The 112,766-nt window shown below is 46.5% G+C and overlaps 8 protein-coding genes across 29 annotated transcripts; 3 read left to right on the top strand and 5 right to left on the bottom strand.

Moving 5' to 3' along the window:
• Positions 1 to 4,171: 4,171 nt before the first annotated feature.
• Positions 4,172 to 8,709, bottom strand: EIF2B4 (eukaryotic translation initiation factor 2B subunit delta; the record flags this gene model as incomplete). 7 transcript variants are annotated; one of them, XM_080686572.1, is made up of 13 exons in its annotated part: positions 4,172 to 4,421; positions 4,539 to 4,719; positions 5,116 to 5,293; positions 5,432 to 5,559; positions 5,828 to 5,930; positions 6,109 to 6,185; positions 6,336 to 6,450; positions 6,678 to 6,769; positions 6,960 to 7,042; positions 7,348 to 7,551; positions 7,743 to 7,878; positions 8,173 to 8,216; positions 8,574 to 8,709. In XM_080686572.1, the coding sequence occupies 13 exons, from the start codon at positions 8,602 to 8,604 to the stop codon at positions 4,222 to 4,224; spliced, it is 1,572 nt and encodes a 523-aa protein (XP_080542698.1). In that variant the 3' UTR covers positions 4,172 to 4,221. The 7 variants fall into 7 exon arrangements, with proteins under 7 accessions (XP_080542698.1, XP_080542702.1, XP_080542700.1 ...); XM_080686576.1 differs by lacking the exon at positions 7,743 to 7,878 and having other exon boundaries at positions 6,336 to 6,424; positions 8,574 to 8,616; XM_080686574.1 differs by lacking the exon at positions 7,743 to 7,878 and having other exon boundaries at positions 8,574 to 8,611.
• Positions 8,563 to 14,583, top strand: SNX17 (sorting nexin 17). 3 transcript variants are annotated; one of them, XM_080686579.1, is made up of 15 exons: positions 8,563 to 9,037; positions 9,478 to 9,552; positions 10,515 to 10,632; positions 11,149 to 11,213; positions 11,451 to 11,561; positions 11,664 to 11,754; positions 11,902 to 11,989; positions 12,232 to 12,301; positions 12,557 to 12,649; positions 12,742 to 12,945; positions 13,085 to 13,210; positions 13,368 to 13,445; positions 13,588 to 13,662; positions 13,754 to 13,795; positions 13,888 to 14,583. In XM_080686579.1, the coding sequence occupies exons 1-15, from the start codon at positions 8,975 to 8,977 to the stop codon at positions 13,999 to 14,001; spliced, it is 1,413 nt and encodes a 470-aa protein (XP_080542705.1). In that variant the 5' UTR covers positions 8,563 to 8,974; the 3' UTR covers positions 14,002 to 14,583. The 3 variants fall into 3 exon arrangements, with proteins under 3 accessions (XP_080542705.1, XP_080542706.1, XP_080542707.1); XM_080686581.1 differs by lacking the exon at positions 8,563 to 9,037 and adding an exon at positions 9,067 to 9,215 and having other exon boundaries at positions 13,888 to 14,577; XM_080686580.1 differs by lacking the exon at positions 13,588 to 13,662 and having other exon boundaries at positions 8,839 to 9,037; positions 13,888 to 14,382.
• On the bottom strand, positions 14,490 to 17,924 carry ZNF513 (zinc finger protein 513). 3 transcript variants are annotated; one of them, XM_080686571.1, is made up of 4 exons: positions 17,906 to 17,924; positions 17,218 to 17,373; positions 15,693 to 16,280; positions 14,490 to 15,606 (listed from the first exon to the last, which is right to left on the bottom strand). In XM_080686571.1, the coding sequence occupies exons 2-4, from the start codon at positions 17,240 to 17,242 to the stop codon at positions 14,783 to 14,785; spliced, it is 1,437 nt and encodes a 478-aa protein (XP_080542697.1). In that variant the 5' UTR covers positions 17,243 to 17,373; positions 17,906 to 17,924; the 3' UTR covers positions 14,490 to 14,782. The 3 variants fall into 3 exon arrangements, with proteins under 3 accessions (XP_080542697.1, XP_080542695.1, XP_080542696.1); XM_080686569.1 differs by lacking the exon at positions 17,906 to 17,924 and adding an exon at positions 17,617 to 17,745; XM_080686570.1 differs by lacking the exon at positions 17,906 to 17,924 and adding an exon at positions 17,617 to 17,651 and having other exon boundaries at positions 17,218 to 17,390.
• A 433-nt stretch (positions 17,925 to 18,357) lies between these two features.
• On the bottom strand, positions 18,358 to 43,630 carry PPM1G (protein phosphatase, Mg2+/Mn2+ dependent 1G). The gene is made up of 10 exons (XM_080686559.1): positions 43,250 to 43,630; positions 24,243 to 24,312; positions 23,660 to 23,745; positions 23,070 to 23,202; positions 21,975 to 22,387; positions 21,260 to 21,397; positions 20,440 to 20,674; positions 19,939 to 20,068; positions 19,274 to 19,376; positions 18,358 to 18,973 (listed from the first exon to the last, which is right to left on the bottom strand). The coding sequence occupies exons 1-10, from the start codon at positions 43,367 to 43,369 to the stop codon at positions 18,767 to 18,769; spliced, it is 1,635 nt and encodes a 544-aa protein (XP_080542685.1). The 5' UTR covers positions 43,370 to 43,630; the 3' UTR covers positions 18,358 to 18,766.
• Positions 43,631 to 56,284: 12,654 nt separating this feature from the next.
• NRBP1 (nuclear receptor binding protein 1) lies at positions 56,285 to 68,339 on the top strand. Of its 6 annotated transcripts, none has more exons than XM_080686121.1 (19): positions 56,285 to 56,407; positions 59,408 to 59,637; positions 59,821 to 59,943; positions 60,134 to 60,235; positions 61,073 to 61,162; positions 61,308 to 61,348; positions 61,713 to 61,807; positions 62,313 to 62,336; positions 63,307 to 63,390; positions 63,557 to 63,615; positions 63,758 to 63,856; positions 65,946 to 66,078; positions 66,512 to 66,617; positions 66,759 to 66,809; positions 66,900 to 67,035; positions 67,201 to 67,254; positions 67,342 to 67,405; positions 67,666 to 67,721; positions 67,797 to 68,339. In XM_080686121.1, the coding sequence occupies exons 2-19, from the start codon at positions 59,428 to 59,430 to the stop codon at positions 67,899 to 67,901; spliced, it is 1,632 nt and encodes a 543-aa protein (XP_080542247.1). In that variant the 5' UTR covers positions 56,285 to 56,407; positions 59,408 to 59,427; the 3' UTR covers positions 67,902 to 68,339. The 6 variants fall into 6 exon arrangements, with proteins under 6 accessions (XP_080542247.1, XP_080542250.1, XP_080542252.1 ...); XM_080686123.1 differs by lacking the exon at positions 56,285 to 56,407 and adding an exon at positions 56,599 to 56,667; XM_080686122.1 differs by lacking the exon at positions 56,285 to 56,407 and adding an exon at positions 56,800 to 57,029.
• Positions 68,340 to 68,349: 10 nt separating this feature from the next.
• KRTCAP3 (keratinocyte associated protein 3) lies at positions 68,350 to 70,067 on the top strand. Its single transcript, XM_080686127.1, has 7 exons — positions 68,350 to 68,537; positions 68,675 to 68,859; positions 68,943 to 69,002; positions 69,177 to 69,383; positions 69,506 to 69,640; positions 69,747 to 69,859; positions 69,982 to 70,067. Exons 1-6 carry the CDS (start codon positions 68,510 to 68,512, stop codon positions 69,852 to 69,854), a joined length of 723 nt encoding a protein of 240 aa, XP_080542253.1. The 5' UTR covers positions 68,350 to 68,509; the 3' UTR covers positions 69,855 to 69,859; positions 69,982 to 70,067.
• Positions 70,068 to 70,124: 57 nt separating this feature from the next.
• On the bottom strand, positions 70,125 to 104,713 carry IFT172 (intraflagellar transport 172). Of its 2 annotated transcripts, XM_080686119.1 has the most exons (48): positions 104,546 to 104,713; positions 101,030 to 101,173; positions 100,516 to 100,628; positions 100,080 to 100,119; positions 99,708 to 99,773; positions 99,418 to 99,497; positions 99,112 to 99,199; positions 97,925 to 98,139; positions 96,919 to 97,042; positions 96,442 to 96,537; positions 95,149 to 95,310; positions 94,513 to 94,566; positions 94,165 to 94,268; positions 93,914 to 93,999; positions 90,926 to 91,038; positions 89,729 to 89,896; positions 86,656 to 86,792; positions 86,383 to 86,490; positions 84,746 to 84,830; positions 84,361 to 84,453; positions 83,566 to 83,643; positions 83,073 to 83,321; positions 82,817 to 82,895; positions 82,485 to 82,605; positions 82,158 to 82,302; positions 80,706 to 80,795; positions 80,018 to 80,115; positions 79,710 to 79,845; positions 79,510 to 79,626; positions 79,122 to 79,264; positions 78,058 to 78,151; positions 77,838 to 77,902; positions 77,465 to 77,645; positions 77,121 to 77,230; positions 76,876 to 77,005; positions 74,725 to 74,823; positions 74,428 to 74,537; positions 74,225 to 74,288; positions 74,034 to 74,120; positions 73,654 to 73,770; positions 72,777 to 72,887; positions 72,478 to 72,597; positions 71,870 to 71,965; positions 71,601 to 71,660; positions 71,417 to 71,515; positions 70,964 to 71,117; positions 70,475 to 70,566; positions 70,125 to 70,274 (listed from the first exon to the last, which is right to left on the bottom strand). In XM_080686119.1, exons 1-48 carry the CDS (start codon positions 104,582 to 104,584, stop codon positions 70,185 to 70,187), a joined length of 5,250 nt encoding a protein of 1,749 aa, XP_080542245.1. In that variant the 5' UTR covers positions 104,585 to 104,713; the 3' UTR covers positions 70,125 to 70,184. The 2 variants fall into 2 exon arrangements, with proteins under 2 accessions (XP_080542245.1, XP_080542246.1); XM_080686120.1 differs by lacking the exons at positions 100,080 to 100,119; positions 100,516 to 100,628; positions 101,030 to 101,173; positions 104,546 to 104,713 and adding an exon at positions 99,878 to 99,943.
• Positions 104,714 to 105,849: 1,136 nt separating this feature from the next.
• FNDC4 (fibronectin type III domain containing 4) lies at positions 105,850 to 110,671 on the bottom strand. Of its 6 annotated transcripts, none has more exons than XM_080684518.1 (9): positions 110,433 to 110,671; positions 110,148 to 110,221; positions 109,282 to 109,566; positions 108,945 to 109,089; positions 108,743 to 108,858; positions 108,301 to 108,505; positions 107,751 to 107,840; positions 107,235 to 107,359; positions 105,850 to 107,068 (listed from the first exon to the last, which is right to left on the bottom strand). In XM_080684518.1, exons 4-9 carry the CDS (start codon positions 109,063 to 109,065, stop codon positions 107,033 to 107,035), a joined length of 693 nt encoding a protein of 230 aa, XP_080540644.1. In that variant the 5' UTR covers positions 109,066 to 109,089; positions 109,282 to 109,566; positions 110,148 to 110,221; positions 110,433 to 110,671; the 3' UTR covers positions 105,850 to 107,032. The 6 variants fall into 6 exon arrangements, with proteins under 6 accessions (XP_080540644.1, XP_080540645.1, XP_080540643.1 ...); XM_080684519.1 differs by having other exon boundaries at positions 110,162 to 110,221; positions 110,433 to 110,577; XM_080684517.1 differs by lacking the exons at positions 110,148 to 110,221; positions 110,433 to 110,671 and adding an exon at positions 109,946 to 110,080.
• Positions 110,672 to 112,766: the final 2,095 nt, after the last annotated feature.

Raw genomic sequence — 112,766 nt, 5'->3', positions numbered from 1 at the left:
AGGTAAGATTGACGCCTGCGCGGTGACGCTCGCCGCGCCCACTAGGGTTCCCACGCGGCCTCTACGCCCTACTCGAGTGTGCTGCTATACAGGATTTTCTTCAAGACTACTGGGTCTATGGTGTGCAGGGCCAGGACGGATGTGAGAATTTACCCGCGACGTTGGAGCCAAAGACAGAAGCTGGGAGACAAAAGAATCCATGAAGCGGGCGCCAGGACTCGGGGCTCCGCCGCCGGGCACCGCCCCCCTCCCGCAGATGCAGCCGCTAGTGAAGTCCAGGATGAAAAGGATAGGGAAGGAGCAGGACATGGGGACCCTGCGCTCCAGTGAGACTCTGGCTTGGACATTAGCCTTGGTTTCCGGCTTTGCCTCACTCCCTCACTAGGAGGTGGGATGCGGGTGAAGAAAGAATAATAAATTCTGCCCTTTCTTGGAGCACTTAAAGCCATAAGATTTCACGCGTCTCCACAAACAATAGGAGAGTTTAGGATGTATAAATACGTGGGAGGGGTGTGGTAAAACCTTTTTTCTTCCCCAATCTGTGGACGAAAAGAGGCCACATGCTAACCTAACTCAGGGAAGGCCTGCTTGGCGGCCTTGCAAACTCAAGAGACCTACAGTAACCACAAAGGATGGTCTGAAATTAAAACGTTTAATTACAAAGTAGTTTATAGTGGGTAGTCATGTCCTAGGCCAGTATCTTCCTTGACAAAGATCAACTTCCATCTTTACTGAGCCAGCCTGTTTTTCATCTAACATAACAACTGTGGAATATCAGGGTAACTTGTAACTTCCCTTTTTCCGGAACCCTCAGGGCACGGCCAATGCACCAGGGTGCCAGGGCAGAGACCACAAATTCCCTCATTGTTATTGTTAGCATGTTAATTGTTGACTTAACTCCCCTGCACCCACCTGTGTAAAGGAAACATGTGTCTGTCATTTTACTTTTTATCCAATCTCAGAGGTTTCCCCCCTTTTGCTTTCTCCTCCCTCCCTAATCTGTCACTGTCACCAATGGATTTCATGTAACCCACTTACATCTCCTCTTTTGATTGTAGTGTATAAAACAAGATGAAAGACGGCCATTCTCTGGAGCACTATCTCAATACGTTGAGATTCTGCTTCCTGGCAACTGTCGAGTTTGGCTCAAATTCACAAGAATTCTTTTTTTTTATATATATATATTTTATTGATTTTCCACAGAGAGGAAGGGAGAGGGACAGATAGTCAGAAACATCGATGAGAGAGAAACATCGACCAGCTGCCTCCTGCACACCCCACACCGGGGACGTGCCCGCAACCAAGTCACATGCCCTTGACCGGAATGGAACCCGGGACCCCTCAGTCCGCAGGCCGACGCTCCATCCACTGAGCCAAACCGGTTTTGGCCACAAGAATTCTTTATAGGTTTGAATGTTTTATACGTGAACAAATCTCACCTATTGAACCCCTTGCTTACACAAAATATTTAAGGAAAGCCTGGGAGGAACTAGCTAAGATTTCTTAAAAATACATTTTTATTGATTTCAGAGAGGGGGAGAGGTAGAAGCATCAATGATGAGAGTATCATTGATCAGCTGCCTCCTGCACACCCCTACGTGGGGATTAAGACCGCAACCTGGTCATGTGCCCTGACTGGGAATCGAACCATGACCTCCTGGTTCATACATAGATCAACTAGCTAAGATTTTTATAAACTGGAATAGAGTCTCCCATCCACCCACCCCCTCCATGGCTTAGGACCAACTCCTTTATGAGAGCGCAAAGTTGGTGCACTTGAGGTTTGGTTCCCCAGTACATCAGATCTTAAATGCTTCTGAAATGAACAGATCTGTCTTCTCTATTAATAATTGTACTTATTTTAGTAATAAGACAGTCACATGGTTCAAAATTCAATATACAAAGCAAAGGTATAAAGTGAAGACTCCCACCTCTGCCTCCAGCCTCCCAGACCACATCCACACAGGCAGTTTCTTGTTAATATAATCAGCATTTTTCTTTTTCTCATTAGCTATTATTATTCTGAATTACAGTGCATACTGGAAAGGCAGTAAAAATGCTTCAACCTCTTATTTGCCAGTTTTCAGGAATTGATCACTAGATACTTCCAGTGATGTATAATGACTTACTGATTTTTTTTACTTTTTATCTTTTTAAAAGATTGTTATGAACTCATTTTTTTTTACATTGAGCATACCACTCAATCATCAAAATTAAGAGGGAGTTTTCACCCAGCCGGCGTGGCTCAGTGGTTGAGTGTTTACATATAAAGGAGGCATATGCCCAGGTTTCGGTCTCAATCCCCAGTGTGGAGCATGCAGGGGGCAGCCAATCAATGATTATCTTTCATCATTGATGTTTCTCTCTATCCCTCTCCCTTCTTCCCTGAAATAAAATATATATATATATATATATATATATATATATATATTTTTTTTTTTTTTTAAGAGGGAGTTCTTTATAGAATATTAGAGGCTTGGTACACAAAATTCATGCATAGGGGGGTCCCCTCAGCCCAGCCTGCACCCTCTCCAATCCGGGACCCCTGGGATCGGGCCTAAACTGGTAGTCGGACATCCCCCTCACAATCCTGGACCACTGGCTCCTAATCGCTTGCCTGCCTGCTTGGTCGCCCCTAACTGCTGCGCCCCCCCCCCCCCCCCCCCCCCCGCCCCGCAACCGCCAGCCTGATTGCCCCTCACTGCCTCTGCATACCGTCCTGATCGCCCCTAACTGCCCCCCCTGCCGGCCTGGTCACCCCTAACTGCCCCCACCCCCCCGCTGACCTGGTTGCCCCCAACTGCCCTCCCACCAGCCTAATCACCCCCAACTGCCCCCCTGCCAGCCTGGTTGCCTTCAAATGCACCCCCCCACACCTGCCGGCCTGGTTGCCCCTAACTGCCCCCCCCGCCTCCCCTGCTGGCCTGGTCACCTCTTACTGCCCTCCTTGCTGGCCCGGCCACCCCCAATTGCCCCCCATCTGCCAGCCTGGTCACCCCTAACTGCACCCCCCTGCTGGCTTGGTCGCCCCCAACTGCCCCCCCCCCCCCGACCGGCCTGGTCACCCCATGCAGCCTGCTGTTCAGTCGTTTGGTGGTCCCTCACTAACCACCCCCACCCCACCAACCTGGTTGTAGGCAGCCATCTTGTGAGGATGTGAGGGTCAATTTGCATATTAACTCTATTATATAGGATTATCAGCTGGTTATGTGGAAAGAATGATAGAATTAGGGGGGAAGGTGGAATCACCATTTTACATTCCCCGATAACATAATTTGAGCAACAATCATCAATGGATGGGAAATTTCAAAATGCCTGGACCCACTCATCACTGAAAATGGAACAAGCAACCATTTTTATTTGCCTCATGATGTGAGGCAGTATGAAAACAGTCAACCTGGTTTCTGGAACAAGTCAATGTAAAGAAAATAAGAGGGGTGGGGAAGACTGCTTCGAGTTATAAGAAAATTAAGACAATAACCAAATATAATGTATGGATTTGTTTGGACCCTGATTCAAAGGAATCAACTGTACAAAGCCATTTTGAGATAACCATGATGAATGTTCCTTAGTAAAAGTTAAAGACACAGTCTCTGGATTCAGAATGCCCGAGATCACATGCGGGTTTAGTTCTGTGTTATCTTGGGCAAGTAACTTAACCTCTCTGTGCCTTAGCTGTGTTGCCTTGGCAAATAACCTCTCTGTGCCTGTTTTCTCATCTCTAAAATCTCTTCACAGAGTTAATAAAGCTGCATAAATGGATAAGAAAGGAATTAGAACCATTTCTGACACACAGTAAGTACTCAATACTAAGGATATGAAATACTTATTAATATGTAATTACTTAATATACATATTAAACTACTAATTTAACATAAATATAATATTAATTCATAATTCTAAAGTTAGGACTCTTATTTGTCCTTATAGTCCTCCTTATATTATATTAGCTCAGTGTCTGGCACTTAGATGCTTGATAAAAGACTGAAGACTTGGAATAGTGTTTAGTCTCCATACTGACCTTCACCTTGGCCCCAAAACACTGGCATGAGCTAGTCACCTGATAGGGTCTCTGTAAAAGTCCGAGATTGGTAGCAAGTGCCAAGAGGAGTTGGGGAGTCTGGACTCCTAACCTAGTGGTGGCGATGCTAAAAAGAGACAAAAGGCAGCAGAGTTGCTGAGTGAAGGGATATGTCCTTTATTGACCTTGTGTTCCTCCACTCACTGGTCACTACTCTTGACTCGTAGGACAACAGGTACAGAACTGCAGGGGATCATCCCCAGCTCTGTGATCACCAGATCCACGAGCTCTGGGGGAGTCACATCATAGACCAGATTCAATAACCGTAGGGACAGGTGGTTCTGCCAGTTAGCTAGGGCCACATGTTCTCCTCGCTTACACAGCAGATCGTCAGGGTCATCTGCAATGGGAGGTGTACCCATTTATGTCCTTTTAGAAAATAAGTTGTAGTTCAACCTCCCCTCTCCCAAATTTCAGTCCCTGGAACCTTTTTTTCTCCCCTCCTGAGCCTCCTTACCTAGCTCATTGGAGACAAAGGCATCAGTCTGTACACGCTCACAAAACTTGTATGTTTCACAGCAGACCAACACTGGCACATTATGGGCTCGTGCCACCAGGGCCAGCTGTGCTGTCCCTACCCGTGACATCACGGATCCATTGGCCAGGAGTGCATGAGCTCCCAATAGCACCTTAGAAACCTATTTTGGAGGAGGGGAAGGGGGGAGAATGTCATCTGTGATCAATGCAGAATAAGGTTCCCCCCTCCTGCCCAGGACAGCAATCTTAAGACAATGACTACCAAACCTTAATAATGGCTCTTGGAAAATGCCTGACCAATGACCCACTGCACCTCCCACAGAAAATGAAACTTTGAAGTTACTTTTTGTCCTGTTCCCTCTTGGTGGTTGCTAGTTTAATATAATGTTCTTCAGTAACTAGAATGTTACAACATGCTGTAGTGCTTTTCTTATTAAATATAAGCAGGGCTATCCAATTCTAATATTTCTAATAATTGTAACCCTTGGAAGGTGGGACCCCAAAGTTGGAATAAACCCTTTTACTCCCACTTTGGGGTCCCCTTTCTCTGCCCTCACCTCTGGGAGCACATAGGAGGCTGCAGAAATCAGCAGGTAGGAGGCAGGGACTCCAGCACGGACCAGAGAGCGTAGCATGTGCTTTCCCTCCAGCCGTGGCCGGCTGTCCACCACTACTACCCGAAATCGCCGGCCCTCAATCCAAGCCTCCTGAAGAATTCGTGATACCAGAGATGAGCTGGAGTGAATGGACAGGATGCTTTAGTTATAATGTCACTAGCTGATGGCCAGCTCATTCTAAAGGGCAGCAAGGGTAGCACCCTTCCTCCTCCTCCCCGCCCCTCCAATTTTCTCAGTCATGGCGACTGGACCATACCATCCATATACCAGGATCACATCTCCATCACTGATCTTCTTATAAGCAAAGCGTGAGATTGCCTGAGCTGCAAGCACAATCTTCTCTTGCACATACCGATCAATAGCTACTCGAAGTTCTGACTTGGCCTAAATGGAGTGAGATGCTTAGGGAACAAGAAATGGACACATTTCTTCCTGATGACCATGCCAGGTGCTTGAATATGTATATAATGATGGGGTCAAGGAGGAAGAGGTTGCCTGAAGGGGACCCAAAGACGGCACAATTCAGACAGCCCAACCACTTCCTCATTCCCTGACCCGGGCAGAATGGCCATGCTGTCCCTCCTAGGAGTCCTGAATATGTTTCTCAGCTCTACCCCAGGTGCATGCTTTGCTCATTTCTCATACTCATCACCTCCTCTTCCCGCTTGGAGCCGCTCACACCGGTGATCTCCTTGTTAAGGAACTTGATGGCGTTGTACATACTTGCCGACAGGGGGCGGCACTGATTCAGGAAGCTAAAACAAGAACACCTTGTATTTGTGCGACTCTTCACAGTTTACAAAGCTGCCATGTTTAAAAAATAAATTAAGAAGACAGAGAACAGAAAAATGAAAAAGACGTAGAAGAGCACGAGAAAGGGTACAAGAAAAGGACTAGGTGAGATGGGAGTGGGCTTCTAGTGGTTGCCCTTACCTGAAATAGGGCTTTAGTTTATTGACTAGATCCCTTGAGAGTTCTTCATTTGGTGGTGTTGTGTAATCCTGAATCACCTGTAGTGTACACAAGCTGATCAACAAAATGTCCCTAATAAAGATCTCTGAAAAGGGGATAGGGTAAGCTTCACTGAAGGAAGTGTTCTGAGGGTGAGAGAAGCTGGGGTCGTATTGGGGAAGGTGGGGCTGGGACAGGACTGGGCATACCTGCTGCAAGGCACGAAGCAGGGCAATACACCGGGCATTGGAGCCACTGACCAGGCCCTGGGAATACTGCAGGCCGAGTCGCACCATGGCTGGGTGGATCACAGAGGATGGGATGCTGATGGGATGGCGGTGTCACACACTGTGCAAGGGAGCTTGTACACTTACTGCCCACCTGCCCCTAATGAAAAGGAACTTCCTTCACTAGCACAAACACCCCCATTCCACTAGAGTTTTGCCTTGTGTGCATGCTTCTTCCCACCGATCCAATCTCAAATTTCCAGTCCCTTTCAATACATAATACTAAAACCCCTCAGACTTAAGAGTTATGGCAGAAGATCCTACCTCATACACTGGGTCAGAGAGTTTTGCCTGCTGTACTGGGGTAGGTGGGAGAAGAGACTGACTTTGGATCCATAATCTTTTCGTGTAGGAACCTTGGCAAAATAGGGGAATAAAACCAATGGCCTCGAGTTTAAAACCTATGTGATGAAGCTAGAAAGGAAGTAAACAGTGAAACTACTCTGTCCCAAATACCCATCCTCCAGGGTCTCATTTTATCCCAAGTACCTTTCCTCCCTCTATCCCATCTCCCTGGGCTCTTCCTGGCCACACACCACTTCCTACCTGCTGTCGCTCTGGTTTTTTAACAAGCCTCCTCAGAAGTGTGGGGTCATCAGCCTGAGTGTGCTCAGGGAGACGTTTCACTCCTAAAAAATAACAATCATGTTTTTAACATTCTGTAGGTGACATTGAAAATTTTTCTTTTTCCTCTCTCTCTCTCTCTTTTTTTTTTTTTTTTTTTTTTTAGGGCATAAGAGACATCCAGAAAAACTGGACAGAAGGAGGGGCAAAAAAAAAAGTAGAAGAAATCAGGGTAAGATGAGGTTGAGGGGAGAATTTTGAACTCTGAGAACCTAGGCAAAGAATAGACTAGAGCTGTTTTACTATGGGGACGCCTGCGCTAGCACAAGAATTAGAGTCAAACAGAGGTCTTACGACGAAAGGAAGATACCTGAGGGACTTTCGCCCGCTGTGCTGGGGCAGGACTGAGGCGGCGGTCCTCCTTGTTCACCTTTTCTGGCCTGTTTCAGGGCCCGCTCAGCCTCCTGCTTGGCTCGCCGCTCCGCACGAAGTTCAGCTTTACTCCGACCAGCTGGCACTTTCTCTCCAGCAGTACCCAACTGACTGCCAGGTCCTGGCAGCTCCTTGGTTGGGCCTACCAACGAGAGAAGGAAGAGATGCCCAACCCCCAGGCCGGTAATATCTATGCTTTATTACCAACAAAGCTTCTCTATCCAAACTTCTTTCTTCACTGGCTCAAACCCAGGCTGTCCTGTCTGCCCCCCTCCTCTGCCACACATCCCTCTACCAGCTCCACACCCAGCCCTTTGGAAAAAGCCCCCACACCTTGACACTGGGTTGCAGATACAGCAGAACCAGTTTCTTGTTCTGCCCCCTTTTCCTCCTTCCGTTTCTTCTTCTGCTGTTTCTTTTCCTTCCGAAGCTGCAGTTTCTCTTCTTGGGTCATCTCCCTCCCTGCTGCCTAAGACACAGACCATACTGCTCTTCCCCATCATGTCCAAAGGTAAATAAACACTGCGGGACGCTCACAAGATAATCAGAAGGTAGCTTCCAGACCTCCCTAACTCTCACCCCACACGGATCAAAGTCACATCCAGGGACAGAGTCACATCCCGTTAGGGCGATAAGAACTCTAAAATCTCCTGGCTTTACTGAGAAATCAAGTGAAACACGGATGGAAGTTGGGGCGGAATGAAGCTGATACAGCCTCCTGAGCTGCGCTAGACAGGCGGCTTGGGAGGGCCCCCTCACTTACCCCAGGCCGAGGAGAAAGCTCCGCCTTCATCCCAGATCCCGAGTCTGCATCAGAAAACAGGGCACAGAGTGACCCAGAGAGGCTCCGGGAGGGTTTGAGGGGACTCGTACAGGGCGCAGCTGGCCGGTAGGTCGGCATGTCCACGGCGCCGCCGGCACGCGGGAGGCCAGCCAAGGGCTCGCGTGGGGACGCAGTGCGCGGCAGGATCAAAGGGTAGGCGGGGGAAGGAAAAGGAGGCCACCCACGCTTCTCCCGGGAACCGGCGGTCCGCGGCTCCGGACGGCGCCCGAGGCAAGGCGGATCAGCGTCGCCGGCACTAAGTGACAGCGCCCCGAGCGCCTCACGGCCCAGCCGGAGCGTCCGGAGTCCGTCGGCTCGCACACCCGCGGCCCTTCACTCACCCTTACGCACAGCCACAGCCGCGGCAGCCATCTCCCCGGATCCTAAGCTCCGCCCCGCGGTCACAGGGACTCCAGCGCCTCCCGGCCGGCACCCGTGGTGCTCAGCTCCCGCCGACTACCATCTCCGGCATGCACTGGCGCGCCGCGGACTACGGGTGGCGATGAGAGTCATCTCGACTTGGGCCTTCCGGTCCCGGCAGTCTCTTCCCGCCCTTTAGACTACCGTTCCCAGCATGCCTGCGCGCCGCGCCCACGAGCGGGCGTCCCACCGCCCTGCCCGCATCCGATCTCAGACCCCCGCCCCCAAAATGGCGAGTGAGGCTGCGGGTATGCGCTGAGCAGCGGAGGCGAGCGTGCAAGCCTCCCAGTCGGGTGCCTGGCCGGGCCCTGCCGCCGGGAACATGCACTTTTCCATTCCTGAAACCGAGTCCCGCAGCGGGGACAGCGGCGGCTCCGCCTACGTGGTGAGGAGCGGCTGGAGCCGGCCGGGCAGGGGCGGGGATAACGGGCCGGAGCCCTCTCCCAGCGGCCTCCAAGGCCTGGCCGCAGCCTTCGGATCTGTTCCCAGGCCGCCGACTCCCGACGGCCTTGCTGGGAGTTTATGTCACGTCCCAGATTCGTCCAGAGGTCGCCCCAGCTCCTGTAGGTCCTTTGTTGGGCCGCGGCTGCTGTGGTGGGCGTCACTGGCCTCTTGGGGATAGAGACTGCGACGCGAGCGCCCAATTCCCCAGGACTGGTCCTTCTGCTTTGGGACCTGGACCTGGGGAGAACAGACTGACAAACCCTCGGAAGGTCTCGGCGCGTTACTTAAGTGGAGCTGTGCCAGGCATCTTCCGACCGGGGTTCTTCAAGGGAGTCGCCCGCATCGCGACCCTAAAATGCTTGCCTGCTTTTGTGTCCTCAGGCCTATAACATTCACGTGAATGGAGTCCTGCACTGTCGGGTGCGCTACAGCCAACTCCTGGGGCTGCACGAGCAGGTGGGACTAGCACCCTTGCCTTGAGGCAGCCTCAAGCCCTTCTCTGGTCGTCCATGTCTCCATTTCTCCCCTCATCGCTTTCCTGTAGGCTGTAGTTCCTCTGGAGTCACTGCTATGGGGTGGACCTGAGACTTTCTCTTATCGTTTGACATTTCCGGGGAACTCCCTAAGAAGCTGAATGTCTGCCCTCTAACTGTTAGTCCCTATACTCACTTCTCCTTCCTGCTTCTCTGCCCCTGGCTTACTTCAGGCTTTGCCTGTGCATGAAAAAGTACCTCCCGCCCACCCCCTTTTCAGCTGCCAAAGCACATTCCCTTCTGTCATCTGAGCTGCAACTTGAGATTCTTTTCCCTGCTCATACAAACCATTAACCAGTTTCCTTCTGTGTCCTGTAGCTCATCTCAGTGTAACTGTTCCAGTTATCTTTATGTATCTGTGATGCAATGTTTCTTTGCTATTCTCACCAGATTGTGAACTCTGTATTTAACAGAGTCCTGGTTCTACTGGTAACTAGTTGTGCAACCCTGAGCAAGTTACCTAATTTCTTTGGGCCTCAGTTTTTACAACTGAAAAATGGACTTGTTGATCTGTGAAGCCTCTATAAGTCCCACAATGCTGTACATAAGTTTTCCTTTTAAAGCAAATTTTCCTTTGCTTCCTGTGAGGATCTAATGAACACAGTCTTGCTCTAGATAATCAAGGGGCACCCTAGGTCCCATACAAACCCTCCCCTCATTGTGAAGGGGCTGACTTGTACACAGATAGGAAAGAACTTATATCTAGGACAGAGGGGCGGCTTTATTTGAATGCTACTTCCGCCAAAGGAATTGCTTCACGGATGACCAAGTTAGATTGGGAAGCAGGGACTGAGGGAAGGGAAAGGGAGCCCAAAACAACATTGAGTGTGGATTGCCTATTATTGTTTGCTATGTATGTGAAGGGTTGTATCTTTCTCTAAATAGCTTCGGAAGGAGTATGGGGCCAATGTGCTTCCTGCATTTCCCCCAAAGAAGCTCTTCTCTTTGACACCTGCTGAGGTAGAACAGAGGAGAGAGCAGTTAGAGAAGTACATGCAAGCTGGTGAGTGGTTGGAGGGAACTTTAGGCTGGCTGTGTTGAGGACTATGGGGAGAGACCTGATAGCTGGTTCTGTAGAAGGTCCTAAATTCTAGATATGGAAAGCTTCTTGTGTGATCTGTACTTCATTAGCAAGAGTAAGTAGCATGCAAGGATGCTGTAAATACTAGCAAAGCAACCTGGGCACTAACATCTCTGAGAAATACTAATGACACTGCATAGTCTTAAAGCAGTTTAGATCGGTGGGGAGAACTTAATTCGTATCTGATGTGCTTTCGATGGACATCATTGTTATTTCCCTCATCCATAGACTGATCAACTAGATGGCAGTGAAGGGTGGAGCAGGTAAAGAATTTATGCAAACAGTGAATGAGATGAGGCCAGTTTGGAATGTGACAGGCCACCATCAGCTCAGGAAATGAGATTGGGGGGGGGAGGGGGAGGGGGACTTTCCAAGATAACTGGGAGGAGCTAAGGAAGAGTCTTAAGTTACTGGAACATCATTTTCTTGCCCCTGCAGTTCGGCAAGACCCATTGCTTGGGAGCAGTGAGACCTTCAATAGTTTCCTGCGTCGAGCACAACAGGTGAGGCTTGGGGTGGGGCCAAGATTTAAGGGAAGGGCCTTCCTGTAGGGCCACATCACTTTAATGAAGTGGCTACAGAGGAGTCATCCTAGCACCATTCTTTTATGGAATGGGGCTTCTGCTGTATCACTGAAATCAGGGAAACATGTAATTAAGCAGCTGAGAATAAAGACACCAGGGGGACCTAGACATAGGGAGTTGGACAGGGGTTAACAAAGTGGTGGCTTCCATTCCCAGGAGACACAGCAGGTCCCCACGGAAGAGGTCTCCTTGGAAGTGCTGCTCAGCAACGGGCAGAAAGTTCTGGTTAATGTGCTGACTTCAGATCAGACTGAAGATGTCCTGGAGGTGAGGTGCTAGTTCTGCACTACCCCTGCACCCCAGGGTCCCAGGTGGGGGTTGATTGGAACCAGCCAGTATGATGAGCTGTACTTCCTTCTTTACCCCCAGGCTGTGGCTGCAAAGCTGGATCTTCCAGATGACTTGATCGGATACTTTAGTCTCTTTCTAGTTCGAGAAAAAGAGGATGGAGCCTTTTCTTGTGAGTTTCTCTGTACTTTACTGCTACCCTGTGCTTCCAGTAGTGAATTTGCCTCCATCTCCGCCCTGGCATTTCCTCAGGGCTTCCCTCTTGATTTCCCTCCCCTTGAGTCTCATGACATTTTCCTTTTTTATTTTTAACCTGTAGTTGTACGGAAGTTGCAAGAGTTCGAGCTGCCTTATGTGTCAGTTACCAGTCTTCGGAGTCAAGAGTATAAGATTGTGCTAAGAAAGAGGTCAGGGCTGGGCATGGAGAAGGGGGAAGTGCTAGATTGAAATTTTGGGCCATGTATTGAGACAGAATACTCTGGACAAGGGGGTAGCACTGGGTGTTTGTACCAAGCTTCCTCCCATCGTGCCACCATTAGCCTGATAGTTCTAGATTGTTCCTGTTTTGCCCCTATTTTCCATTCTACCTCTTGCCTTACCCCAGCTCAGTCCCATTACCATTACCCCTTTCCACCCCTTGGCTTCACAGTTATTGGGACTCTGCCTATGATGATGATGTCATGGAGAACCGGGTTGGCCTGAACCTGCTTTATGCTCAGGTGAGCTTGGAGATGTTTCAGAACCCTTCCTCTGAAAATACCTCTGGTCTTCCACTCGGCCAGGAAAACTCCTTTCATGACTTTTCTCCATGGGGGAGTTCCTAGAATATTAGCAGGGTACCTGGCCACAACATCTGGTTATGTTCAAGGACTCACTGCAAAGAGGTTCTTCAAATGTGGGGCTAGGGGTCAGGCTGGATAGAGGTAGACACTTCTCCTTGTACCTCTGACTCAGAGCCCCTGTCTTCACTGTAGACGGTATCAGACATTGAGCGTGGGTGGATCCTGGTGACCAAGGAGCAGCACCGGCAACTCAAATCACTGCAAGAGAAGGTCTCCAAGAAGGAGGTGAGCTCTGCCTGTCTCCCTTCAAGGGGTTGCTTCCTCTGAGCTGCCCTGCTTCCCCTCCTGACCAACCCCACGTGGTGACTGGGTTTCAGTTCCTGCGGCTGGCTCAGACGCTGCGGCACTATGGCTACTTGCGCTTCGATGCCTGTGTGGCTGACTTCCCAGAGAAGGACTGTCCAGTAGTGGTGAGCGCAGGCAACAGTGAGCTCAGCCTCCAGCTCCGCCTGCCTGGCCAGCAACTCCGCGAAGGCTCCTTCCGGGTTACCCGCATGCGGTGCTGGCGGGTCACCTCCTCTGTGAGTTGGGGTAGAAGGGAGAAGCCTTCGGGGTGGAGGTCTGACAAGCCATCTTCAGAAATGGGCTGGGATGCAGTGAGTCAGAGAGCATGGCAGATTGGTCAGAATGAACTTCTCCTAATCCCTCTTTCTCTCCCAGGTGCCATTGCCCAGCGGAGGCACAAGCAGCCCGGGCCGGGGCCGGGGTGAGGTGCGCCTGGAACTGGCTTTTGAATACCTCATGAGCAAGGACCGGCTCCAGTGGGTCACCATCACCAGCCCCCAGGTGTGAGCCCACCCTCAGGCCTCTGGACCCCATTGCACCGCCTCTATTAGATACCCAAGTCTAGGGCTTCCAGGACTGCATGTGAGTGGGAGTCCTTGTCTTAGGGGTACCGGGCTCAGGATGGCAACTCTAGGCTGAGCTCTCCTTTCACCCTCAGGCTATCATGATGAGCATCTGTTTGCAGTCCATGGTAGATGAACTGATGGTGAAGAAATCCGGCGGCAGTATCAGAAAGGTAAGTAGCAAGTGTGGACCAGATGGCTAAGTAGTTGTGCTCTACTTTGCCTTTTGAACCAGGTGTGAGGGAGGGGGAAGTGCTGGGGATTCCCAAGGGAGTGGTCCTGCCCTTATCAGTTGCCTTGTATCTCCATCCTCAGATGCTGCGCCGGCGGGTGGGGGGCACCCTGAGACGCTCAGACAGCCAGCAAGCAGTGAAATCCCCACCACTGCTTGTAAGTGTTAAGTATCAGTACCTGGCCCCCAGGCTTCTCACATCCCAGGGATATGAGAAGCCTTTTTCTGACATCTCTGCCTCTTCCCCAGGAATCACCTGATGCCAGCCGGGAGTCCATGGTCAAACTCTCAGTGAGTTTCCCATGAGGGTTGGTGAAGTGGGTGTTTGTAGGGGGATTTCAGGGAGGCTTGAGCCCTCTGACCCCACCCTGCCTTTGTTACAGAGCAAGCTGAGTGCCGTGAGCTTGCGGGGAATTGGCAGTCCCAGCACAGATGCCAGTGCCAGTGATGTCCATGGCAATTTCGCCTTCGAGGGCATTGGAGATGAGGATCTGTGATCTCCAATGCTAGGATGTCTGCCCTCTACCCCAGAGGAATGTTCAAAAACTTGCCCTGTGCCTGTATCCCCCAAACCCAGGGGTCTTTTCCTTCTTACCTTTCCCTTTTCTCCTCTTGGCCAGGGGCCTCCTATCCATCCCTCCCCCCTTGGGCTGGCTGCACAAAGGATTATCCCCTTTTCAGAGCTGGCCCTCAATGCCAAATTAGCATTTAGAATTTTGCACAAAGTCCATGGGACCATGGTTACCTGTCTGGGGGAGGAACCATAGTTCCCCCCAGCAGCTTCTGGCTCCTCAGGGCCATGGGCCAAGGGGATGGGCAGAGGTCTGTGTATGGTCTGGCCCACTTTCCCCTCATTAAACTCAGCCTGATTGCTGCCTACCTCTGGTTCCCTCTCTGCCCCTGCTTCCCCCATCATAGCATGGACTGCTGTGCTAAGAGGAAGGCTGAGCTGTGCTTGCCACTGCCAATTCAGCATAGACATGGCTTTGTTAGTGTTTCCTTTATTATAAAGTACTGAAATAAGTTAAATAAACAGGTGGGAGGCTGGGCAGTCCCCCAGCCAGTTTCTCCACAGCCCCTGGGAGCAGTGGAGGTGAATACAGGGCCCTTCTCACTGAGCTCATGAAGTGCACCAGTCAAGGCAAGGCCCCGTGGTCCATATAGTGCCTAAGTTAGTCTGTTGGAGCCCCTGGCCAGCGGGGGAGGAAAGAGAAGGTGGCTTCTGGTCCATTACAGGAGGGTCAGGGCTAATCCTACAGCCCTGGAGAAGGACCTAGTTCAGGGTGAGTCTGTATGGAGAGCCCGGCTACCAGTGGTGCTCAGGGCCGTTGGACCCCGAGAGCTCAAAACAGAGGTGGGGCTGTGAGGTGGGGCCCAGCCCTCAGAGGCAGAGAGGCCAGGTCCTCCTGTGCCACCATGCCCATGCACCTTCTGGTGGCGTTTGTAGTTGTCCCAGTGGCCCGTGGTATAGGCGCAGGTGGCACAGCGGAAGGGTTTCTCGCCTGTATGCCGCAGCATGTGGCGTTTGAGGTTCATGCTCTGGTTGCAGCTGTAGTTGCAAAGACTACACCGAAAAGGTTTGTCCCCAGAGTGGATGCGACCGTGACGCTTGAGGTTGGCCAGGTTGCCACAGGCATAGGGGCAGAGGGGGCACTTGTACGGCTTCTCTCCCGTGTGGACGCGCTGGTGTCGCTTCAGGTTATCCAGATGAGCAGAGGCATAGGGACAGCGGGCACAGCGGAAGGGCTTCTCACCACTGTGTGTCTTCATGTGCCGGGCCAGATGATTGGGATAGTGAGTGGCAAAGGGGCAGAGGCTACAGGCAAAGCCCTTGTCACTAGGGCCCTGAGGCCCCCCACTGGCACCTCCAGCCTCTCCTCGCATGCAACGCCCACACATGGCAGCTCCCAGCCGACTACCCTCGCCCTCCTCCAGCTCTTGTCCACAGTTTCGGCAGGTCCAAGGGAACAGCAGCTCTGGCAGTGGTTCTGATCCAGTCCCACAAAGGCCCTCCCCTTCACCCCGAAGCTGTCCACAGTCCGGCAGGAAACTGGCACCACCTGGCGGCACGTGGAGGCTCAAATCTGGAAGCAGCAGAGCATCTGTGGGAACAATGAGACCTGGTGAATCCAAGTACCCCTAAGGCCACCCACCTGTGTCCCAGGTTCTTTGGTCCCTAGCATTTTACCTTCAGGTCGCCGGGGCACTGTCCCCTCCTGCTCTGTGGGACTGGGAGGCCGGGTTGGACGAGGAGCACAGCAGCGGAAGCCACAGGTCGGGCAGGGAGGAGTGGGGGGCCCTGCATGGGTACGTTGATGCCGCCTCAAGTTGCCCAGGCTGCTGCAGGCAAAGGGGCAGTGGGGACAGCGGTAGGGCTTCTCGCCAGTGTGGGTGCGAGTATGTCGTGTCAGGTTGACGAGCTGGGCTGAGGCGTAGGGGCAGCGGCCACAGCGGAACGGCTTCTCCCCGCTGTGTGTCTGCATGTGCCGCTTCAGATGGCTCGAGTAGTGGGACACGAAGGCGCAGAGGCGACATGAGTATAGTAGCCGTGGGGGCATCGGGGCCCCCCCACCCGGCCCTCCTGCCCCACAACATGGCCCCTCACCTGTCGGCCCCCCACACAGCTGGCAGGCTGGGCCTGGCCTCTCACCCCTGGCCTCCCCTGGACCCCTGGCTGGCTCCTCAACTTCACTCTCAGCACTTAGTGCCCGGCCACCCCCAGACTCGTCGTCACTCAGCCCGTAGGGAGGCCCAGGCCTGGCCCCCAGAGAGTCTCCTGGTGAGACAGACATGAGAAGAGACATCAACATTAGGTAGGACTAGACTCCAAACACCCTTTCTCACTCATGGTCTTCCTATGTGCTTGGCCCCAGCTTTCTCTACACTTCAGTGATCCCGAAAATTAAATATGAATTGTCTACTGCTGTGTCTGAACTAGCCTAGTGCCTAGTTCCACTGAATGAGAAAAGATCAAGGACCACAATGGACCACAGACTGAAATGAATCAATAATATAATTGACTGATTCTTAGAATACAAAAGTAAAAATACACCAGGAAGAGGCCTGAAACTTTTCTAAGCTCTATATTAGTAAGGTCTCTTTTAACATGGATCTGATTATAAAAAGAGTGGGGGAAAACAGAGATGAAGTAATGCATGTAATACCACCTCTAAACCTAAAGGATGATTCAGGTGGGTTCCCTCAATAACTCATAAACACCCTTCATAAGGGGCATGACTGAGTAGGCAGTGCAGCAAATTAGGATGGGGTGGTGGTGCTGAGATCACAGGGGAGAGGAAATGTGGAAGGATACTTAAAGGTAGAGACTAAAACCTCAATACAAAAGGAGCTCAAGCTATAGGTGAAAGGGAGATTAAACATGAAGTACTAGCTTGAAGTTCCTTCCCTGAACATCTCAGAAGTAAACTCAAGTAAGGAATGGGCTACGGAGTGGGACAAGGTTATAAAAAGGACATTTACTTTTAACCAGTGACTCCTCCACTGTCCTATTCATACCACCTTTGGACCAGGCCCCAGAACTTCACCTCAACAAAGTGATGGAGCTGATTGGACAATTAGGCAAGTGAAGAAATCTAGCTCAAATCTAACCTAAACCAGCCATGGTGTGGCAGGAAACGGTGTTTTGCTCACTGGCACTAAACCTAACCCGTCTCCTGAAGTTCTGGGGTTCCAGGGAAGTCCCCAAAACTCACCTTCAGAGTCTCTCTCGAAGCCCATGAGCTGGTCGCTGTTGCCGTCACCTTCCTCCTCTTCCTCTTCCTCCTCAAACTCCAGATCCTGGCCTAGCAGCAAATCACTCTCCAATACTAGGGCCCCCGGTCCTTCATCGAGGGAGTCTTCGGTATCCACTGAAGAGGGGAGAAGGCTGCTAGATTTTCTCTCAGGACCCGTGCCCACCATCCGCACCCGGGGGCCTGACCTCGTGGACCGTACTGCCCAGACTTGCAGACCCTCCCGGGTTCCCTTAGTACCTCGGTGGGAAGCTAGGAGCCCACATCGCCCACACCATCCCTCAGGAGCCCCCCTCCACCACGACCTGAGCCCACTCTACTGACCCCACCCCCGCTCCTCCCCCCACTGCGACCCCTGACCTTTGACCCCCTCGCATTTCACGGGCTGCGGGTGGCTTTGCTTCCTTCGGGGCATCGTGACCGGCTCCAGCCCGACGCGCCTCTGGCCTGCGGCCGCCCGGCCCCGCCCCTCCCAACCCGGCGCACGGCCCGCCCTTCCTCTCAGGGCCCGCGAGCCGCCCCCATGCAGCGGCGCGGGCCCGGGGCAGCCCCCGGCCCTGGCCCCGGCGCCCAGCTCAGGCCGCTCCCGCCGCCACCGCCGCGTCCATTCATGGAGCCCCCTACCCCCCCTACGGAGACCAGCTGGTACCTCCGTACTCGCTTCCGCTTCCGCTACCGCAGAGCCGCACGGGACGCGTAGTCCCGTCCGTGGGAAGCAGAGACAGCAGGGCTTTCGCAGCGTGACCAGGAAGTGATTGTGACGAAAGGAAGGGAGAAAGCCAATCAGAGATCTGATAGAAAACGACTGGCAAGGGCTGAAGCCCTGGCAGTCATGAGCCCTCCCTGAAGGAGGAAATTATTCCTGACTCCACAAGGGGGTGAGGATGAGTAGCGATGCAAGCCCAGCCTGCCAGTAACTCATGGAGCTAAAATACCTGTGCCCCCCTCTACTGGACACGCAGGCTCGCGTGGGACGGACACACACACACCCCAAATGGCTAGGTAGATGCTACTACTGATAGGGTCAAGTCTGAAGCGCCCAGGCAACCTGAGTGACCAGGACAGGATGGGAAGGCAGCAAAGAAAAAAGGACACTATGGGTTCGATTAGGTTTTGGCCTTTAGTCTGAAAAAGTGTTTGATTGAAAGTGTACAACAGAGAGCGGGTGCAAGCGGCCGGGGCCATAGAGCCGCCAATAAAAAAGAATGTCCTTAAATAAAGTTCACAGAGTAAAAACCAGAACCTCCAGTCCTTCCCTCCAACACAACAGAGCACAGAACCAGTGATGAGCCCCAAGGAGCAAAGAGGAGGCTGGGGAGAGCAGCAGCGGCTCCCGGGCTGCTGTGTGGAGGGAGAGCCCTCTTTGGAATGGGCTGAGTAAAGCCACCCAGTTCCCCCTGCACACCTCACAACCACTGCTAAGGCTAAAGGAAAAAGACAAAACTCAGTCTCAGGTCCGGAGGGCTCAGAAAACAGTCTCAGGGGGCAGGAGTCTGGACAACCAAGTCCGCTAGTCCCGCTTGGCCTTCTTCTTGTTGTCACTGTTGCCATTTTCTTCAGCCTCCTCAGTAGAAAGCACCTCCTCCAGTTTCCGCTTGCCACTCTCTGGCTGAATCTCTGCTGTGTTTCGGGGCTTGAAGCAAATGATGATGCAGGTCATGTTGTCACACCCTGTACCGTCCCCAGAAGTGTCTGGTGCCAGGCACTGATCCAGCAGCTACAAAATGGAAGGGGTAACAGTTTTAAGGTTTGAACACCTTTCCGGAAACCTCAAGTCACACTAGAGGGGTGGTCATGACAGATAAGGTGGCAGAAGGAGAGAAATGGGTCACAGGTATTACAAAACAGCCCATTTGCTAGTCCATGAGGCATAAGGTAAGTCAGGGAAATGAGGGAAGGTGGAACTTTCTAAGTCAGAGCTTGGCATCTGTCACTAATGAATGATACTCCTATGCTCTGGTCTTAGAGAAAACCTTGGCTATGCAGCCCAGACACTCTCTTCCAACCTGGGACTCACCTCTTCCACGATGGATGACAATAACCGAAGCTCCCCATTTTCATCACGCTGGCTAATCTTTGACTGAATAAAGTCTATAACTTCCTGGCTGCTCATCACATTCCTGGGATCAGAAACAATAGTCAGAATCTTCTTTAGTCCCACCCAAAGCAGAGTGGAGGAGTATGGATAGAGGTGACAGCTTGGCCAGCGTAAACACAGAGATTGTCCTCAGCTCTGCCTTAGGCTTGGGAGTCTTGGTACCAAGCCATCTGCCTAAACTCTAATCCTAGAGCAGCTTGAGAAAAGATGCTGAATGCAGCCACTCAATGGATGATATAAAGCCAAAGCAGGCTCTTGTCTGCTCTGTGGATAGAGCATCAAATTGAAGGGTCCCAGGTTCGAATTCAGTCGAGGGCACATGCCCAGGCTGTGGTCTCAATCCCCAGTAGGGGGGCATGCAGGAGGCAGCCAAACAATGATTCTCTCTCATCATTGATGTTTCTATCTATCACTCACTCTCCCTTTCTCTCTGAAATTAATAAAAATACATTTAATAAATAAATAAAATCAATAGAAATATATATTTTTAAAAAGAATAAAAATAAAGCCAAAGCAGCTCAGAGCACTACACGAGAAGTAATGCTGCAGAAAAAGGAATTTTAAGGCATTCTGCCAGTGCTCACCAGATGCCATCACAGGCAATGACCATGAATTCATGGTCATCTGTGAGAGTCAACATCTTGATGTCAGGAAGGGCTGATATCATCTGTTCCTCAGGTGGCAAGTTCTTGTTTCTCTTATAGAAGTGATCTCCTGAAGTAAAGGAATACTTGGTTAACGAATAGTTTGGGTACTTCCCATAGACTTGTATTTGAAGCCTTGCCATTCATTTCCTTCCTTTCCATAATCTAATGGACAGAACTAGTCTTTCTGAGTTCTAGTCTTTCTAGTTTCAACCCTGACTTTAGGTTGAATCATAAGTAACTCACTAACCTGTTTTTTCCATCATTCAGAAATGATACCCATATTACCTATCTCATAGAGACATTTAAGGTTACAGGTGGTAGATACAAAAATATTTGGAAAGGTACAAGGACTATGAAAATTAAAACTTGCTACTACATAGTCTGAAGCAGAGAAAAAGACCCCAGAAGTCTTTCCATACATAGTCCCCTAGTTCTTACCAATGGCTCTGGAGAGATTGAGGCCCCCGTTGACTCGACCATCCATAGTAACCTTGCCACCAGCATTCTTGATGCGTGCTAGCTCCACTTCATCCTCCGGCTTGTGGTCATAGGACATGTCTAAAGCTTTGCCAGCCTCAGACACCACACAGCGAGAGTCTCCTGCATTGGCTACAATCAACTGCTTCCCTCGTATCAGAGCCACTACAGCTGTTGTACCACTGTCAGAGCCAGGCTTAAGAAGGAGAAAGAAAGCATCATGGAAGCTTCTGAACACGAGCTTCTCATCAGTGCTCCCCTGACCATTCACCTATGCTTTCTCATCTCACTAGGACCACCAAGAGAGCTTTAACAAAAAGGAGGATCACAGCCCTGACCGGTTTGGCTCAGTGGATTGAGCGTCGGCCTGCGGACTGAAGGGTCCCGGGTTCGATTCCGGTCAAGGGCATGTACCTTGGTTGCGGGCACATCCCCAGTGGCGGATGTGCAGGAGGCAGCTGATCGATGTTTCTCTCTCATCGATGTTTCTAACTCTCTATCCCTCTCCCTTCCTCTCTGTAAAAAAAATCAATAAAAAATATTAAAAAAAAAAAAAGGAGGATCACAAATTTTATATTTCCAGAGACTATGGCATGCTCCCTCTGTTTTCTGAGACAATTCTACCCAAAAGACCTCATTCCCTTGGCAGAAAAAAAATCCCCCCATGACCATGACTTCAATACTAAAATAGCAAAGGGATCCCCTCTCCCAAAATCAAAATCAGGGGATTCACAACTGCCTCTTGATTCTTCTAAACCCACAGCTTCCCCTCCCCACAGACCTCCTCTTTGCCTTCCATCCCAGGGACCATCATCTCCTCCTCTTCTTCCTCATCCTCTTCAGCCTCCTCGGTGTCATCCTCATCTTCTTCATTCTCTGCCTCTTCACTGCTGTAGCCATCCTCTTCCTCACTGCATTCCTGCCGGAGGGATGATCCCAGGCAACTGAGACTGGAATGACCTCCTGCCCCACTCCCCCAACTCCTATTCAAAACAAAGAGGCCCTCCTGAACACAGGTCCTCAAAACCCTAAAAGATGCAACTATATGATTACAGTGAGAAATATGGGGGAAGGGAGAGGGCTAGCATTGGAATAACTGATATCCTGAAGTGGGCTCACCAGTCTTTAGCAGGAAGCCCTGGGGAAGGCCAAGGCAATCAGCCAAAAGCACCTTCTAGGCAACATGACCAGGAATTAAGTTGCCCAGAAAAGGAAATACCCAAACATCCAAAGTAACAACTATCATCTTCCTATTCTCTCTCTAGGAGACAGACTCTTTCAAGGCCACAACTAAATCTATTTGTTAGTGTATCATCAAAGAAAGAGATAAGAGGGCTAATGGTACCTGTGTTGGTGGAGATAATGAATTCAAGAAAAGCTTAGCATATAGTGGGTCTTTGGGGATGTCAAAATAGAAAAGAGTCAAACAGCTATGAATGGCAACCAAACAGGCCCCTCTGCAATTTCAGCATCTATCAGCCCCTATAGGCCCTTACCTCGCTGTCTTCCTCTTCCTCCTCCGCCTCATCTGACTCATCCTCACTGTCCTCAAAGAACTTGGACTTAGCAACTCGAGGCAGCTTGTCGGAGGCTGAAGAGCAGGAAGGCCCAGCCTCACCAGTGGGAATGCCAGGCTCACCACCTTGGCCTGCCTCTGTACGTTCCGAGTTGGAGGAAAGGCCTGTGTGGACCTTGGCTGTGGGACCATTTTCCTCTGAAGAAGATTCCCTAGATGGGTCCTCAGATCCTGCCTCCCCATTGAGGCCCTGGGACCCAGGTTCCTCGCCTGTCCCAGCTCCAGATTTGCTGTGGGGAGCACCCTTGTGACAGTTCTGCCCGTAGCGTGTCAGCAGCTCTTCAATAGTCATGGTAGCCTCTTCATGCAGCAGTGCAGCCTCCTCATTGTCCACTGCAGGTAAGAGGCTAAATCAGCGCCCCCATGCCAGATTCCTCATGGGATTGGTCACTCTTACTACATCCACTGCCCTTGCCGCCTGAGTTCCAACTTCCCCACCACTCCCTACTCCTAAGGGTCCTCTGACTTATCAAGTCTCAGAAAAACACCCTTTGCTTCCTTCTCAAGTAACATCTGCCTCCATAGCCTTCCTTTGGTCTTTGTCTTTCACCCCCTTCTTAATCAAAGGATCACTAGTTATATTTTCCTTATAACCTCACTTTTTATTAGTAAGTTGGAAACCCTATTCTGGCTGAGGACCCGGGAAGCCCACAGTGCCAGTCTAGGCCTATGGCCAAGGCTTAATGACTGGTTGCTGGGGCTAATGACAGCTCCGGTCTTGAAAAAAGGTCACATAAATATTAATAGGAACCAGAAAGACCCCATTCACAATGACAAAAAACAATGCACATAAAAATGCTTACAATTAAGACACTAGGCACTCAACAAAGGTTAATTCTATTTCTCCTTTTCATAATCACATGCAATGCAGGAGAACATAAGAGTTCTTTAATTTGAGGACTCTCTAAGTGCCTAGGAAGTCATCCTCTCTTAGAATTGATACAGAAATAACATACACTAAATAACAGTATTTTAAAATGCTGATTTCCTCTCAAACATGAGATGCCACACTTACCATCATCTTCATCAGCTACTTTTTCTTTTTCATCTTCATCCTCAGTGGGTCGCCCTGCAATCTGTGCCAGCTCCTTAATGACTTCCTCAGTGGTCAGTTTGGCATCAATAGCCAAGAAGGCATCTTCCAAAGCCTAAATATAAGCAAAACAGTATGAGGCAAGTGTAGGAAAAAGTACAGCAGGTATAAAATAAATTGCCTAGATAGAATCCTAGTCACAAGGATGGGGTGCAAATTAGAATGTGATCCACCACACTAGGAGACACTCATATATAAATGAAAAATAGTTCAGAGACCTGGGGATGATAAGGCAGCTCTAAAAAGGCTCAGGTGGGAATAAGCTTATTTTATTTTTAAATATGGAACACTTCACAAATTTACGTGTCATCCTTGTGCAGGGGCCATCCTAGTCTTCTCTGTATGATTCCAATTTTAGTATATGTACTGCCAAAGCGAGCACGGAATAAGCTCGTTTCAGGCAACGAATTCTTTAAGAAGAAGTTAGGTGGCAATGAGAAAGGAAAAGCCAAGGATCAGAAAACAGGGGAAAGCCTATAGAAGGGAAGAATGAACATTGTGGGAAGACAGACCTTCTGTAGCTTGCCTTCTTTGTAAGCCTTCTGATCTTTGATGATATCAGGAAGATATTTGGCACAATACAAGGCAACTTCCTCCCCTAGAAGAAAGGTAAGGTCACCCAGAGCACTGCTTCCCACACATAGAAAGTAATATAATATCTATATATCATACTGGAATAAACTCCAAGCGTTGAGGAGATGAATATCTTAGCAAAACTCAACCCTATTTGGAAGACAACATTTGGGAAGTTTTGACTCAGAAAATGGACTTCACGATCACCTCTCTTAGGACTATATTAATATATCCCTTGTTGTTATTTTTTCACTTGCATACTTAGTTTTCAGTGAAGGGAAAAAAAAAAGCTAATGTAAGAAGATTCTTTTCTAGATTAAAACAAGGCCTGGTGAGATTAGGAACCAATACAATATCCTATTAGGACGAAAGAATGGCAGAATAGAGAAAAACAGCACAAGGCAGGAATTGATATCGGAGGACCAGAACTTTGGAAAGTAAAAGAACAAAGGACCTGTTCTTGCCCTATAAAGTCTGGAATTAGAGTGTTAGAATGTTATCAATATGAACTGTTAAAGTTACCTCCATGTCCATCATAGACAGAAAACATAGCTGTCTCACTGTCCAGCTCAGGAATACAATTGTGAGCATCCTAGGAAAAAGAAGAGAATAATTAGCATTTCTCAAGGCCAAAGGATATTCTTCCTCAAGTCATGAGGATCATATTCACACCTTACTAACTCTTCCCTAGCTGACCTACAGGGCCTAGAAATAAGAAAGAAAGACAGAATGATAAACTAAGAAAAGAAGTACAGGAGATGGAGAAAGGCATGAAAGGAAGGAAGAAGAAAGATGAATCAGGTCACTACCTCTGCAGTCTAGCAGCCTCAAGCCTAGGAGATATCAGTCGTCCAAATGGCAGAATGCTTGGCTGTTGGAACTCTAGACCTGACCTTTTTGGATTTGTGGCAACTATGGGAAGAACCAGAATAAAGGATCTTTTAAGTCACTTCCAGATCCATTCCATGAACCAGTGAACTTCAAGGAAGAAAATGCTAGGAAAAATAGTACAATGAGACCAGAAAGCATTACCAACCTAGAAAGTTTCTGGAAGAATCCTACGACAGCCTGAGTGAAAGCACTAGAAAGTTGCAGAACTATATACATTTACACTCTGCCCTACCCGCCAAAACACCATGTAAACACCTTCTTCCTTCAAAGTTTAACTCATTCAAGAAGTTATCCTCAGGCTAGGCAGAGGATATATTTACAAAAGAATATCTTCCTGCCCTCCGGTGTGGCTAAGGTTGAGCATCAACCCATGCATGAACCAGGAGGTCACTGTTCGATTCCTAGTCATGGCACATTCCTGGGTCTCAGTCCCCAATGGGCAGCCAATCAATGATTCTCAATGATTCTCATCATTGATGTTTCTATTTCTCTCTCCCTAGAATCAATTTTTAAAAAACATATTTTAAAAAAGGATATCTTCCCAACAAATAATGTTATTAAATCATGCTGTGTTTAGTACTTGTTACCTGGAACTTACAATGCCCCATATAATCAGCCTTCCCATCTCCTGCCCTAAGCCAAAATTGAGATATTATTCAACCCTGACTGCACAACACACCTGAAAAGTTTATAATAGTCCTGCCACACCAACGTTTCAGTTGGAAGGCTGGGCTTAATCAAATTCTTCTAATAATAAACTCTGCCACCCAAACTAATATTCCATGTTAAGCCATAGTTCAACTAAGACTGTCTGACCTAGGTAAAAGTGTACCACAGTTTACTCTGCCCCATCTTGAAAAACCACCCAACCTTCCTTTCAGGTGCTTTCTACAAACAAGGTTTTAATACACAATTTTATATTTTGATTGATTATCCTTGTGTAAGTTAAGAGTTCTCCTTCCTCTTTCAGGCATCAATTTAAAATTTTCAATTGTACTAATTAAAAATTTCTAATTTAATTCATTTAGAAAATCTGAGTGCAGTAGTTCTTTAGTTACCCCTGAAATAAGACAATGCCTTCACTATACAAGTCTAGAAAATAAAGATATTTTAAAATAGGGAAGGAGAGCACTGAAAAATACCTAGTTCTGTATATCCCTCTGTCTCCAGGAGAAAATGTCCCAAAAGCTAATGGGCTGCTATGGATGGTCCTTGATGGCCTATCTATGGTCACCACCAAATGCTCCTTAGCTTCATCCCCAGGATCTAGACAGCGCCATAGACCAAAGGTCACCTTCTCCCTCTTCTAACCACTCTACCAAAAGCCGTAATGGTCTCCCTTCCCTCTAAGCCAGGGTTTACCTTACTGTGCCTTCCTCTCTTCTCACCACCATTTTCAGTACCTCATTGCCTGCTTTTATGATTGTCTATTTCCCCAGCATTCTCTACCAGTAGTTCTCAAATTTTAATGTGCTTAAGAATTCCTTTGCTCACTCATTCAAATATTTGAGTATTCATTATGTGCTAGGATGAGTTCTGAGTGCTTAGGATAAATATCGGTGAATCAAAGAAACACCCACATTCCATAAAGAAATTATATTCTAGTAAGGAAGAAACACAGTAAGTAAACCATATAGAATGATGGTACGACTCATATGGGAAGATGATAGTGATATGGAATAAAGAAAAGCATGGCTCAGTGGTTGAGAATTGACCTATGAACCAGGAGGTCACGGTTCAATTCCTGGTCAGGACACATGCCCAGGTTGTGAGCTTCGTCCCCAGTAGGGGGCATTCAGGAGGCAGCCAATCAATGATTCTCTCTTATCATTGATGTTTCTATCTATCTCTCCCTCTCTGAAATCAATAAAAATATATATTTTTTAAAAAGAAAAAGTACAGCCCTGACTGGTTTGACTCAGTGGATAGAGCGTCAGCCTGGGGACTGAAAGGTCCCAGGTTCGATTCCGGTCAAGGGCATGTACCTTGGTTGCGGGCACATCCCCAGTGGGGGGTGTGCAGGAGGCAGCTGATCAATGTTTCTCTCTCATCAATGTTTCTGGCTCTCTATCCCTCTCCCTTCCTCTCTGTAAAATATCAATAGAATGTATTTAAAAAAAAAAAAAAAGTACAATAAAGGAGGACTGGTTTGGATTACAAAAAAACAGTGGGAGAACTGAATCAGCATAGGACGTGGTATAGTACAGGCATTAGAAACTGTACCTCGGCAGTCACTACCTAAGTCAGCTGTGTCGAATTAGCTTCAGCAAAATTGATTGTGTCGTATTAACATTGATTTAATCATGTTGATTTTGTTGGCATGGAATGTATATCCAGTTCTATATTTGTACACATTTAACATTAAATTGAAATCATTTCAGTAAATACTGGAGTTCTACAAGTATTGCTTTCCTTAAAAAAAAAAAAAAAAAATCCATGGAGGGTCTCCAAGATATTTTGTTAAATAAAGCAAACTGCAGAGCAATAATATATTTAGTAAGCTGTTTTCTGTCCAAAAAGAAGCACAGGATAATCCATGGACACAGACAGTGGGATGGTGAGATGAAGGTGGGCTGGAGGAGGTCGATGGGGGGGAAAGGGACATATGTAATACTCTTTTTTTTTTTTTTTTTTAATATATTTTATTGATTTTTTACAGAGAGGAAAGGGAGATGATAGATAGCTAGAAACATCGATGAGAGAGATACATCGATCAGCTGCCTCCTGCACACCCCCCACTGGGGATGTGCCCGCAACCAAGGTACATGCCCCTGACCGGAATCGAACCCGGGACCCTTCAGTCCGCAGGCCGACGCTCTATCCACTGAGCCAAACCGGTTCCGGCAATATGTAATACTCTTAACAATAAAAATTAAAAATAAAAATAAAAAGAGGAGGAGGAGGCATAGGAATATGTCTTTCCATAGTGTAATACTATAAGGATACATAGAAAACTAATACAAGCAGTTAACTATAGGAGGGTATGAGGGTGCAGAGGGATGGAAGTGAGAATGAACCACAGGAATGGTTAGCTTTTTCAAAAGTGAATGTTTTTTAAATGCATTACTAAAATTTGAGGAACTAGTCCAACTAATTCCAATTTTTTGGTAGGGGAAGAAGGAGCATTCTTCCTGTCCACTCTTCCCCAGTGGGAACAAGAGAATCAACTGGTCTTTGTCTTGTAATGCCACTCCAGATCACAGCTGTACCATCTCTTTTGAACCCACACCTCTATTTACCATCTATTTTACTTCCTCATCTGTTCCTCACAAGAGCATGTGATCATGAAGCAGATCTAGCCTCAATGAACATATAAAAAAATATTTAACCTCAATAGCAATAAAAGACATGAACATTAAAAATAAGAAAATATCTTTTTGTGGCCCTAGCTGGTTTGGCTCAGTGGATAGAGCATCGGCCTGCGGAAGGGTCCCAGGTTTGATTCCGGCCAAGGGGACATGCCCGGGTTGTGGGCTCAATCCCCACTGGGGGGCGTGCAGAAATGATGAATATGAGTTAATGTGGAAATGAGTTCACAATATATTAAGTGATTAAAAGGGGGGAAAGTACCTGTATGTATATGCTAAAAGTCTGGAAGATGATATATCAAACTTAGGAAGAACATGCTTTGGATAATAATAATTTTCTACATTTTTAATTTTTGTACAATAAGCCATATTGTTCCATTCGTAATAAAATGACCAAAAAAAAACCCCCTACAAACCCCATGAATTGGCCCTATGTAGCCATGCTACCATATATACTACATGCTCTCTGGCCAGCTATCTCTTACCTTACTTTCATCATTTATAAAATAGTATCTATCTTGCCCATATCATCACAGGACTATAAACTGAAATTTAGCACCTGGCTCACATTTTTCTTCTCTATCCTTATTCTCAAAAAGGAATGCACACCATAAAGATTCATCTTATGCCTTGAGGTCTCAGTTCCTAGAACTACTCCACATTACCTTCTCCTCTACTTCCCGGGAGGCTTGAATCTATATTATCACTTGGAACTGTTACACCTTCTCTAAGCACTTCAATTTCCTCCTTTACTCCTTTGATCACAGCCTCCCTACCTTTACCCTTGCCTTTATTTCTCTCTGTTCCTTTCTGAGCCAGAGCTAAGTATTTCAACACTGTCTCTTAGCAAGCTAGAAAACCTCATCCAACCTTGTATAACCTGACCAACTGCTCTCTTTACCCTTGAATCAGAGGCGCTAAGTATTGTAGTCATAAGATGTTATGAAATTACTAGTGACCCGGTGCACGAAATTCGTGCACATTAAAAGGGGATTGATTAGAGGAAATAATTTAATATTGCTATTTGCCCTTTCTCTATAATAGAAGTGTCAGAGATGAAAGAAAATTAGTAAAATGTATATGAAAACCTTCCTCCTGTCAGAGTCTGGCACTCACCACGGGACCCAGAGTCAAGTCCCTGCCCACCCACATGCACCTCAAAATCACGTGAGACCCAGACCCAGCTGGCCCACCCCACATTGGGCTAGATCCAGACCCGGCCAGTCCCACCCTTGTCAAGCCCTGCCAGGCAGGGGGCGTAGCCTCAGGTTCCCAGCCTGGCACCAGGACAGGGGGTATGGCCTGAGGTCCTCCAGCCCAGACCAGGGCGGGGGGCATGCCTTGAGGTCCTCCGTCAAGCCCCACCAGGTGGGGGACACAGCCTGAGATCCCCTGTCAAGCCCCACTGGGTGGGGGGCATGGCCTAAGGTCCCCTGTCAAGCCCCGCCAGGTAGGGGGGGGCACAGCCTCAGCTCCCCCATCAAGCCACGCTAGGCGGGGGTGCGGCCTGAGTTCCCCCGACCCAGCACTGGGGGTGCACCTTGAGGTCCCATCAAGCCCAGCCAGGCAGGCGGGCGCAGCCTCAGGTCCGCTGGCCCGGTGCTGGGGCAGGTGGTGTGGCCTGAGGTCCCCTGTCAAGCCCTGCCGGGCGGGGGGTACAGTCTGAGGTCCTCCGGCCTAGTGCTGGGGTAGGGGGCGCAGCCTGAAGTCCCCTGTCAAGCCCCACAGGGGCAGGGGAGGGTGTAGCCTCAGGTCCCTGCTGATTGCTTATTAAGGCTCCTTAAGGGAACTTGGTCTCAGCTGTGGGTGCATCCATCTTTGTGATGGAGTGATGGTCAATTAGCATATTCCCTCTTTATTAGATAGGATGTTGATTGTGGTCACTACTTACATTTATCTTTTTTTTCTATATTCTCCATTGACTCTTAAATATATTAACCACATTTTCCCTATTCTACCTCAAAACTTCTCCAGCTATATCTAATCTCTCCTTAGTTTTGCCTCTAAAACAGTATTTTTCCTCTTTCTAGATCAACATTCATCTTAAACTCCTAATCTTCAAACTCGTCTCCTCCAACATTTTACTTCACAGAACAGACAATAACCTTAATAGCAATCCAAAGAGCAGTTTTGCAGTTTTCATTCACGCCAGCCATTGTTTGTAAGTAGTACAAACCACATCAGCTTTCTTGAAAGTGCTCTTGGGTTCTATGAAGAACTGTAGTTCTATACTTCCAAATGCCTGTTAATATTAGATGTCCCTTCTCCGCCACAAACTTAACATATGTAAACCGGAACTCAACATATGTAAGTCTCCAAAAAATCTAGAGCTTCCCCTAAACGTAAATGAAATCTGAACTCTCCCAGGCAACACCTAATACAAGTCCTCCTTGATTTCCTGGTTGTCTTCCACTTTCCATCGCTGAGTCCTGCTTGAATTTTCCTTAGTAACTCTGTTCCTGAATTACTTCCCCCCCCTCCCTTATTTATTTACTAGAGGCCTGGTGCACGAAATTCATGCACTGGGGGAGGAGGGCATCCCTCAGCCCGGCCTGTGCCCTCTCGCAGTCCGGGACCCCTTGCTCCTTACCACCCGCCTGCTCACTGCTCCTTACTGCTCGGCTTGCTGCTCCTTAGTGCTGCCGTGGAGGCGGGAGAGGCTCCCACTACGGCTGCTGTGCTCGCCAGCTGTGAGCCTGGCTTCTGGCTGAGCGGCACTCCCCCTTGTGGGAGCACACTGACCACCAGGGGGCAGCTCCTACATTGAGCATCTGCTCCCTGGTGTTCAGTACACATCATAGCAACTGGTCATTCTGGTCAATCCGTCCTAAGGGTTACTTAGGCTTTTATTATATAGATTGTCTAAAGTTTTATATGTCTCCTTTTCCCCCCGATTGACCCCCTCAGCCATTCCCACCCCAGGCAAGCCCCCACCGCCCCAGTGTCTGCGTCCATTGTTTATGCCAGTGGTCGGCAAACTCATTAGTCAACAGAGCCAAACATCAACAGTACAACGATTGAAATGTCTTCTGAGAGCTGAAAACCGACTTGTGCGCATGGGCCACAAAGTTTCAATCGCACTGTACGTGCATGCCTGCACGTGGTATTTTGTGGAAGAGCCACACTCAAGGGGCCGAAGTTTGCTGACCACTGGGTTATGCTAACATGCGTGCATACTACAAGTCCTTTGGTTGCTCTCTAACCCTCCCCTCTGCCCTACCATTTGTCTCTGGATCTATTCTTTTTTTTCAAAGTAATTTTAATCCATTTTTTATATACTTTTATTGATTTCAGAGAGGAAGGGAGAGGGGATAGAAACATCAATGATGAGAATTATTGATTGGCTGCCTCCTGCACGCCCCCCACTGGGGGATCGAGCCCACAACCCAGGCATATGCCCTTGACCGGAATCGAACCCAAGGCCCTTCAGTCCACAGGCCAATGCTCCATTTACTAAGCCAAACCAGCCAGGGCTCTGGATCTATTCTTGTTCATCAAATTATGTTGATCATTATATCCCACATATGAGTGAGATCATGTGATATTTATCTTTCTCCGCCTGGCTTATTTCGCTTAGCATAATGCTCTCCAGTTCCATCCATGCTGTTATAAATGGTAGAAGTTCCTTCTTTTTTATAGTGGCATAGTATTCCATTGTGTAGATGTACCAGTTTTTTAATCCACTCATCTACTGATGGGCACTTAGGTTGTTCCCAAATCTTAGCTATTGTAAATAGTGCTATGAACATAGAGGTGCATATATCCTTTCTGATTGGTGTTTCTGGTTTCTTGGGATATAGTCCTAGAAGTGGGACTACTGGGTCAAATGGGAGTTCCATTTTTAACTTTTTGAGGAAACTCCACACTGTCTTCCTGTGGCTGCACCAGTGTGCATTCCCACCAGCAGTGCAAGAGGGTTCCTTTTTCTCCACATCCTCGACAGCACTTGTTTGTTGATTTGTTGATGATAGCTAAATTACTTTACTCTTAATATAACTCCTCTCCTATCTCTACTCTCTGCCCCCTATACTCCAACCTACTACATACATCCAGTTGCCAAATTAACCTTCCTGATATAACATTTTATTGCTACAACCTTCAGTAGATTCTACTGAATATAAGATTGATTCCCTACAACTTACTGGAAACTTTTTTTTTTTTAATATATTTTATTGATTTTTTACAGAGAGGAAGGGAGAGGGATAGAGAGTTAGAAACATCAATGAGAGAGAAACATTGATCAGCTGCCTCCTGCACACCCCCTACTGGGGATGTGCCCGCAACCAAGGTACATGCCCTTGACTGGAATTGAACCCTGGACCCTTCAGTCCGCAGGCCGACGCTCTATCCACTGAGCCAAACGGGTCAGGGCCAACTTACTGGAAATTTAAAGCACTCAACACCATTCCTACCCATCTCGATAACCTAATCTCTTACCCTCTCATAACTATTCCCCAAAAGACACTCTTGACACTGACCACCCCAGCCCAGCATAGTAAGCATGCTTGTCTCAGAGCCTTTCCTCCTACCCCTACTTCTAATACATTTTCTTCTTCCACTTTTCTCCATCTCATTTTGTCTGTTACACTCTTTCTTTAAGGTCCAATTAGTCTCACCTCCAAGAGATCTTTCTCAATCACACTAATATTCTATGATCACTTCCCCCCTAAACTCTTTTAATATTTATTGCCTCTATCAATAATTTTGGCAATCAGCATATGCTATATGGTATTATTATCCAACATTCCATGGGGCAAAAAGGAGTCCTAGGTCCTAACTAGATTGTAAGCCAACATGAAAACAAAGGCTGTCTTAAATTTCTTTATAGCTCAGGGGCCTAACAGTATGTTCTGCAACACAGCAGGACTTCCACGTTTGCTCCTAATGGTGGGCTCCTAGATGCCTCAAGACAAATACATTAAGGATACCTCCTCCTCCATTTCCTACCTCAAACCCAGAGATGTATCATATCATAACACAACAACCATTGAGATGATCTGGAAGAGATGACTCAGAATATACAGGTCACCTGAGTCAAGGCTCTTAGGTCTTATCTTACTAAATCATATATCACACAACCCCTTCTGACCTTCTAGACAATCAGTGGATCTGTACTAATAAAGCCTTGGTTATCTTTCCTCCCACCCACCACCCACCACCCACCCCCGCCCCCGCCCCATGTCAATCTCCTATGGTTATAAATACATCCACAAACACTCTTGTGTCACTGGGTCAACCATTTGGATCCACGATACATAAATTTATCTTAACCTTTACAAATCAATTTTTAAAATGTGAAGATGGTTTGGAAAGGAATTACCTTTTTTTTAAAGTATTGAACAAAAAGGCCTAGCTAGACCTGGCTGGGTAGCTCAGTTGGTTAGAGTGTTGTTCCGATACACCAAGGCTACAGGTTCAATCCCTGGCCAGGGCACATATAAGAAGCAACCAATGAATGCATAAGTAAGTGAAACAAATTGATCTCTCTCTCTTCTCTTTTCTATCTCTCTAAAAAATCAATCAATAAAAAAAATTTTAAAGGCCTAGCTAGAGAAGATGAGAAAACTAATTCTCAAATTCATCTTCACATTACTTTTAAATTATATGCATGTATTATCACTGTGCTATAGACTTAATGTTTTGTGTCCCCCTAAAATGCATATATTGAAATGTAATCCCCAAAGTGATATATCTGGAGGTGGGCCCTTTGAGTGGTCATGAGGGAAGAGTCCTAATGAATGAGATTATAAAAGAAATGCCAGAGAGCTCCCTTGCCTTATGGAGGACACAGCTATAAGACAGCCGTCTATGAACCAGGAAGTGGGCCCTTATCATACACCTTAATCTTGGATTTTCCACTAGGGTCTAGAAAACATAATTTGTACATCCACGTTTATAGCAGCTCTCTTTACAATAGCCGAAAAAGGTAGAAACAACCCAAGTGTCCATCAACAGATAAACAAAATGTGGTACATACATACAACAGAATATTATTCAGCCTTAAAAAAGGAAATTCTGACAAATGCTACAAGATGGATGAACCTTGAAGACATTATACTAAGTGAAATAAGCCAGATACAAAAAGACAAATCTGTCTTTATATTGGGATTTTTTTTTTCCAAAATATATTTTTATTGATTTCAGAGAGGAAAGGTCAGGGAGAGAGAGATAGAAATATCAATGATGAGAGGGAATCATTGACTGGCTGCCTCCTGCATGCCCCCTACTGGGGATTGAGCCCACAACCCGGGCATGTGCCCTAGACCTGAATTGAACCCATGATCCTTCAGGCCACAGGCTGATGCTCCATCCACTGAGCAAAACCAGGTAGGGCTATATGAGGAGATCTTATAGGAGGATTACATTTCAGCACATGAATTTTAGGGGATGCAAAACATAAAATCTATTGCACAGTGGTAATACATGCATATAATTTAAAAAGTCAGATAGTAATACCAACATGTAATTCTCTTCCCATCCACTTAGAATAGTCAAATTTCATAGAAAGAAAGTAGAATGGTGGTTGCCAGGGACTTGAGAGAGAGGAGGATGAGGGGTTGTTTAATGGGTACAGAGTTTCAAATTTGCAAAATGAAGAGTTCAGGAGATTGGTTGCACAACAATGTAAAAGTACTTAACACTACGGAATTGTACATTTAAAAATGAGTAAGATGGTCAATTTTATGTTATGTGTATTTTACCACAATAAAAATAACAAATATAAATATTTTAAAAAACAAACAACGAAGACAAAAGGGAAAAAAACTTCCCACAAAGAAAAGCCCAATCTCAGATGGCTTCACTGGTAAATTCTACCAAATAGCTAAAGAATTAGCCCAGCTGGTGTGGTTCAGTGGTTGAGCATTGACCTAGGAACCAGGAGGTCACAGTTCGATTCCTGTCAGGATACATGCCTGGGTTATGGACTTGATCCCCAGTGGGGGACATGTAGGATGCAGCCAGTTGATGATTCTCTCTCATCACTAATGTTTCTGTCTCTCTCTCTCCCTCTCCCTTCCTCTCTGAAATCAATAAAAAAAATTTTTTTTTAAAAAGAAGAATTGGCCCAAACCGGTTTGGCTCAGTGGATGGAGTGTCGGCCTGTGGACTCAAGGGTCCCAGGTTCGATTCTGGTCAAGGGCATGTACCTTGGTTGTGGGCACATCCCCAGTAGGGAGTGTGCAGGAGACAGCTGATCGATGTTTCTCTCTCATTGATGTTTCTAACTCTCTATCCTTCTCCCTTCCTCTCTGTAAAAAATCAATAAAATATATTTTTAATAAAGAAAGAAAGAAAGAAAGAAAGAAAGAAAGAAAGAAAGAAAGAAAGAAAGAAAGAAAGAAAGAAAGAAAGAAAGAAAGAAAGAAAGAATTGCCCTGGCCGGTTTGTCTCAGGGGATTCAGCGTCAGCCTGCGGACTGAAGGGTCCCGGGTTCAATTCCAGTCAAGGGCACATGCCCGGGTTGCAGGCTTGACCCCCAGTGGGGGGCGTGCAGGAGGCAGCCAATCACTGATTCTCTCTCATCACTGATGTTTCTATTTCTCTCTCCCCTCCCTTCTCCTCTGAAGTCAATAAAAATATATTTTAAAAAAAGGATTAATACCAATTCTTGATAAAGTCTTTCAAAATACAGAAGAGGCCCAGCCCGCGTAGCTCACTGGTTGGGCATCGACCTATGAACCAGAAAGTTGCAGTTCGATTCTGGTCAGGGCACATGCCTGGTTGCAGGCTCTATCCCTAGTGTAGGGCATGCAGGAGGCAGCCGATCAATGATTCTCTCTCATCATTGATGTTTCTCCCTCTCCCTCTCTCTCTCAAATCAATAAAAATGTATTTTAAAAAAAAGAAACATGGCCGAAACCGGTTTGGCTCAGTGGATAGAGCGTCAGCCTGCGGACTGAAGGGTCCCGGGTTCGATTCCGGTCAAGGGCATGTACCTTGGTTTCAGGCACAACCCCAGTGGGGGGTGTGCAGGAGGCAGCTGATCGATGTCTCTCTCTCATCGATGTTTCTGACTCTCTCCCTCTCCCTTCCTCTCTGTAAAAAATCAATAAAATATATTTAAAAAAAAAAAAAAAGAAAGAAACATGCCGAAACCGGTTTGGCTCAGTGGATAGAGCGTCGGCCTGCAGACTGGAGGGTCCCGGGTTCGATTCCGGTCAAGGGCATGTACCTTGGTTGCGGGCACATCCCCAGTGGGAGGTGTGCAGGAGGCAGCTGATCGATGTTTCTCTCTCATCGATGTTTCTAGCTCTCTATCCCTCTCCCTTCCTCTCTGTAAAATATCAATAAAACATGTTTAAAAAAATAAATAAATAAAAAGAACAAGGTTTTAAAAAAAAATAAAATAAAAAAAAGAAACAAAATATAGAAGAGGAGGTAACATTTCTCAACTAATTCTATGAGACCAGTATTATCCTGATACCAAAACCTGCAGATACAACAAAACTACAGACTTAATAATGTTATAGTAATGCTCCTCAGTTGATCTACTAAAATCCCAGATGCCTGTTGTACAGAAATTAACAAGATGATCCTAAAGTTCATATGGAAATGCAAGGGACCCAGAAAATAAGAAAAAAGTAAAAGAACAAAGTTGGGAGATACACTTCCTGATTTGAAAACTTACCACAAAGCTATAGCAACCAAGACAATGTGGTACTGGTATAACAATAGGTATATAGATCAATGGAATATCATTAAGAGTCCATAAATAAACTCTCATATTTATGGTCAACTGATCTCTAACAATAATGCCAACATAATTCAATGAGGGAAAAGAATAGGCTTTTTAACAAATGGTGCTAAGACAACTAGATATCCACATGCCAAAGTATAAAGGTGGATCCCTTCCTTACACTATACACAAAAAATAACTCAAAATGAATCTCGGACGTAAATGTAAGAGCTAAAACTATAAAACTTTTGCCCTAACCGGTTTGGCTCAGTGGATAGAGCGTCGGCCTGCAGACAGAAGAGTCCCAGGTTCGATTCTGGTCAAGGGCATATACCTTGGTTGCGGGCACATCCCCAGTAGAGGGTGTGCAGAGGCAGCTGATTGATGTTTCTCTTTCATTGATGTTTCTAACTCTCTATTCCTCTCTGTAAAAAAAGTCAATAAAATATATTTTAAAAATAAATAAATAAAACTATAAAACTCTCAATAAACTGGACTTCAAAATTTAAAACTTTTGTGTTTCAAAGGACACCAACAAGAAAGAAGAAAGGCAGGAAGGGAGAAAATACTTGCAAATCCTACTTGATGAAGTACTTGTATCCAGATTATAAAAAGAACTCTTAATCTCAGTAAAAAGAGAAAAAAGACAACCCAATTAAAAATGGACAAAGGATCTGAACAGACATTTCTCCAAAGATATATAAAATGGCCAATGAGCACAAGAAGAGATGATTAAACAGCCTTAGCCATCAGGGAAATACAATCGAAACAACGAGATGCCATTTCATATACACTATTAATAAAAAAGACAGATAATAACAAGTGAAGGGAGGATGTAGAAAAACTGACACCCTCAGACACTGGTGGTAGAAATATAAAATGTTGCAACCCTAAAATAGTTAGGCAATTCCTCAAAATGTTACACATGGAGTTATTACATGACCCAGCAATTCCACTCAAGAGAAATAAACTTTTTTTCCCACACAAAAACTTGTACATTAATATTCATAGCATCATTATCCATAAAAGCCAAAACATAGACATCTAAACATCCATCAACTGATGGATAAACAAAATGATAAAATGGAATATTGTATTCAGCCATAAAAAGGTATGAAATACTGACAGATTAATGATACAACATAGATAACCTTTAATAATATCATGTTTAGTAAAAGGATCCAGATAAAAAGTGACATATTTATAATTCCATTTACATGAAACTAGAGGCCCGGTGCACAAAATTCATGCATGGGAGGGGGGGTGCGGGCACGGGGTCCCTCAGCCTAGCCTGTACCCTCTTGCAGTCTGGGACCCCTCAGGAGATGTCCGCCTGGGGGGATCGGGCCTAAGCCGCAGTCAGACATTCCTCTCGCAGTCTGGGATCCTTGCTCCTTGCCACCCGCCTATAGTGGAGGCAGGAGAGGCTCCTGCCACCACTGCTGCGCTTGCCAGCCATGAGCCCAGCTTCTGGCTGAGCAGCGCTCCCCCTGTGGGAGCGCACTGACCACCAGGGGACAGCTCCTACATTAAGCCTCTGCTCCCTGGTGGTCAGTGCGTGTCATAGTGACCAGTTGTTCTGCCAGTTGGTCGATTTGTGTATTAGGGTTTTATTATATAGGATGCTCAGAGTGACTTGGTAATATTACAAAGTTTCTTTTGGAGGTTATTAAAATATTCAAAAATTGATAGTGGTGCCCTAGCTGGTTTGGCTCAGTGGATAGAGCTCGGCCCTCGTACTGAGGGATCCCGGGTTCAATGCATGTACCTCAGTTGTAGGCTCGATCCCTGGCCCTGGTCGGACACATGCAGGAGACAACCAGTAGATGTGTGTCTCTCACATCTATCTTTCTGTCTCTCTCCTTCCCTTCCACTCTCTCTAAAAATCAATAGAAAAATATCCTCAGGCCCTAACCAGTCTGGCTCAGTGGACAGAGCCTCAGCCCACAGACTGAAGGGTCCCGAGTTCGATTCTGGTCAAGGGCATGTACCTTAGTTGCAGGCTTGTCCCCAGTGGGGGACATGTGGGAGGCAGCTGACCGATGTTTCTCCCTCACTGATGTTTCTAACTCTCTATCCTTCTCCCTTCCTCTCTGTAAAATCAAAAAAATATATTTTAAAAAGAAAAAGAAAAATATCCTCGGATGAAGATTAACAAAAAAAAAATTGACAGTGGTGATTCCTATAGAACTCTGAATAAATTAATCACTGAAACGTATACTTTAAATGATATATATGGTATGTAAGTTATGTCTCAAAATATTTTAAAATATGTGTTTATTGATTTCAGAGAGAGGGAGAGGGAGAAGGAGAGAGAAACATCAATGAGAATCATCAATCGGCTGCCTCCTGCACTCTCCCTACTGAGGATAGAGTCCGCAACCCCGGCATGTGCCCTGACCAGGAATCAAACAGTGAGTGACCTCCTGGTTTATGGATCTATGTTCAACTACTTAGCCACACCGGACAGGCTCAAAGTTATTTTAAAAGTGACCTGTAGGTACATTTTCAAATACTGTATGATTAAACGTTGTTATTCTCCATCTTTGAATTAAGTTAAATTCAATTCTAAAGATTTGTGCTTCCCAGAAAGCGTAATTTTAATAGCAGCTTAATATGAGAAGAGCTACGGATCAAATCTGTTAAATTTCTACACTCAAATTCAAGTCCTTACCTCTCAAGGATAATTCCAAAATGATAACCCAACAGAGGATCAGGAGCTGAGAAGCAGTAGTAACAACTGCTAGGAGATTGGGCAATAGAAATAATTTATGTAAAATATTCTTGAAATCTTGAGGAATAAGTTCTGATTGTACCTGAGCCAGTCTGATTGTACTTGAGAACTTATAAAGAAATAGTATAATAGAAAACAATTTCTCCACATTTATGGGCATACCTTTGGTATCATTTCAGACTAGCTTTGAATTGTGACGAAGAGGTACTGAATGCTCATTAAATGAAAAGAATGCCCTTTTATAAGAATTGCTTAACTGCATCCCAGACAATGGAATTCTGACCTGGTTCAGTAAGTAAAAAAGGGCTTTAAGCTAGAGATGAGACACTAATCTGAGGATCAGACATAAAAGCTCTTCAGCCTCAGATGCCCTCTCTCAAGTGGAACCCCACAGCATGCTTAAGGTAGCTTATTTTATATTTTTTTAATATATTTTATTGATTTTTTACAGAGAGGAAGGAAGAGGGATAGAGAGCCAGAAACATCAATGAGAGAGAGACATCGATCAGCCGCCTCCTGCACACCTCCCACTGGGGATGTGCCCGCAACCAAGTTATGTGCCCTTGACTGGAATCGAACCTGGGACCCCTCAGTCCGCAGGCCGACGCTCTATCCACTGAGCCAAACCGGTTTTGGCTTATTTTATATTTTTGCCCATTAATATAATAATTGAAACTGTCATTCAGATATCTTAAGAATTTTCTACTCAACACTGTCTACATTCAATTCTAGACAACCCTCTATGACCATTAATAACCTAGCAGTGAACAACCAGTATATTCAAGATTATACTCCCTTTAAAAAAGGGCAAATATAATTTAGAGAAACTTTTTTTTTTTAATCTTACCTCCCCATTGAAAGCATTTTATCACTTTCAGAGAACCTCACAACCAAAAACCACAAGTCCCTTTAAGACTTTATTTCAGCCCTAGCGGGTTTGGCTCAGTGGATAGAGCGTCCGCCTGCGGACTGAAGGGTCCCAGGTTTGATTCCAGTCAAGGGCACATGCCTGGGTTGCGCGCTCAGTCCCCAGAGCAGGGGGGGGGGGGCATGCGGGAGGCAGCCGATCAGTGATTCTCTTTCATCATTGATGTTTCTATCTCTCTTTCCCTCTCCCTTCCTCTCTGAAATCAATAAAAAATATTTTTTTAAAAAAATACTTCATTTCAGATTGGACTTCTCACTAGCCACCAAAAACTCGGGAGCTTTCCACATATATTTCTCAGGCACCATTTCACTACCTACCTCTTAACCCCCAAAATATATACCTCAACCAGCTTAAGGGTCCCTCCAAACCATGGAGAAGGAAGAAAGGAAGAGAACATCAACTGTGGTATTTTGATTACCCCTCCTCAAAGTACCCTGGTGCCATAGAAAGAGGAGCTGGAGAGAGGCAGAAAGTGTAAAATGCCAGCTAGTGACAGTTGCCATCCTTCCCTTAAGAGAATGGGTAAAATAGTGTTCTCTTAAGGCTAAATCTATGAGTTAGGATTTTAGCAACCTTTGTAATGCATATTGGCATGATAAACTTACCTCAATGGAATCATTAGAACCAAGCAAATAAGGTCAATAGACTTAACTGATGGAATTAAGATTCAAAGGTTAAGAGGAACAGGAGTATACTTGATGAAAAGATTCACTCAAGCAGCGAGATGAATAGTTATTTTCTTGCCATACCAAAGAAATTATGTTGTACTTTGGGGAGAAAGGAAAAACCAAGCCAAAGGGAAAGTTATCAAGGAAGCAGAAAAGGATCCCAAACAGGACCTGAAGATGATTTTGTTAACTATATTTATTATTTTTTAAAATACATTTTTATTGATTTCAGAGAGAGAGGGAGAGAGAGAATCATTGATTGGCTGCCTCCTGCATGCCCCATACCCGGGATCAAGCCTGCAACCCAGGCATGTGCCCTGACCAGGAATAAAACTATGACCTCCTGGTTCATAGCTGTACGCTCAATCACTGAGCCACTCCGGCCAGGCTGAAATATAGCCATAGCTATATTTAACTATTCAAAAAAGGTAAATTCAGAAACAGTACCTAGGAGGATTTAAAAAACCCTAAGTAGTTATCTCTCAAAAGGGAGATTAAGATCTAAGTAATAGTCTAATGAGATCTCCTACAAACCAAACAGCCCCAGATGAAAAAAAGTCATTTTCTAGTTAAAGGAGAAACCAAAATTAAAGGGAAACATCCTGCAGAGAGGAAGCAAACAGCACAGAATCACTGAGCAAATGACTCGGAAAACTTAATACCCAATTCATAAAGAAAATGAGAATAGTACTAAGAAATGGAAAAACCATAGCAGAGAGTAAATTGGAAAGTATGGAATGAGAAACCTGAAGGAAAAGTCTTACTGTGAGATGAGATAGTCACCTCAAATCTTAAAATATTAACAGAAAATGTCATAGAAATGGAACCTCCAAACTACCAACTAACCCAAACCCAAATATATAAATGTTTTCCTTTTGAAACTATATCCAGGTATTTCTAACAGACAATTACATTTACCAAGCATTCTGTAAGCTCAGTACTCTGCACCACAGTGAAATATAAACATTATACTTCAGATGATAAACATCCAGTATCTTGAACAATTTCATCCTACAGATTCTTTCCACCAAGGCACAAGTGTTGTAACCTTTCTGGGCCTCAACTTCTGAGCTGTAAAAGGTGGGAGCCGAACTCGATGACATGAACTATAGGATCCCCTCCATTCTTGAAATTTATACCTACTGATAGAACTGTTTCAAGTCAACTGTAGGTATATTTGAGTCTGAGAACAAACCTTGAAGTTTATACTGTCATTCCGGAGCTAACCACAGGGAGGAGCGAGGGATTTGAAGAAATTCCCCAGGGAACAGTAGTCTGCTGTTACCTGAAGCCCACCTAGTAAGTGGATAAACCCTCAAACCCAGACATAATTAGAGCATTTCCCTAACGGTTATGGGAATAACCTTTCTGCCCAGATCTCACAATACTCCTCCCAAAGACACATCTTACACAGGTCTTTCTCCCTTTCTTTCCTAGTTTTCTCTGCTCTCTTTTGTAGTTTCAAATCCATTTTACCCAATAGTACTCTTTTTTATCCAGACTTTTCCCCTTTTACCCAGAGTGAAGTTTTCTAGAAAAGAATGTCAGTTCTCTGTAGGTTAAGACAAAAAAAATATTAAATGACTGAAAACCAAGGAGACTATAAACTACAAGCACTGGCAAATGACATTATTAAGTTTCGAAAAACCCCAAATGAAAAAAAAAAATCAAGCATAATTTTTAAAAAGGAATAATACTGATTGACATAATTCAAGTTTTCCAAAGGCCGTAAAAGGCCTTGAAGAGAATACGGACAATTCTTGGGAGGTCAGGTCGAGCCTCTGAAATTAACATGCAGTTCCCAGGGCCAGGCCATTAGGTGTTAAGAACTCGAAACAGAGTATTTGCCGGGGTTTCCTTTCACTGTCAAACTCTTCGCCCAACAAGGCCTCTCACATACTTAAAATAAAAATATAAAAAATTAAGTACAGTCATTCACATCTATTTGCCTCTTCCTCGCAAAAGTAAATGAATGGTCTCTCTTTTCCTCTTCACTCCCACACTAAACCTCACACCGTTTATAAGCCTGGAGAGCTGTGCTGGCACGAAAGGAAGGCGCGAAGGCACGGGGAGAGGGCGGTCAGTGTCGGAAGGTGCCTCTCTCCACATGGCAGAGCCCTTGCCGCCGAGCTGGCCACCGGCGCACGGCTCCCAAGCATCGGCAGTTTCCTCGCGCTCTCGATGCCGCCCCCCAAAACTGCCGCTGGGGAGTCAGGCTCTCGATCCAGACTCGTCCCCGGGGACGACCCCATCCCCCCGCTCCCTTTTTCTCCATCGAGTTCCCGCCCTCCAGCGACCAGTCTCTGGGCCCCTCCGGCCTCACCTCCATGGAGACTCGCCAGCCCTGCATGGCGGAGAAGCCGTAGGGCAGCGGCAGGCGCGGCGCGCCGGCCCCGTCCCCGGAGCACTTCACCGTGTTGGGCTGGGAAAGGTAGGCGCCCATGGCGGCGGCGGGCCGGTGGCCTCAGGGGCAGGCAAACGGAGCGCGACCCGTGCCGCGCCGGAGCCGGGAGCCCCCGGGGCGCGCGTGGCAGGAGCGGCCGGCGGCGCAGCGACGCAAGGTGCCGGTGAAAGGCGCGAGGCCGGCCAGGAGGCGGTAACGGGACTGCTGGAGAGAGGGAGCGGAAGCGGAAACGGCGCCGCTCCAGACCCCGCCCGGCCGGCGCGGCGCGGCGCGGCTCGGCGCTGCAGACAGTCATTTCCTTAGCAACTCGCCCCGCCCGCGAAGACAACGGCCCGCCCAACCGCCGCTCCCGCGAGACTGACGCGGCCACGCCCACCAACGGCCGCGGTCCCCGGCGGCGGGGGGGAGGCGGGGGACATCGCGCGTACCTGGTCCCTGCTGTCCCTCTTCTTGGCTCTCCCACCCGGCCTTTCTCGTGTTTCTCTGACGCTCGTTTGTGTGGGGCCCGGTGCTTCCAGTCCGCCCTCCAGTGTGTCAGCCCCTCTCTCCCCGCTGCGCCCTCAGACCTGCTAACCTCGCCGGACTCGGTTCCGATGAAGTTGATAGTTCTGAGCACATGAAGCACCTGGCCGGGCTTTTAGGAGGTTTGTGTGAGTAGGTTGTGAGAGAGTCTTTTCTGACCAAAGGAAATAAAGACCTCATCTACGACATCCAGCGAGTTGATACAGTGCAGAAATGGTCGGCACATTTTGTGCTGGTTGAGGAGAAACCCGAGGAGAGGAGCACGCGCTGTTGCTGGAGCCCTCGGGGTGCCTGGGAGAGCGTTATGCCAGGGGAGAAGGGAATAATGTGAGGAGGTCGCAGGGATAAGGAAAGACTGTAAACTGTACTTGGAAAGATTTTTGAGGAAGCTGGCTAGCCTCGTTAGAAAGTGATTTTAAGTAGTGATATTAGATAGGCTGGAGATGGCAGCCTGCAGGTGCCAAGACGCGTGACTTGGACTTCACTGTCACCTGGTATAGCGTTTCAGGGCTGTCAGTCTCATCTCAGCTCTGTGTGCAGTGTAGGTCGGGGGCAGAAAGTCTGGAGAGTAACTGGCTAAGGGGCTTTAATCTAAGCCCGAGGTGAGAAGGGCTGGGACCAGGGTGGTGGCAGTGGGAATAAAGATGAAGGAACAAATTAGACAATAAGAAATCGACAGGATTTAGCAATAGGTTGGATTCAGGGAAGGGGGAAAATTCTCCAAACTATGAGCAGTTTGATTCTTTTAAAATAGAAAACTAATGCCTCCCTCCTGCCTCTTCAGAGACCTCTAAATTCCTTCACACAGTTTACCAGACCCTTCATGCTGGAACCAATTCTGGCATCTCTCCCACTTCCCAATTCCACGGCAAAACAGTCCTTCAGCCATGTCTCTTGGGGGTCCTCCGAAGCCCTGCTTTCTCTCTCTGTGCTTTCACGCACAGAGCAAACCTCCTCATCCACCTGTAGCATCACTTCCTCCAGGAAGTCTCCAATCTCCCTACACTAGCTTGGATCTCCACTTGTCTTTCCTGGTAGACTATAAGCCTTTATGAGGGCAGAAACCCCATCAAACTTATTGTTTTATACCTCAGCACCCCGAGCACATTTCTTTTATGTGCTCAACAGTATTTAAATATTTGTTGAATGAGTGAACAGCAAGGTTTTGACCCTGAATATGACAAAAATTGGTGGAGCCATTCACTGAAAATGGAGTGTTGGTGGAAGGGTGCTAGTTTGGGGAGAAAATGGTGGGTTCAGTTTACGGTGACAACTGGATATACAAACACTGAAAACACTGGATTGAAGTTAGACTATGGGGGAAGATGTTAATTAGGCCTGTAGTGACTTACATGAGATCTCTGACAAAGGCAGTGTAAAAAGAATACTAGCTTTTTTTTTTCTAAGAATGAAAAAAGCATGAGTTTTGACATATATTACCTATGTGGTCTTTCACAAGTTACTTATTCTCTCTCAGATTCAGTTTCTCGTCTATAAAACACAATATCTGCTTTTCCAGATTGCTTTAAGGATAAGAGGAGCTGAATATAAAGTGCGAAGTTTGCATTGTTGTATTATTATTCAACCAAAATACAGCCATGTATTAAGTATTCATAAACACATACTGTAGTAAATAAGAGAAATAACATTAAATTATGTAATTATGTTCACACAAAAATGGGCGATTGCCTGAAACAAAATGGAAGAAAAATAGATAAGGAAAAAGGTGGAAAAGAAAACATCACTGAAGGAAAAAGTGGAGGGCAGTGGTGTCTCAGAGAATGGAAATCAAGATACTAAAGGGGTTCGTGGAAAGACATGGGAAAAGAGACAAGAATATGGAGATTATCCTCAGTCCATCCCCATTTCCCAAAAAAACATTACAGTACACTTTCAAGGACACAAAGTTTTCATGCTTTGGTAGGGAGCAAAAACAATTTTCTTTAAAAAATCCCAAACACCATCATATTCACAGATTGATTCTCCTGATTCCATCTTTGAGTTTCAAAATCTGATTAATGGAACATAGTAAAAGAAGCAGCTCCCAAACATATACTTTAGGGGCTTCCCTGAATGGAAAAAAAAAGGGTCTGTAAAATATACACCAAGTTTATTCCACAGCAAGGGATATAAAGGCATGGGATTGGTTTGTTGTGATAGACAATAACTAAATAATTCTGAGCATTTGGCAATTCTTACACATGTTATATATTTAAACAAATCACTAGATTGCTTATATTGTCTCTCAATTGGTCAAACATTGAAGATAAACTGAAAAACTCGAGGCATTTTAAAAACCTTTTTTGTCTTTTTCTATTAGCTGCTCATGAGCCTCTTTCCAGTTACCTTTCATGTGAGAAAGAAAAGAGAAGGTGGTATAAGCCAGTGTTTTTTCAAACATGAGAAATTGTGAACCACTGAGACGCCTCTGCCGGTCCCAAGGGATTCACGGGAGTCCAGGCCAGGGAACATTGCCTTAAAAGTTACATGCTAACTTCAGAGTATAATGTGACACCCATTCAACTGTAAACTTAAACATAAGATCACTCAAAAATATAAGGTGCTAATCGAGATAATCTAAAATATGCTAATATGCTTACATTATACAACTTAAAGCACCATTTTTAAAATTCTGGTTGAAGCCTCATAGTGCCTTGGAAATACAAGACCCCCAGAAGGTAACAGACCACAGATTGAGAAACTCAACCTTCATATGGGAGATGTTAAGTGAGGAGAGAATGAGAAAAGAGAAGTTGGAAAGTAGGTCCTCCCAGACTCCCCCCCACTAACCCAGACTTTTCCTGGGGTTCCTAATTCTGTTTTTGACCCTTCATATACTTTCTTCACATCCTGTTTCTGATAACATAATACTAGTCATAAAATATTGCCTTGGAAGCACAGCAGTTTTGACACTATATACCTTCCTGTGTGTGATTCAAGGTGAAAAATCAGTCCAGGGAGCGGAAGCAAACTGTGGGGGCAAGATTTAGGGTTAAGAGAAAAGGAATACAGATATTTTGAAGTTACCAGAAGAGAGAGGGCAAAGAGTCCATTTCTGAAGTTCTGAACTAGGCCATACTACACTTTAAGTTTTCATCAATAAATGAAACTTTTTTAAAAAATCAGTTTCTGTTTTGTATTTCTAGAAGGCAAGACATAAATTCATTTTTAAGCAGTCTTCCTTTTCTGAAGGATATCACCAGAATGGGCTGTCTAGACATACATAAAAGAAATAGTCACTTTTATCCTAAAGATAATTGTGAAATGACCATTAATCAAAATTCAGATGTTTCAGACTGAGTTGCTGGAGTTAATTGATGTGTTAAGTAATATAAATTATGTCTTTCACAGGAATGTGCCCTTGAAGGAAAAGAGAGATCATTTCTTTCCCTTAAATGAGAATATAAGACTGGAATGTTTCTTAAAATCCTTGTTTTTAGGAAAACCTATGTATGTTTTCATCCAAGTGTTTGCTCACAGGTGTTCACAAAACTGGAGCCACCCTCAAGAGTGAGTGCCAATCTTATCTTCACTCCTCACATAAGTCCACAGACTAGCCTGAATCACTGGTATCTCACAAAGTGGTGTTATATAAAAGCCAAATTATCCCAAGTCTGGAAAGTATCAGTAACTCCTGGGATTGCATCAAGCAGGCCAAAGTGAAGGTGAGTTTTTCCCCCTAAGGAAAAGGTAGTCCCTCAGTCGGATACTCTAGAGTAAAAATAAGCAGGCCTTGAACTGGAAAAGAAAGATTCCCTTTGGTCCCATGCCTGGTGCCAGCATTAGGATTCCAAGATGTGGCAGTCTAGAGATTCCTGTTGAGGAAAGTGGGCAGGCTGAGCTGGTTCTGCCTTATCAGGAATCTGAAGTATGGCCAGGTCCAGTGGCAGTTGTGGACTACTCTTCGTTTTTAAAGTCTGTGCCTCTATGTCCTGTTAAATAGCCTGGACTAAGCTGAGCTTTGGAGAACAAAGTGAGGAGATCTATATTCATTGGGATGGGGACATGCGCAGAGCCTGAAGTAGGCGGTGGCAAAGTTCAAGGGTAATAGTGGTTAGGAGCAAGGATAGCTGGCAAAGGCAATAGTGATTTCCAGAGAGATTCTGTGGCACACTTAACCATTCCTTAGAGATTCCTCAAAGTCCTATGTAAGAGAACTCCTTTGCCATGTTGGCTGCTAAGAACTGAGGACACACAAGTTCAGTCTGCTAGATTGGCCCAAGAGAACCATAATAGTACTTAGGAAAGTCCTGCTGCTTCTTATAGTTATCAGGAGGGCAAAAGCTCTTAACTGAGGCTCATGTTCAAAGAAACAAATGACTTCACAATTGTAATTACTTGGCTCTACAATTTGCTAGAACAAAAAGAGCAATAAAAGGAAATCTGCCAATTGAATCCTGCTACCTCGCCCACCAGAATAGCTTTCTCTCCACTGACTGTTCCGCCTACTCTTAAATGGTTCTTTCTCAACTATGATATGATAGTTTCCTCGTGTACGTTTTAGCTCAGTGCTCAGCCAAAATCTCAAGAAGATCTTTCTGCAGAACTCCATTGTTCTCTCTCTGTGTAGCTCCATCCTTGCTGGTACTCTGCCCTGAAAATGTTTGCCACTTGTCCTCCCTCAACTCCAAACTCTTCTTCTCAATGCAGTGAGGTTGTCAGGCTTTGTTTGGGTTTCCTCTCTCTACAAGTGGCCTGAAAACTCTTTCTAGACAGTACTCTGAGGGTACACTTCATTTGTTTCCTTTCCCTCAGGGATCACCATCCAGTGCTACCTGTTATCCAATGTCTGAAAACTATCGCCTCATATATTTTGTCCAGTTTTCTGGATGATTAAGGCAGGAGGGTAAATTTCATTCCTGTTATACCATCATGGCCAGAGTGTAAGTTTTCCCAAGCAGTTTTATAAATTGTTATTTATAAATACATCTTTCAGTGAGATTGTGTGGGTGCTTTTAAAAAATATCTTAATTATTGCTGCTATATCAAATGTATTTTGCCTTCATGGAATTCTAGGTTTACAGGGAAGTCTTTTTATCAGTCTGACTGCTGTTTCATAGGTAATCTGTTTTCTTCTCCCATATCTGGTATCTTTTCCAATTTCCTCTTTATCCTTGATATTATGTAAATATCACTATGATGTGCCTTAGCATGTGCTTATTTTAGTACTAAAAGCTTACTTTTAATATTTGAGGACTAATGTCATTCATCAATACTTTAAAAATCTTATCTGTTTTCGAACTGTTTTATCATCATTCTCTTTATTTTCTTTTACAACTCTCCTATGTTGGGGCTCTCAATCTATTGTCCCTCTCTCCTAGCTATGTACTATATATTCTTGTGCCTCCAATTACACCCGGTTTAGAGTTCTTACTAACTTTTTATTTTCACTATTTTGTTTCTCCTAGTCCCAAACAAACCAGGCAAGGAGTTCCTTTACTTGTTTTGGAGAGGGCTTTGTCACTCTCTTCCCAAGGTTGCTCCAAAAAATAAAAAAGTGTTCTTATCTGATTCTCTCTTTAATTTTCTCATTTACTCTCTTAATGTTCTCCCTGAAGAGTTTCCTCTTCTGGAAGTAAGAAACTATGTAAAAACAAAGATTAAGTTTCAAACCGAAAAAGCCAGAGGTGAGGTTAAAGGACAGAAAAATAACACCTATGTTGGAAATCTTCAACTCTTACTGTTAAAAAGTGACATAACTTGCAGTGGAAAATCACAGGATTTATGGTCCAATTTCCTTTCTTCCTAGACTGGTGAGTCAGAGAAAAGGACAGTTCAGTCATCTGGACTGTTCTTCCCTCCCTTTACTGCTAGTTGAATTTCTATTCAATTTCTGTCCTTTAAAACCAAGGTCAGACAGGCATCAGTCTTGTTGTCTGAGAAACCTTATGAATTAGTTTCCTAAGGCTATTGTAACAAATTACCAGAAACTTGGTGGCTTAAAACATCACAAATTTATTCTCTTATAGTTCTGGAGGTCAGATGGCTGAAATCAGCATCACTGGTTTAAAGTACGGTGTTGGCAGTCTTTCTCAGGAAGATGCCATTTCCTTGCCTTTTCTAGCTTCAGGAGGCTGCCTGCATTACTTGGCATCACTCCAGCCTCTTGCTTTCGTGGTTACATTTCTTTCTCTTCTGTAGTCAAATCTCCATCTGCCTCCCTCTTTTATGAACACTTGTGATTACATTTAGGGCCTATCCTGATAATCCAGGAAAACCTCCCCATCTCAAAACCGTAATCATATGCAAAGTCCCTTTTTCAATAAGAGGTAGCATTGACAAATTGTAGAGATCAGGATGTGGATATCTTTAGAGGCCATTAGCCTACTACATCTTCCCAGGAACTTTCATCTAAAAAGTCAATCATGTCCTTCTCTATTCAGCATATGGAACTTTATATGTACTTCTGTTGTTGCACTTGTATTTGTAACTTTTTTAAAAAACTTTTTTTGTTTTGTTGTTTTTCTTTGTTTTTTGTTTTGTTTGGTTTGGTATTGTAACTTTTTTGTTTGAAAGATATCTTCCCAAATAAAGATGAACTCTTTGAGGACAGGAACTTTGTCTTATTCATTTGTTGCCCTACTGCCTGCCTAGGCTGGTGCCTGGCACATAGTTGGCATTAAACAAGTATTTGTTTAATTAAATTGAATTTTGCTCTCTTATTCAAGCCATGAAGTGAGATGTGAAATAAGGGAGTCTTAGACCACTAATGCTAGAAAGGATCTCTAAAGCCTTTCTTTACAGTCTGATCTGTTTTTATAGGAAATAACTTCAGATTTGGGAAAGTTATCTAACTTTAGAAAGGCAAGGAAGTGGCATCTTACGACAACAAAAGTAAACTAACTACATGAAATCAAACAGAAAAGGTTTATATTAGGGTTTTTAGAAAAGCTGTAGAATGACCTGGTAATTATTTTAAATGTACAACATCCCTGTGATATAAGACACATATTACCTTTATGCCAGTAAAACACAGAACAAAATACATAATAAAGTTGATTTTAACATAATTGAATGCAATTGTGGAAATCAAATAATCTCAGGTGAATTCTTAATTTAGGTGGACTGTTTGTTATTTTATTCCCCTATGGCCCTATTTATTATGTTTATCTTAGAAGTTGACTCAATTTCTTACGACATGACAGAGGTATAGAGCTAAATAATGTTCCCATTTCATAACTTAAATAATGAAGCTCAGAAACCTAACTTATGAGGCAATATTGCAAGGAATCATTCCTAGACAGGGATAAGGCATGAGCTGGGGTGATGGTTGTAAACCAGGCTATTTGCATCAGAGTCACCTTGGAAGATTCTTAGACATACAGATACTCAAGACCTCCCCACCACCCCCCAACCCCCAGTTAATCCAAGGAAGATCCTGGGAATGTGTATGTTTTAAGTACCTCAGATAATTCACCATTATCAAGAAATCTAGGATTCTCTTAGTTTGAGGCTCTGCAGAAATGTAAATGCCAAGCTTGAGGCAAAGGAGCATTTCCTTTGATTATGCCTTCATTTTGAAAAGAGGCTCTTTTGGAAGAAAGGAACCACATCACATCCCTAGAGGGATGATCAGATTAGAGGCATGATTAGTGAGTCTCATATTGAAGAAGAAAAGCTTAGAGCAAAAACCCAACAGATTTGCCAATTGCCTTGATCTATGAAAACCAAAATCTTGAAAGATTCTGGACAGTTTTATTGAGAAATAATTTTCACACACTAAGATTCACTCACTGTGAATTCAGTGATTTTTAGTAGAGTCATACATTTATAGATGTCACAATGCAAAGCTAGAGTCCACTTGGAAGATGAGGTCAGCAGGTCAATTGGGAAGCTTAGAATTAGACAAATAAACATGGGTAGTCTTAAGGCATTGCCTTTCTTTACAATCATTTACTAAATTCAAAAGGCAAAAATGGGTATATAAGAAGTCTTCCACCCTGTCACCCAGCCATCTGGCTTTTATTCCCAATAAATTGGCTCTTGTGGTGGATTACTGACTTGCAATGGAAATCTTTAGGTAAATTAAGTTTGAAGTGATAATGGGGCATCCACTATTATTTTGGCATTTGGGCAAGAAGTGCTAGAGATAAATATAATAATTCAGGTGATATATTGGAAACTCATCAATGGATATATTTTCTAAAGGGTGGTGTAGAGAGAAAGAATACAACTCTGGGCGTATTAATAGGAGGAAAGAACAGAAATTAAAGGTAGAGGAGAGCCCTGGCTGGTGTGGCTCACTGGTTAGAGTTGGCCCTCACACCAAAGGTTCTCCTGGTCAAGGGTAGATGCCTGAGTTGCAGGTTCGATCCCCTGCTGGGTGGGTATGAGCCAACAAATTGATGTGAGATATCAATGCTTCTGTTTCTCTCTCCATCCTTTTCACTCTCTCTAAAAATCAATGGGAAAAATATCCTCGGGTGAGGATTAACAAAAAATAAAATAAAATAAAAATAAAAAGAGAAATTAGGACAAGTTGAGAAAGAAATTAAATAAATCAGTATTATAAAAAGAGAAGAGCCCTGACCGGTTTGGCTCAGTGGATAGAGCATCGGCCTGTGGACTAAAGGGTCCCAGGTTCGATTCCGGTCAAGGGCATGTTCTTTGGTTGCAGGCACATCCCCAGTAGGGGGTGTGCAGGAGGCAGCTGATTGATGTTTCTCTTTCATCGATGTTTCTAACTCTCTATCCCTCTCCCTTCCTCTCTGTAAAAAAAATCAATAAAATATATTTAAAAAAAAAAGTAAGAGAAGAATTTTAAGAACGTGCTGCTCAGTCCTAAATCCTAATAAAGAGGTCCTGTAGAGTGAGGAATGTGAAAGGAGTAAATATATGAGTAAAGCTTTAGTAGTGATATAGGATGGGATTCACATTGTAGGAGATTGAATTTCCTAATATACAAAGAACTCTTAGAAGCCAATAAGAAAAAGATGATCAATCCAGAATTTGAAAGGCAAACTGAAGAGGAAATGCAACTGGGCAATAAACATGAAAACAATGGTGCTGGAACAACTGGACACCCACATGTAAAAAATGAACCTAGCCTAGCCCGTGTGGCTCAGTAGTTGAGCGTGGACCCATGAGCCAAAAGGTCATCAGTGGATTCCTGGTCAGGGCACATGCCCAGGTTGTGGGCTGGATCCCCAGTGGGAGGTGTGCAGGAGACAGCTGATTGGTCGCTGTTGTTTCTCTCTCATTGATGTTTCTGTCTCTCTATCCCTTCTCCTTCCTCTCTCTCTCAAAAATAACATATTTTATTTAAAAAGAAAACAAATTAAATCTAAGCACAAACCTTACACCCCTCACAAAATTAACTCAAAACGGATCATAGACCTAAATGTAAAGTGCAATACTGTAAAACCTAGAACTTAACATAGGAGAAAACCTTCATGACCTTGGTTACCGTGATGCTGTTTTATTTTTTCTTTTTAGTATTTTTTTACTCCTCACCCGAGGATATTTTCCATTGACTTTTTAGAGAGTGGAAGAGAGAGGGAAAGACAGAAAGAAATATCAATCTGTGAGAAACACATCGATTGGTTGCCTCCTGCACGCGCCCTGACCAGGGCCTGGACTGGAGAGGAGCCTGCAACCAAGGTACGTGCCCTTGACCGGAATCGAATCCTTTAGTCCACAAGCCAAAACTCTATGCACTGATCCAAACTGGCTAGGGCAGGCGGTTTTAGATACAACACCAAAGATGCAACTCTAAAAGAAAAATAAGCTGGTGCCCTGGCCGGTATGGTTCAGTAGTTTAAATGTCGGCAGTGCACAGAAGGGTCTCAGGTTTGATTTCTGGCCAAAGGCACTAACTGGGTTTCGGTTTCTCTACCTTCCCCTGCGGGTGGGTTCATTTGGGGAGGCAACCTGTCAGTGTCTCTCACATGATGTTTCTATCTCTCTCTCTCCTCCCCCTCCCACCCTCCCTTTCACTCTCTCTGAAAAGCAATGGAGAAAATATCCTCTGGTGGGAGGAGGGGATCAATGGGGGGCGGGGAGAACGGGGGATATCTGTAATACTTTCAACAATAAAGAAAAATAAAGAAAATGGCCCTAGCTGGTTTGGCTTAGTGGATAGAGTGTCAGCCTGCGGATTGAAGGGTCCCGGGTTCCATCCCAGGCAAGGGCACATGCTCAGGATGCTAGATCCTCAGTAGGGAGCATGTAGGAGGCAGCCTATCAATGATTCTCTCTCATCATTGATGTTTCTCTCCCGCTCCCTTCCTGTCAGAAATCAAGAAAACATATTTTAAAAAATCCTCTGGTGAGGATTAACAACAATAACAAAAAATATAAGATGGACTACAGTATAATTGAAAACTTTTGTTCTGGCACCACCTACACCTTTCCTTTCCCCTCTCCTTCCCCCACAGGTGTGTATCTGCTAAACTCTAAGTGTCTTCTGCATGTTTGAAAGGAGCTAATTGAAAAGGAAAGGTTGAAAAATGCTATGGCCCAGAGAGAATGGAATGGGAAACTATGAGAATACTATCAGCCCTGCTGACGTAGCTCAGTGGTTGAGCATCGACCTAGTGAACCCTATGAACCAGGAGGTCACAGTTCGATTCCCAATCAGAGCACATGCCCAGGTTGTGGATTCAATTCCCATTGTGGGGCATGCAGAAGGCAGCCAATCTCAAAGAAAAGGTGTTTCAATGATTCTCTCTCATTATTGATGTTTCTCTCTCTCTCCTTTCCTCTCTGAAATCAATAAAAATACATTAAAAAAAAAAAAAAAAAAGGGAAGCCCTAACCGGTTTGGCTCAGTGGATAGAGCGTCTGCCTGCGGACTGAAAGGTCCCAGGTTCCATTCCGGTCAAGGGCATGTACCTTGGTTGCGGTCACATCCCCAGTAGGGGTTGTGCAGGAGGCAGCTGATCGATGTTTCTCTCTCATAGATATTTCTAACTCTCTATCCCTCTCCCTTTCTCTCTGTAAAAAATCAATAAAAAAATATATTTTTTAAAAAGGGAAGCTCCTAGTCCTCCCTTTAAAAAAAAGATCAACTGATATTTAATGAGTGTTTACCCACAGGCCAGGTGTTCCAATTGCTTTGGAGCTCACAGAAAGAAAAGATTAATCAGGAGAGGAGAAACACCTTTTCTTTGAGATTAGGGCAAAAATTTATAATGTCAACTACCTGAAATTGTATGTTAACTTTGATGGGTAAATCCAAAACAAGGTCCATAACTTTCACTAGATGTCTAACAGTGTTAGAGCCTTCTCTTTCTTTTTTTTTTTTTTAATATATTTTATTGATTTTTTACAGAGAGGAAGGGAGAGGGATAGAGAGTTAGAAACATCGATGAGAGAGAAACATCAATCAGCTGCCTCCTGCACACCCCCTACTGGGGATGTGACCGCAACCAAGGTACATGCCCTTGACTGGAATCGAACCTGGGACCCTTCAGTCCGCAGGCCGACGCTCTATCCACTGAGCCAAACCGGTTAGGGCAGAGCCTTCTCTTTCAATGGTAAAATAATTAAGGATTAAAGATTGGCTTTTAAAATAAGTATTTTGAAGTGAAGAGATGAGAAAAGGAGAGGCTTTTGCCAGATTCCTTTTTTTCTCTCTCAGTTAAATAGACCTAGAAATTCCCTTTAAGGACAATGAAATTTGGTAATTATGACATTTTCAGGTTCTGATGATGGGTTTATCCTCCTCCCTCCATAATACGTGTCTAAGGGCAGAGTGAACTGCTGTCCTTCAGGCTTTGTGTTTGGCTTTAGCAGATCTACGGGGTCTCCCAGAATCTTTTCCCCCCAAACATCTTTTCAAGGAAGTCTTATTTGATGAGTCTTACTGTTTTGGATTTGACTCTTACCAATTTTCGGTAAATAGCTTAATGACTCTGATTCAGTTTTTTGCAGTTGTCCACTATCATTGAATGATAATTTCAATTTCTTATGAGGAGCAAATGAGATAAACATCTGTGAAAATCTCTGACAAAGTTTTGGCAAATATCAGTGCTATGCAATCACAAAACATCAACCGTTTTCAGCGTTAATGTGTTCAGTAATTTTTTAAAGCTTTCTGAATAATGGGTGCTCTGCGCAGTCTCCCCAAATAATGAAAGTGGGTGGGCGCTCCTCTAGAATTGAAGCTACTTCTTTGGCTCCTTTTGTCTTTTAGTCGGACAAAAACTGTCATGGCGCCTTCAAAAAGAGGGAGAAGGCCTTCCTTTCGCCCAGCGGAACCTTCCGGGGCACCTGGAATGGACGGAGGAGTGGACAGAGATGAGCCCCAGTTGAGACCGAAAAGATCGAAGCCTCGGAGAGGTCTCGGCCGGACAAGCTCAAGGGGAGGAGACCGGGTTGAAAGCGATCCCTGCCGGCAACCATCTATCCGAGGCACCGCCCTCTCCAGCGCCCTTGTCCAATGGAAACCCAACGGCAATGCGGCACCGCCCATCTGTTGGTCGGGACGCCGAGAGGGCGGGGCCCACAGTTCGGTTGCGCTACGGAGCGCAGCTGTGAGGGAGGCTCTCGGATCTGCTGCCCCGGAACCTGAGCTGGAGCTGAAGCGCAGGCTGCGGGAAGCCGAGTCGGCAGGTGAGTGCCGAGGGGGATGGGAGTGGGTGGATGGGGTCATGCGAGAGGATGGAAGTGTCGGTCTCCGCGGCCTGGGGCGGGGGGACCCCGACAGGCGGGTGTCTGGAGGCGGCCCTGCTTACTCGGCGGCCCAGGCCCGGCCCGCGGGAGCCGAGGGGCCGGGCCTAGGCCCCACAGTCATAGCCGGGCCCTCCGTCACCTCCTCCGAGTGTCGGCGACGGCGGACGGCGGCCCAGAACCCTGCCGGCGCTGGGCGCGAGGTACGGCGTTCCTGTCCAACTCTAGCTGGCGAGAGGCGGGGCTGGCCGCGGGGGCGGGGGCGGCTGGCGCGGGCCGGGCGGCCTGCGGAAGCGCAGCCACGGGGCCGCGCCTGCTCGCGGGGTCGGCGCGCTGATTGCGCGGGGGCGTGGCCTGCGCCTGTGGCGGCGCCGCGGGCCCTCGGGTGCTGAGGTGGCCGCCGCTCGCTCCCCGGCCTGCCTGCCGGCCTGCTTGCGGAGCCGGCGTTCCCTCGCGGACACCTGGCAGGGCGACCTGTTGGAGTGTGAAATTCCTCCCCTGAGCTTGCTGTGTATCTGACCGAAGAACCCTGTAGATCTCAGAGGCCCTCTTGGGTCCGATCTGGGTGAGCGCAGCCGAGAGGCTTGTGGCCTGCCGAGCTTTTGGCTGAGGAGTTGCAATGCAGAGGGGCTGCGGTCCAAGAAATGGAAGTCTCAGAGAAAAACTTTGCAGGATGATCTACCTACATTGCTCAGAAATGAACACACTGTGCATCTCGGGGTGGCTGGAGGCGGCGAGAAGATTCCTTTAGGGGCGTAAAGGGCCTTTTCCGTATGTGGTTTATTCAAACCTTTGAACGACCCTGGGCAAAACTCCCAGTGTTGCAAAGATTTCTTCATCAGGTGGGGGAGTGCTGGGGGGTCTTGGCATTGCCTTTATTTTGCCTACTGGGGAAAGATTGGGGAGAGAGAGGACAAGCACATTCAAAGGGCATCCTATGATTGATGAAAGTTTGGCTTTTCTTGTGGTGCCCTACTGTGGATTAATAGTCTGTGTTCTGGGTCCAGAGGTTTCTTTAGAGTCCATTGGCTACAGGCTTCCAGAATTAGAATTCCACTAGTATTTCCTATTGAATCTGGTTGGAAATTTCACTTAGCTGTTCGGATTCCGGATATATTCTATATTAATAGCTGCTCTAGAAAGTAACCAAAATTAACTCATATTCTGGTGGATTACTAACACATTCACATTATAGCTTTCCTGGATGGTTGAATAAAATGTTTGATAGTCAAGAACCTAGAAAATAACATAGGGAAATAATATCTTGCCAGATTTTCTCTGTATGCTTTGTTGCTCTCTGGTATTTAGTAGGGTGTCATCTAATAAAAATCTCCTGACTTGAGTTGAAAGTAGTGTGGGTTAGCCCATCGGACTGCGGACTGAAGGGCCCGGGGTTCAATTCCAGTCAGGGCACATGGCTGGGTTGCAGGGTTGATCCCCAGTAGGGGGTGTGCAGGAGGCAGCCAATCAATGATTCTCTCTCATCATTGATGTTTGTCTTTCTCTTCCTCTCTGAAATCAATAAACATGTATTTTTTTAAAAAACATCGTATAGGTTGGGGGAAGAGATGGGCAGAAGGGGGCATTCTCAAGTTCTAAAAAGAAATGAGGTGTTTTTTTTTTTTTTCAAAAGATTGGTGTTGATCAGAGATCTGTATTCTGAACTGACTTTGAGGAACAACTCTACTTTCCAGGATAACATTTTCATACTGGAGAGCACTCCCTTGAGACCAGCACACACAGGTTCCAACTCCTTCACACCTTTTGTTGATAGAGAAATGGAATAACAGACTATGGTTATTCTATGACTATCTGGACAATTAGTGACTTTTAGCTTTTGAGCATTCTTTTTCTTCCAGTAGCTATGCCCCTGAAAAAATGTTATGCTGTATAGTATTTTAGTATTTGTTCCTATAACTACTTGTAATTGCAAGGAGTACAGGAAGGTGGATCCAGTGCCCAGGGGATGGTGCCTTTGAGCCATGGAAGGCTGAATGATGTACAGTATCTTGAGTTATTTGTACTTGAAAGGGGTACATATGTCAGATCCATTGCCCCAAGGGATGGTGCCTTTGAGCCATGTGAATGAAATGAAAGCTGGAAGCTTAAAGTCTGAGATCTACTTTAAATTTGTGACTCCATGAGTATAAACATCGTTTTCTTTTATTCATTGTATCTCAAGCACCTAGCCCAGTGCTTGGCCCATAATAAGTGCTTAATACATATTTGTTGAATGAGTGAATGAGAAAAAATGTTGCTATTCAATACCCATTTGCCACACTCACATCACAGGGAAGGTGAGGTCATCAGGGATGAAGTCACTAACCACTGCCTGTCACCTGGCCCAAGGGTGGCCTCCCCATGGACTGGCAGGCTCCTTGTGTGTGTAGGAGGGATGGATAGTGAATGCCAAGGTTAGTTCTAGTGGGATAAGTCAGCTGAGGGGTTCACGAGGATAAATTGGCTGAGAGTGCTATAGGTCCAGCCTTTGGGTTGGATAAGTGGAACATTTTGGGGTTTGGAGTAATCTGTTCTGAACAGTGTCCATGTAGCTTAGTTCTTGAGCATAGTGCAAATAGGGCAGATGAGGATTCAAAGGAAAGGCTATCGAGCAAATATTTGCTGAGAAAAAAATGGGGCCCCTGGTTTTGCTATTCATTTGGACTTTACTAAGGGTGCATTATACTAGTATTGCCATAAATCTTGTGTTTGCCACTCTTGGGTGGGTCATCTTCAACCAAACTAGCTTCTCTTCTCTAGATTAGGAGAGTAGTTAAGGCATTAGTGTTCAGACAGGACTATTTCTGCGTTTGGATTTTAAGGAAACAAAGGAGGTATGTTTTTTCTTTTTAATCCCAGATGATGTTTTTTAGGATTAAATCTTTATAGATCTATCCTGACTCTTTGTGCCTTCTTCATCCATCCTTGCCCCAACCAATGCAGGCCTGAGTGTTTGTTCCAGCATGTCGGAGGGGGAGTCCCAGACAGTACTCAGCAGTGGCTCAGACCCAAAGGTAGAATCTTCATCCTCAGCTCCTGGCCTGACGTCAGTGTCACCTCCCTTGACTTCCACGACCTCAGCTGCTTCCCCAGAGGAAGAAGAAGAAAGTGAAGATGAGTCTGAGATCTTGGAAGAGTCACCCTGTGGGCGTTGGCAGAAGAGGCGAGAAGAGGTAAGATGATGGAAGTGTCACTTTTAGGAGAGTGAATTCTAAGAGGTGAGAAGTAGAGGGGCATATTCTCAAAGGTACAGACCAAACTTCAACAGATCAGAGCCTAGGCAAAGATAATCATATGGAGTATTAAAATTGGGGGCTTATGAGGTAACTATAATTACCTTTCATTTGAATTCTTAGGTGAATCAGCGGAATGTACCAGGTATTGACAGTGCATACCTGGCCATGGATACAGAGGAGGGCGTAGAGGTTGTGTGGAATGAGGTACAATTCTCTGAGCGCAAGAACTACAAGCTGCAGGAGGTAGGTAATGGTGAAATGATACAGACTGTCTATGGGGTGTTAGAAAGCTGGTATTAAAGAGGAATTGATGTTGGGAAGCTGACCAAGGAGAGTATGTTGGAGTTAGATCATTTTGGGGAGGGATAAGGAATGGTTTTTCAGGATTACAGTGATTTCTAACCCAATAATTCCACTGTCTCCCCTGCTTTAGGAAAAGGTCCGAGCTGTGTTTGATAATCTGATTCAGTTGGAACATCTCAACATTGTTAAGTTTCACAAGTATTGGGCTGACATTAAAGAGAACAAGGCCAGGGTAAGAACTTTTTCCTGAGATTACTGCAAGAAACTAGCTACGTTTATTTTTACTTTACATCCAGATATTAAAACAAGATAGTTTTGAAACAGAGCTGGAATCAACTGGTATGGTGATGAGAGTAGGGCTTTGACTACCACCTATGCCTTTTGTCTGGTTATAGATGGGGCAGAAATGAGTGAACTTTTATTTTCTCCTTCCCATACATAGCTCAGTAGTTTTCATTGTACTACTAAATTTAGGAAGTGGACCTTGCAGGCGTGGCTTAGTTGATTGAGCATTGTCCGAACACTGGAAGGTCGCTGGTTTGATTTCCGATCAGAGTACATGCCCAGATTGAGGTTCGGGGTTCCCGTTGGGGGTCAACCAATTGATGTTCCTCTCTTGCTCTAAAAATCAACAAAAGAATATTTCAAAAAAAGAGATAAATTCCTGAAAAACATTAAAATAAAATTTAAGGAAGTGGTATTAAAACAAAAAAAGAGAAACTTAAAAAACAAAATCAAGTCCTGACCGGTTTGGCTCAGTGGCTAGAGCGTCGGCCTGCGGACTGAAGGGTCCCGGGTTTGATTCCTGTCAAGGGCATGTACCTTGGTTGCGGGCACATCCCCAGTGGGGAGTGTGCAGGAGGCAGCTGATCGATGTTTCTCTCTCATCGATGTTTCTAACTCTCTATCCCTCTCTTTTCCTCTCTGTAAAAAATCAATAAAATGTATTTAAAACAAACAAACAAAAAAAAAAACAAAATCAAGCTTCCAAATTTATATATGTTTATGTATATAAAGGCAGGGGATCATTTCTGCTCTAAAGCCTTATTTGTGTGCTTTGCCTCTCTAGGTCATTTTTATCACAGAATACATGTCATCTGGTAGTCTTAAGCAATTTTTGAAGAAGACCAAAAAGAACCACAAGACTATGAATGAAAAGGTATGGAGGGAGAACAAAGTTTTAAGCTGATTTGGGGGTTTCAGAAATATTATGTTAATTATAAAGCTGATCAGTAAGGGATGGAGGGAACTGTGAAGAGGGTTGAGAGAGGGATTACTGCTGCCCCTTGCTCACTCTGTTCCAGGCTTGGAAGCGCTGGTGCACACAAATCCTCTCTGCTCTAAGGTATGTAGGGTCTGGTTAGTGTCTTCCCGTGTCTCCTGATTTAGTTCCTCCAAACAGATTTCAGAGCACTATTCTGCTGTTTTTGCTGCCTCACCCCACTTTTAGTCGTATCCTGTCAAGATTAGGCCCCTATGAGTCTTTTAATGGGTCCTTCCTAATACCCTAAACACGATACTGTCTCCCAACTCTTTCTCCCAGTGCCTATCCAGCTATTTAACTTACCAGGCATAATGGAGATTCAGAGTGTGGGGATTATCTTTGTGGTGACCAGCAGGAGATCACCAGGCCCTTGCTCTTCTTATCCCCTGGGTTCCCCCGCCCTTAATTTCCCAGTGGCCCCTCTAACAGCCCAGTGCCCCCACAGCTACCTGCACTCCTGTGACCCCCCCATCATCCATGGGAACCTGACCTGTGACACCATCTTCATCCAGCACAACGGACTCATCAAGATTGGCTCTGGTGAGGGGAGGGAGAGGTTCTGGGCAGGGGAGCCTCGGGATTTTGGGAACCATGGGGGTAAGACGAAAGGAATGGGGAGAACAGAGCAAAATTCTGAGGTGTGGGCTGGTGATAAGAGAAAGGACCTTTCTAGGGGTAATTCATAGGGAGAGGCCAGTCAGTAGAAAGGGTGTAGGGCCTAATCATAGTTGCACACCTTTTTGGAGGGAAACGTAAATACAGAGAATCACAGAGATCTTGATAGGAGGTTGGGAAAGGGCAAGAAGAGATGGGTGTAAGGTCTAACTTGAGCCTCTGGGGCTGGACCCTACCAAAGGAGGTTCCAGGCTGTGCCTGCTGTGAGTGCTTTCATTTGCTGTGTATCTGTGTGCAGTGTCTAACATCTCTGTGTGCTGTGTTTGTGTGGGATTTGCGTGGCCATTTGTCTGGGGCTTGGCTGCTCCATCGCTCACAACTTTTCTCTGTTTTCCTCCCTCCCGCTTACGGGCTGCTCTGTTCCCAACAGTGTTTCATAGGATTTTTGCTAATGGTGAGAGCTCCCTCTGCCCCATATGGGGCTCTGTTTGTGCTCCTTCTGCTCCCCCTTTGCGGCTGCCAAGTGCATGCAGTCGTGGGAGCAACCCCTATTGTCCTACCTCCCCTGCCTAATTATGCCCGTTTGGCTTCTGCCCTACCAGCCGTTCACCTGCTTGCCCTTCCATAACCTGCTTGTTTCCTATGGACTTGCCTGGCTGGCCACTTACATCCTAGATTCTTATTCCCCTCATCATCAGGCTGGTTCCCTAAATCATACTGTGCTCCCAAACTCTGTGACATGTAGTCATTGTTTATGATTTGAGTGAGTTCAAATTGGGCCTGATCCAGGCTCCTCGTTCAGCTGTGTGGCAGGCAATGCTGAAGGATAAGGGGATAGAGCAGGGGTCTAAAATTTTTCATGGATTAAAAGTGAAAGTGACTCAAGGATATTGGTTCAATTTTGAGCTATTTCTGAGTTTTAGTCGGCATAGGTGGGCAAGAAAGGAGGCTTATCTACTTGGTTGTATCCTTCTTATCTTTTAAGTTTCTGAGGTCTCAAATGGTCCTAGATTAGGAAGGGCTGCCTGTTATTTTATGCTGTTTGCAGGGTGGGTGAAAGAACTACATCAGACATTTTCCTGTGATCAGGGATTAGATGTACCTGGGCTATGGGAAAGGTGAACGGGTCACAAGTGAAAGTTTTTCCTTAGCCTATATTGCTCCTTGGCTAGCCCAAGCCCCATGTACCTGTTGGTTTAGTGTGGAACCTTTGTTGCAACTGAATTAGGGATTCGGTGAGAAGTGGTAGACCTGAGAAAGGGGAGGTAGGTGGTGCTCGGATGTAGACTGTAGTTGATGGGAAAGGGTTTGTGCCCTTTTGAGGGTTGGAGACTTCAGGAGAGAATTTGGCGTTTGGGGGCCTCTCTGGAGTGCGACTGCTTTGTTCATGGTGGTCAGATTGTGGGTATCTCCCCTACTCCCAGTGGCTCCTGACACTATCAACAATCATGTGAAGACTTGTCGGGAAGAGCAGAAGAATCTACACTTCTTTGCACCAGAATACGGAGGTGAGGCATTCCAGTTTTTCTGCCCGCTCCCCATCCTGTTTTCCACAGAAGTAACATAACTGGAACTGCTAGTCCTTCTCTACTGGCATACAAAATTTTTTAAAAGGCATTTCTGCCATGCCCTGCTCCCATCCTTATTCACCGAAGCCTTCTCTGTTTTCCTTAGAAGTCACTAATGTGACAACGGCAGTAGACATCTACTCCTTTGGCATGTGTGCACTAGAGGTGAGGAAACCGCATCAGGGAAGGGTGGTGGTGATGAAGGGGAAATGGGGGGAGGACAAGTAAAGTACTGGTCTTGAGGGAGTGACTGGGAACACTGAGGTTCTTAGTTCTCCACTTGCCTTTTTATCCCCCCTCGCTGCAGATGGCAGTGCTGGAGATTCAGGGCAACGGAGACTCCTCATATGTGCCACAGGAAGCCATCAGCAGTGCCATCCAGCTTCTAGAAGACCCATTACAGAGGGTAAGAGTCTTCAGGGTCACTTCCTCCTTAACAGACTTTTGAAATGTCTTCAGTTTTTCTTCCATTCTACCTACTGGGAATGTGCTCTCTTCTAAGAGCAAGAGAACATAACCAGAAAGGACATGCAAAAACAGTAAACATTTCCCTATGTGGTGACTACTGTGTGTTTTGTATATACACACAGTTCAGGGTTTATGAGGGGTAATAATGGGGTTAAAGATTATGTATTAATTCAGTATGGAGGTAAACTAATTTGATGGTTATCTCAGGTAATTGGTATACACTCTATGACAGGAGTAGAGAACCTTTTTTCTGCCAATAGCCATTTGGATATTTATAACATCATTCATGGGCCATACAAAAGTATCAGCTTAAAACTTAGTCTGCTATATTTGGTCAAACCTTTAATTAACCCTAATGCCTTGGCTCTAAGACATCTGTCTTGATATTTTTAAATAAATCAATCAGTTTGAATTTGATCAGTCATTTGGGGACACACACACACAGATGACCTTGAAAAACATGGGGTAGGAGTACCAACCCCCAGTGCAGTGAAAAATCTGCATATAACTTTTGACTCTCCTAAAACTTAAGTTATCCCTTGGTATCCACAGGGGATTGGTTCTAGGACCCCCTATGGATACCAAACTCCGGGGATGCCAAAGTCCCCTGAATAAATGGCATAGATCATTGCATACTGTCTGCCCTCTCCAACCACGGATTGAAAACAGTGCAGGTATTTATTGAAACAAATCTAAGTGTAAGTGAACCCATGCAGTTCAAACTCATGTTGTTCAAGGGTCAACTGTAGTTTTAGTTAGGGAAAGTGACCTTAAATAATGAGCTAAGACTTAAAGAATTATAAGGGTTATGAGTCAGTAGATAAAGTACAGTAAGGGGAGTCAGGACAGGAGTGTCCAAACAAGGATAGTTTGTAACTCATTACATTAAGTGTGAAAGGGAGAGAAATGAAAGAAGACTAATGGGAAAATCTCGAGGCTAGTGTGGAATAAGTTTCCAGTTCAGTATTAGGGGTGGTGTGTTCAAGGGAAAGATTAGGAATATGACATTATGGGCCTTCAAGATTGAAAGGAGGAGCCGAAACCGGTTTGGCTCAGTGGATAGAGCGTCGGCCTGCGGACTGAAGGGTCCCAGGTTCGATTCTGGTCAAGGGCATGTACCTTGGTTGCGGGCACATCCCCAGAGGGGGGTGTGCAGGAGGCGGCTGATCGATGTTTCTCTCCCATCGATGTTTCTAGCTCTCTATCCCTCTCCCTTCCTCTCTGTAAAATATCAATAAAATATATTTAAAAAAAAAAAAAAGAAAGATTGAAAGGAGGAAAAGTTAATTATCATGGGACCTATGGAGATGGAAAGGGATGATTTATCTTTTTTAATATATTTTATTGATTTTGTACAGAGAGGAAGGGAGAGGGATAGAGAGTTAGAAACATCAATGAGAGAGAAACATCGATCAGCTGCCTCTTGCACACCCCCTACTGGGGATGTGCCCGCAACCAAGGTACATGCCCTTGACCGGAATCGAACCTGGGACGCCTCAGTCCGCAGGCCGACACTCTTATCCACTGAGCCAAACCGGTTAGGGCGAAAGGGGGTGATTTAGAAGAGGCATAGGGAAATCCAGTGCATTTAATAAGTGTAGTGGACAAAGGAAATTATGGTTCTAGGCTCAGGAAATGAAAGGATGGTGAATATTATTGACCACAATGAATATGTTTGGGAAGAGAAAAGATAAATTTGGCGAGGGTTGGAGAAGATAAGTAGGCAGTGAGTTGGGCCAATAAAGCAGAGAGGTAGAAAATAAGTTTGAACAGTAAAGAAAAGAGAAAGCTTATGGTTGGAGAGCAGAAAAATAATTATTAAAACCAGAAGGGCAGTGAATGATACCTTTTATATAATACCTTATAGTTCTCAAAGCCCTTTCCAATAACATTTAGCAATTGGTTTCCTCAACTAGTGTTGAGCACCTAGTATATACAAAGCCCTGTGCTAAGTATAATGAGAGAGAAAAAGAATACAGTGGGGTGCTTGCCAAATGCCTGCTTTACTTCCTTGTTCCCTTTTCCAGGAATTCATTCAAAAGTGCCTGCAGTCTGAGCCTGCTCGCAGACCAACTGCCAGAGAACTTCTGTTCCACCCAGCACTGTTTGAAGTGCCCTCACTGAAACTCCTGGCTGCCCACTGCATTGTGGGACACCAACGTGAGTCCTGTTGGCCCTGTTAGGAATTTTCTTTTTATCTGGAGTCTTATAACTATCACTGGCATGCTATTTTTTCTCTTCTACTTTGAAAGGACTTCTTTTTTTTGTTGTTAATCCTCACCAGAGGATATTTTTTCCATTGCTTTTCAGAGAGAGTGGAAGGGAGTGAGGGAGGGGAAAGAAGGGAGAGAGAGAGAGAGATACAGGCAGAGACAGAGACATTGATTTAAGAGACACATTGACTGGTTGCCTCACGCACCCAGGTATGTGCCCTTGACCAGGAATCAAACCTGCAACCTTTTGGTGCTGGGCCGACACTAACCACTGAGTACACCAGCCAGGGCTAAGGGATTCTTGACCCCCCAGGACCTCTGTACCTTCTATGACAATCTGACTATCCCTGGATAACTTCTCATTCCCTCATGCCCTCCAGACATGATTCCAGAGAATGCACTGGAGGAGATCACCAAAAACATGGATACTAGTGCTGTACTGGCTGAAATCCCTGCAGGACCAGGAAGAGAACCAGTTCAGACTTTGTGAGTAACTGAGAGGGTCTGAAAGGGACAGATTGGTCACTACCATCCTGAGGATTCTGTCAACTGTCCATTCTCTGGGAATGGTTGAATCTACTGTTTTGTTTGTTTCCTTCCTTCCATCATCTGTCTTTTCTCCTCCAGGTACTCCCAGTCACCAGCTCTGGAATTGGATAAATTCCTTGAAGATGTCAGGTGAGAGGAGAGGCGGCTTTCTTGAGGAAGCAGGGGTGAGCATCCTAAGGCATGCACAGAGCCCACATGACTTGTCTGATCTCCCTTTAGGAATGGGATCTACCCCCTGACAGCCTTTGGGCTGCCTCGGCCCCAGCAGCCACAGCAGGAGGAGGTGACATCACCTGTGGTGCCCCCCTCTGTCAAGACTCCAACACCTGAACCAGCTGAGGTGGAGACCCGCAAGGTGGGCTATGTGGGTATGGATGTTGGTATGGTTATGGTGGAAGGGAGAAGAGGACATCTCAAATAAGGCTTTGTCCTTTGAAGAAAAGAATGTGCTTCTGCTCCCTGACAACCATGTCACTCCCTGGTCCCTCCTCTAGTAACCTTCTCTGTCCCTTCTCTCCAGGTGGTGCTGATGCAATGCAACATTGAGTCAGTGGAGGAGGGAGTCAAACACCACGTAAGGCTCAGGGCCAGGGCTGCATAGGGTTGGGTGGCCAGAGGGTGGAGAAGAGGAGCCTCATTTTCTGACTGTCCTCTTCTCCAGCTAACGCTTCTGCTGAAGCTGGAGGACAAACTGAACCGGCACCTGAGCTGTGACCTGATGCCAAGTGAGTTTCCCCTTTCCCTCAGAGGATGGGAGTCTATGAGCCTTATCTGTGAGGGGCACATTCAGGGGTGGGGAAGGTGACAGGGCAGTAACACACTGACTCACATAAATGAATATATTAGCCCCTAAAATTTAAGGGTGGATCTGATAGTTTTGCTTGTATCATTCTTTCCCAGCCAGAGTAGACCGACTGGGGCTCTTGGAAGGGCTCCGTGCCTCTCACTTGCACCGTGTACTCACGCTCTCCTGTTTCTCTGTCAGATGAGAACATCCCTGAGTTGGCAGCTGAGCTGGTGCAGCTGGGCTTCATTAGTGAGGTGAGGTTTCTGCCTTCAGCTGCGGGGCTGCCTCCGTTCCTCTCTCAGTGGGTCTCACTGAGCTTTCTCCCTCAGGCTGACCAGAGCCGGCTGACTTCTCTGCTAGAGGAGACCCTGAACAAGTTCAATTTTGCCAGGAACAGCACCCTCAACTCAGCTGCTGTCACAGTCTCCTCTTAGAGCTTACTCGGGCCAGGCCCCTAATCTGAGCTGTGGCTGTCACCTACTGCTGCAGCCTTCCTGCCCCTTCCCCTCAGTCAGTATTACCCTGTGAGGCTCCCTCTCCTTTGTTATTTTAGGAGGGCTTTGGGGCTCCCTGGTTCTGAGCATCACCCTACCCCTTCCCCTTCTCTTCCTCCCTCTGCACTTTGTTTACTTGTTTTGCACAGACGTGGGCCTGGGCCTCCTCAGCAGCCGCCTTCTAGTTGGGGGTTAGTAGCTGATCTGCCGGCTCCTGCCCAGCCTGTGTGGAAAGGAGGCCCACGGCGCTGGGGGAGCTGAATTCTACAATCCCGCTGGGGCGGAGGGGGCGGGAGAGAAGGGTGGTGCTGCAGTGGTGGCCCAGGGGGCCATTCAGTTCGCCTCAGTTGCTGCTGTAATAAAAGTCTACTTTTTGCTAAAAGCGTCCTGTGTGTCTGCGCCTTCCCGGTAGGTGGAGCGGGGCGCGGAGCCCCGCCCAGGGCGCGGAGGTGGGGCCTTCAGGTAGTGCTGGGGCGGAACTGGCCTGCGAGCGAGGGAGGGGCTGCGATCAGGTAGAGCTGCCCGGCGGCGGGCGCGGAAAGAACGCGATGAGGTGCTGCCGCCTCTGCAGATTCGGTAACTCGGGCCCCTTTGCTGTCGTTTTCCTGCACCCACCCTCAGCCAGTCCCACGACCCCTGGTGCTTGGGTGGTCGCGCGGGGCTTTCCAGTTCCTCTCCGGGCTCAGGCTGGCCCCTCCCCCCGTGCTCCGCAGACGCAGTCCGGGGCCCTCGGCGGCTTATGCGCGTGGGCCTCGCGCTGATCCTGGTGGGCCACGTGAACCTGCTGCTGGGGGCCGTGCTGCACGGCACCGTCCTGCGGCACGTAGCTAATCCCCGCGGTGCGGTCACCCCCGAGTACACCACTGCCAATGTCATCTCCGTGGGCTCAGGGCTGCTGGTGAGTGCGGCTGGCGGGCCGGGTTGTGGGCGGGCGGCGCACGGAGAGCATTCCGGGCCTCACTGGGGCTTTGTGTCTTCCAGAGTGTTTCCTTGGGACTTGTGGCCCTCGTGGCGTCCAGGAATCTCCTTCAACCACGACTGGTGAGGGTAGTTTCTGGAGTTTTAATGAGTGGGCCTTGAGTCAGGGCAGTGGGGGCCGACTCACTTCATCTTTAAGTGGGGAAGAAGAGACCCAAATAGAGAAACCCAGGTGTCTATAATCAGTGGGGGCGTGGGCCACTCCAGGCTGCTCACCTGATCCTCTGACCCTGCTAGCACTGGGCCCTGCTGGCAGTAGCTCTGGTGAACCTGCTCTTGTCCACCGCCTGCTCTCTGGGCCTCCTCCTTGCTGTGTCACTCACTGTGGCCAATGGTGGCCGCCGGCTTATTGCTGACTGCCATCCAGGACTGCTGGATCCTTTACTACCGCTGGACCAGGGGCCTGGACACGCTGACTGCCCCTTTGACCCCACAAGAATCTATGTGAGTGTGTTCTCAGCTCTTTTTTTGCAAGCCCCAAAGCCTTGGCCTGCCCCTTTAATCACCCCAACTTGCCACTCCTGCCCTGCTCCCTCTTAGTCCCCCCATCCTTCTTCACCTTTTAGGATACAGCCTTGGCTCTCTGGATTCCTTCTTTGCTCATGTCTGCAGCAGAGGCTGCTCTGTCTGGTTACTGCTGTGTGGCAGCACTCACCCTCCGTGGGGTTGGGCCTTGCAGGAAGGAAGGGCTACAGGGGCAGGTAAGGAAAATGAACAGGAAGGGTTCATTCAACACAGATTGGCTGTGTTGATAAGATGCTGAACTATAATTCAGGGCCAGAGTACTAACTCTACCCTCTTCTGCAGCTGGAGCAACTGACAGAGCTTGATCACCCTAAATGTAAAGGGCAGGATAATGAGCAGCTACTGGATCAAAATCAAGAAATGCAGGCATCCCAGAAAAGTTGGGCTTAGGACAGGTAATGGGCCATGAGGATTGTAGCCTGGGAAAGGGTAGGGGCAGGGATTACTTTTAGAACTGGGTCTGGTCCCTTGTTATGCTGCTTGCCCTCTGACCTAGGCTCTCTCTTCTATTAAGCAGGTGCTGATCCAGAGGCTCAGTCCACAGGGCTTTCCACTGACCCATAGGATGATATAAATACTGTAATAAAAGAACTCTTCTACTTGATTCTGATTTGGGGGGAAGGACACTGGGTGACCTTAATCAAAGAATACAGTGGTCTCTGTTAGTTACAAGAGTTTAATGAAGAAAAGAACTTAATATTCTTCCCTGAGCTCTACCAGTTACTGAAAGGAAAAGCTGGTGCTGGGTAGCCCTCCACACCACTGACTGATGAATTTCAGCACATCCTGGCACACTGGGCTGTGCGAGGTCTGTAAGCAAATAGAACATCAGAGGAACTCATCAGTGCTGAGAAAAACATTCGTGCTATAAAGAAAATAACTCCTTCAGTATGGGCAGCAGGCAGGGTTCAGAGCCTGCACCTGCCTTCTTGACAATCCCACCATCCTCCTAGTTTGTTTTCTTCAGTGCTATTCTCCCTGCCCCATCATTCAAGTCTCCCCGCTCTAACCTTGATAGCCATAAGGAACTTATTCCAGTTGTCCTTGTTAGCCGCCTTCCCTGGCCGCTTAAATTCAATTTTGTTCCTCAGAATGGGGTACCCTGTAGGGGAAGGAAAAAAAGATGAATTGGGGTTTGAGCAGGATTGAGGGGGAAAACAGTATAATTTGGGGGTAGGGATGTTCTGCATCCTTTACAAAATCAGTAAAATAGTTTTTGTTTTTTTAAATATGTTTATTGGTTTCAGAGAGGGAGAAGAGAAACATCAATGATGAAAGAGAATCATTGATCAGCTGCCTCCTGTACACCTACTGGGGATTGAGCCCACAACCTGGGCATGTGCCCTTGATTGGAATGGAACCTGGGACCCTTCAGTCTGTAGGCTGGTGCTCTATCCATTGAGCCAAACCAGCTGGGGCAGTAAAATAGTTTCTTGGTCCTGCTGTTTTCCCCTCCTTTCTACCAACCATAGAATATGGGGTGCTATAGGGTTCTATACCTGTAATGAGGCAGGGCAGTGCCCGAACTCCAGTGCTAGCCGCCACCAAGGAAGCCTCGTAGGCACCTCGCTCATCCCGAGGTAGAACCTGCTCTAGCCGCTGGTCCATTGAGACTGTGAGCACCCAGTCTCGAACCTCTTCTCTCTGAGTCTCCTGGGAAGGACACAGGGAGCACAGCTTCATACAGGGCAGGGCACATGGGAGGATGGTTAGTGGGGGAGTTGCTAAGCCGTCATCCTTTCATCCATAAATGGTCCTCCTTGAATTGAGGGTCAGTCACACCCTTAGCTTTTTCCACTGCTTCTACTAGGAATAGTGAGGACTGAGATCATTCCAAAGATGTGGTGGACTGATGGCCAGTACAAAGGGTTGGGAGGACCATCCTAAAGTGTCCTCCCTTCTCAATGCACTCACACTGGCGAGCCTCCCATTCTCCAATCCTGTGTCCTTACCGGTATGTGCTGCTTGACTGGGAGTGGCACCTCAAAGGGAATGTCTGTATCCTGAAAGTCAGAGTGGTCAAGGGCATCCAGAGTCCCTTCCTCGATTGCCTATGGCAGAGTGAGCAGCCATGAGGTAGTCCCAGCTTGTGACAGGCAAAACCTCTCAACCTCTGGGCACAACCTCCCTACTCACATCGGTGAGATCCAAAAAGCGGTTGAGGAAGATGAATGCCATGTTCTCCCAGCCAACTGCCTGCAATAGAGAAAAGTTGCAAGTGGAAGTGAGTAGCTGGGCTTGGATGCTGCTTCTGCAGGATGCAGGGGGAAGAATCCTGGAAGACACAGGAAACTGCTCTCTTCCCTAACATCAGCCCCACACTCAGCTTTGCTCTACCTGAGCACTTGGGATAGTCTACCTACCAACTTTTCTCTCTAACCCCACCCTTCCTCGTCCCAGCTTACCTTGGCAGCGATGCCTGCTTCATAAAAGGCTTTGTCTGCAGGTAGTAGCTGGGTGTGACGTAAAAGCGAAACAGAAAGCTTAGCAGCCACAGTTTCCTGTGAATTAAAGTCAAAGCTTTGTGACCCTGGCACTTCAGTGACTGAGCTATCAGACCGATGATCCTATGACTGAGGCAGCCATCGAACCAGAAAACCAACATCACTGTTAAACTGCTCTGCATCTTAAGCCATTCTGGGTCTTAGTATTTTCATCTTCATAGAACTGGGCACAGAGTATAAAGTTCTTCCATTTTTAGAATTGTATCATCTAAGTACATGAAATAATGATACAATTTGTTAATAAGGCAAAGGTATGTGTATAAGAGTTGAGTACAGAAATGATGGGATTTGGACGTTTAAGCATAATGAGGCTGTGCTGTGTGGGCACGGAGCCCTGAGAAGTTCAAAGGAGGCAAGGAGAAAACCATCTCAGAAAGGTTGAAGAGTTATTTGAACAGAAGAAAAGCTAGGAGAGAAGTGGGCTAGCTTGAGAATACAGAACTTGAATTCATTCAACTTCATACATTTGAAGCGTCCAAGATTGAGTGCTTCTACCCCCTCCATCTCACCAGCTGTTTGACACTCTGGGCCGCAGAGCGAGTGGCATAGTAATGAGCAATCAGCAACATCGTCTCAAACTCCTCATGTGCTGGAGAGTTTGCCTCACTGGACTTCACCAGGTTTTCACACTAGAGCAGACAGAGCACAGCCTGGGTCAGGGATCAGAGGAGTACCAGGGTCATAGATTGGTCAACTGATAGCCACCTGGACACAGCGGGGTGCAATACATCAGAGGATAAAGATGTGCATGAAAGACGAGACTAGGACAGGGACAGGCGGTCCACTGTTGTGGACCCGACTTCCTCACCAGGTTGAAGAGGACATCCCGAAGGTCAGCCCAACTGTGGTAGGCCTCAGCACCGTTGGTCCCAGGTGAGTTCACCATGTCAGTGAAGATCCTTTTGTAGATGTTGAAGTTCTGAAGGTAGAGGGGTAAAAAGAGCTGAGTGAGAAGGGGACAGTCATTGGAAGTAGAGTCAAAGAGAGGGAAAAAGGCTGTAAATGTGTGTGGAGGAGCTAGGAAACAATGATGGAGAAAGTGTTGATTATATTTTAGGGAAGAGAATGAACAAGAGTGAAAAAAATAACTATTTCCTACTAACCAGTGATCTGTGGGCAAATATGTGAATGTGAATGCAGTCAGTGTGAATGGGCTAATACTCGAGAGCTGTGATGCTCAGATAGGAGATGTTCATTCATTCACTGTGGGAAATCGGCCCTAGCCTTGTGTGCAGGGACCTCAGGACCAGCTGCATTGGATAAGGAACCCCCATCCCCAGGCGCTGACAATCAGTGGAGAACTAGACACACCTGGAAAGCTGCTTCCCCTGGGACCTCCCCTAAGATCTCCACCCTAAAACGCTTACAACCAAGGACCTGCGCCTTTCCCTCCCTCTTCTTCTCCCCCCTCCCCGCCCCCCAGGCTTGTTACCATTACTTTCCTCACTCCCAAGCTAGGCCCTTCCTGTTCCCTGTGTTGGCTAAAAGCTTGGAAGGTTGGTGCTTCTTCAGTGGGTAAATCCTCCAGAGGGGCTGTACATTTTGAAAGAGATTGGGTGGGGTCTCTGGGCATGATACTGATCAAAGAACCCTTAACAAAGACAGTTCCAGAGGGCAGGGTGGTTCTCAAGGAGAAGGAAACGGTTGCCTGGAGGAAACAGTCATCTCAAGGAGCAAGCTGGTACCTGTGGGTTAGCAGGGGCTCCGTGTTGCACGTACAGGGCCAGTGCCTGGGCATAGTCACTCTCTCGGATCAGGTGAGTTGCATACAAAGCCACATACTTGTGCAGAATCTTGTAGTTCTGTTCCAGGGGTGGAGGAAAAGCAAGGGGGAGGTTGGGATCAGTAAGACCAGGCAGTGAGGGTGGGGTGGTGACTAGAGGCTGTGGATTTGTTTAGGAGCCAAAAGGCCAGCTTGGCCTCTAACCCCAATGTATGACTAAGATCTTTGATGCTGATTAGTCATCTTTTAGGTTTAGAGGAGTAGGAGAGAGAGCTCTGGGGCAGGTGTGGAGTCCAGGGAACTTGTACAGAAGAGCTAGGAATGGAAATAAGAGAGCAATACCTGCTTGGTAGCTGTTTCAATGCACTTGTCCCACTGGCCCTGCTCCACATACAGGTCCAAAGCAGCCACCACATCTACACCCACCAGCTGTGGATCAATGGAAAGAGGAGATGACATGAAGGGGAGAAGAGGGAGAGAATCTCTTGAGTCTCTGTGTGTGTTCTGTCTCCTGCTAACTCCACAAGTCTCACCGAGTCCACTTTGCCCTGGTTCTTGAGGAAATCTTTATAATGCTGGTCCACATAGTCTTCATACCTGTGAAGATATACAGAGATAAAATATTTCATGGTCTCGGGGTAGTCTCATGGTCATACCCTTCCCATGAGAACTTTCTCCCACTTTTTACAAAAGGAAGGAAGAAAATTTCCCAGAGAGAAGAGGGATATGAACTCACCGGGGATCTAACTCCTTGGCCACACGCTTGGCCTTGTTCCACTCCTCACCCTCCATGAAAGCATCGATGGCTTCCTTGACTAGGTCCAAGTTCAGATAGAGCTCTGCAGCCTTCATGGTGGGAAGTCAGAGACTAGAGACAATCTTTCTCCTCCTCACCTCCATTTTCCCTCTGTTTCCACAGAACTGTGTGCCACCACTGCCCAGAAGCCCACCTCATGCACCTTCCTGGGTGTAGATGTCACCATTCTACCCATCTCTGTGAAATCTGTCTTTTCAGTCCCAGCACCCTACTTACTGCACTGTGCTTTCCAATCCCAATCAGCTGGGGTCCGATAGCCCGAACTACTTCCAGACTGCGTTGGGGAGGCAGAAACTTGATGGAGAGTTCAGCTGCCTGAGTGGTGGAACAGAAGATGGAAATAGGTAGTAGGAGAGACAGACTGCTAGGGGTCCTCAGCCTGACCTTTTTTTTTTTCACCTCCAGTTGCCAACTTTCTCTTAAACCTTCCGTGAGCTCACCTTCCACCCTCCTGGGAAAAGCCTCCCTTGGTGGTCCATCAGACACTCTTCGCTGTCTAAGGTCATTGCATTTGGTCCTGCCACCTTTGACAAACTGGTTTCTCAAGTTCTTTGTCACAAATAGATTCTTGGTAACATGGTATAGGAAACCCTAAAATAGGAACCCAGGACATTTTGTAAATATTTGTGTTGGGTTTTTTTGAGCCTGTTTCCTCATCATGAAAGTGATGGTTTGTCTAGACTGGTATTGTCCAGAACAGCAGCCACTAGTCACATGTGGCTGGGCCCAACTGAGATGTGCTGTAAATTTAAATGCACATTAGATTTCAAGGACTTAGTATGGAAAAATGTATAACATCTTAATAAGTTTTTATGTCGAGTACATGTTGAAATAATAGTTTAGATATATTGGGTTAGATAAAATGTTATAATTATTTTCACTGTTGGTTTTTTAAAAATTTATTTGAATGTGGCCACTAGAAAATTTTAAATTACATGTGTAACTTACCTTTGTGACTTCATTTTATTTCTGTTGGACAGTGCTGGTCTACATGATCTTGGACATCTCCAACCCTAAAACTCATTAAGTCTACAAACCAAGTATTCTGTGAGCTTACTCTGTTTCTACTGTGATGCTGACAGCCTCACCAGATTCTAATTTCCACACGCTGTAATTTAGCGATAGACTATGCGGATCCTCCTGGCCTTTCCCCCACTTATTCTTTTAAATATATATATATATGGCCCTTGACCGGAATCGAACTCAGGACCCTTCAGTCCACAGGCTGACGCTCTATCCACTGAGCCAAACAGGCTAGGGCTTTAATATATTTTTATTGGTTTCAGAGAGGAAGGGAGAGGGAGAGAGAGATAGAAACATCAATAGGGAATCATCATCGGCTGCCTTCTACACACCCCACACTGAGCCCACAACCCAGGCATGTGCTGCCCTGACAGGGAATCGAACTGTGACCTCCTGGTTCATAGGTCGACACGCAACCATTGAGCCACGCTGGCTGGGCTCTCCCACTTATTCTTGCCTCTCTTTCTTTACCTGCCAAACCCGTCAAAGTTTAAAGTGCCCCCTTCCAGGAAGCCATCTTCTGACCGATCTGAAGAAGGTATAGTCATGCACAGACCCTAGTAAACAATGCCCCGGATTAACACAGCAGATGTTTAATAAATACTTGCTGATTAAAATCTGCTAAATGCTCATAATCAGTCATTGGTCCTTCTCCTTCCTTCCCCTCCAATTTCTAGGGGCTATTCAATTGCAAGGTCTCAGAAGCTGAGGGAAACTCTACAAGGGCATCATCCACCAGCATTTTATTTAGGGGGCTGTTCAGCCTCGCCCCTTCATAACTTCTAGTAACACATGTCCTTGAACCTAAGGCACATCACTTAAACTGTACGTGTATCCCAATTTCAAAGATACTAAAATGTGATTATGTCTTAGAACTGATGAAGCATGTTGGCTTGGCTTAATCTGCTAAGATTTTTTGGAGCTGCTGGGTAGAAAAGCCCCTGCTTTCTTCACAGCTCTGTTGGGCTCCAGCTCCAGGGTCTGGACTTTGCCCTTCCAGCTCTGGCCCCAGGCCTCGCTCTTCCTCACAAAGCCTCCCTGAACTTCACTTTGAATCACACACTTGAGTGGTCACTAAGGTAATCACTTCACTCAGATACAATATTAATTAATTGAGCCACATGTTAGTCTAACTTCCCTCCATTTCTGTCAGGGTTCTGTCTTTTATCCCCTTTATAGCCTTTGCAAGTTCTGAATCTAACATCTGGCAGGCACTCAGTAGATACCTGCTACCTGATTGAAAACAAAAAGGTGGAGGTAGGAGGAAAAAGACCCCGTTTGAGGAGTGCTGGGTGTGAATGGAGGCCTGGGAGGCAGAGGCCTGGGAGGGTGTGGCAGCCTTACCTTCATCCAGCACTTCTCTACCAGGCCGCTGCTTCCTGTGTCCCGCACTTTGAGGTAACAGTCGACCGCAAGGCTATGCTCCCCGGCCTGCTCCCACTGTCGAGCTTGTTCCACTAGCCCCTCCATGCCCCTGTGGGGAGGACAGTGCTTATGACCAGGAACGGGAGGGCAGCCTCTCCTGTGCCGCTTTATACCCACCCCCACCCCCAGCCCTGCCCACATTTCCTGGCCCCTCGGCTTCATACCTGGCCCCCTTCTTGGTAGCTTCCCGCTCATACTCCTCCTGCAGAGCCTCCAGCTGGCCGGGCATGTAGTCCTTGCAGATCCGCAGGGCATCACTCCATAATCCAGCCTCCTGCTCAGATTTCCAGGTATCAGGAGGGCAGAAGCAGGTGTGACAGCCTCCCACTGCTACATGAGGTATGACCCACTGACTCCTGGGTCTTTGGACCTGTCTTCTTCCTCTTTCTTCCTTCCCCTCCCCAGTACTACCTGATCTTACTCTGTACTAGAGGTCAGTGTAACGCTCTGTAGGCTTACATGTGCTCTCCCCCTCCCTTCAGGGCCCTGAATTCCGCGTTTGTCCCACCTTGTAGTAATTGAGGGCCAGCCCTGGCCTCTGGGCCCGAAGCAGCAGTCCTTCTGCTTTCTGAAAGTCTTTCTCCTCCAAGGCCCCCCGGGCCTGCCCCACCAGCACATCGGCGACACTGTCAGGGTCATGGGCTTCGGCCACACGCTGAGCAGCCTCCCAGTCCTGGTTATGGACAAACCTGCTCCCAGACGAGAACACAGGAGGGGCTAAGTATAGGATTGGGGCCTCAACCGTGGGAGGCAAACAGCCATGCCACTGAGTGGGTATAAGATCTATTGGTACGAGGTTTGGATGAAGGTGAAGATGACAATGAAAGATCCTGGGGCTGGGCTTGGGAGGACAGGATTTAGGAATTTCTGGGGTAACTCACATGAGGACTGCTTCCTTGGGTTTACCAGCCCTGATGAATTCAGCTTCAGCCTCTTCAAATTTACCCTAGAGGGAGAGAAAGGCAGCCACACATGAGGAGATGGTCACCACAGGCAGCTCTGAGACCGGAGGGGTGAACATCTGGCAGCAGTGGGCTGGGGGATGGAAAGGAGGGCTCTGGGGTCAGGGTCAAAAGCAATGGAGAAGGGTCACAGCCATACCTCATCCTCCAGGTACATAGCGTATTTGAGATGAATCTCAGGGGTCTTGTGCTTGAGGGCCAGCCGAGAGAGTTCAAAAGCAAATTCAAAGGAGCTGAAAGAGAAGGTGCAGATAAGGTTGCCTACTCAATGCTTCTTTTTTTTTTTTTTTTTTTTAAATATATTTTATTGATTTTTTACAGAGAGGAAGGAAGAGTGATAGATAGTCAGAAACATCGATGAGAGAGAAACATCGATCAGCTGCCTCTTGCGCACCCCCTACTGGGGATGTGCCCGCAACCAAGTTACATGCCCTTGACCGGAATCGAACCCGGGGCCCTTCAGTCCACAGGCCGACGCTCTATCCACTGAGCCAAACTGGTTAGGGCTCAATACTTCCGTTTATAAGAGGAAAAGGGAAAGGGAGGACAAGAGAAAACAGAAGGGGCAAGAAGTGAGGGGAAGGGAAAGGTTGAGAAAGAAACTGGTATGAAGTGATAGAGAAGCAGAGAGAGATGTAAAGAAAGGCCGGGGATTAGGACACATTTGGAAAAGTCTGGGCTGTGAAGAGTGGGATGAGCAGGAGGGAGGGAAAGGAGTGAGCCTCAGCACTACAGGGTAGGAAGGGCTCCTGGTGCTCCTGCCTCCTGGGTCACACCTACATCGCAGAGAAACAGTCTCAAAGATGAGTGAGACTACCTACCCTCCACACTGGCTCAATGCAGGGTTACTACAGGTGTTCGTAGTATTACTTAAGAAAAGCTCATTTTGCATGTAATGGAATCACACTTCTGTTACTCAGAAGTAAGTAACTGGCTCAGTGCATTTTAGCGTTAAAAGCTGTTCTCCACTTTTATCCTTAAATCAGCCAAAGATTAAACACTGTTCTGAGACCCAGGCAATAGGGGAAGAGTTACTAACTCATCCTTGCCTCTGTCAAGTCCTTCTAAGGATCCCTCTCTACCACATTTCTTCACTCTGCCTCAGCTTTTAGGAGTGCTCGAGTTCTGCATCCTTCTCTTTCTCTATGCTCTGCAGAGGCTCTGTCCGGAAGGGGCCAGTGGAGAGAAGTCTTAGTGCCTCACCAGTTGTCGGCAGCATGGTCAATAGCAGCTTCCAGAAGTCCCAGCTTATTAAGCAGTCTCACTGCAGCCTCTCCTCCCAGGCTCTTTGCCCAGAGATAAGCCACCTGTTTGTGGGCATTGGCTCCTCCGTGAGTCTTGGCCACCTGTAAAGCAAAGCCCCTCGCAATCCTCCAGAGCAGGGCTACATGGCTGCTCCCTTCTCATCTCGGACCTGACCTCAGCTCTGACAAGGATCAGGTACCTGCGCTAGAACGACAGGAAGAAGGCTAAATTCCAGGGGCTCTTAACCTGCTTATGGTCCCAGGACAGATTTCAGGTAGTCCATAAACCCTGAAATTGGGTATATAGGTGTGGATATAAGAAAGATGATGTGGCCTGGATCCCTTACCCGGTAGGCTTCTTCCCAAAGCCCATTGGACCGGTACATGTTCACTGTTGCCTTCCATTCCTGGGCCTCGAGGTAGTGATACTCAGCCTCCTGTAGTCGGCCTTCAGCCTCCAGCTCCTGGGGAAAGGTGGGTCAGGATGGAGAAGGGCAGATGGAGCTTGTTTGAGGACAGGGTGAGCAGGGACAGAAGGAGGGCTCACCTTGCCCAGATGTAGGTGTGTGTCACCGAGGAGATCTGGGTGGTGCTTTCCTACCAGGCGGATCATATCATCATACAACTTGTGCTTTTTGAACATGGTTATGGCAAGATCAGGCTCTTCCACTGTCACATACAGCCTGGGGATGGGAGATACACGCGGGCCTCCTAGACCCACATTCCTGTTGCTGGAGTCATTCCTAAGAGGTCTTGTCACTGCCTTCTGACCAGAGGGCACACACCCTCAGACCCCAGCTCTCCCTCCAGCCCTGAAGCCTCATCTCCTTCCACACCTGTGGGGCCTCGGCTCACCTTTCAGCCTCGCGGTACTTGCCCTGCTTCTCCATCTCCTGTGCCTGGGTGATGTACAGCACCGACACGTCTTCTGGTCTCATGCACTTCATCGCCAGCTGTGCACACAAAGGCAGAGCAGCCTCAGGTGCCATTCCCAGGAGAAGCAGAGGGCTGTGCAGAGCAGTCAGTGAAGTGGGGCTCGAGGGACCTTGTTTTCTCAGGACTCTGCACTTTCTCATCACCCACAGGAGTGTGGTTACTGCCACTCTCCTAGGCAGCTCAGGGAATTTCAAGGCCATAAGAAGCCAAGTAAGAACTATATTCTGCTAAGGCATGAGGGTCAGAGATGCCCTGTGCTGGGGTGCTGGGGGCATATGTTCCCATTACCATGCTCCTACAGTACCCACCGGCTTCTGGGAGCAGAAGTGAGAACACAGCTGCCAATGTCATAGGGTATCAGGAGCGGGCATTGGCTCCTCCGTGAGTACCCAAGCCCATCTGATCTTCAGAATTATAGGTTTGGGAACACGGGTCTCTTCATCCTTGCCTTTCCCTGTGGCTAGGGATCAAAGTTACCCAAACTACATTTTGGTACTTTCTCAGCTCTCTGGGAACCCATGGAAATGGGAGATCAGACACTAAGGAGAGTGGCACCACCACCACAAAAGAAGAATTCTCTTGTCATGAACTCCACCCACTTCTCTACCTTGTGCGCCTGCTCCCAGCGGCCAGCCTGGGTGTACATGTCTATTGCATCTTTTGTCCGGTCTCCCTTAATGTAGAGTTCCTCAGCAATCTGTGGTTGAGAGAGACAGATGCAAAAGGTCAGAGTGATGAGTTAAAGATGCTGGTAGGAGGAAAGAACAAACATCAGCCAGGCTGGAATAGAGCCTAGGGTACTGTTATACTATCTAATAAAAGAGTAATATGCAAACTGACAGTCGCTCCAACACACAAGATGGCTGCCCCCATGTGGTCAAAGATGGCTGCCCCCATGTGGACACAAGATGGCTGCAACAAGATGGCCAGCAGGGGAGGGCAGTTGGGAGGGATCAGGCCAGCAGGGGAGGGCAGTTAGGAGTGACTAGGCCTGCAGGGGAGCAGTTAGGCATCAATCAGGCTGGCAGGGGAGTGGTTAGGGGTGATCAGACTGGCAGGCAGAAGCGGTTAAGGGCAATCAGGAAGGCAGGTAGGCGAGCAGTTGGGAGCCAGCAGTCCTGGATTGTGAGAGGGATGTCCAACTGCCCATTTAGGCCTGATCTTACCAGGATTGGGCCTAAACGGGCAGTTGGACATCCCTCGAGGGGTCCCAGATTGGAGAGTGTGCAGGCTGGGCTGGGGGACATCACCCCCCATGCATGAATTTCATGCACCGGGCCTCTAGTCTATACTAATAAAAGGGTAATATGCTAATTAGACCAGACATCTTCTGGACATCCTTCCAGTCAAAGCCACGGTGGCAGGGGCCGAGGCAGAGGCAGGCAGTTAGGGGCGATCAGGCCAGCAGGGGAGCAGTTAGGGGGCGATCAGGCTGGCAGGCAGATGCGGTTAGGGGCATTAGGTCGGCAGGCAGAGTGGTGGTTAGGGGCAATCAGGCAGGCCGGCAGGTGAGCGGTTAGGAGACACTGGTCCCAGATTGAGAGAGGGATGTCTGACTGCCAGTTTAGGCCTGATCTCCAGGATCGGGCCTAAACCGGCAGTCAGACATCCCCCGAGGGATCCCAGATTGGAGAGGGTGCAGGCCAGACTGAGGGACACCCCCCCCCCCCATGAACGAATTTCATGCACCAGGTCTCTAGTCATACCAAAACAGAAGAAAAGAAGACTAGGGGTGTCTCACACCTTCTACTGCTTGGAAAAAAAGACCAACCAAAAACAATGGGAGTTTATAGGGCCTTGCCTTTCTGCAAAGCAAGGGATTTTTAAATTTCAACTAAGTTGGAATTATTCATGAAGAATCACTCATGCTGGCACAGAAAGAGGGTCTGTGTCATGTTGGAATGAAATAGGGTCAGTAAACCATTTGTTTCCATTTAGGTGTCAATGTTGGGCCCCAGAAAGAAGGACTTGGTAAGGTGGCCCCCATTTCCTGTACTGGGTTCTCTCCTTGTTGTCAGGTACTGCATTGCCTCAGGCTGCAGAAAGGGCTCTTCCTCACCTCATACTCCTGCAGAGACGCATAGTGCTGGGCCACGCGAGGATAGTATTTGGATGCAGTGTTCCGGTCCTGCAGATCTAATATATAAATTGCCTTCTTCCACTGACGGGCACCCAGGGCAGCCTCAATTGCTTTAATGGAGCACCTGGCACAGTGGGAAAGCATAAATGTGTCAGAGGAGAGAGGAAGATGGATGCAGGTAAAGGACACCTCGTGCATACTCTGCTCTACATTTTGAGATCTTTTCTTCTAGGCCTTGGCGTCTTTACTTGCCCCAGCACCTCTCACCTCACATCCCATCCCCTTTGTACCCCCAGACCATCATACCTGGCTTCAATATAGTGATTAATGGCTGCGTCAAGCTGCTTCTGCTGCACCAAGTGGTCCCCCCACGCCTCCTCTAGTTTCACCACTTGCCCTGGGAATGCCAACCGAGCCAGCTCCACCGCTGCCAGAGATGGAGAGGTACTTGGTTCAGACTTCAAGGGATGGGACTCGGGAAAAGGAAGACAGGGAAATGAAGTGTAGAAAATCAGTGAGAAGTGGAGGAATAGAAAAGCGAAGCCAGTCAACCTGAACAGATGCACCAAAATAGGAATGGGGGACTGTATGGGCAAGAATCTATGGGTTGTGAAGGATGGGTTGTGAATGGCTAGTACCTTTCATGAAGGCGTTGCCTTTACAGTAGCACTCCAGGGCCCGCTGTGGGTTTCGAATCTTCTCAAAAAGATCACCTGCCTATTAACATACTATATTACTACATGATACTCCTACTACACAAAGAATCAAGTGTCAGCCCCCAAAAGAAGAGAATCAGCCACCAGTCAGGGAGGGCTATGCACTCAAGATTCCTCTGGGTAGGAAAGGGGCACTGAGCCCTGGAGATAAGGGGCAGGAACAGGAAGTCAGCCATACCCTTTCATACAGTTCCCCCTTGATAAGGGCTGCGGTGATGTGTTCTACCAGCTCGGTGTTGGCTAGCAGTTCCTCTCGGGTCAGCACCAGCCGAGCAGCTCTGGCGGGGAGCCCGGCTTTGAGGTAGAGGCTGATGGCTGCTAGCCCATCCCCTTGGCTCTCCTGCAGTTCCCCTGCTCGCTCCTCTTGCTGGGTGTCCATCAGCCACTGGTAGTAACCCCGGCGCAGCTTCTCTAGGGAAGGGTGTCCCTGGACATGCAACAGAGAACTGGGAGTCACATCCCTCCTTCCCACCTTTCTGCTTCCCATGCTTCTCCAATTCCATGGTAACAACAGAAATCCTCTTGGACACCAATGTCCTATCTCCTCACCATGTCAGCTCCCAGCCCCAGCCCTGTTCCAGTTCCTTCAGCCTCCTTGACAAGAGACGGTTTCTGGTATTGGTGGAACCGAGTTCTGAACCATTGTGGAGAAGACAGAACCTTGAGTATACCTTGGCCTCAGCCACAGCGATACACTCGTCCCAACGGTGCAGCTCCTGGTACATGTTCATGGCCTCCTCAACAGCGTTCTAGGGGAACCCGGGCAGAGGAAAGGAACACCAGAAAAATATGAGCATCAGGAATCAGCAAGCTCTCCTCAGCCTGACTAAGATGCCAGCCCATGTGTCCTTGACTTATATACAAGCAGAGGTAGATATACTGTGAGAGAGAGATTTACTGTGAAACAAAAGAAGGTTAAGCTTCAGGGAACCCTATTTGACAGGCTCCTTCCAAGGCAGTTTTTTTTTTTCTTTATCCTCACCTAAGTATATGTTTATTGATGAGAGAGACAGAGAGAGAGAAACATCAATGTGAGAGAGAAACATCTATTGGTTGCCTTCTGTACGTGCCCTGACGGGGATCAAACCCGCAACCCTTTGGTGTATGGGATGACACTCCAACCAACGGAACCACCCAGCCAGGAATCCAAGGCAGTTTTTCTTAAACAGGGCTCCTCAAATTGTATAAGCTTCAGCCCCCATAAAATCCAGATCTTCCTCCATGCACAAGAATTATGAAGACAGGCTCTGGCGTGCAGGGGAAAATAGATGTTTTATGAAAGAGAGTAACTGTAAGGACTAATGCAGAGAAGGAAATTGAGGAGTGAAAATAATGGTATAAACAGTTCTATAAGTTCTCCCCAAACCTTTGGAAGCCCAGCTAGCCAGTGCTCTTTCCTCCTCTGAGTCTGCCTCAGTTTCCCCCCCTTGGTCCCCTTATCCATCCGGTTCCTCTTCCCCCATTGCCTGTTCCAAGAAGATCATTTCAGCCAGTTTGTAGTTCTTCTCCAGCATGGCTAGACGTGCTCGGACCTGATAAAAGTCTGCTCCTTCTCCACCCTGCAGGGAAAAGGGAGGTTCTGGTTAGTCTGTCAGTGCTGCAGGAGCCATTCTGTCTGTGCAGGCTCAGACAGGAAGGTCAGAGAGGCATGGAAGCTAAAAGACTTGGAAAGCTGAAAAACTTCAGGAGCTTAGAGGTTTAAGGTTTGGCTAGAAATTCCAAAATGGTCCAACTTGAGGGTGCAGGTGGGGTGGGCCGGGTAGAGGAAATTATGGAAAGCTAGGATTCCTGGAGCTGAGGACTAAGAAATCTCAGCTGGAGAGACTGAATGAATCGGAGGACAATACTTGCATATTCCCGAGACATTTGATCTGCAATCTCGTTGGTCTCATGCAGGAATCGAGCTTTTGCTACGTGGCCCAAGGCAGAAAAGCACCTATGGTATGGAAGCAATAACAGTAATAGTAATATTATTATTATAGGATCATCATTAATTCACTGGCTCAGCAGGTATATACTAAGCATCTATTATATGCCAGGCACTGTCTTGCCAGAACCGAAGACACAAAGGGAATAAGACAGATGAGGGCATTGCTCTTAGGGAACTTACATTCTGGTGGGAACAAATAATTAGTAAAAAAAAACAACAACAACAATTTGAGAGAATGAAAAATAAAATGTGTGGGCAGTTGGAGAAGGCCTGTCTGAGGTGCTGACATTTGAACTGAGACCTGAATATAAGAGATGGGGAAAATTATTCCAGGCAGAGGGAACAGCTGGTGTAAAGGCCCTGCGGCAGGAGTGAGCTCAAAGGGCCAAAAGGATCCCAGTGTGACTGGAGGCAAATGGGCAAGTAGGTACCTAGTATGAGAAGGAAGCAGAGGCCAAATATTGTAGGGCCCTAGGACATGGCAAAGAGTTTGGGTTTTCCACTAAGTACAATAGTAAGATGCTAAGCAAGTAAATGATAATCTAATTTATGTTTTTAAAAAATTACTTCAGCCCTGGCTGGTTTGGCTCAGTGGATAGAGCGTCGGCCTGCGGACTGAAGGGTCCCAGGTTCGATTCTGGTCAAGGGCACATGCCTGGGCTGTGGGCTCGATCCCCAGTGTGGGGGCGTTCAGGAGGCAGCCAATCAATGATTCTCTCTCATCAGTGATGTTTCTATCTCTCTCTCCCTCTCCCTTCCTCTCTGAAATCAATAAAAATATATTTTAAAAAAATTACTTCAGCTGCTATGAGATGAATGGACCTAAGGGTATAGGACAGTCTCAGTGAGACTACGTAAGAGGCTTTTGCAACACTGCAGGTAGGAGGTGGTGACCAGTTCTAGAAGGAGGCAGTAGGGTAGGCAAATAAGAGACTCAGATCTGTTTTGAAGACCCTGGATCAGAGTCCCTCCGACTTGCTGATAGCCTAGCTGTGGGGAGTACGGGGGAAAGTGGATCAAGGATGACTCCCAGCCAAAACAGCCGCAGCTGACCTACAATCTGTGCTCTTTGCACAGATGCTCTCACCTGTTCTTCACTACCACGACCCTTCTTCTTTACTATCCTTCAAGGTTGATTCTATTATTATCCCTATTTACATAGAGGAAATCGAGATACTAAGGCTTGGAAAGGTTATATAATCTCTAAGTTTACACAAACTGGTAAATGGAGCCAAGGTTTGAACTCTAAGAGTCTAGAGTCCCACGTTTGTCCTATGAACTCCACTCCTATACCATACTCAGAATATACACATCAATGCAGGAATTGTTAAAAACTTTGAAGCAGCACCCAGTTACAAGAACGGGAAGCAAAAACAGTAAGACACACTCCTGCAGTCTAGGATGGGGATGTTTGGGATAACTGCTAGGAAGGGCTCTATGACATCTGTTGGCGTGGGCAGGAAGCAGTGCTGAACTCTGGGGAGGAGCAGCCCCACGTCCAGCACCCAGGTGGTCAGCCCTTCTGCTGCTGACACCTCAGCTCTACAGCCCCCCTCACCTCTCAGCAATGTGTAGCTGCCTCGCCTCTAGCGCCAGTTTACTCAACGTTTTCCACATGGCCTCTGTTTCTGGGGTCATTTTCAGGGTCTCCAAGAAGGCCGTTGCCCTGGAGAGGGAAGGAGCCAAAGCACAAGGAATGAGTCCAGGGTCAGGAAGACACGGAGGAACATTGGGGATGGGGCAGGGCAGGGGAGGGCCAGGCATATCCTGTTTAGATATAGCCAGTTTTACAACCTGTCCCAGGTTGCTGGTTACCGGCCCAGCTCCTCACCGGGTGTAGTTGCCATCATCAATGGCTGTTCCAAACTCAATGAGGCCCTCATCCAGTGTGTAGGCAACTGAGGTCACACCTTCGGTCACCATCACCTCGGTCTTTCCCCCTTCCCGCTCCAGACCTACAACATCACCCTGTAAAAAATTCAACCCCCACCACACCCCAATTCCAAGTTAGTGTTTCCACTGAGTCAGCTGCAGAACAGACCCACCCTCATGCTCACACAGCGAGGGAATTACAGTGACCCTTGTTTTCCTAACAGCTAGTTTCTCTCAAGAAGATAAAATTTCCTTATCTGTGCTATTATCCTTGGGTTAAAGTACACTCATAGCTTTGATGGCACTAATGCCTGCAGGTAAGGTGACAAAATGTGACATCCACTTCTGCTTCCAGTAGTACAATGACTAGGTATTCTTAAGGATTTTCCCCTAAAAGACAACTTGACCCTGGCATAGTTTTTATTAATTTTTTTTAAACCCTCACCTGAGGAGTGAGGATATTTTTTCCCATTGATTTTTAGAGAGCAAAAGGGAGCAGTGGGGGGGGGGGGCAGGTGTGTGTGGGGTGGAGGTGGGGGGGAGACAGATAAACAGATGTGATAGAGACACATCAATTGGTTGCCTCCCACACACACCCCAACTTGGGGTGGGGATTGGACCTGCAACCCAGGTACTTGCCCTTGACAGGAAATGGAACACAGGCTGATGCTCCAACTACTGATCTACACTGGCCAAAACCTGGCATACTTTTTTTTTTTTTTTAAATATATTTTATTGATATTTCACAGAGAGGAAGGGAGAGGGATAGAGAGCTAGAAACATCGATGAGAGAGAAACATCGATCAGCTGCCTCCTGCACACCTCCCACTGAGGATGTGCCCACAACCAAGGTACATGCCCTTGACCGGAATCGAACCTGGGACCTCCCAGTCCGCAGGCCGACGCTCCATCCACTGAGCCAAACCGGTTTCGGCCTGGCATACTTTTTAATGCATTGCTGAGTTCAACTAAAGAAATCACTAGGAATGCGTCCTACTCCCTCTTCCATCCTTTCCCCTTGAGACAGAAAGGGGGGAGGGAGGAGAGGGAGAGAGCGAGAGAAGAGAAGAGAAGAGCAGAGAAGAGAAGAGAAGAGAAGAGAAGAGAAGAGAAGAGAAGAGAAGAGAAGAGAAGAGAAGAGAAGAGAAAAGGTCAGCAAGCTAAAACCTGAGCAGGAAACTATGAAAGGTGAGCAAGTGTGAAGAGTACATTTGCTCTGAAGGCAAACACAGTATCAGGATGGGTTCTCTAATACAACAGGGAGGCCAAATCTGAGAATCCCTCATTAAACCTCAGGATCCCCTCCTCAGTAATGGGAACAAAAGTGGCACAGGTCACTGATACGCCTGATTCCTGCAGAAGTAAACACAAATCACCTTGGGAGGAAAACATTTTAGGTCCTTGGGATTCCAAAATATTCAATCTGATAGGAGCTCATAATTTTAAAAATACCAAAATGCAAGTTAAAGGATAAACAATAACTATGAACAACAGTTTTGGACTTGCAAGGATTTCAGATAGTAAAAGCATCAGTTATGAAAAAAAGTTATAGAATATAAAATAATTATGTCTGAAACATATAAAGACCCAAAACATGAAATAAAAAATTAAGCAAGGAACAAGAGACTATAAAAAAAATGGTCATCAGAGTGGGAGGAAAAAAACAAAGCATTATGAAAAATTTAAATTTTAAACTCGAATTTTAAAATCGAATGTGGTTTTAAATAGCAGATTAGACAATGATGGAAATGAATTAAAGACCTGAAAGTTGTACCTAAAGAAATGATCCAGATTGTAGCATGGAGTAAGAAGGAGAAAGGAAATATAAAAGAGAAGTTAAAGAAGTATAAGAGACAGGACAAGAAATCTAACATGCCTAATTAGAATTCTGATGGAGAGACTAGAGCATGCAAGCAGCAATGTGTGAAGGATAATGGCTGAGGAATTTCCAAAACTGGTAAAAATATGTGTACTCACAAATACAGGAAGCACAATATATAATAAGCAGGATAAATAAAGGAAATTTATATTGATACACATTGTAGTGAAACTTGAAAGTACCCAAGAAAAAAGATTTTTAAAAGCAACTTGAGAGAAAAGACAGATCACCTCTACAGAACAAAGCAACTGGCACCATGATGATGAATCTAAACAAATTGTCTGTATGAAATAATATCTAACTTTGGGGGTAATAAAAGAGAACTAAAATAAGCAACAACAATGGCAAAGGGGAAGTAACTGAAGTTATCAAAGGTTCTTTTAATGTCTTTGTATTGTTTGCAGGGGAGTGGGGGTTAGATGCTGATTCCTTTTAGATTTTGTTAATTTAAGTACATGGTAAACTTTCAAGAGTGATCACTATAGAAATACAATGTATAACCTCCAAGTTGGGCGGGGGGGGGGGGGTGAGTGAAAAATGGTATTCAAAAAGGACAAAACAAACACACCCCAAACGCCCCCCCAACCTTAATCAGTCTAAAATGAGGCCAAAAAAAAGGATATAGAAAAAGAACAAAAAGTATCAAGTACTCTATCCACACCCACACAGTCATCCTGGGCTGGCACAGGGGCCTCTCTTCTGTTTCCATAGGCTCCTCCCATATTTTGGAAGATAGTTGCATGTGTAATGTGGTAGGACAGAAGAGAAGGTCTGATTTGCAGTCTGAGAAAAAAGGAACTGGAAGTCTGAATGGCTTATAACAGAGAATCAGCACACAAGGACGTGACATAAGAGCTGCCCTTCCAGGGGGGATCTTCCAGTCTGAGGGATCGCCTCTGTAGGACTGGGTGAATTCCCAGGGCCGCTGTAGTGGAGACCATACTCCAAGGGTCTAATATAACGTCAAGAATCTGAACAAGAATGGTTCTAGGGCCTGTCCACTGTGAGGAAAGAGTCTAAGCTTTTTTTATTATCAACCCCAACACAGAGATTATGGATGATGGGCAGAGAAAACCAAGCAATCTTCAGAGCCTCTTCAGTGCTCTAATGATCAGCCTGACATTATGCCTGAGGTGCCGTGGTGTCGACATACCTTTATAGAGGTCATGGTGACCCTTTCAGGTGCCTCAATGTTGTACCACACACATAAGCTGTTTCGGTTCTGAGCTACCAGCACATCACTTCCTGGGACCCACTGCACGTAGGAGCAGAAGTTGAGGATCATTGTCTTCGAGCAGCTTTCAATATCGTATAGATGCAACTGTAGAAAGAAGGGGCAGAGAGCACAATTACATGGGGATAGGTGGTGTTTTTGGATCTTGACCATTTCCCTAATGGGGAAATGTGCTGAGGTGACCCACCAGTCAGGTACATGCTAAATTTCAAAGCTTACTGACTGGCAACCCTTGAAGTTTATGTTGAGTTGGCATATTCTGACTGGTCAAATAAGAGAGCAAAGATATACCCTACAAATTTAAGTTAGGTGAAGGTCAAACTTTCATTCTTAGAATAACTGGGCCAGAGTTACCAGCCTGGATTACAAAACGAAGGCCACCAGCCCAGCCTGCATGGTTCAGTGGTTGAGCGTCGATCTATGAACCAGGAGGTCACAGTTAGGGTACATGCCCAGGTTGTGGGCTCCATCCCCAGTATGGAGGCAGCCAATCAATGATTCTCTCTCATCACTGATGTCTGTCTGTCTGTCTGTCTGTCTCTCTTCTGTCCCTTCCTCTCTGAAATAAATGTAAAAAAAAGGCAGGCCACCAGACAAATTAAATGGTCTGGAATTTGTGATGTGGCTTTCGCATAATAATGAGAATAAAATAAAAATCACCAGATAGTCTCTTTGCCCCTGAGGCTGAACTCTGGTGATACCATAATTAACAAGGGGCCAGGAGGAGACTGTCCTCAGGCCGGCTACAATGCTGTCAGACTTGTGTAGCTGAAGTCACTACAACAGCAGGGCTGGGTAAAGATCAGTGAGGCACAAGGAAGAGGAATGCAGGGGAAGGAAGTTTGACAAGGACAGACTTGTGAATAGAACGAGAGAAACCAACTCTCAAACTCCTCTATTGATCCTGGTGCCATCGTGATACAGTCTCCTTAAGGGTAAGAGAGTATGGGTTGTGATATCAGATACAAAGAATGTGGGTTCTTCTGGGCCTTGTGCTATGGTAATGGCATAGCACCAAGAATTACATCATATCCTGCTCCCCACACTCCCTGGTCGCAGCAATACCACAGCCTCTATGGACCAGTCAATGGCTAAGGCCTTAGTAACCCTCCTCACACGAAGTTTCCGGTCCCTGAAGAGAAGCTTGTGCCCAGTCTCGTTAAGTTCCAGCCAATCCACACGGCTCTCGTGGCTGATAGTGCCAATGTTGTAGCCACCAATTAGATCCACTAGAGAATAAAGGAGATAGGATTAAGAAGGCACTCTGCAAAAGTCTACCCTTACAATTACAGGCTGGGTTTTAAGAATGCTACATCAATCTAGAGTATGTCCTGAGGAATGCAAATGGCCAATTCAACCTAAGTTTGCTAAGATACTTAAGATGCTGGGTTTTTTAAAAAATTGTTGAGGTTTTGTTTAACTCTGTAGTTAACTCAAAAAATGTGTTTCCTCTCTGGCACTCTTGGAGTTGTCCCATAGTAGATCAGAACTATGGAGCAACAGGCTTCTATTACTCATGAAATCCTCTGGAATATAGCACTGAGCACTTTAAGGATGTGCCCTCCGTTACAGCACACCCCTGAGAGAAGGCTGATGAGCAAAATGACCTTGGTAATCAGATTGACTCCACGGAGGTACCTGCACATGACAGTGCCTATGATGTAAGAGCACTGAGGGGCAAACAGTAGTGAAGGCACACACAAAATCGGGGGAGCCTCTGAGTAAAGCTAGGCTGGTCAGGACAGAGGATGAATATTTTGTTTGGTCTGAATCTTGTAAACAATATAAGAAATGATCACACTTAGAACCGACCACTTGCCCTAGCCGGTTTGGCTCAGTGGATAGAGCTCTGGCCTGTGGACTGAAGGGTCCTGGGTTCAATTCCAGTCAAGAGGACGTACCTCGGCTGCAGGCTTGACCCCTGGCCCTGGTCGGGAAGCATATGGGAGGCAACTAATTGATGTGTCTCTTTCACATCAATGTTTCTCTATCTCTTTTCCCTCCCTTCCTCTACTTCTAAAAATCAGTGAAAAAATATCCTCAGGTGAGGATAAAAAAACAAAGAACAGACCATTCAGGGATTCCTAGGATGCTTTCAGGGAGTCTCTAGAACAAAGTCCATTCACAACTCTTATTGATATACATTATTAACAAGCAAATTTACCTGCCTTTGTTACATATGCTGAAGCTAAAGACCAAATGCCAGTTAATGTCTACAACTGGGAAGACCAACTTAAAAATGAATTTTCCTTTAATTAGGGAGCAAAAATAATAAAGCCATGTTTTAATGCCCTAATTATAAGTAGAGTTATAGAATGCTAAAGCTGTGGGGACTCTATATTTTACATACACTGAAGATGAGACCTAAAGAGTGAGGTGAGCCTGGCCAATGTTGCTCAGTGATTGGGTGTCAAGCCATGAACCAAGAGGTCGCTGGTTCGATTCCCAGTCAGGGCACATGCCTGGGTTGTGGGCTCGATTCCCAGTAGGGGGCATGCAGGGGGCAGCTGATCAGTGATTCTCATCATTGATATTTCCATCTCTCCCTCTCCATTCCTCTCTGAAATCAATAAAAAAATATATTTTTTAAAAGCCTGAACACTAAAAGACACTGAAAAGAAAAGGCAAGCCATAGGCTGATATAAAATACCTGCAATGAGAATAACCACCAAAGGCTATAAATGCACATATACAGAACTCCTTCAAGTCAATTAAAAAAAAGAAGACCTGATTTAAAAAACAGGCCAGGGATATGATCTAGCAATTCACAGAAGAAGAAAGCAAAAGCCGATAAACAAATAAACAACAAAAATATACAATTAGATACTATTTCATATACATCAGGGTAAGTCAAATTATGAAGTCAGGCAATGACAAGTATTGGAAAGGATGTGGAAGAATGGAAACTCTTAACTGCTGGTGGGAGTGTAAATTGGTACAATCTCTGGAGAGCAATTTGGAAATACTTAGTGAAATTAAAGATGTGTCTCTTCTATGATTCAGCAATTTCACTCTAGGTATAAATCTTAGTGAAGTGAAACACTGTAACAGTGAAAAACCAACAACTCAAGTGTCCACCAGTAAGAGACAGATAAAAGACCAATGGTACATATAATTAAATGTTTAGGATTTGACAGAACTGGGTATGGATACACAAGTAATAATAATCTTAGTGCCCTAACTGGTTTGGCTCAGTGGATGGAGCATCAGCCTGCGGACTGAAAGGTCCCAGGTTCGATTCCAGTCAAGGGCATGTACCTTGGTTGCAGGCACATCCCCAGTAGGGGGTGTGCAGGAGGCAGCTGATCGATGTTTCTCTCTCATTGATGTTTCTAACTCTCTATCCCTCTTCCTTCCTCTCTGTAAAAAAATCAATAAAATATATATTTAAAAAAAAAATCTTAGTATTATTAACAGCTAACATTTATTAAATACTTATTATGTACCAACCACTAGTCTAAGTGCTTTTCATATGAGGTAGCTAGTATTTTTATCCCCATTTTGGGGATGAGGAAATTGAGATACAGAAAGGTTAAGTAACTTACCTAAGACCACACAGGTACTAGTAGAGAGGTGGGGAGGTTTGACTCCAGAGCCCTGTTCTTTACAACTACACTATACGGGTATGTTATTCTCTAGACTTCTTAGAGAATACTTTGCAATTCTCTATACTTGTGTTTTTTTTCTATGCTTAAAACATTTCATGATGAAAAATTAACAATTATAAACCAGTGAAATACAAATAAAAGTTTTTCATCACTAGTTACTAATGACAAAATATACAGAAAGTAAGGTCCCCTCCCTAAGAGTCTATGATTCTATGAAGTCTAAACAGGAAAATTTATAAATTTGCTAATGGTTCTTCTCTACAGTTCATAATTTTTCAGACCTAATATATATGTCTAAAGAAGATGAATAACTATATGGGCAGGCCTATATATGTACCAACGTATGGACATATGGAGTTGAACATTTCACATATCCACTGTAGTGTGGGGTCACACATTTACATCTGATTTCTGGATCCTCCACCGCACACAATCCTGTGATATGGAAGTGCACCACAAACATCTATTTTAAAAGTTATGAGAGAGTCTTACTTACCTATGGCAATAGTCTTAATATCAATAAGGTAAGCCAATTTCTTATTCTCTTCCATTCCCTGCTGACATCTCTCATTAATACGGACGCTGAAACATGAAGGTGAGGTAAGGCAAAAGAAGGAAGCTGGGATGTTTATCAAGGGCTCAAGCACCAATGGGATGAAGTTTTAAGGTTAATCTGAGGACATAGGAGTTAGAAGTCAAAAAGGAATTCTTCTGAGTTTCAAATTTTAGAGAACCTTGTGGGGTTACCTGATGAGGTGGGGGTTCATGAATTCCGTACGTACAGAACCCAGGGTATCATTATTCCCATATTCCACCAGGGTGAGCTCCCCAGCATTGAAGATCATGCATACCTGGGGATGAATGGAATTGTTATATGGTGGAAAGGTTGCATGAAGAAAGAGAAAAACACTAGAGAGAGGTGACTGTCAGTTCAAAAGGACTCCCACTTTTCTCTCTGTTCTGTTCCTCTGCCCATTTCACCATCTGCCCTTCTTTATCTGCTGTCTTCTTAACCTACTGCCACTTGCCATCCTTCTGACACAGGAGCCGGAAGGAGGCTAATGAAGATGGTGATGGTGAAAAAGCTCTACTCACATTTTCATTTTCAAAGAAATACTTCTCATTGCCACCAGATCCCTGCCAAGCTACCTGTAAAAGGAAGACATAGGGGACAGTGTGGGTAACTATCCAAGACAATGCTGAAAGACTGAAAGGGTGGGAGGCAGAGAAACTGAGTCTGGGGAGGCTATGATGTTGCACAAAAGAGGTGCTTTGTCAGATTTTGCCCTGGTCACCATGTTTCTGAGAGGTGCCATTAAAACAGTCTAACAGTGGTGATTTGTATTCCAGGATTCCAAAGCTCCTAGGCCTCATTCCCTGAAACCAGATCCACAATATCAGAATGTTAGAGCTTCCTGTGTAGATCTTCCCCCTAGGAACCCTGGCTCCTCTGAAGTAGCAACTCAAGAAGTCCCTTCCCAAGGCAGGGGAGGGTGGGTGGGTAGGAGGTAATCAACCAAGGACCTTGTATGCATATATGTATGGCCCATGGACACAGACAATGGGGCATTGAGGGCCTGGGGTGAAGGGCAGGGGTGGGCTGGAGGGGGTTAAAGGGGGACATATATAGTACTTTCAACAATAATTAAAAGTTAAAAATAAATAAATTAAAATAAAGAAATCCCTTCCCAGCCCCACCCCCCCCTCACCGCCCCCAATCTTGGTTCCTACCTCACTAAGGCGATTAGTGTTCAGGTCCCCCAGCAGCAGTGTGTCTGATGTGTGGGCCACCAGGTAGCGTTCCTTTCCCAGGATTTTCACTTCTTCCACCTCATAGCCATAGTGTGATTTGAGTACCACTCGGGTCCCTGATGATAGGTTCTTCACAATCACCTGGGTAGGGGACAAGTCTGAGCTCCCTAGAATTCCCCCAACCCAAAAGAAGGGTGCACATGCTGTGCCCTTTGCCCACCTCCGTAGAACTAAACAAAGCTGATATCTCATTTCCTCACCTGGCCTTAGACACCTGGGTAATAAGAACACCGCACATTTACATGGTGCTTTACCACTTACGAAATGCTTTCATATGTTATCTCTTTTGATGCTTATAATACATGATTCTGAAAGTTCCACTGGACAAAACCAATCACTCTCCCTATGTTCCCACAGCTCTTTATAGAAATCTTTATGATAACTTTTACCAGTTACTATATTATTTTTTATATGTCTGTGCCTTTGCTGGAATGATCTTCTCGATTAAGGTACAGGGTGTTACAGATAACTATTTTTGCATTCACAATGACTAACAGTGCTGACACACAGCGAATGGATAAATGTTTCTGGAGAAAATGAAAGAATGAAGAAATCAATGAATAATAAATGAAAGAAAAAGGGAAGTGCCCTAGCTGGTTTGGCTCATTGGATAAAGCGTCAGCCCGAGGACTGAGGGGTCCCAGGGTCAATTCCGGTCAGGGGCATATGCCTGGTTGCAAGCTTGATCTCCAGCAGGGGGAGTGCAGGAGACAGCCAATGATTCTCTCTCATCATTGATGTTTCTATCTCTCTCTCCCTCTCCCTTCCTCTCTGAATTAATAAAAATATATTTAAGAGAAAAAAAGGAAGATTAAGGTAGAGAAAAGAAAAAAGCAGGCTAGGGAACTAAGAAATTAACTTGCAACACCATACACAGTGAGCTCAGAGGCCTTAAAACATCAGAATTTACCCTTGTACTCCTACTTATCAACTTCACCAGCTGACATCAGCTAGGCAATGAAATTTTAAACCAGGAAGGTGTAAGTGGCAATCTCCATACCCCTTAAGCCTGATGTTTAAACCTTTTCTTATAATAAGCTGAAAGAACTATTTCAGTAAAGTTGCCAGAGAGCTGCCCCAACACGTTCTGTTCCCAGAAAAACTCTGCCGGAGGTTAAATTTGACACTGGCTGTGGCCAGAAGGCAGGGAAGTGTTCCAAGGATGAGTGAGCCATGGCAAGATCTTGGAGTGGCAGGCTTTCAGCAGCTTACCTGGCTAGGTCCCACATATGTCAACTCAAACTTGTTCTTATAGATGCTCCTCCGGAGGCAGCAGTCAAACTGTTCCACTCCCCCACACAGTGTGCCCTAGAAAGGAAAATGACAGCATAAAGGGAAACACACATGGACACAGGCATGGGAAGGTATCTAGAGACACCTTCACAACTCAGGTTCTAGAATCTAGGGAAGTTGGTAGTTTTGGGATGTCCCAGCTAGAAAAGAGTTGGCAAACTTGGACTCAAGGGCATAGTGATGGGATGTAAGGGAGAATTCTGCTCTGCCTATACAACTTTTTTGGCCTCCAATAAAGTATGCATTTCTCTTTCCTGTCTGTAACCAGATTTTTATGCTGGGGTCAAAAGGGAAGAGGAGGTTCTCTAGTGGCAGGAGAGTGCTTTAGGACAAGGCAGGCTTTTTCATAGTTTGGAGAACATCACCAGTACAGAAAGGGCTAACTTAGTAGCATACTGCACAGAGTCGTGAGCCATCCCGCTTCCAGGCCAAGGCAGTGATGGTGTATAAGTTGGCAATCTCCTTGGGCTTCGCCTCTTCCCAGATGCTTCTTCGAGGGCTCCAGTTGAGCACCCGAAGTCTGAAATAAAGTACGTGGCTTTTAGAAGAGATGGGGGATGAGAAAAGGAGTGAAAGTGGCCTGGTATCTGAAGGAAATTGGTCTTGCTAAATCAGAGAAGAAAGAAAATGAAAGAGAACAGACAAGCTAGTAGGCGAGGACAAAAAGGTTCAAAGGAAGTAAGTTGGGAAAATCAGATCAAAGTAAAATGGAGTAAGAGTGATGGGAGTGGAGAAAACAAAAGGAGATTGTAGCTGGTGAGAAAAATAAGCTGTTAGCAGTAGAGAAATATGGGGAGGGTAGAAATGATAATAGTTAGGGAAGAAAAAAAGGAACAGGAAGAGTCACAAACAAGATTAAAGGGGATAGAAAGACAGGACTGACAAAGCTGGGGTTAAAAGCACTCTAAGAAAGTGATGGGACCCAGACCCTACTTGTTTATCTACTGTTTCATCATTCATTCATTCATTCACCAAAATTTGAACATATATTATGTGCTAGATGTTAACCTAGTCACTGGAGATAAAAAAAAAAAAAAAAAAAAAAAAAAGAGTAAGGGCTCTTCAATTTAGCCAGAAAGATACAAACTCCAAAGTATAATACAATGTGATAAACACTAAGCCAGTGGTCTAAAAAGAGGTGATGGGAAGACAAGTGGAAATACATTGCACTGTGGAATCCCTGCGGGAAGCAGAGAGACACAACAGAGCATGTGCATTTTGGACTGGGCAGCGTGCCGATCCGATGGATGGAGTAGAAGAGGAAATGCGTAAATTAAAACCTGAGAATCTCTTTCTACACTTGATTGTGATCCAGTCTGCCACTCTGCTTGAGGAAAACTGGACTAAGGCAAAGAGTACGCAGGGAAAGTAGGCAGAAGATGCGACTGGAAGGGGGACCCACCTGTCATAACTTCCCAGCACAACAGACTGGCCCCCAGGACTTGTTGCAGCTGTGGTAAACTCTCGCTCCTGAGGGTCCCGGCTATAGTCAAACGTTTGTAGCACATGGCCTTCCTTTCCATAGGCCACAATCCTCCGATCACAGCCTGCAGCCACAATACTGTTGGTAGCCCAAGCCAAGGCATAGGGTGGGCACGGATGGTTAATCAACTTCCCCTAAGATAGAAGTAGAGAGTTCCAACACTCTGACTCTCGGGACTCCACCAGAAATATCTCAGTCATAGCACCGGACACACTCACTCTGATCATCTTACTCTGCAGAAATCTTTCTCCCCGCACATCCTAATCCTGAGACTTCACATATTGTCTTTCTGTCTTATACGCACACATACATATACATGACACATATGTACACACCTACTGACCTTGTGTTCAAGAGGAACCCTCAAAATACTTATGTGTTGGAGATGTTTACTATGTACCTAATAAGGTCCCCAAAGGGAGATGTCCTACACATTAACCAACCACAGGGAGCTATGGCTCCTTTTTTATTATTTATTTTTAGGATGGAAACATTTAATTATTACATAAGTAATTCTTAATGTAAATGATTCAAACCAAAGAGGATTAGAGTAAAACATAAACATTCTTTTTACCTTTTCCCTCTTGAAAGTAAACAAGTCTTTCTTCTATAAGTTTATATATATTACATTTTTCTTTTTAAATATATTTTATTGATTTTTTACAGAGAAGAAGGGAGAGGGATAGAGAGTTAGAAACATTGATCAGCTGCCCCTCCTGCACACCTCCCATTGGGGATGTGCCCACAACCAAGGTACATGCCCTTGACCGGAACCGAACCTGGGACCCTCCAGTCCGCAGGCCGACGCTCTATCCACTGAGCCAAACCGGCCAGGGCTATATTACATATTTTTTATATAATGAGAATAATTTTCACTTTTCATTACTCTCAGAGTCTTTATTTCCCTTTGTCTCCAAGTCCCTTCCACCTGACTCACCTTTTCCCATAAATATGAAGCTCTGGACTCCTAAACACAGATCCTCCTGTGGCCACACCCAACTGTCTCTCCCCCTGAGGTCTTACTCCTCTAGCCTCCTTCCCTGGCACCTCAACCAAAATCCCTGAATGTCCAGCCTCACCTTCCCCAGAGCATCCTTTATTCATACCTGTGACTCTCCAGACCCTACATCTTCCAAGAAATACCTAACAACAGTGCCATCGGCATGACCAGATAGAATTCCTTTCCCAGAGCAACTGAAAAAGGGGAAAAGGAAAAAAGGAGAGAAATAGAGGACAAGATTAGAATACTCTATCTTACCAAGAAATTCCCCTTTCTCTGTCAAACACTGCCCTGCCTGTGGTTCCTGTGCCCAGTCCTCCCCATCTCTCATCCTATGGTCTCCCAGTCCAGACTTCCCCACAGCCTTTTCCTACCATTTCCAAACTCTTGGGATACCACTCGCCTTACTCACTTTGTTGTCAGTGACACCACGTAAGAATCTGTCCCATAGATGGTAGATGACTTATTAGTTTTAGTGTTTGCTAAACGAACCTGAAAATGGAAGAATGGACATAAGTCTGGTTAGGGTACTTTCAATTTCGCCCAGGTCCTAAGGAAAGAAAAAGAAAAAGAAAAAAAACTGGTCCCTATGCATTCTCCCCCAGTACACAACTCAACCCTAAAGGAGATTAACCATATTTCTTTCTTCATAACAATTATCCCCACCCCCAACCTTTCCTGTGGTTCTCTTCCCTCCTTTACCTTCCCTTCAGCCAATCCAAAGACAATGATGTACTCCATTGGCCACTGCAGACAAGTAACAGCACTCTGTAAGAAAGAAAGGATAATCACTTCTATGTGGGTTAGCACATTTACAATAGCATAGATCTGAACTGCCTGGACACCTTGGCTCAGGCCACCACCACAATCACCTACAGGGAAGGAGAAGAGGAGACACAACTGAGCTCTGAGGAGGAAAGCAGATGAGGATGAACAGCCAGGTAGCACCATCCATGCAGTAGGAAAAGTCAGACACAGATGTTTAAAAAAAGCAACTCCTGGTTGCTTTTATAAGCAGGTACACTGATACATGTTTGTTCATCCTAATCTCCCAGGGGCTGGTCTGAACTTTACCGTCTGGATGAACTTGTTACAGATGACTTTCTTGTCACCCCTGCCAAATAAAAGGAAGAAAAGCATATTAAAAACCATTTCCATTGATAAATTGGTACAAATAATGCTAGGGGAAGGGAAGAGTGAGCAGATATGTTCCTACCGCTCCACAGGTGCCTTGAAAAGAGGCATGAGAGGGAGCGTGAGTAGCTCTGGAACAATCACCCAGGGCTCCCCAGGATCTTACAGGGCCTCTTTGTTGACTTAGACCGATTCCTCCAGGGATGGGATCACAGAACACAGGGGGCCAGCAAAGTCAGGGAAGCAAAAACAGACTCTGCGTTCCATGCCACAGCTTGGCCCCTCATCCTCTCTATTCTCCCTCCCCAGTGAGGCAGTTCCTCCTGCCTTCCCCGTCTTCTCTGGGTTACCCCCTTCTCCCAATCGCTATCATTACCAATCTTCTCCAATTTTGTACACATAGATGATGTTGTCAGTCTGTCCTACGGCAATTTTAGTGGAATCAGGAGAAAACGCCATGCCCTTCACCACATAGCTCTTTCTGCCATACTAAGAATTAAAAAGAAAAAAAAGTAATGAGAATATGTGAAAGGGAAAAGAGAGGAAAGGGTGCATGTGTGACTGTAATGAGCTTGAGGGATTTATACTGAGAAATGGAGGGGCAGGCCAAATTCTATGCCTATGGCCAGGAAGTGGGGTAGAAAGTTTTTCAGGTTCCTCAGGCCCATCAACAGGTAGCAGCCATGGGCATACTATGGCCTGCGGGCCGGATCCGGCTGTTCTATCCGGTTCTCTTGCTCTCCCCTCCGCTCCTTTACTTTGAATTTATATTAGTTCACACAAACACTCCATCCATGCTTTTGTTCCGGCCCTCCGGTCCAGTTTAAGAACCTATTGTGGCCCTCGAGTCAAAAAGTTTGCCCACCCCTGGGTTAAGGAGTACTCTTCACCTTCATGTCAGCTGGTTTGGTGGAGAATTTATCTCTCCGCTCCCCATGTTCATCATATAGCAACACCACTCGGTCCACTGTGCAGACAGCAAATTTGGCATTGTTCTGGGACCAAGCCATGCAGGTCACCTTTGCAGCTCCATCCTGCAGAGGCAAAAATAAATCCAAGTGCTGGTCTAGAATGCCAAAAGCATTTCTAATTCCATTACTTCGAGTGTGGCTCTTGTCAATTTTCCTTAAAGCAAAGAGATGCACTTGATCCATGTGGTCTCCAAGGTCATAAAACCCTAGACTGTGAGAACAAAGTGCTTCTAGAAACCCATATAAGAGGTGACTTGCTTAGTAAACTGTACTCATGTCCCTGCAATGGTCTTGTCCCCTTTGAAATAAATTCAATTGATCTAAGTTTTGGTCTTCAGCCATTTATTCAATTAATATTTTCTGAATACCTCACTGAGAAAGGCACCTGGCCAGGGGCTGAGAGGGAGACAATGACCAAAACATGGTCTCTGCCCCAGGATCTAAAAAGATGTTGGGGAAAAAAAAAAAAAAAGGGAAAAGTCCCATAAGTGAGGTATGTACAAAGCACTATAATAGTTTGTATAAGCCTGAGATAATTTGTTTATGCGATCAACATTAAGCTTTGAAGAATGAATGCAGCTGAGTGAGGAAATTATCTTAGGTAGAAGAAATGGCATGAGCAAAGGCAAATATGGTCAAGTAATGGTAATTTAATTGCGCCAAAACTGTCTTGTAAATATCAAAATAGAGGAAAAACAGACTGAGGCCAGTTCAAGAAGGATCTTCAAAACCAGGATTTTTTGGATTATTTGGCAGGAAAGGGGGTTACAGTAAAACTTCTGGAATAGGGAGTAAAATAATCAGAGTTGCGACTTAGGATGAGCAACGCCACCTTGTTTTTTGTTTTCCCTTAACTATCCACTTCACCAAAGCCCACGTTAGAAGTGATCATCTCCCAGTGAATTATTCTTGCCAGGTCTGTCCCTTCCGCCACCAGCCCTGGTCCTCTACGATGCTGCACTAAGGATTTTCCTTCTTGAAATAAAAAATGTAGTTTCTGCTTCAATTGATTAATTACTTGAGCTGTAGAGCGCTGCCTTAAAACAGTTACTTTTCATTTCTAATCCAGTTACCTCCAAAGTCAGAGGTTTAAAAAAAGGCCTTTTTCCCCCATCAAAATCCTCAAACCAGTCGGAAAATAGCCATACCACCACTAGTATCACCCTCCAACTCTTTTTCAAAAACTTTATTTTAAAAAATTATATATTTTTATTGATTTCAGAGAGAAAAGGAGAAACATCAGTGATGAGAGAGAATCATTGATTGGCTGCCTCCTGCACGCTCCCACTGGGGATCGAGCCCGCAACCACAAACTGGGCATGTGCCCTGACCGGGGATCAAACCGTGACCTTCTGGTCACGCTCAACCACTAAGCCATGCAGGCCGGGCGCCCCTCCAACTCTTGATTAAATTATGTTAGAAGGGCTGAGGGCTCCTCAACAATTGTTGTACATCATCTTCCTTTGTCATTTTTTCTAAACCTGGGCATTCAGCCCTTTCCTGCATCATGACATCATCTTACTTTGTAAAATTGAAGGAAGATTTCACTTCCAATTATTCCATTAAGGCAGTGGTCGGCAGACTCATTAGTCAACAGAGCCAAATATCAACAGTAAAACGATTGAAATTTCCTTTGAGAGCGAAAAACCGACTTCTGCGCATGGGCCACGAAGTTGCAATCGCACTGTACGTGCACGCCCGCACGTGGTATTTTGTGGAAGAGCCACACTCAAGGGGCCAAAGAGCCACATGTGGCTCGCGAGCCGCAGTTTGCCAACCACTGCATTAAGGTAAAGAAAAATTGCCCTAGTTGGTTTGGTTCAGTGGATAGAGCATCGGCCTGGGGACTGAAAGGTCCTGGGTTCGATTCCAGTCAAGGGCACATGCCCAAGTTGTGGGCTCAATCCCCAGTAGGGGGCATGCAAGAGGGAGCCAATCAGTGATTCTCTCTCATCATTGATGTTTCTATCTCTCTCTCCCTCTCCCTCTCTGAAATCAATAAAAATATGTAAAAAAAAAAAAAGAAAAATTTAAATTACAGATTCAGGGGCCAGTTTACTGAGCAAAGGGCACATCTGTCTCTCTCTCTCTTTAATTTTACTTTATTGGTTTGATTTGAAAGGAGAAACATCAATGTGAGAGAGAAACATTGATTGGCTGCCTCCTGAATGTGCCCCCAATTAGAGATTGAACCCATAACCTGGGTATGGGCCCTGATGGGGAATTGAACCCGCCACCTCTTGGTGTGTAGGATGATACCCCATCCAGCTGAACACACTGGCCAGGGCTGGGCACATCTTTCTTTTGTTCTAATTTCCTTCTATTCTCCTAATGCCAATCCTCTGTTAAGCCTTCCCAATGTCCATAATTAATTCTCTTTTCTCTGCACTATGTACTTCACAGGGCTGCTATGAGGATTAAATGCACTAGGAAATAGAACAATAATAGATAACCTTTAACAAGCGCTTACCGTAGACTGGGCATTTTGATAAGTGCTTGATATTCATTATCTTGTTTTACCTCGTAACACTGAGGTAGATGCCATTATTATGCATCTTTTACAGGGGAAACTGAGACACGGGAAGGTTAAGTAATTTGCTCAAGTTTACATAGACAATTGGTAAGTGACAGAACCAAGATGTAAATCCATGTATGTCTGACTTCATAAGCCACAATCCTAACTTCTTTACTTAAGCTATTACACATTCAGTTACGACAGGCATTATTCTTATTAGTTTTGTATTTTGTTCTTTGCATTTTGAACGTCCTTCTCTCCTGTCTATCCATTTTTTACACTGCTTTTCAGTTTACAATGCTCTTTTGTGTCTATTACCTCCTTTAATTCTTCCCAGATCCCCTAAGGTTGCTATAAGAAGGAATGCTGAGAGAGACTGTGTGATAAGGACTAAAGTCTGAGGTAGCAGGGCATTTATTTAAAGTAGTGGTGGCGCTAGGACTTGAATTCTGGTTTTCTAACCCCTAAACCCAGCCTTTCTTAACCATGTTTCAGGGTTCCTCCCCCAGTACCCAGCCTCCTGTGAATCAGAGATCTGCACCATCAGAACGCACGGTGCGGACTCCCGCACTCCCTCTCGGGGGCTTGCACTTAAAGCGCTTATTTAATTCCGTGTCGGTTTATGTTCGTTGTTTACAGGCGCAGGAGCCTTTTGAAAGCAGGAGCAATAGCAGCTAGTTCCGGATCCCTCCGAGCCCCAGCATGGGGCCTGGTACAAAACGGATGCTAAATGACACGCATTGCAAGCTGCAGTGGTTAGCGCTCCATCTCGCCTACTGGACAGCATCGACGCAGCCGAATCGCGTACAGCCGTCGGTCTTCTGCACACAGTAGGCAATCGACATGATTAAACGTTAGTCCCCCACTTCTCCTGGGATGTTAAGACGGGCGGAGGAGGGACGAGGCACGCAACTCCTCACCTGAGGGCTCAGCAGGGTTCTCAGATGCTTCAACTGCATGACGAACACCTGTCTCTCAGATGCCACCAGACAGCGACAACTCCGGCGGTTACCTGGACAACCCGTCACGCAGCCTCAGCTACACCGCTGACGCAAATGCGTCCGGAGCGCACCACACGTCGCAAAGTCATCACGTAGTTTCGCGGCGTAGCAAACAGATTGTGCGCAGGCGCAGTGAGCTTTAGGGCGGGACCTGGTGAGGACTTGATGAATCCTCTCCGTTACCAATCCCGTCGCTGCCTGCATTGAAGACCTAGCCAAGCTCACAAGCCTGCTGAAAACCGAGGTCTACGTAATCGCAGTCTTTCTCGCTCTCTGATGTATGTAAACCTGGCTGAATGCTTTCTTTTAATCCTCGCAGCCCTGAAGGAAAGCGGGGCAGTTGCTATTCTAGACCTTTTACAGTTGACGGAATTGAATCCAAATGAATTATATGACTTGCACGGGACCACAAGGCTAATCACGATAGCTAACAGTGAATACTCAGTGTGTGTCTGCCCGGCTTACAGTGCAAAGTGTTGCACATGCATTATCTCATTTAAGCTCAAAGCCACCTTCTGAGGGAATAGCATTATTAGTCCTATTTTACATAACAGTTAAGGATGAAACTGGGATTCAACCTAAACGTGGCACATTTGAACACCCTTTCTATTCCTTGTCAACTCCTGCTTCCCTATCTCCATGCCACTATACCCCGTGACACTCCCACCCCCAAGAAATGATGTGTCCAGTCCGAGAGATTAATGTTTTGGAACCGGTGGCCAGGGAGAGGTAAGGTAACCAGCTTCCAAATTGGGTAGTGGTGGATTAAAGACTTATGATTAGATCAGGATGCTTTCCTGTTTCAGGGTGGAGAGCAAACCAGAAATGGGCTCATCTGATAGGTTAAGGTTGTCTTTCGATATCTGGGGTTGGAGATTGGTTAAGTAGAAAAGATATTGACTTCTTGATCTTTATTTGGATCAGGGTCTCTTTCAGAATTGCTGGTTTAATTTCTTGTAACATCCCAGAGAGATCGAGATGCAGAAAAGGAGAGTTACTCATAAGCCTTCTCTGGAAAGATCTGGAGTTGAGAAGACCTGTAACCTGCCTTCTCAAAGTGTAGCATATGCTTTTCAGACAGAGTCTGGGTTCTGAAGCCTTTCCCCCACAGTGGTTGCAAATGTCAACTGGTATTTCACTGGCACCAGCCAATTGGAATTTAGGAAAGCGTAGAGGACAGTCCCTGTTTTCACAGGAAACAAATAGGCGCCAGAGCCCAAATTAGAATTCTTTTGACAGGGGAGTTTGAACCCTTCAACTTTATTTCCAGAATCCTCCTCTGGATATGGTGACAGAGTGAACATAACGTCATTTATGCTTCACAGTTATTACTGAACTTGACTGAGTGAACAGAGACAGAGACATAAGGGAAAGCAAGGACAGGGAAGAATAGGCACAGGAACGCACAGGAGGAGCATGTAGTCCCGAGGGATCCATTAGTGTAGCTGCTCTTCCGTTTGTCCCAAGACTGTTCAGTCCTTTTCTGCAAACTAGCTCAGGTTTGATGGAGGAGTCACAGGAATAAAAGGTGAGGAGCTGAGCTGCTGATGTGAAGATAACAAGGCTACTGGCCTTCTTAGGTGATATCACTTTAGTTTCCACCGGTACAGGAAGAATTTATATCCTCTTCTTTCCTTCTCCCCTTTCTGGCCCAACAAAGCAAAAGGAACTAGGGCTCTAGTTTCCTATACCCCTTTCTGGCCCCTCTCCACCCATCCCAGGCTGGAGAATCAAAGCAAACACTTTAAAATGAGAGTTTGCTCCTGTCAAGTTGGTGGTAGTATGAGGGGCCCTTGCAGTCAGAGGAGAGAAGATGGGGAAACGTCTTCAGCATACTATAGAGTCAGTTCCATTTTGTCCAAGAACCTTTATTGGAAAAATGTCCAAGGAGTGAGTTCACCAGCAGCTGGGGGTGCTACCAAGTGAGAGGGGGAGCACCTGAGGCTCCGTGGAAGACATTGGAGTAGTGCAGTGCAGTGTCTGTCATTATTTGCTGGGAGAGGGGGAGTACCTACAGAAACCCCTCTCTGAGACCCAGAGGCAAGATGTGGGGGCAGCAGGGAATGCTGAGAGTCCTGATACACGGGAAATGGGGGCTTCATTTGGGACCCAATGGGATAGGGTTGAACAAGTTGATTTTCCCCTGGACCTGGGGGATGGAAAGACATACCCCATCTGACATCCTCTCCCCAAGTCCAGGGGCACAGACCCTCACAGACCTACCTTCTGGCCCTGTTCACAGTGGAAAGAGGATGGGTACCAGGCCTGAGATTGTGGGAGTATCATTATCTTCTGGGATACTGTGGGATCCTTCAATCTTGGGCTGATCACCATCTTAGGCTCTCCCTGACCCCATCCCCATCCCCAGGTTGTTAGTGCGTCTCTCTTCTGGTTCTGGTTCTTCACTCATACGTCTATGGTGTTGATGGATGGTGACTTTTTCTGTGAATGAAAATGACTAGAGTCTCTAAATTTCTGGAAGGAAATACCACCTCCATCCCAAATTCCCATTGGGGTTTTTCCTGCCCCTCCTTGCCTTTCTCCCTTTTCCCTGACTGTTCCCAGAGGCAAAATATCACCCTTCCCTCCCTCACAGGCCCCACCTCACCTGTCTTGTCCCCACTGGCCTTCCCTGAGGACTCTGCTCTGGCCCCTTCCCCTTCTCCTTGGGGTTGTTGTTGGAGTCGTTGTCCTTGATGATATCGTACTGACGGCAGAACAGCCCAATTACAGCTGAAACACAACAATATAGTCTGAGCCTTGATCCCAACCTCCCCACTCACATCCTCAAAGGGCAGTGAGATACCCACAGTCTGAGCCTTGATCCCAACCTCCCCACTCACATCCTCAAAGGGCAGTGAGATACCCACAGCTGATGGAGAATCTGAGAAGAAAATCTTTGGATTTCTGGTGCCCATGCACAAGCACCACCCTCTTAGTCTTCCTCTCTGGGCTCCCCAGAGCCTCCTCTCCCTCTCTTCAAATTTCTGCTAATCCCTCTCAACTAAGAATCTTCCGACTCCATTTCTCTCACACCCCTTTCTCCCAACAACCTTCACCACCTCCCACCTTCACTGAGCCCCATTCCCTCAAACATTGGTCCCCTGTCCAGCTGCTTACTCACCAGCCCACATGAGCAACACCACCACAATGATGACCACTTCCCCTGTCTGCAGTGGTCGCTCTCCATCCAGACCCTCCACTGTGATGTCACCTGAGAAGGAAGGACACAGCCTCTGGGTGTGGAGAGTAGCTAGAGAGGTATGTCTCTGCAGACAGTCAAGGATGGAGATACTGGGGTAGGCCCATCACAGCATGGCCCCTGGTAGCCCCTCGCTGGGAAGCTGTTGATGGACAAGTGGTCACAGGCCCAAAAAGCAGGAAGGCTACAGGTCAGGCACTTGCTCATGCAAGCTGCAGCTGCTGTGAACTGAGGTTGGGTAAAAGGAAGCTTAAAAGCCCTTCCTCCAAAGGATTCATTAACAGCCTGTGTATACCCAATTGCCTGCCAACCTGCCTTCCTTCCTTTCCTGGCAGCACAACACATTAAATCATCCTTCTCTTCATCTAAGCTAGACTGTTGCTTGCTTTGGAGAAATAAACAAGAGGCTTAAGTCTAGATACAAAGCCAGAGAATGCAAAGCTTTAGGGAGTGGGTAATAACAGACCCTCACCTGGGCTCGAGCTGTTGGAAGGCAGCCGGTCAGAACCCTTGAGAGTTCGAAAGTGCACCCGGGGCCCGGGGGGGCTCTCTCCCCGAAGGCCGATGCTCCTGACCTGCACCGTGTAGTCGCTGTCTTCAGCCAGGCCCCAGAGGGCACAGGCTCGAGTGGTGGTGTTCACCTCCCGGATCACCCGCTGTCCTGGGCCGTTCTGTCGCTTCAGAAAGACAAGGAGAAAGAGAAGGGCAGCCTCACCCCACTCCCAGGCCACAGGCTCAGCCCAGCACTCTTGAACACCCAAGCCAAGGGAAGGCGGTGGAAAGGGCAGCTGGAGCCAGGGCACACCAGCTCTCAGATTCTCCCACCGCTGGCAGGGAGCTGGGGTGGTGGGGTGGTGTGGGGACATTCAGAGATCCAAGGACACAAGTTAGGGGAGCAGAAGGGTGATTCATACTTGCTGGGATATGGAGTAGCCAATGACGATGTTGCCTTCTGGGACGTCCCAGGACACAGTGGCCGAGTTGGCTCTGAGGTGAGTGACAGTCACATTCACAGGAGATGGAGGCCGGTCTGTGAGTGCCAGTATGTTAACAGGTTAACAGGTTCCACCCACGGACTAGCTCTGGTTAATTCCCTCCTCGATCTCCTTTACTCACCTGCTCGTACAAAGCCCAGGTCACAGCTGACCAGCAGGAGGACCGTGGGACTTAGATAAGGGGAGAGGGGCATCAGCGAAGCCATGGTCCCCACTGAGTCCGCTAGGAGGCACTGAGGCATCCGCTAGACATCCAAGCGGGGCTCCTGGAGATGGCAGGAGTTGGGAGGGAGGGGGGGGGGGCGGTCAAGGACTGTCCAGAATGCCCGTGTGGGCAACAACTCTCCCGGACTCCCCACGGCCCACAGCGGCCCCAGAGCGCCCCCTTTCCCCACCCTTCCTCGCCCCCGCATCACCCAGGCGCCCCCAGTGCGTGGCTCTGCCCTGCCCACACCCACCTCCGCCGGTCCTCGCGGTCGGTCAGGCCTCGGGGGGGTGCCTAGTGGGCGACCCATCGCCCGAGTTGGTGGTGCTGCCCCTACCCCATCCCGGCCCGGGCCCGTCGAGGCGGGTAGCACGGGGCCGAGCTGCGGGCAGAGAGCGGAGGCGTAGCGGGCGCTGGTTGCAGGGCCCCCAGAGCTGGGACCGGCGGCGTAGTCGGTCCGTGAGCACCGGGCGGTGCACCGCCTGACCGCTGGCCTGGGTTCCGGTGCGGGAGGCTGTGCGGCCGTCTCCGCCGGCGCCTGCAGCGGGATGTGACCGTTCCAGCGAGCGAGCCGCCGCCTTCTGCAGAGCTGGCCCCGCTCGCTCCGCCGCAGCCTGGCCAGACGTTCCGGCCCCCGCCCCGCTCCGCTGGGGCTCCTGCTGCCGTCATTCCCCCCCGCCCCTCCCGCACCTACCCTCTTTTCTCGGAGCTCCTCCCACGACCCTGCCCTGGGCGGCCCCCCAGGTCCCATTCCTTCTGATCCCACGGCTCAGTCCTAGGAGCCCACGGGGGCGTTGGGAGAGGCACTGTGCGAGGGTCTCTAGCACCCGGGATTGCTCCTCCCTCCTCGGATGGAATTAGCCAGGAGTGCGGGAGGGGACAGAGTGATGGAGACAATTGTTTCAAGAATCTCCTACTTGTAGACTGCGTCAGCTTTGAAGTCTTTTCTCCATTCACAATGTGGTATTTATTCCTTCAGTCTCTCTCTCTCATTCTTTCATTTATGAAGCAAATATTTATTGAGGGTCTCCTATGTACCTGGAATGTTAAGAGCCTGAGATACAGCGATTATTAAGAGTCCTAGGTTTTTAGGGGGAAATTTAAAGAGCAACGACTTACCTGGCTTGTCTTACCTTTTCAACTTACTGTGTGGCCTTGTGGAAATTGATTAATCCAGGTCTCAGGTTTCCCACCTGTAAATCAGAGTCCAAAACATGACAGGGCTTTAGTGAGGATCAAATGAGACAATGTTGGGGAACGATCTTTACAAATCTTACAGCACTGTGTGCAGGAGAGATTATTAATTTGCACCAATTTGTTAGTTACTTTACTCATTCGATAATTATCTGATAAATCTTCACGTATTTTCATGCTTTGGCTGAGCATAAGATTTGGAGTCAGAACCTGGATGTGTGTGATCTTCCACTGACAACTTCTGAGCTTCAATTTCATCATCTGAAAAAGGAGGGTGTTAGTATTGTCCTCTTAGTGTTAATGTATCAGGTGAGATACCGTATGGGAAAAGTGCATTGCTCAATGTAAATAAATGTTGGCTGCCGTATTTAGGACAGTACTTTGGTTTCTAATTCTTTTTGCAGCATTTCTATTTATGTGGCGCTTTCCCCTGTAATATCCGGTTCAGTGTGCACACCCCTGGAGCTCTGAAGCTTCTGTTTTTTTCCTTCTGGGAGGAGAGGGAATTGGGGCAAGTGGGGCACAGATGACTGGATGACTATGTGCACTGAACATGTGATCAGGCCATGGCCCCAGCCCTCTGACCTCTGCTGACCCTTTGGCCTCCTGATTCATTCCTGGTCCTAGAGTACTCTTTTTAAAAAAATATATTTTATTAATTTTTTACAGAGAGGAAGGGAGAGGGATAGAGAGTTAGAAACATCGATGAGAGAGAAACATCGATCAGCTGCCTCCTGCACACCCCCTACTGGGTATGTGCCCGCAACCAAGGTACATGCCCTTGACCAGAATCGAACCTGGGACCCTTGAGTCCTCAGGCCGACGCTCTATTCACTCTTGCCCAGGGACTCTCACTGCCCTGAGACTGGGACTGGGTGTGGTTCTGCACTTCCAGGCTCCGGGCCACCCAGAAAGAGGTCATTGTACCAAAGGGCAAGAGTAAGGAACTTTGGGTCTTCCTCTTCAGGGGCTAAGCAGGGGCTGGGGAGTCTAGGTGCTTGTAAAGAGGGACTCCAGAAGCTCCCCTGGGGTTACCAAATGATCTTGAGACCAGGAAAGGGCACAGGTAGAGGGCTTGGGGAGGGGGGGCGCAGGTAAAGGAGTCAAGGTACTTGGGTTACTCATCACTGTGGCTCAGATAAGGCCCTGAGAGCTGGAAGCAGAGGCAGTGGGACAGAAAGGCTTGTGTGGATACAGAGGCAGGCAGGACAGTGTGTCCACAACATGGGACCACATCAGGCACAAAACGGTTTCAACTTGTGTCTGTGGCCTGAGAGACCCACAAATGGGAGGTGAGACCCTTCTTCATGTTGGCCTTCTGCACTGATTCCTAAACCATTTCTCATCTGGACTTCCTTCCACCTTGGGTTTCTGTTTTTCTCCTCCTCCTTCCTATCTTCCTTCCTGATCTTCTTTCACTAATAGGCCCAGAGTACCAAGTACAGGCTAAGTTCATGGTGTGTGTGTGTGTGTGTGTGTGTGTGTGTGTGTGTGTGTGTGTACAAACACCGTGCCTGCTCCGCCTCCTACCTCCAGTTCAGTAGTCATGAATGAGGCTTTGGCTTCCTGTCTATCTTTGTGACCCCTTCCCTCTAGTTGTCTGGGTATGTTGTAGTTCTGCCAATCAAAGAGACGTCAACCCACTGACCTGGGACTTGGACAAGCAGATGCTGAGCAAATTGCTGGATTGCTGGGGCAATGTGATGCTGAGACCATCCAGTAGGAAGGGCAAGCCATGTCCACATACCAGGTGACCCAGACCCATGCCCTGGACACTATAAATAAGATGCCAATCCCATCCCCACCTCACCCTCCGTCCTGTCAGACCACGGTCCCTAATTTTGGAAACTCCAGGAGCCCCTTCGCCTCACCTCACCCCCAATCTACTGTCCTCTTCTTGTCTTCTGATTCCTGCTTGTTCCCTACATTGAATCAATTCTGACCATCATGGTGCAAATGGTTGGAAAAGTTAAGGAAGTGCTGAAAGTACTAACACTCTATTTGCTCTCTGCCTAAACTTCTGTTTCCCTCTACTTTGCTTTTTTCTTAGTCCCATTTCTCTCTTTTACAGGTCTCAGTTCTCCTTTCTCCCAGGCTTCCCTCTTCAATCCTTGTTGACATCTTATTCAATAGTAATTTTTAAAAATATGTTTTTATTGATTTTTTTTTTCCAGAGAGAGAGGAAGGGAGAGGAATAGGGAGAGAGAAATATCTATGAGAGAGAAACATCATTGATCAGCTGCCTCCTGCACACCCCCTACTGGGGATCGAGCATGGTGCCCTGAATGGGAAATTGAACCAGTGACCTCTTGGTTCATGGATCGATGCTCAGCCACAGAGCCACACTGACCCGACTCTCAATAATAATTTTAATAGTAATTATCACCGCCCAGCTGGCATGGCACAGTGGTTAAGCAGTGACCTATGAACCAGGAGGTCACAGTTCCATTCCTGGTTAGGGCACATGCCCAGGTTGCAGGTTCGATCCCCAGTAGGGGGCATGGAGGAGGCAGCCGATCAATGATTCTCTCTCATCATTGATGT

Source organism: Plecotus auritus, assembly GCF_963455305.1.
Source record: "Plecotus auritus genome assembly, chromosome: 8".
Classification (NCBI taxonomy): domain Eukaryota; kingdom Metazoa; phylum Chordata; class Mammalia; order Chiroptera; family Vespertilionidae; genus Plecotus; species Plecotus auritus.
This window is presented reverse-complemented; position numbering and strand designations above follow the sequence as displayed.

Coding starts and splice junctions, on each gene's coding strand:
- SNX17 (XM_080686579.1), top strand. CDS start 8,975: ATGCACTTTTCCATTCCTGAAACCGAGTCCCGCAGCGGGGACAGCGGC. Junction 9,038..9,477: donor GCGGCGGCTCCGCCTACGTG/GTGAGGAGCGGC, acceptor TTGTGTCCTCAG/GCCTATAACATTCACGTGAA. Junction 13,663..13,753: donor TGAAATCCCCACCACTGCTT/GTAAGTGTTAAG, acceptor CCTCTTCCCCAG/GAATCACCTGATGCCAGCCG.
- ZNF513 (XM_080686569.1), bottom strand. CDS start 17,671: ATGCCCCGAAGGAAGCAAAGCCACCCGCAGCCCGTGAAATGCGAGGGG. Junction 17,374..17,616: donor GAAATGCGAGGGGGTCAAAG/GTCAGGGGTCGC, acceptor TCCCCTCTTCAG/TGGATACCGAAGACTCCCTC. Junction 15,607..15,692: donor AGTGCCCCGGCGACCTGAAG/GTAAAATGCTAG, acceptor TTGTTCCCACAG/ATGCTCTGCTGCTTCCAGAT.
- PPM1G (XM_080686559.1), bottom strand. CDS start 43,369: ATGGGCGCCTACCTTTCCCAGCCCAACACGGTGAAGTGCTCCGGGGAC. Junction 22,388..23,069: donor AGTAGCTGATGAAGATGATG/GTAAGTGTGGCA, acceptor TCTTACCTGCAG/TGGACAATGAGGAGGCTGCA. Junction 19,377..19,938: donor ATTGCCTGTGATGGCATCTG/GTGAGCACTGGC, acceptor TTCTGATCCCAG/GAATGTGATGAGCAGCCAGG.
- NRBP1 (XM_080686126.1), top strand. CDS start 56,424: ATGGGAGTGGGTGGATGGGGTCATGCGAGAGGATGGAAGTGTCGGTCT. Junction 63,616..63,757: donor TTGGCATGTGTGCACTAGAG/GTGAGGAAACCG, acceptor CCCTCGCTGCAG/ATGGCAGTGCTGGAGATTCA. Junction 67,255..67,341: donor AGGAGGGAGTCAAACACCAC/GTAAGGCTCAGG, acceptor CCTCTTCTCCAG/CTAACGCTTCTGCTGAAGCT.
- KRTCAP3 (XM_080686127.1), top strand. CDS start 68,510: ATGAGGTGCTGCCGCCTCTGCAGATTCG. Junction 68,538..68,674: donor CTGCCGCCTCTGCAGATTCG/GTAACTCGGGCC, acceptor CGTGCTCCGCAG/ACGCAGTCCGGGGCCCTCGG. Junction 69,641..69,746: donor AGGAAGGGCTACAGGGGCAG/GTAAGGAAAATG, acceptor CCTCTTCTGCAG/CTGGAGCAACTGACAGAGCT.
- IFT172 (XM_080686119.1), bottom strand. CDS start 104,584: ATGCAGTTGAAGCATCTGAGAACCCTGCTGAGCCCTCAG. Junction 77,646..77,837: donor CCCAAGGAAGCAGTCCTCAT/GTGAGTTACCCC, acceptor GTCTGGGAGCAG/GTTTGTCCATAACCAGGACT. Junction 72,888..73,653: donor GAGCCCCTGCTAACCCACAG/GTACCAGCTTGC, acceptor CTCTACCTTCAG/AACTTCAACATCTACAAAAG.
- FNDC4 (XM_080684518.1), bottom strand. CDS start 109,065: ATGCCTCAGTGCCTCCTAGCGGACTCAGTGGGGACCATGGCTTCGCTG. Junction 108,506..108,742: donor GCTACTCCATATCCCAGCAA/GTATGAATCACC, acceptor GTCTTTCTGAAG/CGACAGAACGGCCCAGGACA. Junction 107,360..107,750: donor GGTGTTGCTCATGTGGGCTG/GTGAGTAAGCAG, acceptor GTTGTGTTTCAG/CTGTAATTGGGCTGTTCTGC.